This window comes from Drosophila serrata, unplaced genomic scaffold (genome assembly GCF_035046125.1).
Source record: "Drosophila serrata isolate PLE 108 unplaced genomic scaffold, ASM3504612v1 contig_208, whole genome shotgun sequence".
Classification (NCBI taxonomy): Eukaryota; Metazoa; Arthropoda; class Insecta; order Diptera; family Drosophilidae; genus Drosophila; species Drosophila serrata.
This window is the reverse complement of record NW_028257106.1, coordinates 116,754-260,932: the sequence shown is the minus strand read 5'-3', so window position 1 is coordinate 260,932 and position 144,179 is coordinate 116,754. Positions and strand designations below refer to the sequence as shown.

The 144,179-nt window shown below is 40.3% G+C and overlaps 2 protein-coding genes, 1 long non-coding RNA gene and 1 pseudogene across 6 annotated transcripts; 2 read left to right on the top strand and 2 right to left on the bottom strand.

The window, feature by feature from the left end:
* The first annotated feature begins 3,631 nt into the window (after nt 1–3,631).
* Nucleotides 3,632–4,518, top strand: LOC147644248 (uncharacterized; annotated as a pseudogene). The gene is made up of 3 exons (XR_015270900.1): nt 3,632–3,920; nt 3,987–4,313; nt 4,379–4,518. The product of XR_015270900.1 is annotated as an uncharacterized LOC147644248 (transcript).
* A 200-nt stretch (nt 4,519–4,718) lies between these two features.
* LOC147644247 (uncharacterized) lies at nt 4,719–6,987 on the top strand. Its single transcript, XR_015270899.1, has 5 exons — nt 4,719–4,805; nt 4,877–5,251; nt 5,309–5,711; nt 5,781–6,419; nt 6,478–6,987. It is a non-coding gene; the product is annotated as an uncharacterized LOC147644247 (long non-coding RNA).
* A 4,603-nt stretch (nt 6,988–11,590) lies between these two features.
* On the bottom strand, nt 11,591–14,657 carry LOC147644246 (uncharacterized). The gene is made up of 3 exons (XM_086829499.1): nt 14,319–14,657; nt 12,613–13,900; nt 11,591–12,559 (listed from the first exon to the last, which is right to left on the bottom strand). Exons 2-3 carry the CDS (start codon nt 12,959–12,961, stop codon nt 11,607–11,609), a joined length of 1,302 nt encoding a protein of 433 aa, XP_086685625.1. The 5' UTR covers nt 12,962–13,900; nt 14,319–14,657; the 3' UTR covers nt 11,591–11,606.
* Nucleotides 14,658–37,969: 23,312 nt separating this feature from the next.
* Stlk (Ste20-like kinase) lies at nt 37,970–118,341 on the bottom strand. Of its 3 annotated transcripts, none has more exons than XR_015270871.1 (6): nt 118,196–118,341; nt 117,529–118,138; nt 84,508–84,936; nt 45,387–45,623; nt 45,166–45,332; nt 37,970–38,210 (listed from the first exon to the last, which is right to left on the bottom strand). XR_015270871.1 is itself a non-coding variant. In XM_086829431.1 (5 exons), exons 2-5 carry the CDS (start codon nt 117,833–117,835, stop codon nt 38,143–38,145), a joined length of 1,041 nt encoding a protein of 346 aa, XP_086685557.1. In that variant the 5' UTR covers nt 117,836–118,138; nt 118,196–118,341; the 3' UTR covers nt 37,970–38,142. The 3 variants fall into 3 exon arrangements, 1 of the variants encoding a protein (XP_086685557.1); XR_015270870.1 differs by having other exon boundaries at nt 45,166–45,316; XM_086829431.1 differs by lacking the exon at nt 45,166–45,332.
* Between the last annotated feature and the right edge of the window lie 25,838 nt (nt 118,342–144,179).

Below are 144,179 nucleotides of genomic sequence, written 5' to 3'. Positions count from 1 at the left end.
CTGCACAACATTTACTTTAACATTAACATTAACATTGAAAACAACCAAACTTTACGTTAATATAAATAAACACTTGTTTCCCTATCTACTATATATCACAGTTTATATCACAATGGTTCTTGACTCGTGCTTTATGCACGGTCTGTGGCTAAGGGATGCGAATCCGTCGTTCCCACGCCCGGATGCCACCACCCTGCCACCGCAGCACCCTCTGTGAACTGTGCCCGGGAGCAATTGTCCATCTTTCTGCGAACGAAGCCTCCCGTCCTGACCGGGCTAGCTCAGGGTGGCCAGGGCTGGGTTCGACCCAATGCCGCAGTCCGCACAATCAAAAATACCGAATTAATCGGACGTCTCGGACTTAAATACAAGTGTCCTCACTAAACACCACAAAAGTAAACAAACAACTAAAAATACGCTGCTGGCTCGAATTTGTGGCTTGGTTGGTCCCGCCACGACGCGCCCACCCATCCAGTGATGCCTCCTCGACATTTCGGGGCATCACCCATCTCCGGCGGGCAGAACTTACTCCAGGCGGTCTGGCAACCGGCTCATCTCCCCCCCAGGTAAAACTTACTCTATTTTCATTTCAAGCTTTAATGACTATTGATTATTTTTTTGATTTATTTCATTGATTTATTTTTTAAGTTTAACAAGGCAACAAATATAGTTATTAGGCGCCAACTCATCCACGGCGAGAACGTGGCCTCAGCCAGGGATGCGCTTGCGCTGCCTTTTATCGGGGAACGTTGTCGGTCTTGCGGAGGAGAAGCTATTCGGCCGCAATTTGGCCACGACTGGCTAACAAAAATTTTTCCCTCACTTTCACCTAGTATCCCTGCTGGAGCTCCAAGAGAAATAGACTAGGGTCGGGGCTCAAAAAAAAACGAGAGCTTACTAATTGGCTTCTTCCCCGTTCCCCTATTGGTCGCAGCGCATGTGTTGCACCTATCCCGGACCCAGGATACGATCAAACGGAGGGCGAGACAAACACACTAATATCTTTCACCTAACAATAACAAACTAATATTTCTCTATTCCGGCTCGCTCTGGTTTGGCGCCGGTTAGTAAGGGCTGCCGGCAGATCGGCGGCAGCTGCCTGGGCAGGAACTAATATGCAATCCGCCCTTTAAATCGTCCCATCCGGAACGGTATCACCGGATGGTAGCAGCTGATGGGAATCTCCTGCAGTGGCGGGGACGGCTGCTCTGGATGGCGGACCTGTGCTGCGGCGGCGGCTCGGCGGATCTGGGGGTCGTCTTTGGGCTGCGGCGGCGGCGACGGCTCCGACGTTTGCTTTGGCCGGCGGACTTGGCTGCGCCGGTCACTCTGGCCGGCGGTCCTGGGTTGCGGCGACTCTGGCCGGTGGTCGTTCTGACCGCGGCGGATTCAGCGACGCGGTGACCAGCAGCTTTGGCGGATTCGGCGACGCGGTGGCCAGCAGCTCTGAGGCGACGGCTCAGGCAACGGCACTGGGTGGCTCTGAGGCGACGGCTCCGACAACGGCACTGGGTGGCTCTGAGGCGACGGCTCAAGCAACGGCGCTGGGTGGCGTTCGGTCACGTCGTCCACCTCGATTCCGTGATCACGTTTTTCTCGTTCCGATTTTAACCGCACAAAAATCCCTCGTTATGAATTCAGATTTTTCTCCTCGTTTTTTTCACTCGCACCTCCCTTTATAGCACGGTTCTTTTCCGCCGTTCCAGACTCCAGCCGTTACTTTTACATTGCCCTTGCCGAGAGAAAGGGCAAGAACCCTTTCTCTTAGGCCGCATTCGAACTTCACGGTTTGCTTATTTTCCTCGCCCCCTCCTGGTCCTACCAATTCTACCTATCCCTATCGATATATCGATAGTCCTTCAGCCCGTTCCCACCCGAAATGCAACACCACCCAAGGATATGGGGTGTTGCTCCCGGCTTCCAGCAGCTCGACAGGATCATTGGGAGCATTTAGATCTGTATCTCCAGCGCAGTTCCGTAAGGTGCCCAACGCGGGGCCCACGTCTTACGGGAAGTACCCTTTATCCAGTGTCTGGTCCATGTGTACTTCATGATCCCTCTTCCAGGTCCCACGCGGATATCTTTGGCGTGGTATACACACAAACTCCGGCCCTGCATGTCCTCGAGCTCGTACGTGTTGCTGCCTATCGTCCTCACCACCCTGGCCTTGAGGAACTTCTTGGCAAACTTTGCGTTAACTTGCCTTCCGAAGTCGCTGAGAACGAAATTCCGGCGATACACCTCCTGGCCAGGCTTTGCGGCAAACTCTCTGGCCCTCTGGTTATAGCGTTGGCGACAACGATCGTACGAGGGCTCCAGACACTTGCGCACCTTCTCCTGCACGACTCGGAGCTTGTCAGCTATTGGCATACCGGCCATCTCGTGGTCGCACAGAGACTGCAGCTTCCTGGCCAATCGGTAGCTGGAACCATGTAGGAACATGTGGTGTCCGAACAGCGTGAAAAACGGTGCTTCGTCACTTCGATCTCGGGAAGGTAGGCATCCCATTCTCTATGATCGTTCTCCAGGAACCCTCGGACGCAGAACGCTCCGATTCACTCGTTCCGCTGCGTTCCTCTGTGGAGAGTATATCGGAATTTTTAAGTGCCGAATCCCAAAGCTCTCCATGGCTTCCTCGAAGATCTTCGACACAAACTGTCGTCCATTGTCCGAATGCACGATCTCTGGGACCCCGAACTTGTAGAAGACCTCGTTTATGAGGAAATCCACAACATTTGAGGCTTTCGCTTCCTTCATGGCCCTCAGGAACGTGTATTTGGAAAAGGTGTCCACCACAATGAAGATCCAGGCATGCCCTTTCTTCGACCTCGGGTACTTGCCAAGGAAGTCGATGTACAGCTTCTGGAATGACCGCTCAGTCTTTACTCGCTCACTGATTCCGACCATCATACGGTGATTCGGCGCCTTCGACTCCTTGCAGACCTGACATCTTCGAACAAATTCCCGAACCTGCAGCACCATCCCGGGCCAGTAGAACTGCCGCCGAAGGATCTCCAGTGTCTTCCCCATTCCGCCGTGAGCTACCTTTGGCTCCGTATGGGCTCGCTCTACCAGGCTGTGGGTCAGACTCGGCGGTATCCAGAGCTTCCACGCTGATCCGTCCACCTCGTCGTCCAAAATTCCCGGGGAGGTTCGCTTAAAGATGAGCCCGTCCTCAATCTAAAGATCCGGTAAGTTATCCTTGTTTCCCAGGATCTCTTGGACTAACTCCTGGTACTCCTTTCCAGCAAATTCGGTGGTCTCAAAACCCAGTAACTCTGTTAGGTCTGCCACCACGTTCTCGCTGCCTTTACGGTGTTCGATTGTAAAGTTGAACCCCTGGAGCTGCAGAGACCACCTGGCCAGGCGTCCCGACAGATCTTTCATGGACATCAACCATTTCAAGCTGGCGTGATTCGTGATGCACGTAAACGGCATGCCTTCCACGTATGGTCGGAACTTCCGGATCGCCAGGAGGGCTGCCAGGCACTCTTTCTCGGTGACGGTGTAATTCACCTGGTGCTTGTTCATCTTCGCCGAGAAGAATGCTATCGACTGCTCCTGGTAGTCCTCGTTCTTTTGGAAAAGAACGGCTCCAACCCCGATGTGTGATGCGTCACACTGAATATAAAAGTGCCGCATGAAATCGGCGTGCACCAGGCCTGGTGCCGTGGTTAGCGCCATCTTCAAGGCTTCAATTGCCAGCTGCGCTTCCGGACTCAAGGAAAACTTGTTCCCAGTTTTCTTGAGGGATTCAGTCAACGGCGCTGCTTGCGTTGCGAAGTTTCGAACGAATCTCCGATACCAGCCTGCTGTTCCCAGAAACGCGCACCTCCTTCATCAACCTCGGCTCCGGCATCGATTGCCGCCACTCTACCGGGATCCATGCTCAGACGACCTCCACCCACGACGAAACCCAAGTAAGTCAAAGACTTGAAGCAGAATTTAGATTTATTCATGTCGATGGTTAATCCTGCTTCTCTTAGGCATTCGGCGACTCGTCGTAGGTATCGGAAGTGCGTCTCGATGTCCGGGGCCAGAATGAGCAGATCGTCCAAGTATACAAATACGTTGGATCGGATCTCGGCTGGGATTACTCGATTCATGAGTCTCACCAGCCTCTGTGCCGCATTACAGAGCCCGAAAGACATCACCCTGAATTGGTAGAGGGGCCGACCAGGAACTGTGAACGCCGTCAACTCCTTGCTCATCTCGTTCAGTTCGATCTGCCAGAACGCAAATTTCAAATCCACGCTGGAGATGAAATGCGTTTGATCGATTCTGGACAGGATTCCATCGATACTAGGCAAGGGGTAAGCGTCATTGACGGTCACGTCATTTAGTTTCCTGGCATCTAAACAGAATCTATCCTTTCCAGGCTTCGACACCATCGTCGTCCGGTTGCTCCAAGGGCTCTTGCTCTCCTCGATGACTCCCAAAGCTAGCATTTTGTCGACTTCGTCCTCGACCACCTTTTGCTTCGCTGGAGACATCGGGTAGGGTCGGTCTTTGAAAATTTTTTCGCCTTCCACCAGCTCTATGGAGTGTTTCTCCAGGCCAGTCGTTCCCAAACCATCCTTCTCGAAGGTGAGGAACCTCTGCTTGATTTCCTCTAACTCTCGGTTCTCGGCTCCAGATAATGTCCAGGATTCGGGGTCCGTCTTTTCCTCGTCGTCATCTTCCTGGTCGGCGCAGTGCTCCATCTCCCTGACGTGGACTTCTTCGGCCTTCTTCACCCCTTGAACCGGGATATCTCCAACTACGGCCGGAGTCAGGTCAAACGCCCGCCAAAAGTCGACGCCGAGGTATGCCGCCTGTTCCAGATAAGGGCACAGATAGAAATAAATGTTTTCTACCCTTCCCTCATACTGCACAGGTACCTCTATCCGGCCGATGATCGACCGATCCTCTCCAGTGGCAGTTCGCACCATCGAGAAGTACCTCTGCACCGGCACACCCATCCCGTCCACCAGTTCCCTGCAGCCTTTTCCGAGCAGACTGACGCTCGCCCCGGTGTCCAACAAACCAGTCAGCTGCTGGCCTGAGATCGTTACTCGGGCCAACGGTCTGGGATCCTGGGTGCCGCCCCGCTTGACGGCCGCGACGACTTCTCGGCGCTTCCGCTGGCGTTTTCGGAACCGATCTCGTACCTTTCGAACCGTCCGGGAGACCTCACGCATGCCGCTCAGCTGATGCTCCTCGAAGATACAGTTCCTGACCTCTAAATACCGTCGCATGCGCTCTTCATAGGGTAAGTATCTTAAATTATTTTTAGAATTATCCTTAACGCCTATCTTGTTATTTTTAGGGTCTCCTACTGCGCGGAACTCCGCGTTGGGCGAGCCTCTTCCGCTCTGGGATCGCCCCGCCGTCCGTTTCCCATACAATTCGGGCACTTCGGAGCGACGGTGTCGGCCTTTCCGCAACGGAAACAAAAAACTTTGTTCAGCTCCTGCCCGCAATCCCGAAAACCGTGGTCCATTGCTCCACAATTTCAGCAGCCAGCCCGGAAAGGATTTTGAGGCCGCTCCCGGACTTCCTGCACTTGCAGTGGTTGCTCGTCTGCATCCTCCTCTGGCTCTGGAGCAAACGCCTCACTGACTCGGTTCCGTTCCGGCCCTTGGTAGCGCGTTGGTGGTGGGAATTGGGCCCGAGCTCTGCGTCCGAAGGTACGCTCCACCTCGAGGCTCTCCTGCCGTAACTCATCCACAGTGAGTAGCTCCATCGCATACATGAAACGAGCGATCCTATCTTAACCCTTTTTTCATCACTTTAACCAGGTGACGCTCCGGCATCGGCTTCCTCAGGCGAGAAGCAAAGGTTTGCATCGCATGCTGGTAATCATCTACGCTCTCCCCTGGTTGCTGCTCCCGCTGCAGTAGCTGATGCATCCGCTGATGCTTCGTCTCATGGCTCTGGAATCGATCTAGCAGCTGTCCAGTCGGTGCTGCTGCACGTGGATCCAAAATCACTCCAGGGCCCTATCCGTTAGCAGTGTGTGGAAATTTCTCATCACCTCGGCCCACGAGCAACGCGATTGCCTCTGGAGGGACTCCAAGTGAAACAGGAAGCCTTCGATGTGGTTCCGCTCGTCCACCCTTGTGACCTGGGGACTGACTCCTGCATCCCAGTTGACGTACGTCCGTTCGTCACGGAATCCGCCGGCGCGGTGGTCCTCGACACGCCAGTTCCGACCAACGCTGTCATCCCGACGCGTCTCCTCAACCTCGGTGGAACCGACGGGGCTGAAGGCGTAGGCCTCGTTGCATGACCGGCGGACGTCTGTTCATGCCTGGGTACCGCTCCGCGGGCGTCGTCCACGGGCTCCCTCGCTCGTCCAAACGGAGGTGGTGGCTGCTGTGGGCGCTGTTGTTATCCTGTTGCTGTCGATTGCTGCTGCTGACTCTCGATCCCTCCAGGTAAGTGCTGCTTTGTGGCGGGTCTCAAAACTTCATTAATCAGCTTCATCATTTCCAGAAACCCGGCCCGCATCTCGTCCCGCAAGCTCTGGCTGATCCCATCTTCTTGGGTCTTGCGGTATGTTTCCGTCGTCTGAGCCAGGATGAGGTTCACCGCCGACTTGGCTGTGGAATATACGGGCGGATTCTGGAAATGTACTGCCCTCTGAGCGGGATCCATTTCAATCAGATGGTCAGCTGTGGCCCCGATCGCCTCGAAGTCTAGCAATTTTGTCTTTGTTTGCTCTCCCGGCTTCTCCAGCAGGTGGTCTTGCCGCCGAGAAGGGGATGACCTCATAAAGGCCCGCGGCGGCGCGTGCCCGACAGCACCCTCCCCATCTGTGGACCACAACTCCTCTTCCTGGGTTGAAGGACCCTTCGACCTGAGCTGGTAATTATTTCCCCTATCCCTGTCCATAATCAAATTCTTTAATTCCTAACCGCTACCGACTTTATTCACAAAATAAATAAATATGTAAGCATAAATAACCTAACATAAATAAATGCACATGCAACAAATATGTAACTAAATAACTCAATAAATAAATAAATCTATATATATAAAAATGCCCTGTTCGTGTCTACTTCCTTTATAGACTTGAAAAGTTCTGAACCGTTTAAGCCCAAATTTTGACACAACATGCGTTGAGGTTCCAGCTCGGTTATTGTCTACTTTTGATGTTGATAGCTTATCTGCGTTTGGGAATATATCATTATTTGGGATGAATGCACAATGGCACACAAAAAATCGCTGGAGGCTCTCGATCGATCATTGCGGGATTTGCATGGAGCTGTCTAACCATTTGGGAATACGTTAATATTGCTCGCAAGGGATTTCAGGCAAACGTTGCCTGTGATATCCCGATCGACACCAGGTGACGAGATAAATGCTTGCCTAAAATATTCTATATTGCGGCAACATGTACTTACTTTACAGTTGAAGACGAATATGCGTGTCCAGTTACAGAACGATGACTCAGCCGACGTATTCTCACGACAGCTACTGGACATTGGGAACGGAAAGCTGCCAGTCAATGAGACGTCGAGAAAAATAGTATTGCCCGAGAATTTCTGTAATTTAGTTATATCTAAGGAAGGACGTATCCAAAAAGTGTTCCCCGATATTCGAATAAATTATAGGAATCACGATTGGCTCAGTGGACGAGCGATTCTCGCTGCCAAGAACAAAGATGTATACCAGCTCAATCATGTAATCCAGTCCAGCATAGAAACTGACGTAATTACATATAAGTCGATGGACCCCGTTGTGGAGGCAGAGGATGCAGTTAATTACCCTACGGAATTTCTAAACTCACTTGATCTGCCTGGAATGCCACCACACATATTGAAATTAAAAATAGGTGTGCCGATTATCATGCTCCGAAATATAAATCAGCCGAAACTCTGCAACGGTACGCGACTCGCAGTCAAGAAATTGATGAACAACGTAGTAGAAACAACGATCATAACTGGTCCTTTCAAAGGTGATGATGTACTCATTCCTAGGATTCCTCTGATCCCGACTGATACACCGTTTCAGTTCAAGAGTTTCCCATTCGTTTGGCGTTCGCAATGACCATTAATAAAGCTCAAGGTCAATCTATGGAGTTGTGTGGTCTAGATTTGGGAGCAGATTGTTTTTCACACGGATAATTATATATTGCGTGTTCCCGTGTCGGAAAACCAGATAGTTTTTATATTTACTCGGAAAATGGAGAAACGAAGAATATTGCATACCCACAATTATTACAGAATTAAATGAATTTGAAAATTTTTTATTTTTGTTTGACTTATTTCTTATGCGTGCAACCACAATATGCCACAGAGAAACGTGGCAGGGTACAGCTAGTCAAGAAATAAATAAATAAATGGAGAAATAAATATACGAATAAATAGATAAATAAATTTTCTTCTACCTGCGTACTCAACCAAAAAAAATTCACAAACTTTTCTTTTCCTTTCTAAATTTCAGGGGAGATGGAACCTATCAACCGCCGGTGGCCTCCGTGCCAGATTCCGGCGTCATCAATTCGTCCCAGTAGTTTCGACTCCGGCCGCTCGTCAACTGGGCTAACTTTCAGCGTGCTGAAAGTCGCCAGTTAAGGACATCGGCTTTCAGCAGTATCCCGTAGGATTTTCCTTGATGGCTGGGACTTCGAGGCTCAGATTGCGGTGGTCGCGCAGCGCGCAATGAGACCCGCGGGTCGTGACTTCACCAACAAGGTGATCCCAGGAAGCCTTATCCACCAGGAAAACCCAAGGATCTGCACAACATTTACTTTAACATTAACATTAACATTGAAAACAACCAAACTTTACGTTAATATAAATAAACACTTGTTTCCCTATCTACTATATATCACAGTTTATATCACAATGGTTCTTGACTCGTGCTTTATGCACGGTCTGTGGCTAAGGGATGCGAATCCGTCGTTCCCACGCCCGGATGCCACCATCCTGCCACCGCAGCACCCTCTGTGAACTGTGCCCGGGAGCAATTGTCCATCTTTCTGCGAACGAAGCCTCCCGTCCTGACCGGGCTAGCTCAGGGTGGCCAGGGCTGGGTTCGACCCAATGCCGCAGTCCGCACAATCAAAAATACCGAATTAATCGGACGTCTCGGACTTAAATACAAGTGTCCTCACTAAACACCACAAAAGTAAACAAACAACTAAAAATACGCTGCTGGCTCGAATTTGTGGCTTGGTTGGTCCCGCCACGACGCGCCCACCCATCCAGTGATGCCTCCTCGACATTTCGGGGCATCACCCATCTCCGGCGGGCAGAACTTACTCCAGGCGGTCTGGCAACCGGCTCATCTCCCCCCCAGGTAAAACTTACTCTATTTTCATTTCAAGCTTTAATGACTATTGATTATTTTTTTGATTTATTTCATTGATTTATTTTTTAAGTTTAACAAGGCAACAAATATAGTTATTAGGCGCCAACTCATCCACGGCGAGAACGTGGCCTCAGCCAGGGATGCGCTTGCGCTGCCTTTTATCGGGGAACGTTGTCGGTCTTGCGGAGGAGAAGCTATTCGGCCGCAATTTGGCCACGACTGGCTAACAAAAATTTTTCCCTCACTTTCACCTAGTATCCCTGCTGGAGCTCCAAGAGAAATAGACTAGGGTCGGGGCTCAAAAAAAAACGAGAGCTTACTAATTGGCTTCTTCCCCGTTCCCCTATTGGTCGCAGCGCATGTGATGCACCTATCCCGGACCCAGGATACGATCAAACGGAGGGCGAGACAAACACACTAATATCTTTCACCTAACAATAACAAACTAATATTTCTCTATTCCGGCTCGCTCTGGTTTGGCGCCGGTTAGTAAGGCCTGCCGGCAGATCGGCGGCAGCTGCCTGGGCAGGAACTAATATGCAATCCGCCCTTTAAATCGTCCCATCCGGAACGGTATCACCGGATGGTAGCAGCTGATGGGAATCTCCTGCAGTGGCGGGGACGGCTGCTCTGGATGGCGGACCTGTGCTGCGGCGGCGGCTCGGCGGATCTGGGGGTCGTCTTTGGGCTGCGGCGGCGGCGACGGCTCCGACTTTTGCTTTGGCCGGCGGACTTGGCTGCGCCGGTCACTCTGGCCGGCGGTCCTGGGTTGCGGCGACTCTGGCCGGTGGTCGTTCTGACCGCGGCGGATTCAGCGCCGCGGTGACCAGCAGCTTTGGCGGATTCGGCGACGCGGTGGCCAGCAGCTCTGAGGCGACGGCTCAGGCAACGGCACTGGGTGGCTCTGAGGCGACGGCTCCGACAACGGCGTTCGGTCACGTCGTCCACCTCGAGTCCGTTATCACGTTTTTCTCGTTCCGATTTTAACCGCACACGTTATACATCCAGATTTTTCTTCTCGTGTTTTTCCACTCGCACCTCCCTTTATAGCCCGGTTCCTTTCCGCCGTTCCAGACTCCAGCCGTTACTTTTACATTGCCCTTGCCGAGAGAAAGGGCAAGAACCCTTTCTCTTAGGCCGCATTCGAATTTCCCGGTTCCCTCATTTTCCTCGCCCCCTCCAGGTCATAACAATTCTACCTATCACTATCGATATATCGATAGTCCTTCAGCCCGTTCCCACCCGAAATGCAACAAATTTCTTAAAATCTAACGGTTAGATCAAGTTAAGATTTAATTCGAAATTAGAAAATATTTTTCCCTATCTTTTGAGATACCGTGCAAGTTTGCACGCGTTCATTTAAGAGAGTAAGATTTTTGTAACAGTTTGCGCAGATTTTGCTTGTCGGGGAGCGGCATAACATGCCGCCGTGGTATATACTAAAATAATGTAAAAATAACGAAATAGATAATTGTCCCTGATTTAGATGAAAATCACACTAAATTGTTATGAATGTCTTCTCTATTTATTGGGCAGTCACTCTTCTTAATATTTTATTCAACAAATTGCTATTTTAATTTAATTTAGTATTTTTCTTAACATTGTTCCATGGTCTGGTTCAGCGAGTGGTTCTCTGCAGATTCCCATCTGGTTCCATTTTCATAGTTCGCGCCTTGGATATCAGCCCAAATACACCACCCACTGTTCTTCGATTTTCTCGAAATCTGACGGTTAAAACAATTGAAACTTTTACCAAATATTCCTTAATCTTTCCCTAGTAAGCCTATATACCGTGCATATGTGCACGCGTTCGTAAATCGAAGTTATATGCCTTACTATTTTTGATGCCCTATTTTGTATGGAGCCGACCCCGAGGTAAGATCACTGTTATGCGATTTGCTCAAAAACTAACGGTTTAAAAATTTAAACTTGGTACGGTAAAACTAAAATAAATGTCCTTTATTTTGGCGCATCTGGTATTGCTGCACGCGTTCGATTAGCCGAGATATTAAGAAATCCGTCAAAACACGACTTTTCACATGTTCTTTTTTTAATATATCGAAATGTCAAATACTTTCAAATCCAGTATAAAAGAATAGTAAATTCAGTTTTTAGCATTTAGAAACTTTATTTTATTCCAATTAGTGCCTTCATTACGAAATAAATAAAAAATTAAATATCCCCTCCGCGTTCAATTTTTCCACCGTTCCATTTCGACGCTAACTCATCGACGCTAATTTGACGGACATTGAAATATGTGGGATCCATAATTATTCTTAAATAATTTCTTATTTTTTTTAAATTAATTATTTTGAATTATTATTTAGTTTTCTGCAGCAACGTATAAAATAAGCGTATAAAATAAGCACATCAATGCAGCGATACATTTTTTGTATATCCGCCGTGAAAACGAAACGATATTTCCGCCAATTGAGTATGACTGCCGACATGTCGTTTTGCAGTGTAGGCCCGGTCCACAGAATATCGTTTAACGACCTTCCGTTGCTTGTCCTTGAGGAGGCGTCGAAGACGATTCGCTGTTTTGCCGACTGAGGCTCCTTCTTGAAGACAGCGTGATGTGGGAGTACACAAGAGGTTACATGCATATTAGTAGAAGTATTCTTTACTGAACTACTTTCACTGCCCACAGCCGGCGCTATTTGCTCGAGCGCGAAGTATTCCTCGATCTCATCCACATATTTGCTCCACCGGTCTGGACTGCTGGACAGGCGTCTTTCCAATTGTAGGAACTGATTAAGCGCCATTTGCTGAGATCTTCCTAGGACCATGGCTGGGTCCCGATAGGTTTTAAAGGGCAACCGCACTATATAGCGGCCATCCCCTCGAAGTACGTAAGTCTTCTGAAAGAAGGCCTCGCACCAGAGGTCCCCCTCCGATAACGAAGGGCGTTCTGGGACTGACTCTACCTCACAGAACCGCTTCAGCCATGCCTCGGTGTCCAAAAGCACTCGATGACAGCGCAACTGGGTTGATTCCCTCACGCCTTCTGCACGTCCAGAGAGAATCCATCCGAAGTGCGTATTCTGAGCTAAGGGCTCGCCGGGCAGTCCGATCCTGGTGTCTGGCAACATTATTTGCGCCAACATGTCCACTCCTAGAATGAGGTCGACTCGCTTCGACCGGGAGTAGTGAGGATCTGCCAACGAGAGCCCTCGAATATGATCCCAACGCTGTGGCGTGAAGCTAAGACTCGGCAGGCAGGAAGTAACCGAAGGGAGAACGTATGCTGAATCGACCTCTAAAGAAAAAGTTGGGTTAATAATACTGCCGATTTCGAAATTGACTGTATACTTGCAACGACGACCATCCCCGGGCCGACCCCAAAAATGGACGCTCGGGTACTGGCCCGCGTCAGATGCAGGGACTGTACGACGTGCTCAGATACTATAGTTGCCTCAGATCCTTGATCAATGAGAGCATTTATGATGGCTTGCAGCCCGTTGACCGGATTTCGCACGGTGATACGAGCAGTGGCGAGAAGTACGCTCCTCGAAGAAACATTCGGCGACGTTACCGAATGGCATCTGTAAGATGCGCTTGGGTTTTGACTCGAAATTGACCGCCGGCTCTGCTGAGATATGTTCTCCGTGGCTGTGGGTGCACTAAGATGCGGCGTTGAAGGCCGGACCGGCTGAGCCATTACTGGGAAGTGCAACAGGGTGTGATGGCGCTGCCCACATACTTGGCAGCTCTTGTTGCTGGTGCAGCGCGGCAGCGCATGTGACTTGCTCAAACAATTAATACATAACTTCGCTCTGCTCACTATATCCTTTCTCTGATAGCAGTCCAAGGCCAGAAAGGCTGTGCAGCGACGCAGAATATGGTCGCCCCCACAGTGGTAACAGGCGCTATTCGCCCGTCTAAGCGCTCCTGTGCATTATGCACTCGCACTCGTTTGCTAGGGTCGGTGGATCCTGGGCCAATATTGGAGTCGTACGACGAGCTTCGGTTCTCAATCGCATCCATTATGATCAGCCGATCATTCAAAAATGATTCCAATTCATGGTAGGTCGGAACGGCGTCGCCGCTTCATTGATAATGCTCCCAAGCGTTATGGGTCTCCTTGTGCCAACGACTCTTTGAGAAAGTGTAACCGTTGTACATTACTCAAATTGTTGTTGTTGTGTATGAGGCTCATGAAGGCGTCATAATATCCTGGCCAGCTCACACACTCACCGGAGAACTTGGGAACTGCCATCTGTGGCATGTTCAGTCGCACTTCCGGGTCGGCGCCCCCACCTGTTGGGGGCGGCGGTGCCGGAATCTCGGATCCAAGTTTGTCCAAGTCTTCCGCGATGGCGCAATAGGCGTCCATATAGCGCTCCTCGAATTCCGACAGGAAACTTTTCCCGGCATAGCTTGAGCCCGCAAACCCTTCTAGATTCACGATCACGGAATCCGTCTCCCGAAACGCGTTCCTAATTTCTTCCGCTTGTTCCAGACGCTTCTTTAGATAAGATTGCAGCACTGGATTAGAAGGGAACGGCTGGAGTTTTTATTTAGGAAATTCCCTATGAGGATAAATGTTTTCTGCAGCACAACATGATCACTGAACAGTGATGGGTCTATCTGTTGAACGCTGAAAAAATATATTACGTCGTCATTAAACTTTTCGAATGGAATCAATCAATATCGTCCGGCTTCCCGCCCGATTTTAGAGGGTGAATTTAAATGTCGACTCGAAATTCAATTAATAAGGCAAATCAATTACAAGAACAAATAGAAGTCATAGATAATGGCGATGAATATCGCTACGAGTTAGAAGAACTTAGCATAGTGTCGCTATTATCTGCTTTAAAGACAGTAGCCTATAGCGAAACTCCAAATTGGGCATTACCCAATTTTTCCAATTTAGTGGAAATTATTCTGAATTTAAAAACTTTATCAGTCCCTTCTAAACTTTGGTTCATAAAGATGCCAGCATTCCAGTTATCGACAAATTTAACCATTTAATTTCACATCTCTCTAGTAAAGATTTAGGAACAATTAAAGCTTACCAAGTCCGAGAGCAATTACGATGGACAGCTTAAAAAAGGTTTTCCGATAAAGAATGCCTCATCTTTAAGAATAATATTTTAACATTATTTAGTCTTTCAAAACTATCGCATCAGTCCGCATCCTCCTTGAAAACCTTATCGACACTGTTAAGTCGTTTTACGGTTCTCTGCTATCGATAGGAGATGACACAAAAATTTCGAATGCAATGTTGATATATTTGTTATTGAATAGAAACGACCCAGTGATCAAACAAAAATGGGAGAAACAGGTCGATTATGAGACATTGCCACTTTGGTCCGATTGTGAAATAATGTTAAATCCCTGATATTAGCATTTATCGGCAGAAGAATCGACAAAGCAGAAGCAGGAAAAGTACCGCTGAGCAAACCACATAATCATAGCTTATTTTCGTGTTCCTCCTCCCACAGTTATCCTCGGCAAACTTGTAGCTATTGTAACGCCCCAGATCATTCGCTTCAGAATTTTAAACGGAAGAACTGGCGAACCGCTTTCAGATTCGTAGAGAGGAGTCGTGAATCAACTTACTTGGTATTGGCGAGTCCAATTCTGCAGTCAGGAAAAAGATAGGCACCGTGGTGAAGTCGCGAATAAATGGTAGTGAGTTCTCGTTAGATTTCTGGATCTTTAAATTGATCTCCGGCTATCATTCCGAGCCATTCCGATAACTCAGGTGAACGTCAGCAATTGGAAGATCCCAATGAATCTACCATTAGCAGACCCCTATAGTTTTAGTTGTAGTGAAGGACCGTTAGTGTCGATTGACACCACGTTACAGAACTTTTGGTCACTGGAGGAGATGCCAACTCCAAAGAAAATTTTGTTGCCTGAGCACAAATAATGGGACGACTATTACAGGAAGACTACTCAGGTATTGCCATCAGGTCGGTTTAAAGTAAGGCTGCCGTTTAAATCGTTTGAGAGAAGGTTGTCTAGACAACTAAATTCCTTCCACTCCACATTATGTCATTCCCCAACAATGTGAGTAGAGCTTGTAGCAGCCTCCCCTAGCACCCTCTGGGTGTGAAGCAGGTAGCTATAGAAATGCTGGAAGCTTTTTGCTTCGGAGTAATTTTGACGCCTGAGTCTTGGCGTGGCCCGCCATTTTTAACGCTTGGGCAGACGCAACCAAAGTCAGCGAGCACGTGCATCCATCCCGGTCAGCTCCTTCGATTTGGCGGAGCCGTGAAGCCTCGTTGGCCACCGAGGAGGCTTACACAGAGAAGAAGAAATTACCAGTTTTTGCATTTTTTTTTTGCCATATCTGGGGCCCCCAAAGATCGCTCCCAGCCACTCCTCAATTGAGAGGGAAAAGCTTCATCAGCCAGCTCCATCGGTATTCCTAAATTCGGCTGCAAACAGCGTAGCTGCGCTTATTCAGCATGAACGGGTCACCTTGATCAGCGGTGGAAGGCCGATTGGGCCACATCCCGCTTTAAGTGAAGCTCAACAATTGCAGAAGCCCGCACATCGGGAAACCAAGTCCCCACCAGAATGCTGAAAAAATTTTGCTTTTTTGTTAATTTAATTTTCTAATGTGAAGTGACTTTGGCAAGGCCATCAGCAGAATGCAAAGCGGAGCTTGTAATTCCGAATGATTTTCGCTTAGGTGGAAACAAAAGAAAGCAGCAACTACAATTTAAAACGCGGAGAGTGGGCCCAGTAACATTTTTTTCTGACATTTTTTAAACTCCACAGATAACATCCCGGAAGCGCTTTCGTCGGTGGATTCCCCAATGAAGTGAGCCAAAGTGAGTTATAAGTACAAAAAAAAAAACAGTGGGAGTTCTATTAAAATTAAATTAGGGAAGCATAGCGTTGTCCATATTTTTTTCCAATTGCCCCATTGTTCCTGTTCATGGGAAAGACAACGAATTTGCCACCCTCTAGCAATAACTAAATAACGCACAATAGGTTAATTTTAATGCCGTATTTATTTCCTTATTTTAATTTCTTCGGAGTCTGCAACTGCCGATCGGACGCTTGACTTCAATTTTATATTAGCGAGCTTACAATGTTGTTTTTCTTAATAGATAAGGCGACAGAAAAAGAAGAGAGAAAGAAAAATATAGGTAAAGAAGAGAACGCCTAAGAGCGCAGCAGGTGCAGTGATACACCTATGCGTGCATAATTAGGTGAGAGCGGTCTGCTCCGATTAAATTCCTCCCGTTGGAAGAGGTACTGTTCCAACTGCATCGGCATCGTGGGGCAGAACGGCTAGCTTGGCGACTGCCCTCTTGAACAGACCCGTAGCAGTACGGACCATGGCTACTCTATGCCAGAATTGATTTTTTCTATGCGATGCCATTTGACTGCTGCCTCCCAAAAAGAAGTAAGGGTCTCGCGGAGGGATGAATTTCCAATCGATCCCATTAGCCAAACTGACGAAAGATATCGATTATCATAAATAATGCCTTTAGTTCGGTAAGCTCGCTCATTGCACCGACGAAGTTTGTAGCATTGCCGTTCCAAATGGTAACATACCTTCTGAGGGCTGTTATGAAGGAATCGGTTGTGAGGTGTGCCGCCTTCGTGGAGAAACAGAGAAACGATGGCGATGTAGCACTTGTGGGGCGCTTTATTCCTGCTTTCCGTCACAATAGTCCACTTCTGTGGCATGAAATTCCGAGGCCGCACTCTATGTTTTGGCAGACTACCAATGAAGTGCCCCCGAGTAACTGGCTTCATTCAAAAATATCGGATGCATTTTTTGATGACGCTAGCTACAAATAACAATAACTTTGCCGCCATGTGGCAAGTAACGCTTGTGATCCTGTATGTAAATATTTCCTTGGAAAATAAACGATTAGACTGCATAATCCTTGGATAACAATATCGGATGCCTCTTATCGTAGCCCAAGTTTAAGTTCTGCAGCCTTCCACCACCGCGAAGTAAGCCATCGAAACCAAGCATTGATCTCAGTGAAATTAGTTTGCTTGCCTGGGACACGGCTTGCCCTGGCTGAGAACCCTATACTCTTTGGGAAAGTGAACCTGTTGGATGGTCCTCAGGAGCAGTACAGCTCCCAGGTTGATCTCCTCAACTGAAAGAAGACATTTTAAAGGAACAGCTTTGGCTTTGCAATTGGCAATGAAACGATGAATGTATGAAAATATGTGCTGCAATTTATCGAAAGTTTTGATGAATTTGAAGCTCGATAAAACGTCAATGCAAACGGCTCCAACTAGAGTTGCGGAACGACGCTGCGGAAGATCCTTAACTGGCTCCAGTAGGGAGGGCAAATTTGACGAGCTGCCGCGCGGCGGCCGCTCGTTGGTCAGCACTCGAAACTGGAAGTCGTACTTGATCTTGTTGACCGCATGACCGTGAGGTAGTGTCAGGTTTCACGCCTGTGTTATGATAGCACCGTGGGGTCGCCCCGGAACGACTTGGACAGTGTGAAGAAGAGTTTGTCCGAGCACTTGCTGTCCTGCAGACAAAAATTTTTATAGGCAGTGGAAATGGCGATCAGCATCGCCAGGGGCCACTCTAGAAATGTTCTTGGCGCTGGACACCCAATTTAATAGCTTTACGCTTACGCTTAAATGAGTCTCCGAGGCTCAAAAAAACTGCCGTTGGTGGGCACCATGCAAACGGTCCCCAACTACCCGCAACGGGCTCTTAGAAGCAGCCTCCCTCGGCACAGCATTAATTTCAAGAGTGCTGAGATCGAGCGCTAGAAAAGATTCGGTACCCGAATGTGCAGCGGGAGTGCCCGTACCGCCGGTGATTTCTGTTTTGTCCCCTGGGGGGTCGCAAATATTGACCACTCAAAGTCCCGTGCTTAACGATATATCTGCCCAGGGTGTTAGGCCCGGAATACCGGCCGACAATGGGACGGCAGATAACCAAGATTGCCTTGCCAAAAGCCCTAATAGCGGTTCCACCAACGAGACATAATTTTGCTTCGCGGCTGTCCACTGATCAAACATCGAAATATGTTCTCGCCTTTATACAAGGCAACACCTGAGCCAATAAAATAAAGATTAGGGTGGAAAAGTGTAAAATTTCTTACGCTAGGGATATTTTATCTTTTAAAATAAATGTCCCTAACGAACTCCTTGACACTATTTTCTCTACCAACTTCAGGCCAGAATACGTTGTTGTTAAGGAGTTCGAAGCGAAGAAAAAGAAAAAGCGGCCTGTAGGAATAACTCTTCCCAGGCCTGATCATACCACTTCGCCTATTACGTCTTCCAATCCCGACCCAAAAAACTAACATACTCCCTATGTATTTCCTATCAAAATGCAAGAGGCTTACGTAGTCAGCTTTTTAACTTGTATTCTGATATCCTTTCGTTTGCTTCTCAGGTTATTTTGCTTACAGAAACCTGGTTAAAGCCGGAGATTCTGAGCTCCGAAGTTTGCCCAGCTGTGTTCACAGTATATCGGCTAGATCGCCCTATCAGTCGCGGGGGTGGAGTTCTTATAGCGGTGGACTCACTGATTACAGAATTATTAACCTTCGAGGAATGCAACGATGTTCAATTCCTTTGTCTGAAGCTATCTATCAAAGGTAGCTCCATTTTTATTACCTATTCCTACATATCTCCATTGTTGGAACTTCCACATTATTGGAACTACCCTTCCGCTATTCAGATGGTTTCCAGTAGATTTTTGGATAGAGACCAGTTGGTAGACCTAGGTGATTTTAATATCCCTGGTGCTTTTTGGTGCTCAAATAATTCCAACAATACTCTCCTAACTTCTACACAACATGACTTTATCACTGGCTTGTTCGACATTTTGCTCTCTTAAATGAACCATGTTCGAAATTTTTTACAGCGCTTCATCGATCTTTGTTTCGCCTCTGACCCTAGAACCTACAGTCAGTATTGCCAGTGTGGCGCCTCTGACGCAGCCCAAAGATCCTTATCATCCTACTGTCGATGTGCCTCTTGATATTGGTTCTGACTTACAGAGTATATCTGACCGTCCAGCCAAAAAAGTCCACTGTTTTCGTAAAACGGACTTTAAACTTCAGTTGCAGTGGATATTTTTTACAATGCCATGAATTAATTTTTTACTGAATGTGTACCGTTATATTATCTGCCAATCTCAAATTAACCGCCGTGGTTTACTAATCAGGCCAATATTTTTGCATTTTTTTCAAACAACTTTTTCAATCTCTTCGATTTTATACCAGACTTATTCCTATGTCATACCCAAATAATTTTCAGTCCTAGCATAAACGAAAGCTCTCTCCTTTTAGATCTTCATCGTGTCAAGCCAGTTTATTCTCCAGGTCCCGACGGTATTCCTAACCTAACGTCCTGTGCTATCCCCTTCTGATATTTTTTACCTTATCCTTAGAAACCTCCCACTTTCCCATTAATTGGAAGGAATCGTTTATTATTCCTCTCCACAAAAATTGGATGCCAACAATTTTAGAGAAAACTTTAAGTGTTCGGCTATCCCTAAACTTTTCGAAAACATAATTACTCCTCAGCACCTTTGTAGATCAGTTATTTCTCCATGTCAACATGGTTTTATTAAGCGAAGATCAACAACAACATTTTTTTTGGGGCTCAATTTTTATTTTAAAAAGAAATTCCATAATAATTTTCAGATAGATGTAATCTATACTGATTTCACCAAAGCATTTGGCTCTCTCAACCATTCCCTTCTTGGTTTGAAACTTGATTTAATGCGATTCCCAGTTGATTTTCTTAATTGAATCTCAAGTTATCTGAATGGAAGAACTTAAAAGGTTCTGTTTAAAAATAATTTATCTAATGTTTTGAAGGTTACATCTGGCGTCCCGCAAGGAAGCCATTTGAGACTCATATTGTTTATATTATTTATAAATTACCTACCCAAAGTCTTGACTAACTCCAGAGTGATTATGTACGCTGATTACGTTTAGCTTTGCGTGTAATACAAGGGACGTCGCCTGCCAGTCGGATTTACAAACAGATCTTTATAATATTCAAACATGGTGCCGTGTAAATTTATTAAACTTAAACGGCTCTAAATGCAAGTTAATCACGTTCTCTCGTGGCGTTCCTAAGCTTGCTACTTACACGCTGAACTGCTGCTCTTTGGAAAGAATTGATTCTGTTGATGATTTGGGAGTCCGCTTGGACCCAAAACTTGATTTTATTGATTGATATTTCGTCTATGGTGCATAGAGCCATGGGTGTGCTTGTATTTATTAAACGGTGGTCGAAGGAATTCAATTACCCTTATGTCACTAAATCCTTATATACTTCTTTAGTTCGTCCTATCTTAGAATATGGATGCTGCGTTTGGAGCCCTCAGTACGGCGTCCATAGTAAACGCATTGAGTCGGTTCAAAAGAACTTTTTACTTCTCGCTCTACGCGGTTTAAAGTGGGATGCAAACCAAAGATTCCACTAAAAGACTCCTCCTATTTAACTTACCATCCTTAGCCAACCGTAGAACTATGCTTGGCATTGCCTTTACCTATAACGTCATTCATGGAGACGTGGAAAGTGTGAACTTGTTGAGTCAGCTAAATTTCCACGTACTACGTAGAAATACTAGATCCTAAACACCTTTAGTGTTACACCACTGTAAAACCTTCTTTGAATTGCATGAACTGTTTAGAGTATTGTGTTCAAATTATAATGATTAATTTATAAAGTAGATAGCCTTCCAAAACTAATAACTTGAATTCTAGACAGGCAGGCAAGCAATTTGGCAGCACGCCAGTAGTTAATATCGCCGTCCTCTTTTCTGTTTTTATTGCGCACCTATAAACACTTAACCCAAAAAGCACGTGCCTGATTTCATATGGGCCACTTGTATGTACTGACTGTAGTGCATCAACGTCCAAGAAAGACCTTTTAGTATTTGAGAAAAGTTTAATAGGAGCTGATCAGACACCGAAGCCCAGAAAAATCCCAAGGCCTTGGCGATGCCCGATCAATCGTCAAATTTGATCCCCTTCGAGGGCTTCCGAATCATTCGAACACCATTTGGGAATTGGAAATTACTTTCGCGACAGTAGCTATTTCACCTTGCAACAAATTTCACTCACCTCTTCACCATCAGAAATTAAATTATCCTCATAGAAATCTCTACGAACAATTTCTGCTCCAACTGGAAATGATTCCTCCTCATCCTAAAAGACGAATTGCTCCTATAGCTAAGAAGACAGCTGGCTTGGTTGCATAAGTCACTGTGTTTAACTTAAAAACACTCAGCTCGTCCGTGGAGTTCTTTCGCCAAACGATACACTGCAAAAAGGTACATCTTGCAGATATCTCCACAAAGGGCAACTTTGAAAAATCGAAAGCGAAGCAGGAAGTTGAAGATTTTTCTTTGAATTGTTGGCCCTGAAAGCAGTTAGTCTTTGATAGATCTCCAGCAGTCGATTTAGCTGAGCTTTGTGCTCGTTTTTTCTTGCTTATGTTACAATAGTGAGAAAGGAAGAATTGTTATACCGAAGCTGCCCTTGTTACAAGAGACATGTGTACTTACTCCAAATTTTTCCGTAATAAAGCAGACTACTGTGCCTTCAAGGCTAGGTTCCTATCCATCTTAGCTTCCAAGCTCTTGAAGCGACAACGAGCCAGGCAATATTACTCACCTAAAGATTCGAATCCTGATGTGGACAAGAGACGAACAGAGTACTGCTCATTTCAAAGCCTAACGCAACTTTCTTTGAAAAGCTGCTCGCATCACAAGTCTTCAGGAAACAATATTGGTTCTGACAAACTGAAATCCTCGATTTCCCAAAATTGCTCTACTACAGCAGCAAGTGTGTTACATCAGAATGATTAATAGGATCCTTGACGATGGCAGCTAAGACAGACTTCTGAGTTGACTCACTCGGCAGCTCTCCAGATACGATCCAACCAAGTTTGGTGTTCTGAAGTGTTGTCCCGTAGCAATTATTTCGAAAGAGGCTAGCATCAATTAAAAGATATATTCGTTCTGCTCGGATAAGGATCAGCGAGCGATATTGTATGCGGAATTCTCCATGATGTTGCATTTATATTGAAATGGGGCTGATAATCAGTGATACTATGAGTCAAGACGCACGATAGCTTGCATCCCGGGATTGCGCGAGAATGACTGCCTTATCAGAATTAATGAAAGATTCACCAATCCCAGAGACTGTGTATGCGATTTTCTATGATTCAAATTTAACTGGTTTGCTAGGCGAGGGCTATATAAATATATATGTATATGCAGATATGCAATAGGCGCTATTTTCGAAGCTTAAACGCAATACACCTTTGTTTATAATTTTTGGCACAACACAGCTTTGTTTTCACAGCGCGATGTACACGAAAATCAGCAACCGGCTATGTGCATTCACCGTATGCCAGTCAGAGACAGCAAAGCAAAGCGATTTGTTTAAACAATATTTAACAGTAAACACCGGGTTGCAGCCTCCGAGCCATAGAATTACGTCGGGGTCACCAATATGTTTGTGGGGAAGATAACGAATTTGGCAATTTTTAGCAATAACTAATTAACGCACGATAAGTTAATTTTAATACCGTATTTATTTCTTTTTTTTAATCTCTTCGGAGCTGCAACTGCAGATCCGACGCTGGATTTTAATTTTATATCGGATTAATCGGAGCTGAAAGCTTGCTCGCTATGAAAATTTGTTTCTTTTTCATTTATTTTCGCTGCTTATGTTTTTATGTTGCGACTCCTGATTGCTAATCTTTATCATTACATTTTTTTGTTGGCCAAAAAAAAAGTGTTCAATATCACCAAATCAATGGTTTTAATGCTATCTAAAAATCTTATATATCGTCCACTCATATTTTTAATAATTTATAATCTTTTATAATCTTTATAATCTTCTAAACTTAATCATTGTTTATGCCTTCGCCTAGGACCACTCCTCCGTAGGGACTTAGCAAAAGCGGCTGTTCGAGGGGAATGACATGTTCCGAATGGCCAAGCTGTGGACGAAGGGAAGCCTGAGTGTCGTCCGTTTCTTTTGTGTTGTAAGAGTTTTTCGAAGCACGCAAGTTGGCACGCAGAAAGGCGACGCCAGATGCAGGAGGGCAAGATCACCACCACAATAGCCGCAGACGGATATTTGCGCGTGCCCCCCTTTCATCTTAGAACACCCACGCCGCACAACAATCCGTTACAAAGTACGTCAAGAAAGTTGCGCGTCGTTTTCAATGCATCTTGCAAAACGTTTCTCAGCTGGCCTTGAATGACATCTTGATAGTGGGACCGACAGTTCAAGAAGAGTTGAACTCCATTTGATTCCGTTTCCGGCTGCACAGGTACGCCTTGACTGCTGTTGTTAAAAAGATGTATCGGCAAATAATGTTTCATAAAGCGGATTAGCAGTTTCAACTCATAGTGTGGAAAAGAGAGTCCGCTGAAGCCTTTTGATTATATAAGCTCAACACCGTTACATATGATACTGGATCAACCGCCCCCTTTCTGGCTATTCGGTGTTTGAAAAGGTTGAGTGAATCTGCGAAACTTTCATTCCCTAGAGCTGCCGACGTAATTGGATCCGAAATTTACGTCGATGATATGCTAACTGGTGCATGCGTAGAGGATCTACAGACAAGACTGAAGTGCCTCAGGTTCTTCAAACAGAAGATTTTAAATTGACAAAGTGGCTTTAATACTCATTTGAGGACAATGCTTCTGAGAGCACCTATCTCGGATTTAGAGTCAACTAAGGTGTTGGGAATGTCGTGGTTGCCTAGCGAAGTTTAGTCTTTAAGTTTAAGATGGACAATTCTGTCATGGGTCTTCGAGCGGCAAAACGTAATTTTTATCGGTAACATCTAAGCTGTGTACTAAGTGCCATTGTAATTAAAGGAAATATCATATTGCAGGAACTTTTGCTTACTAAGTTAGACTGGGATGAGTCGATCCCGCTGCATTTGGACATAGCATGGAATATGCTGAAAAGCACCCTGTCTCAATTAGACGAGATAGATATTCCTCAGCTTGTGCATGCCGATATGATGTCACCAGTGCGGTTACATGCCTTTGCCGAGGCGTCCATGAGAGCTTATGGAGCTTTCGTCTATATTTGTATCAAATCTGCGGAAGATTATAAATTGTCGTTGTTCACTTTAAAGTCGAAAGTAGCGCCGCTGAAGACCAAAACGCAACTAAGGCTTAAGTTATGTGCCGCTCACCTTCTCGCAAATCTCTACCAGAGAATTAAACCCTTAGTAAAAGTCCCTATCGAACGAATAATATACTGATCGGATTAGGTAGATATTCTTATTAAATCTGATCTTATCCATCTTTGTTGTCGACATTCGTTTCGAACAGGGTTGTGGAAATTCAAGAATTCAGTCGGCACATTCCAACAAAGCAAAACCCAGCAGACATAAATTCCAGTGGTTGTGACGTCGACGAAATTGGGAAATCAACCTGGTTCATCGGACCACCGTTTCTGTAGGACTAAGGGAAGAACTGGCCCAAAAATGCGCATTTCGAGTTGGATGAGTAAGTAATGCGTCAGGAAGCAAGGAAGACTACGGTCGGACTGACCACTGCTCTGCAAACTTCCGTCATCGAGTTTCCCTTGCTGTTGAAGAAAGGCTCCCAATTTTTACAGAACTACGCCCGGCATCTGCACTATAAAATGTACAATCTGTTTGAACCATAGACGCTCAGGAACTCTGCGGTCAGATAGTTCGTTCGTGTGTGCGCTGTTTTAAATGCAAGCCCCGAATGATGACTCAAATTATTGGAAATCTTCCCGCAGTTAGACTCTGTGCTCTCCACCAATTTGCAATATGTGGCGTTGATTTTTGTGGCTCTGTTTACAAGACATTAAAAATTCGAGGAAGGAAGTCCTATGTTGACTTATTTGTTTGTTTTTCGTCCAAGGCGGTTCACTCAGAAATTGCTTTAGATCCAGGGACTGAATTATTTTTGTTGGCTTTTCAAAGGATTATTGGTCGTCGCGGATGTCCCCATGCCGATCATTGCGACAACGCGAAAAACTTCGTCGGAGCGAGTTACCATTTCCATGCTCTTAGCGAAAGGCTTAAGGAGCAGGCGGACTCGATTCGTGAATTCGCTTAAAAAGACGGGCTCCGCATATGGGTGGACTATTGGAGGCAGGGGTGAAAACTGTCAGGGTCGTCTATCCTAGAATGAGCAATCCATAAGCTGGCTCCGCTTCCAGTGCATTAAAGTCGTGGAGACGTTCAACGGGCCGGTGTTGGCTGAATGCAGTTTTATATTATTATTTATTTATTTACATTATTTATTATTATTTATTTTACATGGCATAAAAATTTAAAGTCTAGTGTACGTTATTTTAGGGTGGAGGCGGGGGCTCTATAAAGCTCCTCGCGTTCTTTGCGAATTCGGCTCGCCTTCGCCAGCCGTTGTGTAAGCTAGACTAAAAAAAATAGATTACATTCGCAACTTATAATTAACAAGAAATAAAACTAACTTCGGCACGCCGAAGTTTATATACCCTTGAAGATAGAACTTCGATGACTAAGAATCAATACAGTTTAAATTATATATATTTATGTTAAAAAACAATGAAGTTATACCTGGTTTCATTTCATTCATATATACATATAATATTTACAGTTTTACACTCACAGATTTTCATTTTTCCTCTATATCTAACAATCGTTCCTATGGGAGCTATATGATATAGTAGTCCGGATCATAACATTTTACACTAAATTGTAGAATAATATGAAATGGCTATAATTTAAATTTGATAAAAACCTGTTGAAAACTGAAAAAGTTATAATTTTTAATTGTATTAATTTCTCGGTCGTTCCTATAGGAACTATATGATATAATCGAATAGTTGTAGAATAATATAAAATGGCTTTATTTCAAATTTTAAATTCTGTTGAAAACTGAAAATGTTATAATTTTTTTTTGTAAAAATTTCTCGATCGTTCCTATGGCAGCTATATGATATAGTCGCCTGATCCGGCCTGTTCCGACATATTTTTGAAATAGAGTATATAGAAGACTAACTACAAAGTTTAATTCTGGTAGAACAGGTCGACTCGGCTGTTGATCCTGATCAAGAATATATATACATTATATGGTCGGAGGTACCTCTCTCACTGCGTTGCAAACTTTTGACCGAAATTATAATACCCTGCAAGGGTATACGAATTTGAGACACGTCTTTCCTTATAGCTTTGGCAAATTCAAGAATTATTCTTGCCACCAAGTCTTAGGTTTTCAAACGGTTTTATTTAGCTCACCCCGTTTGTTTTATTAAATCTTGGGTCAAATTTAGTAATTCAAATTTCAGCCTCTTCCTGTCAACAGATTAATCTGAAATTTTGTATACACTTTGGATTTTGGTGACAATACAATTATCTTTATTCATTATCATTATAAATTCAAGATGGCCGCTGCTACAAAATGGCGGAGAACTTAGGTTTTATCAATCCCATCAACATGGGTATTAAATGAAAGGTCTCAACAAATAGAATACAATTACAACAGAATGCGAAATAAAAACTAAAAACTAGAAAATACAAATAGGTAAAAAAACTTTTTAAGTTAAACGGTTTTATTTTAAACATACATTGGAATGTTTAAGATAAATGTACTAAATACCAAAAAGTAATAAAATAGATACAGTCGTGGGAATTATAAATATATGCGTAGACTAGACTAAAATAAAACCGTGGGGCACGTCAATATATACATATATATATATATCATATATACATCTACAAATAATTGGTTTTTTTTTTCAAAACTTACACTGCAATATTTCTTATTATTATTATTTCATCAACAGACTGGTCGGTGTTGTTGATAAATCTTTGATTATTGTTCATATTAATTACTGATGAACTTAACATGGGCATGTGATAGGCTGCCATCAACAATAATTCATCATCAATTCAACAACAATTTATATACGTTTTATCAAATCTTAATCAACAAGTCATAAACGATTTATCAACATTATTTTACAACAAAATGTAAACTTTCTTTCACGCTTTCCAACTATATTTTATTATTCCTAACTCCAAAAGTTAAAACGCTAAAAAAAAACCCACCCGCCTTTATTATTGAGAAACGGGGAGTGCAAAAGAGAGAGAGAAAATTTTTACTGATGGCAGGTCTATGAATGCGTTTCGTAATTTTTTTTATCAGCGTTTCATCAACGGAGAAAAAATCTCGAGAGAGTCGGTTTTGACACTTTTGCCAACTGAGAGCGTTGGCTCGGTTAAAGTTCATAAATTGTTGATGACAGCGGTCAATTGATGACATGAGTTTTTTGAGTTTTTAAAGGGTGAACCTGATGTAAGTCTTTTATTGGAATGTACAGAAAACGTCTGGAGTGAGAATTTGCAAATATGAAAGTCATTATTATTATTATTAATTATTTTTTAAATAATCTTTATTAAACTGAGTTTGATTAAGAACTAACTTTGCTTAAGCTTAACAATCGTTTATATAGGCTAGGCGTTGCTTCATCGCTGTCACCGTCTTTGCTGCTGTCGTTTGAGAGATTTAGAAGTGCTCTTACGAAAATATCGTTATTAAAACCCAACAATTCTTCAGAGTTACAAATAGTCTTATCATTATGGGATTAGCGGCCGTCAGCCGATAGGGTATACGGGGGGATCCACGGATGACCGAATCATCTGGCGTAACTGTTCGCACCATCGGTAGTACGACTATACTCACCAAGTGAAGACGGCTGGAAGCAGGTCCCCAGTGGAAGTTCGACCGGGAATGCTGACCAATTGTAGTTGGGCGGACCTGGGCAAGTCTTTAAAGTCTCAAGTCAGATGGATAACAAGACCCGTCCCCACTGCCTTCTAGTTCCGCATCTGAGGAGCTAATCCAGCTGTGTCTGTACGGAGCTTTTCCAGGCGCAGGAGGGAGAGCGCACATAATAGGGCGAAGGACTCACAGGGCAAGCCGAGAGCGACCAACTTTGTCAGCAAGGCAAAGAAGTTAAGCGAAGTGGCCAGAGACAGTCTGGCAATGGCTCTGGTGGATGAGCACCACGACGACGGTTGCCTGCTGTCGGAGAAGTGGAAGGAGATAGAGACCTGGTGACTGACAGGTTGGTTAGCAACCCAACCGGTCCCATCTCTTCCGTTGACTCCTCAGGCGTGGTCAGGGGGCACCGGGTCATCAGATTTATCGACGGGTTCTCTAGGAGCTTCCTGGTGAAATGTGTCGCTACGATTATTGACATTTCGGGTGGCCCAGAGCTCGCATCTGGTTACCGAAGGGGCGAACCGACCACGCCAGGTTAATCGTATGTTTGAAGCCCATCCTGGACCATCCTCAGAGCGGAACAGGACAAGAAGGGGAGCCAACCTTTCCTCCTACTGATCCAGCGCTGCCTGCCGCAGCTGAAAACGAACGACTATAAGGTCCGGTACGGCATTAGGAAGATCAAGATAAAGGTCTGCCTGGCCGAGCCGGACGAGATACTGGAGGAGGTCGATGATACCAACAAACTGTTAGACGACATAGTCATCGACGACAAATCCCCTGACGCTACCCCAACCAACATCGATGTCGAAAATCGTGCAGATTAATCTGAAGCGCAGCGCTCGCACGCTTCAGCTAATCTCACGATACCTCTAAGGGAGAGGGATATCGACATCGGTATGACAAAGGAGCCTTGGACCAGGGAAGGGCATGTCGCTGGATTAAGGATCCCAGGATACACACTACTGTGCACAAACTCGAATGGTAGGTCGATAGCTTGCATAGTAATTAAGAACCAATTTAATGCTTTTCTCTGTCTCAATCTCAGCACACCTGCCTAGCTGTGGCCAAATTCGTGACGGCAGATGGGATCGGAATTATGATCGCATTGGCATACATGGCCCATGACGAGCCGGCCTCGCCTGAGCCGGTAGTCAAGCTGCTGCAAAGGGCCGAAGAAATGAAGACGAACCTCTGGGGAAGCTCAGGAACTAACGAAAGAGGTTAGTAACTTTTTAAAAATATAACACGCCAACCTTCATTTTTTCTAGCACGGAAAATTTTCAAGGTTGGGAGGAGGTGGTAGATCTCAGCTTGCAAATCGAACATGGTAGATACAATGTTGAGAATTGGAGATTATCGACACAACACTCCTTCTCTGAACACAGATACATTTTCTTTAACCTAACGGCACCAGTAAGTAAACAGATACCAAGAAGAAACCCCCGTTAGACAGATTGGATAAAGTAAATGGGAAGAGGATTAAGACACAATTTTCTTCAAAGGCACTCGACAAGGATGAGAAGACAAGGAGGAGAACAACGCCTTCCAAGATATATATAAGATATCATTCTCGAAGAACCAGTACCCACCGTGGTAGACAAAAAAAAAACTGAGCGATCTCAGAAGGAGAGCACGAAAGATATTGAATACAAGCTATCGAGCCCGGGCATAGGAACCATACAAAGAAGCGCAAAAGCATACAAAAAAGCAGTACATAAGGCAAAGAAAGATTCCTGGCAAAGCTAGTCCCTGTAAGACATAAAGAACACGCCATTTACGGAGCTTGTATAAGACTGACGCACATCCCACTCCTGTGGAGGGAAGCGAATACTTATACCGAAACCGGGCAGAAGGGGGCACATCCTAGTCAGGGATTACAGACCAATAGGTCTCGCCTCCATCGCCCTGAAGACACCAGAGAGACTCCTGGACGTCCACATCCGGGAAACACTAAAGGGAGGTTGACTTTCGGATGTGCAGCACGCATACCGTAAAGGCAAGTCAACGGAAACAGCACTACGCGAAGTTGTACATCATGTCGAGAAGACATTACAACACAAGCAATCCACGATGGCCGGCTTCCTAGACATCGAAGGCGCGTTCAATAACGTGAGCCCCGACTCCATCCTGGTCGCCCTCATTTTGCTAGGCATAGAGAGAGGCATCAGAGAGTAGTTGGGAGTTATGCTAAAGAGTAGGACGATCAAAGCCGAACTGAGTGGCACTCACCTCACGCGGACTGTGAAAAAAGACACACCTTTTGGTCGAGGTTGCATACGCAGACGACGTAGTACTGCTAGTATCAGGACCATAACTTGACGTTATTAACGAAATAATGATAGGTGCGCTGGGTAGCTTAAATAGGGCAAAAACCTACGGACTAGGTATCAATCCCACTAAGACAGAACTGATACTCTTCTAACCTTGCAGGAAAATGTTTGGAAAGAAATGGGGACTATACCCTGCACGGCAAGATTCTTGTAAGCAACGGTATAAATGCAAACGAAAAGATTGACTACATGACTGCGGAGTTGAACTTCTAAAATTCATTCTCGACCTCATATCTAACAAGGGAAGACTGGAGCCGGGACAAAGTGGTAGTAGAGGACTGGGTGTCCTTCTACACCGATTTCTCTAAGATGAGCTGTGGCATAGGGGCTGCGATCTACGCTAAGAATTAGGGAATTGAAAGGGCATTCAATATCTCAGGCCCAGCGACGGTCTTTCAGGCTGAGCTACTAGCCATAAGGGAAGCAGCCGAACTCTCCTTAAGGCGGGACCTTAGGGACACCAAAGTACGGATCCACTCGGATAGCCAAGCGGTAAAATCTCTAGCTGCCGTAAAAACAAAATCACGGCTAGTGGCAGAATGCAAGAAGGCCCTTAAGCTAGCTAGCAATGAATGGCTAAGTAAAAGCGAGCACAGAAGGTCAAAAGAATGTTGGCCGAGGTACGACTAAATACGAACCAGTGAACTGCTATCCAACAGCAAACGGGATATCTGCAGGATCACGGCAGTCACCACAGGACATAGGGCGATCGGATCGCATGCAATGAAGATCGGACTGCTACATAATACAATCTGTAGAAGCTGCAAGCAAACTACAGACCGAGAGCCACCGGAACATCTGCTCTGCTTCTGCCCAGCGCTAAATTACACCAGACTTCGCCACTTTGGTCCCTACCAGATGGAATCACTGGGAAGCATAGGAAATCTGAAGGTACTGACTCTGGTTGGTACTGATAGTGATCAGGACCACAAATAGCAAACAGAGGGAGTGGAGCAAAAAGCAGCTTAGCTCTAATTGGAGGCTCTAGTCTTGGGCCTCACCACTGTAACCTACCTACTACCCATGGGATTCGCATGGTTCTGTTATTGCAAATAGTTGTTTGTTACATTCTAACAAATTCGTGTATTATATCGTTAATAATTTGGGCTTTCTTTATTGCTATAAGAAAGAATACTAACTGCAGTTGACTGCTTTTATGGTTGGTAGGCTAATAATGTAAGGGAGGTCGTTACCGTTTGTGACTATTTTGACTTTAGCAAACTCTAGTAATTCTTCTACGCTCAAAAATAAGTTATTTTCTTTTTTGAAGATATCTTCCACTATTGTGGTTTCTGTGATTGTACGTACAAATGAATTTGTTGTGTTTGACTTCGCACATGTAATTGCGTGTGTTATATTAGTTATTTCCTCTTTTATTAATTGCATTTTATATTTTGGGGATATTTTCTCTCTGATTTTGAATTTTTTCCGAGCTTTGACCGACTTAGCATTGCGATTTATTTATTTATTGAATGCTAAAATCTCGTAACCGTAATGATCTGGCATTCCTGCCAGCCATTTCCACGCAGTAGCTATATCTTATATTGCCCTTATTGTTTTTTTCGAGCTAAGAGTCTGCGTGAATCGGTGTGTAGCTGTCTTAATTCGTAAGAAAGATATGGGTGTAATGGGTGAGATGATATGATTGATGATGATAACTCGGTGCCGGATCATTGGAAATCAAAAAAATCCAAATAAATTCGTTAGATTATAAAATACCCCAGGTAACGCTGTCGAGTCTTTTTTAAATTGAAATTAAATTTTTTTGAAGAGTTTGAAGTGAAAAACACCATTTTTTTGGTAAAAAAATCTGCTAATTTTTCATTATAAAATAAAAATTTTGAAAAAAACTCGACAGCGTTACCTCGCAAAATATGTACAGAAATATTGTTTAAAATTTCAAAAGGATCAGTGCAGTAGTTTTGTAGTTTTTTAATAATTGGCACCGACTTTGAAAACGTGAGTTGTGGGAAAAGCGCTTTCAAGTTTTAAACACGAAAAAGTTCAGTGTAAAACGAAAGTTCGGCAGGTATAAAACTACTCATACGTTTGTCAATTTAACTTTAATTGACTTGAAATTTTGCCACAATATTCTTAAGATATTATGCATTCAATATGAAAAATAAAAAAAAATAAACATTATATACCTAGCAATACCTTAATTGCAGTGTAAATATTTTGTATTTTACCCTTAACCTCTTCAGATGTGAAAAATCCGTTTAAAAGTTTGGGGTCGAGTCTGTTTGTCAAAATTGCGATGAGTTCTACCTCTGTGTGGGGTTTTTGTTGTATGACATGTGGTGTGTTAGAAAATGAATTTCAAAATCTGTATCTGTGGTCATTAAATAAAGTGGATTTTTGAATTACTGAAAATATGAGATTGTGTGATGAGCTTTCATCACTATGAACTGTTTCTGACGAACTTTTTTAATTGATTTCTGCGGGGGGCTCGAGTCAACAGCATTAGCAACCCGGGCTCGTACCTGATATCAAAGATTATATCACCAATAAGATCTCTTCAGCGTTTTAGCTTTGTATATTTTTATTTATTTACGCTATTTGAAAAACTCATTTGTGTACCCCAAGATATAATTTTCCTTGTTGGTCTCTCATGTTTAAATTTTAAAGGCTTGAGAATACTTTCTCAAGGTGTCTGCCATGTTCTGCCTCATCTTAGTTGAAGACTATAATATCGTCCACGTCATTCGGTCATATGACTAATTCATCGGTGCATCCGAAAGGTTAGGGAGTTTAAGAAGTTTCCTAAGTTGGTACTAAATTGAACTCTGGGTTTCCACCCGATTGCGCCACATGTTCTGAGCTTGAATCTTTTCAGTCAACGATTGTGGGAACTAAGTTTTTAAATTGTATTGGGAGAAATTAGGTTACTTAGAAACCTAGAAAATTGGGAGTGCATATACTGTTTTTAATTTCACTATAACAGCTAAGATTGTATCATCCAGATTTTGCAGTAGTGCTACAAAAGTTTTTGACATCACTCTTTCTCTCATTCAAATTCCGAGTCAGTCGTTGCCGAACGCTGAAGTTTTACATTAAAAAATAATCTATTGTAGATTGTGTGCTTTATCCAAATTAATAAACTTTATTTATTATATCCCCACAAATTATTGGGGACTCAACTGGGATAAGGCAAAGTAAAAAATGAAGAAAAGTGCGTTAATACAAATACTTAATGGAAAATTAGCTACAACGGAGGAAAATTCAGATGAAGTCGGGCAAGTTTTGAAGCATCGGAGGAGAAAAACTATTTGTGTTAAACATTTAGCAAACAGCAGCTAAGAGTACCTGAAAGACTGATAAAAGCACCATAGAACGTACATTTCTACAAGAAGACCAAAAACTAATTTCGTCAAGGAGAACAGCAGTAACGACGAGTGCAGAAAAGCTGACTACGCGCAGCCAAAAAAAGAGTGTACAGCTAGTAGGGGTTGCGAAAAAGTAGAATTTACTACCACAATTTTTAAGGAGACAAAAAGAGCGGCGGAAGATAGTTGTAAGCACTGGCTGTGGCTTAGCGAGAGCCGGTGTTATTCAACAAATTTGTTTTGAAATTATTGATCGTAATCGCATTGTTTGTTTTTAATTTTTTAAGTCTATAATTTAACATTTTAAATTATTTTTAATCGGCTTAAGAACTAACATAGATGCTAGAACGATTCTCGACTTGCCAGTGCCTCTTTTAATTGAAAAATTTATGGAATTAGGTGTGGGTACAAATGGGCGGAAGAGCGCTTCGCAGGATAGATTGTTTGATCACTATGGAATAGATGTGGGCGGTGAGGCGGATGAAAATGCAGTGAGTGTTTCCAGTTCATCTAACTATCAAGTTGCGTTTTGTTTCAAGCTTAAATGTAAGTTCAGGATTCACCCTGCGCAAAGTCCACGACAGTATTTCATCATTCTCTGGCTTAGATCACGAATACGTTAATTATTGGTTGTTTGGGTTCGAGGACGTTGCAGTAACTGTAGCCTGGGACAATTTGCAAAGATATAGTTATGCAAAACTATTTTTGAATGGAGCCGCCAAACTGTATATCAAAAGCACCAACAGAATTAAGAGTTTCGCTGAGTTTAAGCAAGCGTTAATTGAAGAGTTCGGTACACAAAAATGCTCAGCTAAGATACATAAGATTTTAAGGCAAACCAAAAAGGGACCTGTATCGAGTATTTGTACAGCATAATCCAGATCAGCAAGTCGATTAGTCTGGATAAGGAAAGTTTAGTTTCGTATGTTGATGAGGGAATACCAGGTAGCGAAAAAATCGATTTATCTCATTTGGAAACAAGTCCGAAGCTGAAAGTAAAAATTGTCTTTAAAAGTTTATAAGCCAGCAAAATCGCTAGCGTCTCCAAAAAATCAAGAAAGACAACGTTCCAATGAGCCTAATTGACGATGTTTTGAATAGATTGCAAGGGTCGAAAATCTATACCACGCTCGACATAATGAATGGATTTTTTCGTGTGACGATTGATAAAGACTCAACAAAGTATACAGCATTTGTGACTCATAACGGACAGTATGAGTTCACCCATGTACCATTTGGAATCTCAAATCTCCGGCTGTGTTTTATCGATACACGGACGATATAATTATGCCAAGGACCAAATCGATGGAATCGATGGAAAATCGCAGCATTAAAGGCAGGCTAACGAATTAAGTGGGAGAACGAAAAGAGCAGAAATCATTTTTTGGGTTATTCGATTGGCAAAGGAACCGTTATCCCAACTGATGAGAAAATAAATGCTGTTGTTAATTTTCCAATTCCCCAGAGCAGGAAAGCTTTGCAGAGATACTTAGGTTTAACATCATACATGCGACGCTTGATCAAAGACTATGTCTCGTCAGCAAAACCTTTGAGTAACATGCTTTGCAAGGAACGTAATCAGCCGCAAAACAAACCCTTGTGAGAAGAAGTACATTTCCTATAAGCTAAGGGTGTTAGCCATTTTGAATGCATTAAAGAAATGGAGAGTGCATTTGTTGGGAAACGTTTCACAGTAGTTACTGATTGCAACGCTTTTGCAATAGCCATAAAGAAAGACGAAATGCCACTTAGAGTCACAAGGTGGTCATGTCATTGCAGGTATTCGAGTTTACTTAGCCGAATGTCGTGCTTAATTATCGCGGATTCCAAGAAATCACGTTTTATTGAAGCACAGAACGGATAACACAGAACTGGATAAAAGCTGATAATGTTATATTGGCAGTAATAAGGAGAACGATCATAATATCCTTTGCAAGGATTTAAAAGGAACAGAGATGTACTGGAGATGTTCTCCTACATCCTAGGAATTCAGGTCAATCTTGAGTGGTTAAAGAATGTGTAGATTGCCTGGTTATACACTCCAAGAGTGGAATAAGGAAAGATTGCTTTTGCAGATCGACAAGGCTCAAGAACCGCTCGGAATTTACCAAATTGATCATGTTGGTCCACTCACCAACACGAAAAAAAAATTTTAACCACATGGATTTTCAAAATTTGTCTGGCTTTATCCAACAAAGTCAACCGGAACAGAAGAGGTTATAGAAAAACTTAAGAAGCAAGCAGCAGTGTTTGGGAATCCTCGCAAAATAGTCACAGCCAGAGGAACCGCATTAACTTCAGAGGAACCGGCTACTTCACATCACGACAGGTTCACCCAAAGGCAACGGACATAAAGGGGGAGACTTGGTAGCCATAAGGACAACTCAGTATGGAACAAGAATGAAACTTCGCCCAAAATTTGTCGGGCCATATAAAATTGCCAAAAAGCTTAACCATGGTCGTTGTGAAGTTATATAGAAGGAAATCAGGAAGGATCAAAAGTTACTTCGACTGCTGCCGAATACATTAAGAAATGGAGTTCATTCAGGGGGATGAAAATTCAGGATTGCTGATGTTGAGATTCGAAGAAGAAGAAGAATTTAGAGTGCATACAATGTTTCAAATTTTACCATAACCGCCAAGATTGCATCATCCAGATTTTGTAGTAATATTATCCCGATCCAAAAATGTGAGTTCTTAGCATCACTCTTTTCTCGTTCAAAAATCAAAACCTCTTTTCAATTCCGAGTCAAGTTGTGAGAACCGAAGTTTTACATTTACATTTACAAAAGTAATCCATAAATGCAACTTGTGAACTTTACCCAGATCAATAAACTTTACTCAATCAATGAATGGCCATACAAACTGTTGATGAATTTAACATGGGCATGTCCTAGGCTGTCATCAACAATTAATCAATGAATCAACAAATTCATCAACAATTCATCTACAATTAACAAATGAATCATCAACAATTCATCAACAAATTACTCAACGGCCGGGCCATGGTACTGCCGACGACTGCCGTCTAGACTACCGTTGTAACTGTATCGTGAGCAGAGCGTCGAAGTAAAAGTCGCCGTCGGCGCGTTGATGACAGTTGATTACAGTGGCCTATTGATCACATGCGGTAGTGCAGGGTAGAGTGCACATTTGGCACATTACTTATCATGGCAATAGCGCTGGAAGATTCGAATAAATAAAAAGTAATGTTGAGTTCGGAGTTGTTGTCGATCAAACTCAACTTTTCAAGTCCGGGTTTTTTTTGGGATATATTTTTCATACAAAAGTATGACGGCTTCATGCCTTACCGCGTCAGGAAGCCCTTCGCGGCGCCGCCTCTGTCCACCGAGTTTCCAAAGCTTGGCCGCTCTTGCACTCCCGCAAGTCGGCTCTTCGCGCACGGCTCATCGGGCTAGTCTAAGCGCTCCCGCGCCCACTCTTCGATGTTCGCGAACGCCCGCTCCCGAGTTCCCGAGCTTCACTCGCTGCTAGGCGAGCTGAGGGACGGCTAGTTCGCGCTCCACTTCTCGGGCCCGCTCTCGCACTGTTAAGCTTAGCTTATCGGTCGGGAGCTCAGCCCTTACGTTTGAGCTAATGAGTCTTATGTATGCAGCGAAATAAAGCTGACCAGTTGAATTGCCCACGACGCCCCCGCCTTTACTTTTCGACTTCAATTGCGACGTGGGAATTTTCACTGGGCTGCATTTTCCAGGATCTTAAGCGGCAGGATCGCCCCCCTACAAACAAAGGGTTTTAGATTCAAAAACAATATTAATTTTATTAATATTACCTTCTGCATTATGTGGGAAGGAATGGAAAAAGAAAAAAACACTATATCCCGAAAGCGTGGAAGTAAGTAAGCTTATTAAGGTTTAGCATGTAATCGCGTCCACGAAAACAACGTGGAATAACGGACAGCAAGATTTGGAAGAAAATGCAAAGCAAAAAGAGGCAGCTAAAAAAATGGGAAATTACATACAATTAAAAGAAAGATGTTATAGGGTAAAAGCATCTTGTGATCCCTCTATATAATTGACAAGCTTTTTCGGCTGCTAAATCAGATCGCACATTCCATTCCATAAGAGGGTGTCCACGACAAGTCCATTCAGGCAATCGGAAAACTGTTTATATTTGAGAGTACACTTACGCAGAACATTTTACGCTTCTAGCAAATATTGAAGCTTGATTTAAGTCCAGGCCACATTTATTAAAAGCTTTATTGCTGCTTGATATTCAATAAATACAGGCATAGGCATATCAAAAATATCTTACATTAAAGTTTTCTATACTTCATATTGAATTAAAACAGATTTATAGAAATAAATATTATTTTTTATTGAAGCTAATGGTAATTAAAGGCAAACTCCCAATTCAGAACTGCATTCGTTTAAAGTGCTGAAAACCCTTGTCGACCCTATGTTTAGTCTTCAGGGTTTGGTAGAGGCTATGTAGTGATTGATTGAGTAACACTTATTTCACCATATTAAAAGCTCCATATAATATCATCACAGTTTCTCTTCGTTGTTACACCAATCTTGAGAACTGATTTATCTGAAATGAATAAATATATTAGAATAATATAATTATCAAATAAAAAAAAAGAATATGTTTTATGTCATTCTCAACAAATTCACCAGCGATACCATATTTCTTAAAAACATAATAAAATTTAAATAAACCGATAAATCGGCGATTCATAACCTAATTTACTGAATCAATAATTTAAATGAATAATATGGAAAACGTTCAAATTTTTTTTTGTTTGTCTCTTAGCGCTAACTCAAAGAGTGCTTAGATCGAACTTAGCGCTTCGGTGCCCGAATGTGCCGCCGAATCAAAAAGCTTGCGTAGTATCCCTGCAGTACCGCGTGTCACCAATAGGCCACTGTCATCAACGCGCCGACTGCGACTTGTACCGAGGCGACTCTCTGCCGACTGCGACTTTTACCGAGTCGACCCTCTGCCGACTTCGACTTCTACTACGACGCTCTGCCCACGATACAGTTACGGCGGCAGTCTAGACGGCAGACGTCGGCAGTACCATGGCCCGGCCGTTGAGAAATTTGTTAATGAAATATCGATGAATTGTTGATGAATCATCGATGAATTGATGATGAATTGTTGCTGAACTTGTTGATGAATTGTTGATGAATCATCGATTTATCTTTGATGAATTTTTGTTGATGACAGCCTAGGACATGCCCATATTAAATAAATCAACAGTTTGTATGGCCTGTCATCGATAAAAAATCAGCAGCACACCCTTGACTGTTGATGAAACGTTGATGAATTACTGATGACAGGTACTGCAGGGATTAATATCAGTATTATTAGTATTTGTCTATGGTAGCTCCATTTTCATTACTTGTTCCTACATTTCTCAATTATCGAAACTGCCTATTTATTAGAACCACTTTTCCGCTATTCAGATGGTTTCCAATAAACTTTCGGATAGGGACTAGAGGTGGAGAACTATCGATGGCAATATCGACGCTATCGATGGATTGGTCAGTTGATCAATTGTTCTTGTTCAAATCAATGTTCGTGTATCTAAATAAAAATAATAAAACGCCGAACATCATCAACGCGCAGTACTTCCATTAAGGACAAAGAGAGAGAAACCAGAACGCAAAAGAAATTCAAAAATTTCACGCGTATGGAAATATTTTAAAAGCTCTGAAGATAAGAAATTTGCAAAATGTCTTTCGTGTGGAAAAGAGTATAAGACTAGCGGGAATACATCAAACTTACGAGATTATCCGAAAAGATTTCACCCGACAATGGATACTCAAGCAACGGGCAATAGTACCCGTGAGACAGATGCTGAGAAGGACCATATTCCATCCACAAGTAGCAGCTCTAGGTCGAGTATGCACTCCGTGGCTTCTAATTTTAAGAGAACCATATTATATGATTCAAATTCAAAGCGCAAAAATGATATTGACCGGGCATTAACCGAAATGATCGCGGAGGATGTGCTGCCTTACAGTATTGTAGAAGATAAAGGATTTGTAACGCACTCACAGGTATTATTATTTACAGTGACTCCGTGACCTTCTCCGCTACAAGTAACTTACTCTTTGCATCTTACATATACATTAATTATAAACACAGGTATTAGATCCGAGATAAAAATTACAAAATCATATTATCCGAATAATAATTATTTATTATTTTCAGATAAAGATTGGATAACAAATGACATACTTGTAAACTTTAAATAAATATGGACTATTACAAAAACTAATTAAATTCTTTTTTTAAGATTACTGCACTATCGACAACTATCGACGATAGATTTTCCTTGCTATCGTCGATAGTCGATATTTTATAGAAACTATTAAGCACGATGGCGCAGACTATCGATAGTTCCCCACTTCTATTAGGGACCATTTGGTAGTTCTATGAGATCTTAATATTAATGGGGCTATTTGGTCCTCAAACAATTTCACCAATACCCTCCTAACTTTTACAGAACATGGTTTTATTGCTAGCTTGTTTGACGTTTTGCAGTCTCAAGTCAAGAATCTCGACAATGCAACTAACGGCTGAATAAATTTATTTCTGAATTTAATTGGTCTGATTTATACATGTGGCTGTTGCAATGGTTGTTTTTTACAAGGCACACGGCCGTTACACTATCCGCCAATCTCGAATGAACTTCCGTGGTTTACTAAAGAGTTGACTCGCCTTATGCTTATGTTCTCAAACTACCCTTTCCGCTCGGTCAAACTTTTACGTGCTGAACGCGCAGTGTTTTAAAAACTATTTGACTCGTTTCAGGGTCCAGTGCTCACAGGACCCAAAACAGTTTTATAATTTTGTTAACACTAAACGTAAGCCTAAAACAAATCTTTCCTCCTAGCCGATCTATTTTCGCAGTTTTTTCAAACCACTTAATCAAACTCTTCGGATTCGAATAAGATTTATTTCTTCAGCATGCCTAAATCGAACTTAATTTTCAGTCCTTGCATAAACGAAATCTCTCCTCTTTTACATCTTCATCGTGTCAAGCCAGTTTATTCGCCAGGTCCCGACGGAGTTCCTGGCTGTGTGCTCAGGTATTGTGCTGACACCTTGTGCTATCCCTTTCTAAACTGGATTACTTTAGGCTTAGAAACATCTCACTTTTCCTTTTATTTGAAAATAATAATTTGTTATTCCTTTCAAAAAAAAAAAGTAGCAAATCGGATGCCAATAATTATAGAAGAATCTCTAAAACGTAGATACACCTTATTTCCAGCACCTCTGTCGGTCAGTTATTTCTCTATATCAACACGGATATATAAAACGAAGATCATCAAGAACTAAGCTTTTGCATCTCTTTTCCTTTATTGTAAAGGTTTCCATAATAATTTTCAGATAGATCTTATCTATACTGATTTTAGTAAATTTTTTAACTCTGTTAACCATTCCCTTATATTCAGGAAACTCGATTTAATGGGATTTCAGTTAATCTTATTAGTTGAATCATAAGTTATCCGAATGACAGAACGCCAAATGTCTTCTTTAAGAATATTTTATCTAATGTTCTCAGGGTCACTTCCCGCGTCTCGCAAGGAACCCATTTGGGTTACATTATTTAAAACGATCTGCCTAAAGTTTTGACTAACTCCAGAGTACTTAAGTACGCTTGCGGTCATTTTAAGGCATCGGGCTTAAAAATATCTCATTACTTGAGGACTTTACAGCCATTAGAAGTGAGCGCTGCCGGTATACCTTAGAGTACTTTCTGTATCTTCTTTTGCGTTTTTCTCAAAATTTCATGATTTCTCAAAAACCGTTAAACCGATTCTCTTCAAATTTTTTACACAGCTTTTCTATAACGCCCTCTATGGCATGACGTAGGATTTTTTTCGATATGATTTTTTGTTTTATAGTTATACATTAAAAAAAAAAAAATTTCGCAAAAAAAAAAATTTTCAAAGTGCTCCCATTTGCAATAAGTATTTTTTAGTTTAACATATGTACTTTGATGTACTAATAAATAAAAAGGTGTATTCCTAATAACTTAGTCAAAATGAATTGTTGAAAAACACTCAAATTTTCATGGGTTCAGGGTGGTCTACCCCCTTAAAAGGTTTTAAAATTAGCTTATGACATTCTCTCGGGTCGTTCCCAAGCTTGCAACTTAAATGCTTAGCTGCTGCTCTTAAAACTTAATTCAGTTAACTTATTTCGTTTCATACAGCCTCCTTATCCTTATTTACGCCAGAAAGCGCTTTCTTCGCTGGATATACAATTCTGCCTCCTTAATAAATTCTAATTTGCGGCCTGAAGTCATTCATATGTAATACCTGCCCGAGAGTTTTCGATTTTATATTGCGGCAATAAATATTTAAAGATTTGTTCGGCTCTTTCATTATTTATCGGAAAAAACGAATGAAGAAGAAATTTTATTACATCGAGTTGAACTCCAATAACCAATAAACTCAAAACATTATAAATAATTTATTTTTTCTTCATGACAGAACCATAACCCTTCCAACATTTCTTGTATTAATTTAAATAAAAAAACATTTCCGCAATTTAATGGGCCTCATAGAAAACAACATAACCCTTAATTTGAAAGACACTTCTGCTCGGCGAGATTAATCCTTTACGATCCATCCCGTGGCGAAGGGCCGGGAAAGCGTATTGTGTGGTTGGTGTGCCTATCCGAAAGGAAAATTCTACAAGTTGTTGGTAGTGGCGTCATATATTAAAGAGTCTGCACAAACTGGCACATCTCTGGGTTCGAGCTGGCAACATTTTTAAACTTATCCGGATGGTGAGTGTAGATCAGTTTGACGAATTTGACTACGTAAGTGATGATATCCTTTTCGCTTATATGTTTTGTCAATATCAGGCGTGCCACTCCTCCGCAGATTTTGTCAACGGCTAAGGAAGTCGTATCCCTTGCGATCGCATCGGAAAGAGTTTGCAAGGCGGTCAAGATGGAAGACAACAAATTTTCTGAGGCAATGATCATTTTGGTTGTCATGGAGAAGTGCGCCCAGCAGACCTAAACGAAATGGAACGAATCCTTAGGGTTTCTCACTCTATCCTCCTGTTAACGTAGCTGCTTGAGCGCCAGTGCCAGTTTCATTTTTCTGCTGGGCAACCCCATGGATGGGAGCAGTCAAGAATGATTCGTCCCCCAGTAAGATCTCACAACTCGTCGCTTTCGCTGACTAACGCACCGTATGTATACTGCCTGGCATCCTCGCACAAATTGATTGGCTGTGACAAATTTAAGAACCTCAGTCCAATCGCGCGGTTTTAAGTCGTTAAATTGCATCATCTCAGTCTAAATTGCCTGTGTAATGGTTACCAACAGTCAAGTTCCCCTTCGAAAAATCGCTGTCGCACTGTACTTGTCTCGCTTGCATCAACAGTTTCTAACCACACCACCATTGGAAGCAGCAACCGAACTTCGTTACGAAGGATTTCGCACAACAGTTTCGTCAGTTGAAGGAAATACATGCAGTGCAAATCTGAAGCATCGGCCACTCGCAAACAGATATTAAATATTGCACAACCGCATCTCTCATATCTGGCAATTCATCTTTCGTACTTTCGGCAAATCTCTGTAATACACCAGAAATCTAATCTTGGATGTTGCCGTCGAGGCCCGTTGCTGCAGTAAACCCATTTGGCTGGGTGGTGGACCTCAACAAACCGGGTCAATAGAAGCTTGCACTTGCCTGGCTTTTAACGCATGTTCAAATGATGTCAATCTTAAACGTCTGTGGGAGCTGGAAGCGGTCGACTCGTCACTTCTGCAGAAGCTGGAACAGTACGAATAGACCACTCGCAGCGACAGTCATCAAACATCCATTCAATGACGACCCATGACGTTTGGGGAATTCGTTTGATATGGCCCGTCGTCGGTTCCTGAGCATGAAACGTCGTCTATCGAAATCTCTAGCACTTCGTCAGCAATACTGCGACTTCATAGAGGAGTATGAAAAATTGGGTCACATGTCCTCAGTTATTCATCCTAAATTGCACGACCCGCACTAGTACATCCCTCATTATTGCGTCCTCAAACCCAGAAGTGAGTCTTCCAAGTTCAGGGTAGTATTGGCCTCATGTCGGACTTCAAATCAAACGTCGCTTAACGGTTTTCTATGGGTTAGCCTAAAATGAAATTTAGACTTCATCGTTACATCATCACTGCAGATGTGACCAAGATGTACAGGCAAGTAAATCATGACATTGTTGATCGGAAATACCAGTACATCCGTTGGAGAGCATTTCCAGAAGACACATGCACGTATCAATTGAATATGGAGATCTACAGCACTGCAACTGCATTCTAAACCATATCGCCGTTCATCGACTCGACTTTCCAATCGGCAGCGCCATCATAAAGACGTCGTTTTATGTTGACCTACTTACAGGTGCAGACGACTTAGCGACGCTTCGCATTATCAAGGATCAAGTCACAACATTTCTTCGTTAAGGGTAGTTCCCACTCACTAAATGGCATTCCAACCACTCTGGATTCATATAAAAACACGTATCGAAGGAGCTCAGCTCGTGTGGCGAGTGAACTGGAATCAGCTCAAGGATACATTATTCATCGAATTCAACCCGCAAAAATACTTTTACATGAACTCTGGTTCGCTGGCCTGTCATGGAACCAGAGCTTTCCAGAAAACATACCCACGGCCTGAAAAAAATGGTCAAACAGTTTTGTCGTTCCCCGCTACTGTCTCCAACACAAGATTTGATCACTTCAAATTAATGGATTTTGTGTTTATCGGTCGGAGATATCGCAGTGCATCTGCAAACTGCCAAGTCGAGAGTGGCTTCTGATAAGACGAAATCTCTTCCGAAACTACAGTTTTGTGGAGAACAATTGCTATTTGTATTCAAAATTTAAGCCCCCATTAGCAGACCGAAATTACTCTGCATACTTTTGTACTTCACTGGCTTAAACAGCTCCAGTCACAGTCTTAGCTTTCGTCGGAAACCGAATCTCCGAAAATAAGGAATGGATGGCAGATGGCCAGTGAAAATTTGTGCCAGGTGCGAGCAACCTGACAGATATTGTTTCGCGTGGAACTTCTACAGCTGAGCTGGCAGCACTGTTTACAGTTTTTGACCCATCGTCATAACAGACCAACGAAGGAGCAGATTCAGCACTACTGTGATCAAGAATATCTGCGAGCAACCTGGCAGATATTGTTTCACGTGGAACTACAACAGCTGAGCTGGCAGCATTGTTTACAGTGCCACAGTTTTTGACCCATTGTCGCTGGCGAATAATTCTGCCCTTTGAATACCTACTAGTTGTGTGGTTGTTCAAACACAAAGTTTTGAACGAGTGCATTGTGATGGTCGTAGTTTTTTCTTTTAATATTATAGTTTAATAACAAAGCGAAAAAAAACTTAAATCGTCAATATTAACTTAAAATAATATAGTAAGGTTGTCTAGGTATACACACTGTCATAAATTCATGAAAACATGTTTTTTTAAATGTTTTAATACATATCTTTTTCTTAAAATGCTGCTTACCGAATGCAGTATTTACGGTTACAGGTTATAGACTTTTGTAGTCATGTGTTGGAATCGGTGAATCACTTATTCTGATTTATTCCAGTCTCGTTCATGCATAAACCCAACACAAGTTTAAGTGTGTAAAAATAAATGACTTGGCAAAGAGCAGCTGAAGCATACGTTTGCTTACAATACAAGAAAATAAAAATAATTATGTTAAAGCAAGTACTAATACTTACCTTCTTTAATTTTAGATGTATCCAAATCAAAACTGATGTCTTTCAAATTTTCAGAAATACTAGTATTACGGCATTGCTTCAAAAAGGAGTGTGTTACTAATTTTGATGCAGACCAACGAGATATCGGACTCTTAGTTAAACATAGCTCAACGAACTGGTAGAAATCGTCTGAGAACATTTTTTTCACCAACAAATCACGTGCAATTTTTTTGTTATGGCAATGAAAAAGAGTTGTTCCTGCAGAAAGTAAAACAAAAATAAAATATTATTTCATTGTAAATGAATAAAACTTTCAATAATACATCCTTGACAACTGCTGGATTATTAGGAATAGATCCATTTCTGGTCGATCCAAAGTAATGTTAAATTTCTTTACATAGGAAAGTTGAGTAACAAAATCTAAGGGTGGCGATCAAACCAACCAAGTGCGATACTTCAATTTTTTTAAATATATTTAAGCATTTGTTAAATAAAATTTGGTCATAAAAAGATTATTTGTAAGTTCGAAGTTGTAACTTATATAATAAGTTCATTGTTCGGTCAAACTCTTTAAATTCGCATCTCCCGAACCGTTTCTCTTTGAATATACAATGTAAACAAAAGCTCATTAACATGAAGTTACCAAATCTCGGTTCTCTAGATCTGCTGCTGTTAATAAAAGCCAGTTGCTGATTTGAGATTGCTTGAAACGGTTGTCTTTTGGCCTTTGTTTAATAAATTGAAAATAGTTTATGCACCTCCCAACCTGATATCTCATGCAGCACAAATAACGCTTTGTGCATTAAACATTCATAATGGTTTGAAGAATGATATTCGTTGATAGTGAGTGTGGAAAGTTGAGGTGAATTTAAGTGTTAGGGCTATTTTGTATTTGGAAGAAGATTATAAGCCAGAGCTCGAATTAAAATAGATTCTCTGATCGATAAATTAATTTTATCCAACCTGTACTGTCGGGCAATGCTACCTTAGGATTCCCAGGGCGGTAAGTGGACCAATGCCCGAGGTCCATACAGTGGAATACCGATATATATCGGACGTCTCGGAACGATACATTTACATTTAATTTTAATTTTGGAGCAAAAAAAATCCAGGCGGTCTGGCAACCTACCCATCTCCATAAAAGTTAACAGAACACGGAGGACAGACTGCGATGAGCAAACGAATATTCAAGTAAGTTGACAGAAAGGCTTACACTATAGAAGCTTTTTATTTTAGGGAAAGAAGAGCCTTCCAATGACCTGGGGCAAGAAAATTATTTGCAGTGCGAGGTGGCTCCGATGACACGGCGAAGCTCCACAGCCAGCAATGGCAGGCTAAATGACCGGACATGAAAATAGCTACAACGTTTTTAATTCGTTTAATCGGCAAAAATGGCCAATGAATCCCTACAAAAAGTTTGCTGTCGACCTACTGCGGCGCCTCCCATGCGGTATGGACTTACCAGATCTGAACGTCCTCCCTATAGGTTTCAACCGATTTTCATTAAAATAAAATTTTATTTACCATGAATAATGGTTATGCCAAGCATAATTCTACAGTTGGCTAAGGATTGTAAGTTGATTAGGAGGAGTATATTAGAATAGGAAGGTAATCTTTGGTTTAGATCCCAAATTAAGCCGCATATAGCGAAAAATAAAGTTTCTTTAACCGATTTGATGCGTGTACTATGGACGCCGTACTGAGGGCTTCAAACGCAGCATACATATTCTACGATTGGACGTACCAAAGAAATATAAAGGGATTTAGTAACATAGGGGTCATTGAATTCCTTTGACTACCGTTTAATAATTAGCCCACCCCTGGATCTATTCATCGAACGATTAAGGCAAGTTAAGAATTTACGCGGACACCCAAATCATCATCTGAAATAATTAAAATGTAAGACGCAAGCTTGAGAATGACACGAGAGAATGCTGTATGCTTGCATTTATAGCCGTTTAAGTTTAATAAGTTTACGCGACACCATGTTTTAAAATTATTTAGACTAAGATGTTCTTGTATTGCACGCAATGCTTGACGTCATCAGTGTACATAAGCCCTCTGGAGCTAGTAAAGCCTTTGGGCAGGTCATTTACAAATAATGTGAACAATAGGGGCCCAATGGTTCCCTTGTGGGACGCCAGAAGAAACCGTTTGAAGATTAGATAAATAATTCTTAACTTAAACGACAAGGCGTCGGCACAATACCAGATCTCACAGCCAGGAGACCGTCGTAAAAGAAGAGAGCTTTCATTTATGCTAGGACTAACAAGAAAGGGAGCTAACTTCGGCAAGTTTATATACCCTTGCATATAGAGCTTCAATGACTAGGAATCCATACAATATAAATTATATATATTTATGTTCAAAAACAATGAAGTAATATCTGCCTTCATTTCATTCACCTATACATATTATATTTGCAGTTTTACATTCCTGGTTAAAGCCGGAGATTCTGAGCTCCGAAGTTTTTCCAGCTGTGTTCACGGTATATCGGCTAGATCGCCCTATCAGACGCGGGGGTGGAGTTCTCATAGCGGTGGACTCCTCACTCACGTCCGAATTATTAACCTTCGAGGAATGCAACGATGTTGAATTCCTCTGTGTGAAGCTCCATTTTTATTACCTGTTCCTACATACCTCCACTGTCGGAACTTCCTATTTATTGGAATCACCTTTCCGCTATTCAGATGGTTTCCAGTAGACTTTTGGATAGAGACCAGTTGGTAGTTCTAGGAGATTTTAATATTCCTTGTGCTATTTGGTGCTCAAATAATTCCACCAATATTCTCCATACACCTACACAATATGACTTTATCGCTGGCCTGTTCGACGTTTTGCTGTCTTAAGTCAACCATTCCTTACATCGCTTGCTCGATCTTTGCTTCGTCTCTGATCCTGCGAGAGTCAGTTTAGCAAGGGTGGCGCCTCTGACGCAAGCCGAAGATCCTTATCATCCAACTTTCGATGTGACTCTTGATATTGGGTGTGACGTACAGAATATTTCTGACCGTCCAGCCAATAAAGTCCTATGTTTTCGCAAAACGGACTTTGAACGGCTGAATAATTTTATAAACGAGTTCAATTGGTCTGATCTATACATGTGCACTGGCATGGCTGTTGCCGTGGATATTTTTTACAGTGCCATGAATTCATTTTCTACTGAATGTGTTCCGTTATATTATCCGCCAAGCTCGAATAAACCGCCGTGGTTCACTAAAGAGTTGAGCCGACTTAAAAATAAAAAATCTAGACTGTATGCTAAATTTAAAATCACCGGTTCTCAATCTGCTGAATGCTCAATGCTGCTGAACGCGCAGTGTTATAAAAACTATTTAACTCGTTGTAGGGCCCAGTTCTCACAGGCCCCAAAACAGTTTTATAATTTCGTTAACACTAAACGTAAGCCTAAAACAAATCCTTCCTTGCTTTCATTTGAAAATACTAATGCAAATAATGATCAGGCAATAGCCGATCTATTTTCGCAGTTTTTTCAAACAACAACTATTCTAGCTCTTCGTATCTACACCAGACCTATTCCTACGACATACCCAAATCAAACTTAATTTTCTGTCCTAGCCTAAACGAAAGCTCTCTCCTTTTAGATCTTCATCGTGTCAAGCCAGTTTATTCGCCAGGTCCCGACGGAATTCCTGGCTGTGCGCTCAGGTATTGTGTCGACGCCCTGTGCTATCCCCTTCTGAAATTGTTTACCTTGTCCTTGGAAACCTCCCACTTTCCCATTACTTGGAAGGAATCGTTTATTATTCCTCTCCACAAAAAAGGTAGCAAATTGGATGCCAGCAATTATAGAGGAATCTCTAAGTTGTCGGCCATCCCTAAATTATATGAAAACATTATCACCCCTCACTTACAGCACCTTTGTAGATCGGTTATTTCTCCATGTCAACATGGTTTTATTAAGCGAAGATCAACAACAACAAATCTTTTGGAGCTCTCTTCCTATATTATAAAGGGCTTCCATAATAATTGTCAGACAGATGTAATCTATACTGATTTCAGTAAAGCATTTGACTCTGTTAACCATTCTCTCCTCGTTAGAAAACTCGATTCAATGGGTTTTCCAAGTGATCTTCTTAATTGGATCTCTAGTTATTTGAATGGCAGGGCGCAGAAGGTCCTCTTTAAGAATAATTTATCCAATGTTCTAAGCGTTACATCTGGTGTCCCGCAAGGAAGCCATTTGGGACCCTTACTGTTTACATTGTTCATAAATGACCTGCCCAAAGTCTTGACTAACTCCATAGTACTTATGTACGCGGATGACGTCAAGCTTTGCGTGCAATACAATGACGTTGCCTGCCAGTCGGATTTACAAACAGATCTTAATAATTTTCAAATTTGGTGCCGTGTAAACTTATTATACTTAAATGGCTCGAAATGCAAGCTAATGACATTCTGTCGTGTCGCTCCTAAGCTTGCTACTTACACGCTGAACTGCTGCTCTTTGGAAAGAATTAATACAGTTGACGATTTGGGCGTCCGCTTGGACCCAAAACTTGACTTTATTGATCGTATTTCGTCTATGGTGAATAGAGCCAGGGGTGTGCTTGGATTTATTAAACGGTGGTCGAAGGAATTCAATGACCCCTATGTTACTAAATCCTTATATACTTCCTTAGTTCGTGCTATCCTAGAATATGGATGCTGCGTTTGGAGCCCTCAGTACGGCGTCCATAGTAAACGCATTGAGTCGGTTCAAAAGAACTTTTTACTTCTCGCTCTACGCGGTTTAAATTGGGATGCAAACCAAAGATTACCTTCCTACTCTAGTAGACTCCTATTAATAAACTTGCCGTCCTTAGCCAATCGTAGAACGATGCTAGGGATAACCTTTATTTTTAACCTTATACATGGTGATGTGGAAAGTGCTGACTTGTTGAGTCAGCTTAATTTCCATGTACCATGTAGAACTACTAGATCCTATATCCCATTAGTGTTGCGCCACTTTAGAACCTCCTTTGAAGTGCATGAACCTTTTAGAGTGTTATGTGCAAATTATAATGATTTGTACACACTAATCTCTAACGTAGATACCCTTCCCAAATTAAAATCTTTAATACTAACACACTTAGTAATCATACAAGCTAACAATCTGGCAGCACGCCGGTAGTCAATTTTCCTCGTATTCTGTCCTATATTTTCCATCGCGCCTACTAACACCTAACCCAAACAGGCACGTGCCTGGTGTCATACGGGCCAATTGAATGTACTGACCTTAGTGCATCAACGTCCAAGATTCACAGATTTGCATTTTTGCTCCACATCTAACGATCGTTTGTATGGCACCTATATGATATAGTCGTCCGATTTTCAGTAAATTTGACACAAAATTTAAAACTAATATAAAATGCTTAAACCTTAAATTTGATGAAAATCTGTTGAAAACTGAAAAAGTTATAATTTTTAATTGTATTAATTTCTCGATCGTTCCTATGGTAGCTATATGATACAGTCGTCAGATTTTCATAAAATTTTACACAAAATTGAAGAGTATAATAAAATGTTATAATTTTTTTTTTACATTTTCCGATCATTCCTATGGCAGCTATATGATATAGTCGTCCGATCTGGCCCGTTCCGACATATATACGAGTGAGAGTATATAGAAGACTAACTACAAAGTTTCATTTAGATAGCTTTAAAACTGAGAGACTAGTTTGCGTAGAAACGGACAGGCGGACAGACGGACATGGCTAGATCAACTCGGCTGTTGATCCTGATCAAAAATATATATACTTTATATGGTCGGAGGTGCCTCCTTCACTGCGTTGCAAAATTCTGACTGTTTGAAAAATCTGCGAAATTAAATCGGGATTGCCTGATCATTATTTGCGGTAGTATTTTCAAATTAAAGCGAGAAAGGATTTGTTTTAGGCTTACGTCTTTAATAAATTTCGTGCATGGTTGACTTAAGACAGCAAAATATCAAACAAGCCAGCGATAAAGTCATGTTGTGTAAGAGTTAGGAGGATATTGGTGGAATTATTTGAGGACCAAATAGCCCCAGGGAAACCATCTGAATAGCGGAAAGGTGGTTTCAATAAATAGAAAGTTCCGAAAATCGCGATATGTAGAAACAGGTAATAAAAATGGTGAGCCTCTTGTATTCTGATAGGAAATACCTAGGGAGTACCAACATCATTCTCGGCTGACGAAATATCATTAATGGAAGACATCGTAAAGATTCTCCTTTAACAACGTTATAAAAGTGGTATCGTCATCGTATATCTTTGATAGTGCCAATTATTTGTGCATTACAAACTTTGGACAACCTAATTAAATTAAATACACTTGATAGGTTTGAAGCTCAAAAGTTTATAGTTAAGCGTCAAAAAATGACTGTTAGTCTACAAACTGAGAACTTTTCCTAGAGTTGCGACTTTTCTAGACCCCAGATTTAGTTTACAGATTTTCGTTTGCCATTTGCAGCTGCAGATGCCCGATGCCCAGCAAATGGATCCTTAGGAGTTATGGAAAACAATAGAGGTCTGTCGGTTTCAACTCATGATTATATTTTCAGTGCGCTCCAAATGAGTCGAGCTTAGAAATTACTGTTAAAATATTTTTTCCATCCAAGCGTTATCTACTGATTCAATAGGATCTTCAGCAAAACGATATAAATATTTTGATCAAACAAGCATCGATCAAACGGAAAATTTTGATATGTTGACCTTTTTCCACAAGAATATGTGGATATCAAAGTACCCAAATTGTTGAGACTTTTCCTTCCTTGTTAAGTTTATTCTTTCCTTTATATTTCCACACTATTGTTTAAGTTGCTACACTACAGTAACATACAATATTATATTCAATTTATTAAAAAAAAAGTTCATTAATATTATTATGTTATCATAAATTTTTTTGGTTTGTAATATTATTTTATCTTAGTTTTAATATTTTAACCATATAATAAACATGAAACAAACTTTATATTTCGTTAAAATAATGCCATATATATATTACTATTTTATATTTTTTTATTTATGTTAAACTTTGTCGATACATTATAAATAAAATTGACCTTATTTTCGGGATTTATAATAATTTTATTTGCTATATTTTGTATTATATTTTCCCGTTACTTTTGAACATTTATGGGGAAATCGTCGAAAATATCTATTGTACTGATTATCGATGTTTATTATAATTTTTTTTTCAATATCCGGAATTTGGGATTTCGGATATCGATGGCTGACCTATTAAATGTTACTTAATTTATAATATATTTTCGATGCCTTATAAAAATTCAAGACCACCCAAATGTTTTAATTTAAAAACAAATTTCACTATTGTAGAAAATTGTAGAGAATAATATTTAAAATCTATAATATTAAGGGGTTACATACATTCTTATTGTAAATATATTTAAGAATATACACAGAAAGTTTCATTTAGTTCCGGTGAATATTTCCAGAGTTATAAGTAAATTTGAAAAGTCGTTTCAGAGTGCTCTATGTAAATTGCTCCTATGAAAAGTGCATTCCAAACTTTAAACGTGTTTTTCTCAAAATGGTGTTTTTATAGTCGGTGACCAACATTTCTCCAAAACGGCTAGCCCGATTAGTCTCAAATTTTAACGACCTTCTTAAATATATTTTCTAGAAATTAATCGAAATATATCGGCGAAAAATCGATTTATTATTATTATTTTGCTTATTCCTTCAATTAATTACTAGATTTGACATTACTCTATCGAAATGTGTTTGGTTTTTTAATTTCGGATGATCCAGTTCCGACATATAGTGGTCACCGCAAAACGTCTTTTTTAAGAGAAGCTTCCGGAGATCAGATGTAACTGTTTTCCAAATAAATATTTTTACTAGTTCTAATTCTTAAAATACAGTTAAAAGATACTGTAATATGTGTATAAATTTTGGGATCAATAAGTTTAAAAAAATCACTTTTTTTTTGCCCTCCAACTGTATGTAACCCCTTAAATAAACATACATACACATGTAGATTTCAAGTTTGTACACACATACATATATAAAGAATCTTCGATTATGTAAGATTTACTGAAAATCGATATATTTCCAGTTTTTTTAACTTTGTTGTGCGTTGATTAAAATTTGTAACGGAAATGCTTTTTGACTTGGGCAACGCCGGGCTAGCTCAGGGTGCCCAGGGCTGGGATCGACCCAATGCCCGGAATCGAATACCGATATACAAACCCCGCTAACGAAAATAACATAACTAGACACAAAACGAAATAAATAAACAAACAAACATGGACAACTCTTCTGGGCCGAATTGGTGGCATGGCTGTTTCCGCCACCACGCACCCAACCATCCTGTGATACCTTCTGGTCAGCTCGGGGCATCACCAATCTCCGGCGGACCGGACCCTATGCTTGGCGATCTGCCGATCGGCTCGTCTCCGCCAGATAAACACTCCTACTCAGCGTTCATTTCAACAATTTAATCCAATGGAAATACTTCTAGGTCTTTCATTTTAAGCTTTGTTGTTCCCAGCAAGAGCGTGGCCTCAGCCAGGGATGCGCTCGCGCCAAGGCTGCCACTTTCGTAGCCGAAAAATAAAGGAGAAGAAGCGAAGTCACAAACTTGGCCACAACTGGCCTACAAAACAAGATTCCCTCTTTCCTACCTAATATCTCTGCAGGAGCTCCAATAGAAATAGAAAGGGTTGGGTTTAAAAAAAAAAGGTACAGCTCTCAGTTTCTTTTAGGTTCCCTCTCGATCGCAGCACTTGTGTTCACACACCCAGGTTCCAGAGGACAAGGTATGAAACACAAATAACACAAATATTTGAGAATATTGCAGCACACCGCCAGTTGGCGCAGGCCAGGATTGGCTGCCGGCAGTGCGACGGCAGCTGCCAAGGCTAAAATGGTAAATCCGCCCTCAAATTCTAAGCCGGAACGGACTCACCAAGATAGTTGCTGCTGGCGGCTCTAGGTGACGGCTATGCTTGATGCGGCAGCTCGTCGGCGGCTCTGGGTGACGGCTAGGCTTGCTGCAGGCGGCTCTGGCGACGGGAAGGTGGGGGCTCTAAAAGCACGACCTGACACAAAAAGTTTAAAATGCCGTGAGCGCGTTCACCCGGTACACAACCACAAACTATCACCACGGCCACGTTCACGTTTTTCGAGCGGTTCTGGGTAACGGCTAGGTTTGCTGCGGCGGCTCTGGGTGACGGCTAGGCTGATGCAGGCGTCTATGGCGACGGGAAGGTGGGGGCTCTAAAAGCACGACCTGACACAAAAAGTTGAAAATGTCGGAAGCGGGTTCACCCGGTACACAACCACAAACTATCACCACGGCCACGTTCACGTTTTTCGATCTCAATTTTTACTGCGGCCTTATTTTCCTTCTTCCCGTTTATCCCTTCTGCACCTCCCCATATGCCCTCGGTGCATTCCCCGATTTCCATATTTCAGCCCCATTATTTAAGAACCCTCTTTCTTAATCCTAATCAAAATCCGTGTTTCCCGGTTCTCTCTGAATTTTTCAAGACCTCCTGGTCCTACCTATCCTACCCCTATCGATGTATCGATAGTCTTCCAGCCAATTCCACTCGAAATGCAACACCACCCAAGGATTTGGAGAGGTGCTATTGGATTCCGGTGGCTCGACAAAAATAATTGGATGGTTTAGATGCGGATGTCCTTGGCATGGTAGACGCTCAAGCTTTGGCGCTGCAGATCTTCCAGCTCGTACGCGATGTTGCCTACCGCCCTCACCACTCTGGCCTTCAGCTTCCCGAAGTCACTGAGGACAAAGTTCCGACGAAACACCACTTGACCGGTCTCAGGGAGGTAAGCATCCCACTCCCGATGGTCACCCTCCAAGAACCCGCGTATCGCCGCCAGGACGCTTCGGTTTACCCGTTCTGCTGCGTTGCTCTGGGGGGAGTAGATTGGTGTCCTCAGGTGCCGGATGTCGAAGCTCTCCATCGCCTCCTCGAAGATCCTCGACGTAAACCGTTGTCCATTGTCCGAGTGAACGATTTCTGGCACCAAGAACTTGTAGAAGACCTCGTTGATGAGGAAATCCACAACGTTCCAGGCTGTTGCTTCCCTCATGACCTTCAGGAATGTGTAATTTGAGAATTTGTCCACGACGATGAAGATCGAGGCATGCCCCTTCTACGACCTCGGGTACTTGCCAAGGAATTTGATGTACAGCTTCTAAAAAGTCTGCTCCGTCTGTACACGCTCACCGATCCCGACCATCATCCTGTGATTCGGCAGCTTCGACTTCTTGCAAATCTGGCAACTTCGGACGACTATCCACAGCTTCCACCCCGCTTCGTCCACCTCGTCATCCAAAGTTGGCGGGGAGATTCGCTTGAAGATGGGCCCGTCCTCAATCCTAAGATCCGGTAAGTTATCCTTGTTTACTAACTCCTGGTACCCATCTCCAGCAAATTCGGTGGTTTCAAAACCCAGTAACTTGGTCTGGTCTACGGCGATCTTAAAATCAACTATTTAGTGCAAGCGTGATCCATAATGCACTTAAATGGCATGCCCTCTACATACAGACGGAATTTTCGAACCGCCAAGAGAGCTGCAAGGCACTCTTTCTCAGTAACGGTGTAATTCACCTGGTGCCTATACCTTCGCCGAGAATAAAGCTATCGGTTGTCCCCATCTTTCTGAAAAAGAAAAGCTCCGACTCCAATATATGCGTCGCATTGGATGTAGAAGTGCCGCTTAGTGTCGGGTGAACCAGGACTGGTGCCGTGCTTAGCGCCATCTTCAATGCTTCGACAGTCAGCTGCGCCTCCGGACTTAGTAAAGACTTGATGTGTCCGGTCTTCTTGAGGGATTCATTTAGCGGCAGTGCAAGCGTCAAAAAGTTCCTAACGGAGCGGCGATACCAGCCAGCGATACCAAAGAACGCGCGCACCTCCTTCATCGACTTCGGCTCTGGCATCCTCCTGATTGCCTGCATTCCCTAGGCATTCGGAGACTCGTCGTAGGTATCGGAAGTGCGTCTCGATGTCCGGAGCCAGTATAAGGAGATCGTCCAAGTATACGAACACATTGAGTTTAGTTTCGGCTGGGATTACTCAATCCATGAGTCTCACTAGCCGCTGTGCAACATTAGAGAGCCCGAAAGGCATCCCCTTATTTGGTTGAGGGGTCGGCCAGGAACCGTAAATACCTTCAACTCCTTGCTTTTTTCGTCCAGCTTAATCTACCAGAACGCAAATTTCAAATCCACGACACCATCGTCGTCCGGTTACTTCACGGGCTCTTGCTCTCCTCTATGACTCCCTGGGCTAGCATATTGTCGACCTCGTCCTCGACCACCTTCTGCTTCGCCGGAGACATGGGATAGGGCCGGTTTTTGAAGATTTTCGCGCCTGCCACCAGCTAGATGGTGTGCTTCTCCAGGCCAGTGGTTGACAAAGCCACCCTTATCGAAGGTGAAAAATTTCTGTTTTGCTTTTCTCAGCTTTGGATAGTTTCCAGAATTCGGGGTTCTTTTTCTCTACTCGTCGTAATCTTTCTGGTCACGGTATTGCTTTATATTCCTGGCGTGAGCTTCTTCGGCCTTCTTCACGCCGTGAACCGGGATTCCTCCCACTTCGGCTGGAGCCAGACCAAACATCCGACAAAAATCAACGCCAAGGTATGCACCACGAACGGGCACAGATAAAAGAGGATATACTCTACCCTTCCTTTGAACTCCACAGATACCGTTATCCGCCCGATGATTGACTGACTCGCCAGCGGCAGTTCGCACCACCGAGAAGTATCTGTGCACCGGCACACCCTACGAGTCCAGAGAACTCCCTTGTCCCTTTCCGAGTCAATTGACACTCGGTACGGTGTCTAATAGCCCAGTCAGGTGCTGGCATAGGACCATTATACGGGCGAAAGGTCTGGGATCACGGATGTTACCCCGCTTGACGGCCGCAACGACTTCTCTGCGCTTCTCCTGTCGCTTCCTAAACCGATCTCGCGCCCTCCTTATGGTTCGGGACACCTTGCGCATACTGCTCAGCTGTTGTTTCTGAAAAAATCCGGCATCTTATCTCCAAATATCTTCGTATGCGCTCTTCATAGGTGATCTTAAATTAGCTTGATTATTTTTACTACCTAATTGTTCCATTTTAGGCTCTTCTATGTTGGGGTGTTCCTCCCTGGGCGAGTTCCCTGCTCTCGAATCCCGTCTGTTTAGGAGCTACGACGCCGGTCTTCACACAGAGGAAACAAAAACTTTGGTCAGCTCTAACGTAGATACCCTTCCCAAATTAAAATCTTTAATACTAACACACTTAGTAAGCATACAAGCTAACAATCTGGCAGCACGCCGGTAGTCAATTTTCCTCGTATTCCTAACCCAAACAGGCACGTGCCTGGTGTCATACGGGCCAATTGAATGTACTGACCTTAGTGCATCAACGTCCAAGATTCACAGATTTGCATTTTTGCTCCACATCTAACGATCGTTTGTATGGCACCTATATGATATAGTCGTCCGATTTTCAGTAAATTTGACACAAAATTTAAAACTAATATAAAATGCTTAAACCTTAAATTTGATGAAAATCTGTTGAAAACTGAAAAAGTTATAATTTTTAATTGTATTAATTTCTCGATCGTTCCTATGGGAGCTATATGATACAGTCGTCCGATTTTCATAAAATTTTACACAAAATTGAAGAGTATAATAAAATGTTATAATTTTTTTTTACATTTTCCGATCATTCCTATGGCAGCTATATGATATAGTCGTCCGATCTGGCCCGTTCCGACATATATACGAGTGAGAGTATATAGAAGACTAACTACAAAGTTTCATTTAGATAGCTTTAAAACTGAGAGACTAGTTTGCGTAGAAACGGACAGGCGGACAGACGGACATGGCTAGATCAACTCGGCTGTTGATCCTGATCAAAAATATATATACTTTATATGGTCGGAGGTGCCTCCTTCACTGCGTTGCAAAATTCTGACTGTTTGAAAAATCTGCGAAATTAAATCGGGATTGCCTGATCATTATTTGCGGTAGTATTTTCAAATTAAAGCGAGAAAGGATTTGTTTTAGGCTTACGTCTTTAATAAATTTCGTGCATGGTTGACTTAAGACAGCAAAATATCAAACAAGCCAGCGATAAAGTCATGTTGTGTAAGAGTTAGGAGGGTATTGGTGGAATTATTTGAGGACCAAATAGCCCCAGGGAAACCATCTGAATAGCGGAAAGGTGGTTTCAATAAATAGAAAGTTCCGAAAATCGCGATATGTAGAAACAGGTAATAAAAATGGTGAGCCTCTTGTATTCTGATAGGAAATACCTAGGGAGTACCAACATCATTCTCGGCTGACGAAATATCATTAATGGAAGACATCGTAAAGATTCTCCTTTAACAACGTTATAAAAGTGGTATCGTCATCGTATATCTTTGATAGTGCCAATTATTTGTGCATTACAAACTTTGGACAACCTAATTAAATTAAATACACTTGATAGGTTTGAAGCTCAAAAGTTTATAGTTAAGCGTCAAAAAATGACTGTTAGTCTACAAACTGAGAACTTTTCCTAGAGTTGCGACTTTTCTAGACCCCAGATTTAGTTTACAGATTTTCGTTTGCCATTTGCAGCTGCAGATGCCCGATGCCCAGCAAATGGATCCTTAGGAGTTATGGAAAACAATAGAGGTCTGTCGGTTTCAACTCATGATTATATTTTCAGTGCGCTCCAAATGAGTCGAGCTTAGAAATTACTGTTAAAATATTTTTTCCATCCAAGCGTTATCTACTGATTCGATAGGATCTTCAGCAAAACGATATAAATATTTTGATCAAACAAGCATCGATCAAACGGAAAATTTTGATATGTTGACCTTTTTCCACAAGAATATGTGGATATCAAAGTACCCAAATTGTTGAGACTTTTCCTTCCTTGTTAATTTTATTCTTTCCTTTATATTTCCACACTATTGTTTAAGTTGCTACACTACAGTAACATACAATATTATATTCAATTTATTTAAAAAAAAGTTCATTAATATTATTATGTTATCATAAATTTTTTTGGTTTGTAATATTAATTTATCTTAGTTTTAATATTTTAACCATATAATAAACATGAAACAAACTTTATATTTCGTTAAAATAATGCCATATATATATTACTATTTTATATTTTTTTATTTATGTTAAACTTTGTCGATACATTATAAATAAAATTGACCTTATTTTCGGGATTTATAATAATTTTATTTGCTATATTTTGTATTATATTTTCCCGTTACTTTTGAACATTTATGGGGAAATCATCGAAAATATCTATTGTACTGATTATCGATGTTTATTATAATTTTTTTTCAATATCCGGAATTTGGGATTTCGGATATCGATGGCTGACCTATTAAATGTTACTTAATTTACAATATATTTTCGATGCCTTATAAAAATTCAAGACCACAAAAATGTTTTAATTTAAAAACAAATTTCACTATTGTAGAAAATTGTAGAGAATAATATTTAAAATCTATAATATTAAGGGGTTACATACATTCTTATTGTAAATATATTTAAGAATATACACAGAAAGTTTCATTTAGTTCCGGTGAATATTTCCAGAGTTATAAGTAAATTTGAAAAGTCGTTTCAGAGTGCTCTATGTAAATTGCTCCTATGAAAAGTGCATTCCAAACTTTAAACGTGTTTTTCTCAAAATGGTGTTTTTATAGTCGGTGACCAACATTTCTCCAAAACGGCTAGCCCGATTAGTCTCAAATTTTAACGACCTTCTTAAATATATTTTCTAGAAATTAATCGAAATATATCGGCGAAAAATCGATTTATTATTATTATTTTGCTTATTCCTTCAATTAATTACTAGATTTGACATTACTCTATCGAAATGTGTTTGGTTTTTTAATTTCGGATGATCCAGTTCCGACATATAGTGGTCACCGCAAAACGTCTTTTTTAAGAGAAGCTTCCGGAGATCAGATGTAACTGTTTTCCAAATAAATATTTTTACTAGTTCTAATTCTTAAAATACAGTTAAAAGATACTGTAATATGTGTATAAATTTTGGGATCAATAAGTTAAAAAAAATCACTTTTTTTTTCCCTCCAACTGTATGTAACCCCTTAAATAAACATACATACACATGTAGATTTCAAGTTTGTACACACATACATATATAAAGAATCTTCGATTATGTAAGATTTACTGAAAATCGATATATTTCCAGTTTTTTTAACTTTGTTGTGCGTTGATTAAAATTTGTAACGGAAATGCTTTTTGACTTGGGCAACGCCGGGCTAGCTCAGGGTGCCCAGGGCTGGGATCGACCCAATGCCCGCAATCGAATACCGATATACAAACCCCGCTAACGAAAATAACATAACTAGACACAAAACGAAATAAATAAACAAACAAACATGGACAACTCTTCTGGGCCGAATTGGTGGCATGGCTGTTTCCGCCACCACGCACCCAACCATCCTGTGATACCTTCTGGTCAGCTCGGGGCATCACCAATCTCCGGCGGACCGGACCCTATGCTTGGCGATCTGCCGATCGGCTCGTCTCCGCCAGATAAACACTCCTACTCAGCGTTCATTTCAACAATTTAATCCAATGGAAATACTTCTAGGTCTTTCATTTTAAGCTTTGTTGTTCCCAGCAAGAGCGTGGCCAAGGCTGCCACTTTCGTAGCCGAAAAATAAAGGAGAAGAACCGAAGTCACAAACTTGGCCACAACTGGCCTACAAAACAAGATTCCCTCTTTCCTACCTAATATCTCTGCAGGAGCTCCAATAGAAATAGAAAGGGTTGGGTTTAAAAAAAAAAGGTACAGCTCTCAGTTTCTTTTAGGTTCCCTCTCGATCGCAGCACTTGTGTTCACACACCCAGGTTCCAGAGGACAAGGTATGAAACACAACACAAATATTTGAGAATATTGCAGCACGCCGCCAGTTGGCGCAGGTCAGGATTGGCTGCCGGCAATGCGACGGCAGCTGCCAAGGCTAAAATGGTCAATCAGGCTTCAAATTCTAAGCCGGAACGGACTCACCAAGATAGTTGCTGCTGGCGGCTCTAGGTGACGGCTAGGCTTGATGCGGCAGCTCGTCGGCGGCTCTGGGTGACGGCTAGGCTTGCTGCAGGCGGCTCTGGCGACGGGAAGGTGGGGGCTCTAAAAGCACGACCTGACACAAAAAGTTTAAAATGCCGTGAGCGCGTTCACCCGGTACACAACCACAAACTATCACCACGGCCACGTTCACGTTTTTCGAGCGGTTCTGGGTAACGGCTAGGTTTGCTGCGGCGGCTCTGGGTGACGGCTAGGCTGATGCAGGCGGCTATGGCGACGGGAAGGTGGGGGCTCTAAAAGCACGACCTGACACAAAAAGTTGAAAATGTCGGAAGCGGGTTCACCCGGTACACAACCACAAACTATCACCACGGCCACGTTCACGTTTTTCGATCTCAATTTTTACTGCGGCCTTATTTTCCTTCTTCCCGTTTATCCCTTCTGCACCTCCCCATATGCCCATATTTCAGCCCCATTATTTAAGAACCCTCTCTCTTAATCCTAATCAAAATCCGTGTTTCCCGGTTCTCTCTGAATTTTTCAAGACCTCCTGGTCCTACCTATCCTACCCCTATCGATGTATCGATAGTCTTCCAGCCAATTCCACTCGAAATGCAACACCACCCAAGGATTTGGAGAGGTGCTATTGGATTCCGGTGGCTCGACAAAAATAATTGGATGGTTTAGATGCGGATGTCCTTGGCATGGTAGACGCTCAAGCTTTGGCGCTGCAGATCTTCCAGCTCGTACGCGATGTTGCCTACCGCCCTCACCACTCTGGCCTTCAGCTTCCCGAAGTCACTGAGGACAAAGTTCCGACGAAACACCACTTGACCGGTCTCAGGGAGGTAAGCATCCCACTCCCGATGGTCACCCTCCAAGAACCCGCGTATCGCCGCCAGGACGCTTCGGTTTACCCGTTCTGCTGCGTTGCTCTGGGGGGAGTAGATTGGTGTCCTCAGGTGCCGGATGTCGAAGCTCTCCATCGCCTCCTCGAAGATCCTCGACGTAAACCGTTGTCCATTGTCCGAGTGAACGATTTCTGGCACCAAGAACTTGTAGAAGACCTCGTTGATGAGGAAATCCACAACGTTCCAGGCTGTTGCTTCCCTCATGACCTTCAGGAATGTGTAATTTGAGAATTTGTCCACGACGATGAAGATCGAGGCATGCCCCTTCTACGACCTCGGGTACTTGCCAAGGAATTTGATGTACAGCTTCTAAAAAGTATGCTTCGTCTGTACACGCTCACCGATCCCGACCATCATCCTGTGATTCGGCAGCTTCGACTTCTTGCAAATCTGGCAACTTCGGACGACTATCCACAGCTTCCACCCCGCTTCGTCCACCTCGTCATCCAAAGTTGGCGGGGAGATTCGCTTGAAGATGGGCCCGTCCTCAATCCTAAGATCCGGTAAGTTATCCTTGTTTACTAACTCCTGGTACCCATCTCCAGCAAATTCGGTGGTTTCAAAACCCAGTAACTTGATCTGGTCTACGACGATCTTAAAATCAACTATTTAGTGCAAGCGTGATCCATAATGCACTTAAATGGCATGCCCTCTACATACAGACGGAATTTTCGAACCGCCAAGAGAGCTTCAAGGCACTCTTTCTCAGTAACGGTGTAATTCACCTGGTGCCTATACCTTCGCCGAGAATAAAGCTATCGGTTGTCCCCATCTTTCTGAAAAAGAAAAGCTCCGACTCCAATATATGCGTCGCATTGGATGTAGAAGTGCCGCTTAGTGTCGGGTGAACCAGGACTGGTGCCGTGCTTAGCGCCATCTTCAATGCTTCGACAGTCAGCTGCGCCTCCGGACTTAGTAAAGACTTGATGTGTCCGGTCTTCTTGAGGGATTCATTTAGCGGCAGTGCAAGCGTCAAAAAGTTCCTAACGGAGCGGCGATACCAGCCAGCGATACCAAGGAACGCGCGCACCTCCTTCATCGACCTCGGCTCTGGCATCCTCCTGATTGCCTGCATTCCCTAGGCATTCGGAGACTCGTCGTAGGTATCGGAAGTGCGTCTCGATGTCCGGAGCCAGTATAAGGAGATCGTCCAAGTATACGAACACATTGAGTTTAGTTTCGGCTGGGATTACTCAATCCATGAGTCTCACTAGCCGCTGTGCAACATTAGAGAGCCCGAAAGGCATCCCCTTATTTGGTTGAGGGGTCGGCCAGGAACCGTAAATACCTTCAACTCCTTGCTTTTTTCGTCCAGCTTAATCTACCAGAACGCAAATTTCAAATCCACGACACCATCGTCGTCCGGTTACTTCACGGGCTCTTGCTCTCCTCTATGACTCCCAGGGCTAGCATATTGTCGACCTCGTCCTCGACCACCTTCTGCTTCGCCGGAGACATGGGATAGGGCCGGTTTTTGAAGATTTTCGCGCCTGCCACCAGCTAGATGGTGTGCTTCTCCAGGCCAGTGGTTGACAAAGCCACCCTTATCGAAGGTGAAAAATTTCTGTTTTGCTTTTCTCAGCTTTGGATAGTTTCCAGAATTCGGGGTTCTTTTTCTCTACTCGTCGTAATCTTTCTGGTCACGGTATTGCTTTATATTCCTGGCGTGAGCTTCTTCGGCCTTCTTCACGCCGTGAACCGGGATTCCTCCCACTTCGGCTGGAGCCAGACCAAACATCCGACAAAAATCAACGCCAAGGTATGCACCACGAACGGGCACAGATAAAAGAGGATATACTCTACCCTTCCTTTGAACTCCACAGATACCGTTATCCGCCCGATGATTGACTGACTCGCCAGCGGCAGTTCGCACCACCGAGAAGTATCTGTGCACCGGCACACCCTACGAGTCCAGAGAACTCCCTTGTCCCTTTCCGAGTCAATTGACACTCGGTACGGTGTCTAATAGCCCAGTCAGGTGCTGGCATAGGACCATTATACGGGCGAAAGGTCTGGGATCACGGATGTTACCCCGCTTGACGGCCGCAACGACTTCTCTGCGCTTCTCCTGTCGCTTCCTAAACCGATCTCGCGCCCTCCTTATGGTTCGGGACACCTTGCGCATACTGCTCAGCTGTTGTTTCTGAAAAAATCCGGCATCTTATCTCCAAATATCTTCGTATGCGCTCTTCATAGGTGATCTTAAATTAGCTTGATTATTTTTACTACCTAATTGTTCCATTTTAGGCTCTTCTATGTTGGGGTGTTCCTCCCTGGGCGAGTTCCCTGCTCTCGAATCCCGTCTGTTTAGGAGCTACGACGCCGGTCTTCACACAGAGGAAACAAAAACTTTGGTCAGCTCTTGGACGCATCTGGCTCCGGTCCCGTTAGCTCACTGGCCTTGCTCCGTTCCCTACCCGGATAACGCGACGCTGGGGGAAAGGGGACGCGTCTCCTACGTCCGAAGCTACGCTCCACTTCCACGCTCTCCCTCGTAGCTCATCGCGCATTTCTAGCGTGCGATACCATTTCTTAAACCTTTACTAACTAGTTCCAGTGACCCAGTCGGGCTTCTCTACATGGAACCAATACCACTCCAGCGCCCGTCTCGACAACAAGGTGTCGAAATTCCTTCTGCCCGCGGGGAGCGAGTCTGCCGCTGCAGATACTCCAGCCAAAACAGGAAGCCCTTCACATGGTTCCTTTCGCCCTCGCCACTGAACGAAGTGTTCCAGCGCTCCACCCTGGTGAAGTGGGAACCGCCGCCCGGGGGAACCGCCGGCACGGGCATATGGCCGTTCGTCCCAGAACTCTAACCGCCAGTTCCGGCCTCCGCCGTCATCCGGACGCATCTCCTCAGCCTGGACTGCTGCTGATGAGGTCCCATGGTCCCGGAGCCCTCCTGGGCGGTAGAACCCATGGAGGTGTCCTCGTCGACTGCTTATCAGCTGTCTGGAAATGCCTTTGTCGGTCGGACACACCAGTGGGTGTGTCTGCTATTGCCGTTGTGCTAGGAGTTCCTGTTGGTGCTGACCTGCTGGAAGTGGCTCTTGCTGTCGACCTGCTGGAAGTGGCAGCTGCTGCTGAACTGACATACTCTCTGAATATGGTTGGTGGCTTTCGGGCAGTCTACCAGTCGGTCGCCCCAGTGGGTGTGTTTGCTGTAGCCGTTGTGCTGGGAGTTCCTGTTGCTGCTGACCTGCTAGAAGTGGCTCTTGCTGTCGACCTGCTGGAAGTGGCAGCTGCTGCTGAACTGACATACTCTCTGAATATGGTTGGTGGCTTTCGGGCAGTCTACCAGTCGGTCGCCCCAGTGGGTGTGTCTGCTGTTGCCGTTGTGCTGGGACTTCCTGTTGCTGACCTGCTAGAAATGGCTCTTGCTGTCGACCTGCTGGAAGTGGCAGTTCCTACTAAACTGACATACCGTCTGAATCCGGTTGGTGGCTTTCGGACAGTCTTCATCTCCATCAGGCCGCATCTCGTGCCGTAAGCTTTGCCTGATACCAGCCAAATCCACGGGCGGATCCCGGACTCAGACTGATTTCTGAGCGGAATCTTCATCCAACAGATGGGTCCCGATAACTTTAAAGTCCAGCGATCTTGGCTGGTTTTGCTCATCCGACTGTTGCTGTGTCCGTTGTAATGGCGGCGTCCTCATTCACCCCCGCATCCGTGGACCACCACTCCTCTCCTGGGCTGGAAGACCCTTTGAGCTAAGCTGGTAGGTATTCCCTTTATCCTCTGTTATTTTATTTACCATAACTAAAAAGAATATATAAACAAACACCTAACTAACGAATTAATAACTCCCACAACGAACAAATAAATATATTTTCAAAACTTAAATAAGCATGTACCCATTAAATAACTAAATCTATCATAAATAAATAAATAGGTACTTAAGCAATAAATAAATAATGATCAAATAAATAATGATGCAATAACTAAATAAATAAATTCCCACACATACAAACAACTTCTGATTTTCCTGACTAAACGTATTTTTCTTTCTAAATTTTCAATGGAGAGATGGAGTCGACCAACCGCCGGCGAACTCCGCGCCAGATTCCTGCGTCTTCAACTCGTCCCAGTCGTCCCTTATCCGGCCATTCGTCAACAGGACTAACTTTCAGTTGTGCTGAAAATCGCCAGTTAGGGACATCGGCCTTCAGCAGTATCCCGCAGTATTTTCCTTAAGGAATGTGGTTTGAAGTCCCCTTGTGGTTATCGTGCAGCACGCAGTGAATCTCAAATTCTCAAAGCAACATCCCATAGGGAAACCTAAGGATCCCCAAAAAAAAAATACATTAATACAATGAACACACCTAGACTTAACGTTAATTTATATATGTAACATCTATCCCTATCTACTATATCACAGTGTGTATCACAAGTGTTCTTCTCTCTCACGGATCTGTTTCCGGAGGGATGTTAATCAGTCGCTTACACGTCCAGATACCACCACCTAAACATAACCCAGAACCCCAGCGAATTGTGCCTGGGATCAATTTTCCGTCCTGCTGCGAGATGCCTTCCGTCCTAACTTAACAGAACGTGACCTGACAAGACGTCGTCATCTCGCTATACCTTTTTTTTCGTTTTTTTTTTTTTGTTTTTATTTGGACACCATATTGTTGTTACAATCGATCTGCTGATCGATGCTTCCAATCGCGATTTTTAACGGGAGCAAGCACTGATCGAGATGGACTGCAGAGCAAAAAAAGTGTACGATTCGCTGATAAAGGATGTTGCCGATGAAATAGGAGGCATTTACTTTCTCGATGGTCCTGGTGGGACTGGGAACACACTTGTCATTTCGCTGATTCTGGCAGCTATTCAGAATGACAGGATGAATGAACAATGGCGCATACCAAGCAATAGACCGATCGAAGGAAGATTTAAGAGGTGTTTGGTGAGCTTTGATATCCAGAGATTTCCGTCAAACACTTCCCTTCATCACAAAATCTACAGTTGCCGATGAGGTTATTGCTTGAATATGGCAGTCACTTTACAGAATGACGCCTCTTCTGCTGAATTCTCAATACAACTGTTGGCACTTGGCAACGGAAATATTTATATTGATGCTTCGACTGGATTGATATCGTTCCCGGAAAATTTTTCCGAATTAACGTCATCAAAAGAGGAACTCATCAACAAAGTTTTCCCAGTCATTGCCCAAAATTATAAAAATATCAATTCGTGAATGAGCAATACCAGCAGCGAAGAATAAGGATTGTTTGAACTCCATTATTCAAAATATAAATTAAAAACCTCCTTGCAGTGTTTCCGTTATTCGTACTGCCAACACTAGCAATTGGTAGTGCTCTTCACCATTCCGCATGTTTGCGAATAAGATTCCGATATGACACTGAACGTTATGCCATCTAGTATGGTCATACGGAATTGGTGATCAATTCTAAAACCAATTACTAATGTTGGTAAAATATTTTAATATTTTCACTTTCTGTGCAAATTAAGTCTGCCTATTCTTTCTATGTATCGACAATATCGAGTAGAAGAAGGTATAATGTCTTTCCATAAAACTATAGGTCCGATCTGCACTGTTAATGACACCATACAAATTAAAAATAAAAATTGAAAATTAAATATTAATTTGTGTGTTATTATTGTTTTCAATATGGGTTTGAAAACTTTCTGGGTGTACTTCAATAAGCCTAGCAATTGTATGTTCCACTAAGCTTTGTAGTTCTATTTCAGCGAAATGATCAGTGACCGTGATGACACTGGGATAGCATTTTTTTTGCACAACGCAGCTTATCTTAGCATGAATATATTAGGTTGTCAAAAAAGTCTTGCAGTATTTTCGCTAGTTGCAAGCGCGTAATTCTAATCGTATCTGGACATACTCTACCTTTTTGGAAAGCTCTTTTCACACGGAAAATCGATTGATTGATTGTTAATTCTTTAAAGTAGTTAATGAGTTATAACTTCGCAAACATGGAGCAAAATAAAAAGAAAATATGGAATATTTTACAGTACTACTACGATATAGGCAAAAATGCATCTCAAGCCGCTTATAAAATTTGCACAGTTTATGGACCTGACACAGTTTCCATTTCCACCGCACAACGATGGTTTCAACGTTTTCGTTCTGGTGTGGAGGTGTTCGAAGATGCACCACGCTCCGGAAGTCGTGTCGTGGAAAATGGCGATCGCTGAATGGTAGAAAGAAATCGGCATAGTAGCAGCCGTAGCATTGGTGAAGCTTGGATTCACTAAGAAGCTCGATGTATGGGTGCCACACAAATTGACGCAAACAACATCTTTGACCGTATCGATGCATACGAATCGCCTCTGAATCGCAACAAAATCGACCCTTTTTTGAAGCGTATGGTGACTGGCGATGGAAAGTGGATCACTTACGACAACGTAAGGCGCAAACGGTCGTGGTCGATAATCGGTGAAGCGGCCCAGACGGTGGCCAAGCCTGGATGGTGTTTGGTGGGATTGGGAGGGAATCATCCACTATGAGCTGCTCTCTTATAGCCAAACGCACAATTCGGAGCTGTACTGCCAACAACTGGACCGCTTGAAGGCAGCACTTATGCAGAAGAGGCCATCCTTGATCAACAGAGGCCGAATTGTCTTCCACCAGGACAACGCCAGGCCACACACATCTTTGATGACGCGGCAGAAGCTCCGGGAGCTCGAATGGGACGTTCTTTTGCATCCACCTTATAGTCCGGATCTCGCACCTAGTGATTACCACCTATTTCTGTCCATGGCGAATGCGCTTAGTAGCCTAAAGTTGGCCACAAGAGAGTCCTGCGAAAATTTGCCCACAGGGAAGCGAGTTTTTATGAGAGGGGCATTTTGAAGTTGGCATCTCAATGGGAACGAATAGTCCAACAAAACGAAGCATATTTGACATTAATCGCAGTATTTTTACCAATTTTATAAACAATTGAAATTTCAATAAAAATACCGCAAGACTTTTTTGACTAATATATAGGCGTTTTGTCCTTTGGCGGCTCTCTTTGACGAATTAAATGTGTACTTGGTATGTACTACATCTACAAATAGGGCCAGTGATTCTCCATTATTAAATATAAAAAATAAATTAGTCATAGTAGTATTAAAAGCCGATTTTAGGGGCCTTTGATGTCGGCAAAAAAATAAAAAATCCATATAATGGGTTAGCTGTCAGCCTGTCAATGAATGGGGTAATAAAGATGCAATTAATTAGGGTCAGTGCATGTAAAGAACACTTGTGAACAAGTGTTCAAGCGCCCCGACAAGGATGTGGATACGAATGCGAAAGGGAGGGAGCGATTCTGGACCGCATCAATCCCGTTCACGCACGTTGACGTTCACCAACGATCCTCACTTAAAAAGTGACAGGGGTGGAGGGTGAAAAGGATACACAGTTTCACAGCGAAGACGAAGCTCGCTTTAAAAAGGATTGAAAGGGTAAGAAAATGTCAAGTGTTTGCAATACATTTTTTGATTTTCGTGGGTCCGCGTATAGACTAGTTGAGTCCTAAAAATCACTTCTAGTTTGCGGTTTGAACTATCCAGAGCGGGGAGAATGTAGTAAATTTCTAAAAGTTAAATTAAAATTTTAAAAGAAAAAAAGTAGAGCATGCATAAATATGCAGAACATGGTTGTTTTCTGTTTTAAGTGGGCAATCTTATCCGGACTGAACCCGGACTGTTGATATCAAATCGACCATCATAGACACAAACACAATCAGGATCGATTTTACTTGGTTGATATTCCCAATGAAAACGGATAAAATAAATGTATTCGTCAATCAACGTCTTCACAAATAGAACGGAGAAGCAACACCATATCAATTTATTATATCTGGATGGATCAACCACCAATATTCACGGACATTATTTGTGGATCAAGAATACTTATGGGTGAGCACAAACAAAAAAAAAGTAATAATAATAATAATAACAATAATAAAAAAATATAGGACAGAATACGAGGAAATTGACAACCGGCGTGCTGCCATATTGTTTGTCTGCATGTGTACTAAGTGGGTTAGACTTAAAGTTTTTAATTTAGGAAGACAATCTACGTTGGAAATTAGTGTGTACAAATCACTATAATTTGCACATAAGACCCTTAAAGGTTTATGCAATTCAAAGGAAGTGGCACAACACTAAAGGAATATCGAATCGAGTACTTCTACATGGAACGTGGAAATTAAGCTGACTTAAGCTGCGTCCTTATATTGCACGCAAAGCTTGACGTCATCCGCGTACATAAGCACTCTGTAGTTAGTCAAGACTTTGAGCAGGTCATTTATAAATAATGTAAACAATAAGGGTCCCAAATGGCTTCCTCGCGGGACGCCAGATGTAACCCTTTAGAACATTAGATAAATTATTCTTAAAGAGGACCTTGTGCGTCCTGCCATTCAGATAACTTGAGATCCAATTAAGATCTCTTGGAAACCCCATTAAATCGAGGAGACAATGGTTAACAGAGTCAAATGCTTTACTGAAATCAGTATAGAATACAACTGTCTAAAAATTATTATGGAAGCCCTTTATAATATAGAAAGAGAGCTCCAAAAGATTTGTTGTTGTTGATATTCGCTTAATAAAACCATGTTGACATGGAGAAATAAGTGATCTACAAAGGTGCTGCAAGTGAGGGGAAATAATGTTTTTAAATAGTTTAGGGATGGCCGACAACTTAGAGATTCCTCTATAATTGTTGTCATTCGATTTGCTACCTTTTTTTTGTGGGTTAGTGGTCTGGGGTCTGTTTTTACTGTGAAGTGTTTTCTGTAGATATATGGTCTGAAGAATTTAATTGCCCAATGTTTAGCTGCTAGTTCCTGCTCTAACGTGTTTTTATTACTTTCTCCCTTTGAGAATGAACGTGAGGCCAATTCTACTGGTAGATGCGTTCCATTATGTTCCTGTGTTAGGACGGCTCCGAATGCTTTACTTTGCATTTGTTGTTATGCAAAATTCTTTAATAAAATCGAGATACTTTAGTAATGTTGGTTTAATCAGTTGTGTTTTAAGGTACTCGAAGGCTTTTTGACATTGATCTGCCCATTCGAATTTCACGTCCTTTTTGCATAATCGCGTTATAAAATTTTTAATAAAAATTTTTAATAAATCTTCTATAATTATTACAAAATGCAACGAATCTTCTAGCGCTGTCTGCGTCCGTTGGGACTGGGTATTTTTCTATGACATCATATTTCTTGTTGTCTGGTAAAATACTTTTGTCAGTACACTTGTGTCCAAGGAAGGTTATTCGTGTCTGAAAAAAGATCACTTTTCTAAGTGCAATTTAAGGATGTGTTTCCTGAATAAATCAAAAACGTTTGTAAGGTTTTTAATCATATGTTTTTCTGAACACCCGATGACAATTAGGTCATACATATATAGGAATGCCTGTAAAGGTTCGATATCTGAAAATGCAATTGTCTTCATTCTTTGGAAGGAATTTGGCGCTATTTTCAAGCCATAAGGTAATCGCGTGAAACAATAAGAGCCATTGCTGGTGGGAAACGACGTTATATTCCGAGAGTTTTCTTCGAGTTCAATTTGATGGAATCCTGACATTAGATCTAAACATGAAAAGTATTTTGCTCTGCCTAGTTGATCGAGAATATCGTCTATTCTTTGGGTACAATTAATGATGGGCTGTTATATTCTGAGACTGAAGTTTCTATTATTTTATCTTAAATTAATTTTTCGACTTGTTTATCTACTTCTTCAGTCAAAAGACTGTGAGGAATTCTATAATTTTTAATATAAATTGGTTCATTATCTTTCATCCTTATTTTTTTGTTTGTAAACATTATTTGTTGATATGAATTCGGTTTTTATTCCAAATATGTCCATATATTTTGTACATAATTCATTAAGTATTGCTTTAAATTGGGAGGGAAAGTTTTTATTCAATTTATTTAAAATATCTGTATTGATTTCATGTTTATTTGTTTTTACTACTTCGTAGTCATCTAATGGTTTAACATTTATTTCGTTTAAGTTGATTATCTCGTTTTTGTTAGTTGTGTTTAAAATTCGAACAAATGTATTTTCTGAATCTGCATTGGAATTTCCAATGAATACTCCGTTTTGGATTTCTTGGTTTGGTATAAATATATACCTGGTTGCTGAATTTATAGCAATTTTTCGGACAACTTCGGACCTTGCTGGTAGAATTGTCAAATTATTTTCGAGTATATGGTTTATTGGAATATGGGAATAATGAGATTAACCTCTATAATCTGGTCTCAGTACGAGCCAATCATTTTCTGGTTTTAAATCTATTTGACAATCGTATTTTTACATAAAATCTATCAGATGGAATGAAAAATTTGATGGTACTATTTGAAAATTATGCGGTATAGCATAGCTGCTTGAAAGAAGTTCTATTTATACTAATCCTTTTGAATTGGTTGTTGGTTGTGTGTTCGTTTTTGAGTGAAACCGTAGTGCGAACCGTATTTTATACTGGGTTTTGAATATTAAGGGGTTTATTGGTTTTCCGACGTGCTTGGACAGTTCGGACATTATTATTATTATTTTTATTATTGGTATTTCTATTTGTGTTGTTTATATTGTTTCCTCTATAACTTCCACGACCTCTATTATTATTGTTCCCGGTTATAACAGGTTTGGTTGTAACCCTTATTTTGGTAGTAACCATTGTTTGGTAGTTACCACGGCCATATCCTCTACCACGGAAATTACCTCGGTTGGATTTTTGTCCTCTGGTATACAATATTGAGTTGGGGTTACCTGTCATTTCAGTACTACATTGAATGTATTATACTTTGTGACGGCTCTATTCATGGTGGTAAAGTTACCAGATTCAAAAACTATTTTTAGTCTGCCATGTTCACAATTTTTAACCATTGTTGAGATGGCTTCTTTTGTGCTGAATTTATCAGCATGTTGCGCTGATAACCCTTCGTCAATATATGATGCCTCTAGTAACTTCCGGAGGTTGTCAATTTCATTGGTAAATTTTTTCAGCAGTTTTTCCTTTCTGCGCTGTTTTAGCCTTTATTAAATCGGATGTTTCACCGACAATAGTGTCTTTCAGTGTTTTTATGGTAGACTTTATTGTTAATTGTATAATATACCTTGTATAATGTAAATCCTATATTTTTTTATCTAATGACTTCTACAGCCAAATCTTCGAGTGCGCCACCACCAACTTCAAAGCTGTTACAGATTGAACAAAGACGGCGGAGATGGTGAGGTTATTTATATCTTTTTCCTCTACAGGTCCAGACCTGTAGAATCAGAGTCATTATTCTTTGCAGGATCAAGTGCCAGTGATTCTGTTTCCTCTCTAGGTTCAACGGTCAATGAAGTGTTTAAGGGGGTAGACCACCCTGAAATAAAAAAAAATCGATTTTTTTACCTAATTTTTATGCCGGTATTCTTACGGTAATTTTAAGATATCGGGCTTAAAAATATCCCATTACATGTAGATTCTACAGCCATTAGAAGTGAGCGCTGCCGGTATACCTTAGAGTACTTTCCTTATCTTCTTTTGCGTTTTTCTAGAAACTACGTTTTTTAAAACGGTGTACAAACGGTGTTTTCTTAAAAAATTGCTTTATAACGTCCTCTATGGCATGACGTAGGATTTTTTCCATATGATTTTTTTTAAGTTATAAATTTTTAAAACAAAAAATTCGACTAAAAAAATTTTTTTTTTTAAAGATAACAAACACCATACGACCGTTCTCTAAAAAAATTTGCCTTTTTTGTCGGCCTATATCTCCCTAATTCGTTTTTTTTTTTTTTTCAATAAGTATCTTTTTTAGTTTAACATATGTACTGTGATTTACTATTAAACAAAAAGTTGTATTTTTAATAACTTTGTCAAAATGAATTTAAAAAAAACCCTTAAATCTTCAGCCGTTTAGAGTGGTCTATCCCTTTAATATGGTTGGTAAAGAAATATTTGAGTTATATTTTTGTTTTATTGATATTAAGTTCGATCGTAATTTGATCAAAAACTAAAATACTCGAGACCAATGGGCTTTGTCCAGCCGGTCTTTCTGAATATATTTTAGTATACGCGCTGTGTTGAAGCGGTCTACTAATATTTCAGTATGTTTAGCTAAGGAGATTTCCTATATGGCCTATTTCTTGCTAATGACCTATAAGATTTGTCAAACTCACTTTTTAAGTTATTTAACTCCTTGTATAACTCATTATATTCCATTAATTTATGGAATATGAATTATATATTGAAATTATCATATCAGAAAACAGTAAGCAGAATAGTAAAAATGTGAACATTTTTGTTTTGAATTGTTGTTTTATTTTTATTATTTTTATTTTTATTGTTATTAACAATAATAATTATTACGAAAATTGTAAGTGTTATTAGCAAATATATATATAATATATATATTATATTTTTTAAATTTTGTCTAAGTCATTGGCATGACTTCGATATCTCTTTTTAATACATCTATTGTGCAATTTGTATATTTTTATACCCTTCTACGGTATTATAATTTCAGTCAGAAGTTTGAAACGCACTGAAGGAGGCACCTCTGACTCTATAATGAATATATAATATATTCTTGATCAGGATCAACAGCCAAGTCGATCTAGCCATGTCCGTCTGTCCGTTTCTACGCAAACTAGTCTCTCAGATTTGAAGCAATCTGAATGAAACTTTCTAGTAAGTCGTCTATATACTCTCACTCGTATATATTTCGGAATGGGCCGGATCGGACGACTATATCATATAGCTGCCATAGAAATGATCGGAAAATTTTTACAAAAAAAAATTATAACATTTTCAGTTTTCAACAGAATGTAATCAAATTTGAGATAAATGGCTATATTTATATATATTACTTTACAATTTTGTGTAACATTTTATGAAAATCGGATTTCTATATCCTTTAGCTCCCATAGGAACGATCGAGAAATTAATACAATTACAAATTATAACTTTTTCAGTTTTCAATTAAATTAATACCATTAAAAATTATAAAAACATAATATGTTGCCATTTTGTAATATTCTACAGTTTTGTGTAAAACGATCGAGAATTAATACAATTAAAAATTAAATCTTTTTCAGTTTTTAACAGATTTTTATCAAACTTAAGCTATAGACATTTCATATTATTCTACAATTTTGTGTAAAGTTATATGAAAATCGAACTAATATATCATATACTTAGCTGCAATAGCAACGTTCGAGAAATTAATATCATTAAAAGTTATAACTTTCTCAGTTTTCAACAGATTGTTGTCGAACACAAGTTATATCCATTTCATATTATTCTACAATTTTCTGTAAAATTTTATGAAAATCGGACTACTTTATCATATAGCTCCCATAGGAACGATCGAGAAATTAATACAATTAAAAATTATAACTTTTCAGTTTTCAACAGAATTTTATCAAATTTAAGATATAGCCATTTTATATTAGTCTGAAATTGTGTCAATTTTAACGAAAACCGGACGATTATATCATAAAGGTGCCATACAAACGATCGTTAGATGGAGAGGAAAAAAGCAAATCTGTGAATGTAAAATTGTTAATATAATATGTATAGGTGAATGAAATGAAAACAGGTATTACTTCATTGTTTTTAAACGGTTTTATTTAGCTCACCCCGTTTGTTTTATTTTTTATTTGGTCTTGGGTCAAATTTAGTATTTCAAATTTCACCCTCTTCCTGTCAACAGATTAATCTAAAATTTTATATACACTTTGGATTTTGGTAACAATACAATTATGTTTATTCATTATCATTATAAATTCAAAATGGCCGCCGCTACAAAATGGCGGAGAACTTAGGTTTTATCAATCCCATCAACATGGGTATCAAATGAAAGGTATCAACGAGTGGAATACAATGTACTATGCAAAATTGAAATCTAAGATGGCCGCCGCTACTAAATGGCTGATATTAATTGTTTATCAATCCCACCAATATGGGTATCAAATAAAAGGGCTTGACAAGAAGAATACAGTGCACTATACAACCTCAATATTTAAGATGGGCGCAGCCACTAAATGGCGTATAATAATAAGATTTAAATTTAGAAATTGAATCTGTAATTTAGGTATCTGATTAATCCAGCCTGAATCCACCACCCAAGTCAAGATTTTGTATCGTGTTGAGGACTGTGTGGCGTTAGGGTGGCTAAATATGATACGTCGTTAGCGGTACACTACCCAAGTTAAGGTGAAAGGTTAAAACGCGCCGAGAACTGTATGGCATTAGGGTGAATAAAAATTATATGTCGTTAGCGTTTTCCCCTCAAGACTCAGGATGAGTCTCTGCTTATGTTTATAATTCCCAGGACTGTATATATTTTATTATTTTTTGGTTTTTAGTACATTTATCTTAAACATTGCAATGTATGTTAAACATAAAACCGCTTAACTTAAAAAGTTTTTTTTACCTATTTTTATTAAACATAAATATATATAATTTATATTGTTTGAATTTCTAGTCCTTGAAGCTCTATATGCAACGGTATACAAACTTCGAGGTGCCGAAATTAGCTTCCTTTCTTGTTTTTTAACCTCAATATAAATAATTTATGTCTGGATTCCAAGTCATCGAAGTTCTATCTGCAAGGGTATATAAACTTCGGCTTGCCGAAGTTAGCTTCCTTTCTTGTTATAAATGTATTTACATTATAATAACGATTATCGACAACAATATTATTATCATGTCTGTATCTACTTTTTCTGATTGTATTTTATTAACGAAGCCGTTCAATCGACAACTTTGGCTTTTTTGAGGGTTTTTTCCAAATTTTATATATATTTGAATTTATTATTAATTTGCCATTATATTGGCTCATGTAAAATAAAAAATGGAAGAAAAAAAATTACATATTTACATACACAAATAAGTTTACAGCAGGTTACTCTATATAAATTAATTTCAGTTATATAGTTTTAGTACAAAGCTTAACAGTGGTTAGTGTTTTCTAAGCAGCGCTTTGAGTTAGAAGTTATTTAAAAGTAAGGGCAACTCAGGCATTGGCATAAATGCATCCCTTGTTGCGTTACTTTCCTCGCTTGCAAAGTTGTCCCTCTGTGACGTCCAAGTTTTTTTTGGTGTGCCTCCTTCTCTTTTGTTGTTGTCGTTATCCTCAAGTAGTTCTATATAAGCCTCCTGTGTTGGAGGAGCTTGATTCCTGGCGTGCCCTGTACTCAGCTATTGTGAGGGGGCGGGGTCCATCGTTTGGACACACCTCTAGAGCTTCTTTTATGCTCTGTGCATCCCTATGCTCGAGAGGAGCAGCATCCTCAAACTCAGCTTTGTTCATATGTAACTTTTAAACACTTGCATCTGCTGTGTAAGGGGCGGATTGCCACTCACACGGTTTAGATTTATGCTTTTCTTTTTTCTTTTTTTTTATAATTATTCGGCGGTTTAACAAGTCCTCATTTTAGGCCCTGTCTCGCTTTTAGAGTGCTTTGTCTTAAAGTTGTTTAGCCTTTGGCACACTTTTTATGGTACTGTTGTTTTAGCAGCAACATTTTTTGCCTTTGGCTCACGTTTATATATTTTAGTCTTATGCTGCTGTTTCCAAATCATTAATTTATATTGCGGCCATTTAGTTTAGTTTGGTTTAGTTTTATGTCACTTAGTCACGGTCTCCATGTTGTTAACTTAATTTTCCATTTGATTAAGAAAATATTATGTTTATGGGGAATACAATGAATTTGCCACCCGTTAGCAATTACTATTTAACGCACGATAGGTTAGTTTTATGGACGATTTTATTTCTAATTTTTCCCACGTCGGAGCTGCAACTGCCGATCGAACGCTTGGCTTCAATATATATTCGCTTACAATGTAGCTTTGGTTAACAGATAAGGCGACAGAAGAAGAAGAGAGAGAGCAAAAGATAACAAAGAGAAGACTAAGAGCGCAGCAGGTGAGCGATACACCAATGCGCGCATAATTAGGTGCGAGCGGTCTGCTGCGAACATACTCCCCCCCGGTGGGGGATGCATCGAGGCATCGGCATCGTGGGGCAGAACGGCTAGCTTGGCGACTGCCCTCTTGATCAAACCCGTAGCATTACTGACCATGGCTACTCGACGCCGTCCCTGCCAGGAATGATTTCCTCAATGCGCCCGAGCTTGCCATTTCAAAAGTGCTGCTGCATCTGGGTCACCCGTTGCCACCTGCTGAGGTGGCCTTCGTGAAGATGAGTCACGTTAGGCTCATGAAATCGGCTGTAGCCGGAAACAATGCCCTTAGCTCGGCAAGATCGCTCTTCGCACCGACGAAGTTTGTAGTATTGTCGCTCCAAATAATGCGTGGACTGCCCCTAAAGCTTATAAGCCTTCTAAGGGCTGCAATGAAGGAATCGGTTGTGAGGTCGTGCACGACTTCCAAGTGTGCCGCCTTCGTGAAGAAACAGGCAAACACGGCGATATAGCACTTGTGGGGTGCTTTATTCCTGCTTTCCGCTTTACTATAGAAATGCCTACAATAGTCCACTCCTGTGGCATGAAATACCGGATTAAGTCGCATTCTATCTGCTGGCAGACTTCCCATAACGTGCTCCCAAGTCACTGGCTTCATTCGAAAACATAGGATGCATTTGTTGACGACGCTAGCTACGAATGTTGCAAGGAATGCTTGTGGTCCTACATGTAAATATTTCTTATGAAAATAAACGTTGATTGCCTTTGTGACTGCATGATCCTTGGGTAACAATATCGGATACCTCATATCGTAGTCCAAGTTTGACTTCTGCAGCCTTCCGTCAACGCGAAGTAATCCATCGAAGATGGATAATCCCACAGATTCTGATGATAGTTCAAGCATAACAGAGAATAAACTAAGGAACAACATTACAATATAACAATCTAACATTGATTTTATTAATACAGCGTCCATATACCAGTTTTCGATGGCAAAGCAGAAAACTTAACCAGTTTCATTGATGCATTACATATAATAGAGTCAATAAAAGGCGAACATGAAAACCTAGCTGTCTCTATAATAAAGACAAAGCTAAACGGTGTAGCCAGAAATCTGATTGAATATGAAATAACGGTAGGCGGAGTAATTACCAAATTAAAAAGTAACGTCAAAGGCGAGACTGTAGATGTATTGTCAGCAAAGCTGATGAGTCTACAGCAACGCAATAAAACTGCCAATCAATACACATCAGAGATTGAGTAGATGACGAAGGCTTTAGAAACTGCGTACATAACAGACGGTTTACACTAGAACTAGCAAGAAGTTATTCCACACAGCACGCAGTAAAAGCAATGGCTAACAAGAAAGGAAGGTAACTTCGGCACGCCGAAGTTTATATACCCTTGCAGATAGAACTTCTATGACTGGGAATCAATACAATATAAATTATATATATTTGTGTTAAAAATATTTCACACAAAATTTAAAACTAATATAAATTGGCTATACCTCAAATTTGATGAAAATCTGTTGAAATTAAAAATGTTGTAATTTTTAATTGTTTTAATTTCTCGATCGTTCCTATGGGAGCTATATGATATAATAGCCCGATTTTACACAAAATTGTAGAATAATATGCAATGACTATGTCTCAAATCTGAATAAATTCTGTTGAAAACTGAAAATGTTAATATTTTTTTTTTTTAAATTTTCCGATCATTTCCATGGCAGCTATATGATATAGTCGTCCGATCCGGCCCGTTTCGACATATATACGAGTGAGAGTATAGAGAGACTAGTTTTCGTAGAAACGGACAGACGGACAGACGGGCAGACGGACATGGCTAGATCGACTCGGCTGTTGATCCTGATCAAGAATATATATACTTTAAATGGTCGAAGGTGCCTCCTTCACTGCGTTTTAAACTTCTGACTGAAATTATAATACCCTGCAAGGGTATAAATACTGCACGATTAATAAGGTACAACTTATCATGCAAGCCGGCAATTTCAAAATTCGTAAACAGTTCCACAGAAGCAAGTGGTCGTGGTAACAATTATAGTTACTACCACAATACCAACCATTGGGTCGCGGCAACTACAGAGTAAACTCAAGGGGCGTGGCAGCTCGAACAGAGGCTACAACAACAACAATACAAATAATGTGAAGTAGCCAATGACACTTCGGCAAACTCCCAAAACCCCTTTAAATACTCAACAGTAGAAAACATAACAGTTCATTCTATTAATCTCAGCCAGAATATATTTGTCTCATTCATCCATGTGGCTACCGGAAAAGAACATGTATTTTTGGTAGACTAAGGTACCAAAATCTCTATAGTAAAAGAAAATTCCGATATATTTCAAAACATACAAGAAAATAACAAAATAGATATACGGGGAATAAGCCAAGAAATTACTAAACCCAAAGGCTTAACATCAATTGAAATACAGAATACAAAGTACATAATTCCACACGATTTTCATATCGTAGACTTACACTTAGCTGTCCATTGTGATGGCATATTTGGAATTGATATCACTAAAAAATACAACTGTCAACTAGACTTTCAGCCATCTGAAGATTGGCTTATAATAAAACCAAAAAATGTAAAACTTCCAATTTATGTTCCAATAGCATACAGTTCTGGCAATAACTCAATTCTTTTGCCAGCAAGATCACAAGTCAATAGAAAAATAAAATTAAATTCAAAAGAGGACAGTGTGATAATTCCAACTCAAGAAATTGAGCATGGAATTTATATAGCAAGTACCAGAGCAAACAAAAACTGAGATTAAAAGATGATGAACCCGTATACATAAAAAACTATAGAAGTCTACATAGTCAGGTGAACGAAATTCAAGAGCAAGTCGGAAAATTAATAACCGACTGGATTGTCGAACCCTTTGTATCTGAATACTAAAGCCCATTATATAAGCGATAAGTGATTGACTATCGTCAGATTAATAAGAAATTACTGTCCGATAAATTTCCACTTCCTTGATTTGATGATATTTTAGATCACCTAGGTCGAGTACTTTTCGTCTTGATTTAATGTCAGGATTTCACCAAATAGAACTTGAAAAAAGCTCAAGAGATATAACTTCCTTTTCAACGAGCAATGGCTCGTATCACTTAACGCGATTACCTTTTGGTTTAAAAATAGCGCCAAATTCATTTCGGAGAATGATGACTATTGCATTCTCTGGACTTGAACCTTCACAAGAATTCCTATATATGGATGACTTGATAGTTATAGGTTGCTTCGAAAAACATATGCTTAAAAACTTAACAGAAGTTTTTGGGAAATGTAGGAAATACAACCCAAAGTTACATCCACAAAAATGTTCATTCTTTATGCATGAGGTGACTTTTCTAAGTCATAAGTGCACGGATAAGGGAATACTTCCAGACGACAAGAAATATGACGTCATACTGAATTATCCAGCCCCACACGAAGCAGATAGCGCAACACGTTTTGTAGCATTCTGCAATTACAACAGACGATTCATTAAAAATTTCACCGACTATTCACGGCACATAACACGATTATGTAAAAAGAATGTTCCCTTTGGAATGGACAGCTGAATGCCAAAACGCATTCGAATATTTAAAAACAAAACTTATGGAACCTACCTTGCTACAATATCCCGATTTCATTAAAAAATGTTGTATAATTACTGATGCAAGTAAGCAAGCATGTGGAGCGGTTTTAACTCAAAACCATAACGGACTCCAACTTTCCATTGCATATGCATCAAGAGCCTTTACCAAGGGAGAAAGTAATAAGTGTAGTACCGAGCAGGAACTAACCGTAATATTTAAAGGGAAAAGACAATCACGTAGCCGATGCGTTATCAAGAATAACCATCAAAGAACTACAAAATATAACCGGAAATATTAATAAAGTCACTACAAGATACCAAAGTAGACATAAATCCTGCGCAGGAGAAAAAGAAATAGACTTGCCTAGGCAATCTATAGAAAAAGCTTCAAAGCCCAACGTATACGGAGTCATAAACAATCACGAAGTAGCTAAAGTAGTGACCTTGCACGTAAAAAATATGTTATGTCTATTTAAACATGGAAAAAAATTACTGCAAGATATGATGTTAGCGATTTATATACCAATGGAGTCCTTGACTTAGGTCAGTTTTCCCAAAGGCTTGAGACGTAAGCCGGTATACATAAAATCAACCAAATTAAAGTGGCACCGTGGGAAAATATATTTCGAACACTTTTCAATAGATAATTTCAAGAAAATGGGCAATAAAATATTAAAATCATTGAGAGTAGCGCTACTCAACCCAGTGACCCTAATAAATTCTGAAAAAGAAAAAGAAGCTATTATGTCTACATACCATGATGAACCAATTCAAGGAGGTCATACTGGCATTACCAAAACCTTGGCCAAGGTCATAAGGCATTACTTTTGAAAAGGTATGACTCGATATATTACAGAGTACATACGAAAATGTCTTAAATGCAAAAAAGCGAAAATAACCACGCATACAAAGACCCCATTAACCATTACTGAAACGCCACAAACAGCTTTCGACAGGGTAATCGTAGACACGATCGGTCCACTACCTAAGTCTGAACAAGAGAATGAATACGCAGTTACCTTTATCTGCGATTTAACAAAAAACCTTGTAGCAATACCAATTCCAAATAAAAGTGCAGAAGCAATAGCCAAAGCTGTATTTGAAAATTTTATTCTGAAGTACGGTCCAATGAGGACGTTCATTACGGACATGGAAAAGAATATAAAAATTCTATAATTGAAGATTTATGTAAAAATGTAAATATCAAACACATCTATAGATTTTTATACCCTTGCAGGGTATTATAATTTCAGTCAGAAGTTTGCAACGCAGTGAAGGAGGCACTTCCGACTATATAAAGTATATATATTCTTGATCAGGATCAACAGCCGAGTCGATCAAGCCATGTCCGTCTGTCCGTCTATCATTTTGTCCGTCTGTCCGTTTCGACGCAAACTAGTCTCTCAGTTTTGAAGCTATCTAAATGAAACTTTGTAGTTAGCCTTCTATATGCTATGATATATATGTATATCATATAGCTGCCATAGAAATGATGGGATAATTTTTACAAGTTTTTAACAGAATTTCATAAAATTTGAGATATAGCCATTTTATTATACTCTTCAATTTTGTGTAAAATTTTATAACAATCGGACTACTATATCATATAGCTCCCAGAGGAACGATCGAGAAATTAATACAATTAAATTTATAACTTTTTCAGTTTTCAACTGATTTTCATCAAATCTGAGGTATAGCCATTTTATATTAGTCTTGAACTTTAAGTCAAATTTCATAAAAATCAGACGACTATATCATATAGGTGCCATACAAACGATCGTTTGATGTTGAGGAAAAATGCAAATCTAGTAATGTAAAACTGCAAATATGATATGTATAGGTGAATGAAATGAAAGCAGGTATTACTTCATTGTTTTTAACACAAATATATATAATTTTTATAATTTATATTGTCTGGATTCCTAGTCAAATAAGTTCTATCTGCAAGGGTATACAAACTTCGGCGTGCCGAAGTTAGCTTCATTTCTTGTTTAAATTGTATTAATTCCTACTGATCGAAATTCTATCTGCAAGGGTATATTAACTTTGGCGTGCCGAAGTTAGCGTCTTTGTTTGTAAATAAAACGAAATATAAAATAATTCCCTTGTTTCTCCATAACGGTGCATCTATCTATTAAATGAGCTAAATAAAACCGTTTAAAAAAAGGAAGATTTCCACGATTTTTATACCCTTGCAGGGTATTATAATTTCAGTCAGAAGTTTGCAACGCAGTGAAGGAGGCACTTCCGACTATATAAAGTATATATATTCTTGTGTCAAATTTCATGAAAATCGGGCGACTATATCATATAGGTGCCATACAAATGATCGTTTGATGTAGAGGAAAAATGCAAATCTGTGAATGTAAAACTGCAAATATAATATGTATAGGTGAATGAAATGAAAGCAGGTATTACTTCATTGTTTTTTCACACAAATATGTATAATTTATATTGTATGGATTCCTATTCATAGAAGTTTTTATCTGCAAGGGTATATAAACTTCGGCGTGCCGAAGTTAGCTTCCTTTCTTGTTTTCTATATAAATATATGTAAACTCTGTCCTTAAATTGTTGAAATCCATTTGTCATTTAGGAACAAGCGATTTTAAGTGCATTCGGAGTGCCGAAGTTAGCTTCCTTCTTGTTTGTAAATAAAATAAAATACATAATATTTACCTTGTTCATCCATAACGGTGCATCTATCCATTAAAAAAGGAAGATTTCCACGATTTTTTTCTATATACATATATGTAAGCTCTGTGTCTTTAAATGGTTGAAATCCATTTGCCATTTCGCAACAAGTGATTCCAAGTGCATATATATCTACTTTTTCTGTGTACCCACAAAGGCTTTGATGTAAAACTTCAGGAGCTATCCAGTTTAATTGTTTTTCTTTTCCCCTTGTGGATCCATAAAGAAACTGTGCTTTTCTTCCGTGTTTAATGAAGGTTTGACAGTCACCAAAATTTGATATTGAAGCTTTCATAGAATTTAATAAAATTTGTTTAGCTCGTATAGCTCCATGTACAAAATTATGAGAATGAATATATACAAGCGCCGACAATATATCTTTAACAATTAGTGCTATTAAGGTTTCGGGGAATCCTGTAAAAAAATGTATAATATCTATTAAGGAAAGAAGGCATTTGGAAAAATAAATAATTTACAGTTGTTGGTATTTGAAATGAGGTCGTGTGTTGTGGTGATAAATGTATGAGCATCAAAAATTTGCTCAAAATTTTACCAACAGGCCTGTTTTGGTTTTCACTTTTAATATTCTTGCAGGGTATTTTAATTTTAGTTAGAAAATTACAACGCAGTGAATCAGTGCATGAACAGCCGAGTCGATCTAGCCATGTCTGTCTGTCATTCTGTCCGACTGTAAGTCCGTTTCTACGCAAACTAGTCTCTCAGTTTTCAAGCTATCGGAATGCAACTTTGCAGTTAGTCTTCTGAATCTTCTCTCTCTTCTGGATCAGATGACTATATCATATAGCTGCCATAGGAACAATGGGAAATTAAAAAAGAAGTATATCTTCAATTTTTCAAAAGATTTTCATAAAATATAGAGATCAAGCCATTTTATAATATAGAATTTTGTGTTAAACTTGACAAAAATCGGACACCTATATCATATAGCTGCCATAGGAACAATCGACAAATTTATATAATTAAAATTTTTAAACTTTTTCAGTTTCTTACACATTTTTAACAAATATAAGATATAGCTGTTTTATATTATACTATAATTTTGGTTTTAATTGTATAAAAATCGGTAGACTTTATCATATATGTACATAGGTGCCATATAAATATAAATATAAAGAAAAATTCAAACTTGTGAATGTAAACTGTACCATAAACAACTGTAAATATAATAAGTGTAGGTGACTGTAATGAAATTAGGAATTACTAAGTTGTTTTTGATCAGAAAAAATTATTATTTGTATTGTATTAATTATTAATTACCGAACTTAATCTGTAGAAGTAAACAAATTTCGGCGCACCGAAGTTATCTTCTTTTCATGTTTTTTTTTCGAATTGGGCGAAATTGTTTCATTTCGCCTTTAGCTGCTCTTGTTTTACCTAACTTCTTTAACTCGTTTTGTTATTGGAATGTTTAATATTTATACTGCCTAAAGAGCAGTTGTTTTCAATGGTAAAAAGAGTAGTAGTGTTTTAGTTGTTAAAGCAGAAATTGGCAGTTGTCTTAATTAATTATTTTTTTTTAGCGGGCCGCCAGCCGATAGGGTAAAAAATGGGATTAACAAGATGAACGAGTCATCTACCGTAACTGCGTGTTATACCTATACCCTCTGACTTTCAGGTTCGCAGCTGAAGGGTAATTCCATCTGTGTTTGGACGGAGCCTTCTCAGGGCCGGGCAACCCTGGGTCGTAAGTGGCCTTGCTGTGGCTTAGGGCGAAGCCATGGTAGACTTCTTCAAAGCCCCAAATCCCCTTTGTCCCACCGCGTTCGAGCAAAGCAAGATAGCTAAGAATGAGGCAAAAGGGAAAATTCACCCTAGAGTCGCAGCCGACAAAATCAAAATACTTGCTGTGCTCGGGGATCTCGACGGGTTGGACCAGAGCATGTTTAGTAGTTGATAAATATTAAAACGGTTTTCTTTGTTATAATCACTTTTTATTAATGGACGTTGATGCACAACGGTCAGTACACTCAAGTGGCCCATGTGAAACCAAGCACGTGTCTTTTGGGCCATGTGTTAATAGACGCGATAGGAAATATAGAAAAGAGTACGAGGCTAATAACTGGCGTGCTGCCAGATTGTTTGCCTTCATGTGTACTAAGTGGGTTAGAATTAAATCATTACAATTTGCACACAATACTCTAAAAGGTTCATGCACTTTAAAGAAGGTTATACAGTGGTGTAACACTAAAGGGGTATAGGATCTATCTATCTGACACATCAAGTACGCACTTTCCACGGCACTATGAATGAGGTTATAGATAAAGGTTATAAGGCCAAGCATAGTTCTACGGTTGGTTAAGGATGGTAAGTTATTTGGAGGAATCTATTAGAGTAGGTAATCTTTGGTTTGCATCCCAATTTAAACCGCGTAGATCGAGAAATAAAAAGTTTTTTTGAACTGATTCGATGCGTTAAGTAACATAAAGGTCATTGAATTCCTTCGACCGCCACTTAATAAATCCAAGTGGACGCCCAAATCATCAACAGAATTAATTCTTACCATAGATCAGCAGTTCAGCGTGTAAATAGCAACCATAGGAGCCTTAGAGCCGTTTAATAAGTTTACATGGCACCATGTTTGAAAATTATTAAGATCTGTTTGCAAAACCGACTGGCAGGCGACGTCCTTATATTGTATGCAAAGCTTGACGTCATCCGCGTACATAAGCACTCTGGAGTTAGTCAAAACTTTGGGCAGGTTATTTATAAATAATGTAAACAATAAGGGTCCCAAATGGCTTCCTTGCGGGACGCCAGATTTAACCCATTAGAACTTTAGATAAATTATTCTTAAAGAGGACCTAGTGCGTCCTGCCATTCAGATAACTTGAGATCCAATTAAGAAGTTCTCTTGGAAACCCCATTAAATCGAGTTTTTTTTACGAGGAGTCAAATGTTTTACTGAAATCAGTATAGATTACAACTGTTTAAAAATTATTATGGAAGCCCTTTATAATATAGGAAGAGAGCTCCAAAAGATTTGTTGTTGTTGATCGTCGCTTAATAAAACCATGTTGTATAGAAGCAGCAGGACACGCCAACAGTGTCCTGTACTTCAGTGGGCAACAAAACAACAATAAAGGTAGCCGTGGAAGGTACCGAAGAAAGACAATAGTGGTAGAGGCCAGTACAGAGGAAGTTACATAGGCCGCTGTAGCTCAAGTCGCGTCCACGGTCACAATAACACCTCGAACGTACGTGTCACACAAACAGTTCGGAATACTGCCAGACACCTTTAGATACTCAAAATAAATAAAAAAGTACACACAGCAAACCTTAGTCTGAATATGTTTGTAACCTTTAAAAACACTTCTACAAATAGTACTCTCACAAATCTGCTCGACACAGAAGCAGATAAAGCACTAATTAGAAAAAACCCAGATGTCTTTGATAACATCGATAAAGAACAAACAATAAATATTCAAGCATTGGACATGGCATTTTCACGTCCAATGGCTTAATCCAAATTGAGCTACAGATAGATAGATATATTATTCCACATAAATTTCATTTAGTTCCCAAAGATTTTGCAATACCATGTAATGGAATAATAGGAGTTGACTTCATAAAAACCTTTAATTGCAAACTAGACTGTGAACCAGAAAATAATTGGTTCATACTAAGACCAAATAACCCAAAATACCCCATATATGTCCCTATAAAATTCAGTTCCGGTAATAATTTAATACTATAACCAGCAAGATCTGAAGTTGTCCGAAAGTTAGACGTTAACCTAACATAAGACAGAGTGTTAATCCCTAACCAAGCAATAAAATCTGGTATTTATGATGCAAACACAGTGGCAACATATAATAATACATTTGTCCGTTTATTGAATATAACCAGTACCGACTAATTAGTTGACATAAATAATATCACTTATGAACCTCTTTCGAATTACGAAATAATTCAACCGAACAAAAGTTCGAGAACAGAAGAAGTCATAGCTCAATTAAAAGAACATTTTCCGATACAATTTAAATGACAACTCACTGAATTAAGTTCAAATTATAGTGATATATTCGAACTTGGAAACGAAAAAACCACAACAAATAATTTTTACAAACGAGAATTAAGACTAAAGGATAAAGACCAGTGTAAATTACTGTCCGATAAATTTCCTCTACCCAGAATCGATGACATTCTAGATCAACTAGGTAAAACTAAATACTCATGCCTTATGTCAAGTTTTCAACAAATACAGCTAGAAGAAAGCTCAAGAAATATCACGTCATTTTCAACAAACAATGGATCATATCGCTTCACGCGACTGCCATTTGGTTTAAAAATAGCACCAAATTTATTTCAGAGAATGATGACAATAGCATTCTCAGGTCTGCAACCTTATAAGCATTTCTTTAAATGGACGACGTAATCGTAATTGGACGTTCAGTATCTACGTTAGAGATTAGTGTGTACAAATTAATTATAATTTGCACATAACACTCTAAAAGGTTCATGCAGTTCGAAGGAGGTTCTACAGTGGCGCAACACTAATGGGATGTAGGATGGAAATTGAACTGCCTCAATAAGTCAGCACTATCCACATCACCATGGATAAGGTTAAAAATAAAGGTTATTCCTAGCATCGTTCTACGATTGGCTAAGGACGGTAAGTTAATTAATAGGAGTCTATTTGAGTAGGAAAGTAATTTTTGGTTTAGATCCCAATTTAAGCCGCGTAGAGCGAAAAGTAAAAAGGTCTTTTGAACCAACTCAATGCGTTTACTATGGACGCTGTACTGAGGGTTCCAAACGCAATATTCATACTCCATATAAGGATTTAATAACATAGAGGTCTTTAAATTCTTTCGACCTCCGTGTAATAAATCCAAGCACACCCCTGGCTCTATTCACCATAAACGAAATATGATCGATTAAGTCAAGTTTAGGGTCCAAGCGGGCTGTAGCATGCGTACATATGTACATACATACATACATATAAATAAGACTGCAACACTTTGTTGTTATGCCAACAGAATGCATACATAAGCAGCGACTATATACCAGCCCGCCTAAAGCTAAGTGCTGGATTTACATTGAGATATCCCCTGTGGTACGGGTACTCCCGGCACCTTCGGGCACCGAATCTTTTTAGGCGATCGATCTTAGCGTTCTTGGAATTAATGCTGAGGTTGCAAGCAAGATGGAAGATTTAAATTAGAACCCCGGTGGTTTACGCAAAATTTAAACACAAATCGAGAGCACAAGAAAAAACACGTCCGTTCACTTGGAAAAATACGATCATATTACATGATTTTGATCATATTGTATGTCACAACTTAAAGATATGTAACAGAGGGAATTTTGCTTTTTCTAGCATAGGGGATTTTTATGGGTGGGAGGAGGTGTAAGATTAAACCCTACTCGTAGAACACAAGGTCGAAAACTGGAATGGGTCGATACAGCATTTGTTTTAGGCCTCATATATATCTTCTCCGCGCAAAACGAAATGGGAAAAAATTAAATTGTCCACTTAAAGGTCAGCAACAAAAATATAAGGGTACAATCCTCGGAAAAAGTTCTTGACAAAGAAGTTAGGGACCTTACAAAAATATTAAACAACGCCTTTAATGACACGTGTAGAGTGACATTCTCGAAGAAGCAGTGGACCGAGAAGCTGAGTGACATCAGAAAGAGGGCACAAAAACCCGTCTAAAAATTGGGCACCATACAAAGACGCACAAAAAAAATAAAAGAAAACTAAGGAAGGAATCCTGGAAAAGCTACTGCGAATCGATAGAGGTCATAAGTCGCAGTAACAGTAAGGAACGAGGACTACAACATTAAGGCTAACAGGGAATGGTTAAAAATGAGCCAATATAGAAGAGCGAAACTATGCTGGTCAAATTTCGGCGATAGGATCGCATAAAATAAAGGTGGGGGCTACCCCATAACACAAACTGCAGAAGATGCAAAGCACCAACCGAGCAATAGCACCGGAGCAAAACACTACCAAGCACCAAACCGAGCCGGAATGCGACACTTGGGTGCCCATCAGCTAGAATCGCTGGAAGAAATAGGGAATCGGAATATTTCAGCCATCCTTGCATTTCTATATGATTCGAGATGGTGCTGAGGAAGGCAAAGTCATAACCAGGAACAGAGGGTGTGGATCAAAACCGAGCCCATCTCTATTTAAAGGGCTCAAGATGGGCCTCACCGCTTTAACCTACCTACCATAAAGTACTTTTGATTTCGGCAAGACAAAGTGAAAGTGATAGCGGAAAAACCGATCTCTGTTTTTAAAAATGAAAACGGTAGATTCTTGCATAAGTAACAACCGGACCAAGCCTGTCAGACGTGGAACTAGTATGCACATTTATTGAGAGCGCACTGTACCAAGAACTTGTTATAAACATAGCAGCGGCATACCAGCGCTGAACAAAAAACCCAATTCAAGTGAGCATGAAATATGAATGCCCGGACAAAAGGCCTGCCCAAAGATCATAATTTTTAAATTTATTAAAAAAATAGATCTGTGAAAATATAATAAAAAAAATGTAATGAATTTGGTGAAAAAATTAACACAAAAATGGGATATGCAAAAAATCAACATTAAATAAAAAAAGTCAACTAATGTAAAAAAAAAAACAAAACGAGGAACAAATATAAATAAAATAAATCGAAAAAAAAGAAGATATGCAAAAAAGAATAATAAAAACTACAGCGACCCCCGTGTAATAAATCCAAGCACACCCCTGGCTCTATTCACCATAAACGAAATATGATCGATTAAGTCAAGTTTAGGGTCCAAGCGGGCTGTAGCATGCGTACATATGTACATACATACATACATATAAATAAGACTGCAACACTTTGTTGTTATGCCAACAGAATGCATACATAAGCAGCGACTATATACCAGCCCGCCTAAAGCTAAGTGCTGGATTTACATTGAGATATCCCCTGTGGTACGGGTACTCCCGGCACCTTCGGGCACCGAATCTTTTTAGGCGATCGATCTAAGCGTTCTTGGAATTAATGCTGAGGTTGCAAGCAAGATGGAAGATTTAAATTAAAACCCCGGTGGTTTACGCAAAATTTAAACACAAATCGAGAGCACAAGAAAAAACACGTCCGTTCACTTGGAAAAATACGATCATATTACATGATTTTGATCATATTGTATGTCACAACTTAAAGATATGTAACAGATGGAATTTTGCTTTTTCTAGCATAGGGGATTTTTATGGGTGGGAGGAGGTGTAAGATTAAACCCTACTCGTAGAACACAAGGTCGAAAACTGGAATGGGTCGATACAGCATTTGTTTTAGGCCTCATATATATCTTCTCCGCGCAAAACGAAATGGGAAAAAATTAAATTGTCCACTTAAAGGTCAGCAACAAAAATATAAGGGTACAATCCTCGGAAAAAGTTCTTGACAAAGAAGTTAGGGACCTTACAAAAATATTAAACAACGCCTTTAATGACACGTGTAGAGTGACATTCTCGAAGAAGCAGTGGACCGAGAAGCTGAGTGACATCAGAAAGAGGGCACAAAAACCCGTCTAAAAATTGGGCACCATACAAAGACGCACAAAAAAAATAAAAGAAAACTAAGGAAGGAATCCTGGAAAAGCTACTGCGAATCGATAGAGGTCATAAGTCGCAGTAACAGTAAGGAACGAGGACTACAACATTAAGGCTAACAGGGAATGGTTAAAAATGAGCCAATATAGAAGAGCGAAACTATGCTGGTCAAATTTCGGCGATAGGATCGCATAAAATAAAGGTGGGGGCTACCCCATAACACAAACTGCAGAAGATGCAAAGCACCAACCGAGCAATAGCACCGGAGCAAAACACTACCAAGCACCAAACCGAGCCGGAATGCGACACTTGGGTGCCCATCAGCTAGAATCGCTGGAAGAAATAGGGAATCGGAATATTTCAGCCATCCTTGCATTTCTATATGATTCGAGATGGTGCTGAGGAAGGCAAAGTCATAACCAGGAACAGAGGGTGTGGATCAAAACCGAGCCCATCTCTATTTAAAGGGCTCAAGATGGGCCTCACCGCTTTAACCTACCTACCATAAAGTACTTTTGATTTCGGCAAGACAAAGTGAAAGTGATAGCGGAAAAACCGATCTCTGTTTTTAAAAATGAAAACGGTAGATTCTTGCATAAGTAACAACCGGACCAGGCCTGTCAGACGTGGAACTAGTATGCACATTTATTGAGAGCGCACTGTACCAAGAACTTGTTATAAACATAGCAGCGGCATACCAGCGCTGAACAAAAAACCCAATTCAAGTGAGCATGAAATATGAATGCCCGGACAAAAGGCCTGCCCAAAGATCATAATTTTTAAATTTATTAAAAAAATAGATCTGTGAAAATATAATAAAAAAAATGTAATGAATTTGGTGAAAAAATTAACACAAAAATGGGATATGCAAAAAATCAACATTAAATAAAAAAAGTCAACTAATGTAAAAAAAAAAACAAAACGAGGAACAAATATAAATAAAATAAATCGAAAAAAAAGAAGATATGCAAAAAAGAATAATAAAAACTACAGCGACCCCCGTGTAATAAATCCAAGCACACCCCTGGCTCTATTCACCATAAACGAAATATGATCGATTAAGTCAAGTTTAGGGTCCAAGCGGGCTGTAGCATGCGTACATATGTACATACATACATACATATAAATAAGACTGCAACACTTTGTTGTTATGCCAACAGAATGCATACATAAGCAGCGACTATATACCAGCCCGCCTAAAGCTAAGTGCTGGATTTACATTGAGATATCCCCTGTGGTACGGGTACTCCCGGCACCTTCGGGCACCGAATCTTTTTAGGCGATCGATCTAAGCGTTCTTGGAATTAATGCTGAGGTTGCAAGCAAGATGGAAGATTTAAATTAAAACCCCGGTGGTTTACGCAAAATTTAAACACAAATCGAGAGCACAAGAAAAAACACGTCCGTTCACTTGGAAAAATACGATCATATTACATGATTTTGATCATATTGTATGTCACAACTTAAAGATATGTAACAGATGGAATTTTGCTTTTTCTAGCATAGGGGATTTTTATGGGTGGGAGGAGGTGTAAGATTAAACCCTACTCGTAGAACACAAGGTCGAAAACTGGAATGGGTCGATACAGCATTTGTTTTAGGCCTCATATATATCTTCTCCGCGCAAAACGAAATGGGAAAAAATTAAATTGTCCACTTAAAGGTCAGCAACAAAAATATAAGGGTACAATCCTCGGAAAAAGTTCTTGACAAAGAAGTTAGGGACCTTACAAAAATATTAAACAACGCCTTTAATGACACGTGTAGAGTGACATTCTCGAAGAAGCAGTGGACCGAGAAGCTGAGTGACATCAGAAAGAGGGCACAAAAACCCGTCTAAAAATTGGGCACCATACAAAGACGCACAAAAAAAATAAAAGAAAACTAAGGAAGGAATCCTGGAAAAGCTACTGCGAATCGATAGAGGTCATAAGTCGCAGTAACAGTAAGGAACGAGGACTACAACATTAAGGCTAACAGGGAATGGTTAAAAATGAGCCAATATAGAAGAGCGAAACTATGCTGGTCAAATTTCGGCGATAGGATCGCATAAAATAAAGGTGGGGGCTACCCCATAACACAAACTGCAGAAGATGCAAAGCACCAACCGAGCAATAGCACCGGAGCAAAACACTACCAAGCACCAAACCGAGCCGGAATGCGACACTTGGGTGCCCATCAGCTAGAATCGCTGGAAGAAATAGGGAATCGGAATATTTCAGCCATCCTTGCATTTCTATATGATTCGAGATGGTGCTGAGGAAGGCAAAGTCATAACCAGGAACAGAGGGTGTGGATCAAAACCGAGCCCATCTCTATTTAAAGGGCTCAAGATGGGCCTCACCGCTTTAACCTACCTACCATAAAGTACTTTTGATTTCGGCAAGACAAAGTGAAAGTGATAGCGGAAAAACCGATCTCTGTTTTTAAAAATGAAAACGGTAGATTCTTGCATAAGTAACAACCGGACCAGGCCTGTCAGACGTGGAACTAGTATGCACATTTATTGAGAGCGCACTGTACCAAGAACTTGTTATAAACATAGCAGCGGCATACCAGCGCTGAACAAAAAACCCAATTCAAGTGAGCATGAAATATGAATGCCCGGACAAAAGGCCTGCCCAAAGATCATAATTTTTAAATATATTAAAAAAATAGATCTGTGAAAATATAATAAAAAAAATGTAATGAATTTGGTGAAAAAATTAACACAAAAATGGGATATGCAAAAAATCAACATTAAATAAAAAAAGTCAACTAATGTAAAAAAAAAAACAAAACGAGGAACAAATATAAATAAAATAAATCGAAAAAAAAGAAGATATGCAAAAAAGAATAATAAAAACTACAGTGAGGATAGTCTGCGCGATGACCAGCAGCGGCACCGTTAAAAACAAAAGGCCTGAGCCTGTGCGATGACCAGCATCGGCGCCGCCTGAATCCACGATTTTCAGGAAGTTGCTCCTATCGAGCAAAGGGACGCACCGAGCATTAAGGAGGCTCTGAGTACAGGGCAAAGACCAAGAAACAGGAAAAACACAAAACAAAAGGGGTGGAAGAAAAGTTAAACAGCTTCAGCAGCGACTTTTAATAAAGGATCTGATGACCCAGGAAAGAAGCGCAAAGAAGCTTCAGGACCTCAACAAAAAACTTTGTAATGGTGCGAAGTAACGCAGGAAGGCAATGTCTGACCTGCCCGTAGTATAAACAAGCATATGCGAGAAAGCGCTTGCTTCCAACTAAATTTAAAACAAATGATGCTGCGCGAAAGCGCTTGCAAAAATTGCAAAAAAACTGATATGCTACTACTAACACATATGACTGAATTTTTAATTGTATAAATGAATATTGTACGCCAGTCACATTCCCTCTAACAATTTTCCACGTCTCTGGCACTGGGTATAACGCCCAGATGCAAATACAAAAAACAATTTATATGTGTATTCTTGCGTTACTCAGATATAGAATTAAAAACAAAATATTTTAGATGCTAAAATGGATAGATTTTATAACTTAAACCAGAATTTCCTTACAAAAGCCATAAAAGTCCTGAACGGATACAGGGATTAGTCCTCTACATTAAACTAGAAAAAGCTATAATTTTGGCAACACTGCCTTATGTAAAAGTAAAAATAGTTGACTATAAGCATCCCAAATAAATAAATAAAGTAGAAGTGGTAGATGTGTCGCCACATTTTGAATTGGTTACTACAATTTTGATAGCTGTATTGCCTATTTTGGTGGCAGATTTTTTACTAAAATTGTATTGCTTCATAAAAAATCACTAAAAAAGAAATACATAAGCAGAGGTAACGACTTCGACAAAATTAAAAAAAAAAATTCTTATTCTGTTAATTAAATCTATTATGGAATGGGAGCAACTCAGTCTCCAGATTAGAGAGATTGAAGACAATTTTGCTAAGTCTTACAAGTGTGCAAGCCAAAATAGAAATATTCAGAAAGAAACACTAAATAAACATGCCGAAATTCTCGTTAATTCTTTCAACAAGGCAAGAAGTTTAGTGCACGAAAATAGGAAAACGATAAACGATGCGAACTGGTCAAGAATATCTAAATTGTTGATCAAGTTACGTCTTAATTTAATAAATGTCAAGTTAAGGTATCATTTAAATATTTCGATTCCAACAATCCTACTCTTTGACGATTGATAACAGCAAAGAAAAGGAAGAAAATTCAACGGAAGAAGATTCCGAATAGGGTGAAGAAACTTTTAATGAAAAAGATCTACAGGATCTAACAATTCCTGCGGTAATAACATTACCGGAACAGGAGGAATCTGATTTGGAGCCTACCACAGAAGATAGAAAAGAAAATATAATGGCAGACCCAACAGCCCAAAGGGCATACATTATAGAAATCTCAGGTACCATTCCCGAGTTCAATGACCAATAGTTGCACCTTCATAGATTCGTTACGAAGTTAGTAAATCTAACCAAAGGTACATATGAGCCTGGCAGTCGAAGTAATTAAATCCAAAATAATAGGATCTTCACTGTACAGAGTACAAAATAAAACCAGAATAGACGCAATAATAAAGAAATTGCAAGAAGCAGTAGTCGGCGAAACATCCGTCACTATAAAAGCTAAACTGTGGGTAACTAAACAAAAAGCTAAAACTGCTGAAAAGTTTACCAGTGAAATTGAAAATTTCCGAAAACTTTTGGAAGTTTCATACATTGATTCATTCATACATGCCGACAATGCAAACGCAGTGCTATATACCCAAAGAGGCCGAAGTCATCATGATAGTTATAACAATAGAGGTAACTGTCGCGGAAGAGGCAATAGTCGTGGTAATGGTAATAACCACTATAATAACAATAACAATGGCAACAACAATAATAATGTAAGAATGGCTCAAAACGCCCAAAACTCTTTGGATGTTCAGAAGTAGAGAACATTAAGATTCACGCCATCAATATAAGTTTTAACACATTTATAGTATTTATAAACGTAGAAAAGAATTAATATTATTAATAGACACTGGTGCAGAAATATCATTGCTAAAAGAAAGTTCCGATGTTTTCAAATACATCCAAACAGATACATTAATTAATATACTGGGAATAAGTCAAGAAGTCACAGATCTGGCTTCTATAGAAATAAAAACCTCAATATATATATATATGATAATTCCACAATTCAATTAGATTTTAAGTCATGCGAAGATTGGCCTATAATTAGACCGAATAATCTAAAATACCCAATTTATGTTCCGATAACATACAGTTCTGGCAACAATTCTATTGTTTTGCCAGCAAGTTCCACGTCCGAAAAGTTCAGCTAAACTCATTAGAAGACAGTGTTTTTGTTACGAACCAGCTTGGCATTTATATAGCAAATACCATAGCTACAGTTACAAATGCTTTTATGAGAATATTAAATACAACGAATACAGATAAAATAGTAAGCATAAATAATTTAAAATACGAACCACTTTCAAACTACGATGTAGTTAAAACAGACCCAGGAAATAGAGAAAAGTCAATTTTAACACAACTATCTAAAAACTTCCCCCCACAAATCCAAATTCAATTAAAAACCTTATGAACCTTATGAAAACAAGAAAGGAAGCTAACTTCGGCACGCCGAAGTTTATAAACCCTTGCACATAGAACTTCGATGACTAGGAATCCATACAATATAAATTATATAAGTTATGAAGATAATGACCGATCGTCCGAAAGCTCGCTCCGGCCAAATTGCTGACCCAGCGTCTGGCCGGAAGCTCGTGCATAGCCGGCAAACACTGCCCATTGGAGTGGCCGCTATGAGTTCCGCTTTTGTTAGTTCTTAAGTTCAGTTCTGATTTGACATTCATTGAATAAAGAGCCACTGCTCATAAACTTAACTCCGACTAATTGTCGTTAAACTTTATTATTCATCACCTGTCTGAGTCCCTAGGCCAGCGGGTAAAAGGAGGGCAGTCACCCTCTCACCATAATCTTCCTAATTCATCATTGGGAAATCTACGGCCAGCCGGCTAGAAGAAACTAAAGGGCCTGTTGCCCCAACTCTACAACACCAAGAATAATCCGTGTCGAAGTGGATCTTGCCTACGGCAAATTCTCGTCGGATCATATCTTATTAATTGCCGCCCAACATCTAGAAGTACCCACTATTACAAATCGGGGAAACATGTAAGTGAGCACCTCTTACTTTATGCTTTCCTTTCTGCATTAGATTAGCTTCAAACCTAATGAAATAAATCGCTGCCAGAATAACTTCTGCAGCTCCACTTTAATATTTTTGTGTTAAATTTATTTTAAATAAAAATTAATTAACCCATAATTTGATTGACAATTTAATAGTGAATTATATTTGCGATAATAATATTTGTTCTCTGCTGTCTGTGTATTGTTTGCATTTTATTTTTTTGCCAAAAATAGGTACGGATATTAGATATCTCGGCCTAAGCGCTAGGCCGCCGCTAACGAACAAATTAGTCGTGAATTTATTTAAAATTATTTTTCACTAAATATCGGCGTTTAATTCTGCCGTTTGGATATTCATAAATTGTGAATTTATTTATATTATTCGTTGTGTCTTTTTGCTTAGACCCTAAATTCTTAGTATTTGTCTCGCAGTACATTTTTTTATTGCCCCCACTCCACTGCTGGGAACCCGATACTGCTGCATATGCATTTGTGTGGCAAATTGTTGTTATTTGTTTCTTTGTTTCTCATGGCGGAGGCTCAGTCCCCGCATACCCCTGACCCTATCGCTGCTTGACAGGGCACCGGCTCGATTCGACGAGCTCAGAAACTTTGTTGCTAAAGCGGCGGCTCCGTCCCCGCACACCCTTGGCCATGCCAATTGCCTTCATGGGCAGAATACCTTGAGCAAGCATTCCCTTACCAGCGCGATTTAGCTTGGCCACATATGAGCTCCCCATTCCAGCAGTACAGGGAGAATAAACCATTCGCTAGTGACTCAGAGTCTGATAGTGAAGGGCCCCCGCGTACGAACCCCACAGTAGAAACTATGGACCCAGAGCAGCTTAAAGCTATAATTCAGGCCGCGGTTAACCATGCCTTGGCAGAAAGGGTCAACAAAGAACAGGAATTACGCCAAGCCATAGAGCAGTTGGCCGCCCAAGTGGCAGCGGTGCAAGTCGCACCCACACAAACAGAGGCTCCAAAAATCAAGGTTTATGAGCCCATTGATATCAAAGGCAATGTTCAATGCAACGAGCCTTTAGATGCCGTTAAATGCCTGCCGGAATTTACGGGAGCACAAGAAACATACGTCTCTTGGCGGCAAGCGGCAGTAGCCGCATATTATATTTTTAGAAATTATGTTGATAGCTCACGCCATTATCAGGCGGTAGTCATAATTAGGAGTAAGATTAGGGGCCCTGCCGATGCAGTGCTATCCTCGTTCGGCACTATATTGAATTTTGATGCGATTATAGACCGCCTCGATTTCACATATAGTGACAAACGACAGATTCACGTCATCGAGCAGGAGATGGGTACCCTCAGACAGGGAAGCCTCACGCTCCTGCAATACTATGACGAGGTCGAGAAAAAACTCACCTTGCTCACTAATAAGGCAACTTTGTCGTACGAAGCATCGGCGGCAAGAGTTTTATGCGAACAATTCCGGGATGATGCGCGTTTTTATTTCAGGCCTCAAGCGCAGCCTCTCCGATGTCCTCTTCTCGGCAAAGCCGAAGGACATGCCAACTGCCTTGGCGTTGGCTCAAGAAGTGGAATCAAACCACGAGAGGTACACCTTCGCGGCATCGTTCGCAAAGAGCCTGGAGGATAGGGACAAGAAGCAAGTTCCAAAGGCGCAAGATCGCCAACAAACGTCCTATCAAGGGCACTCCCAAGTGAGTGCGGGCAAAAACCCGCACTTCACTAAACAACACAAGGCTCAGGTGCACTCCGCTCCGAGCAGCGACAGGCGTCGTAAAAACACGCCAGAGCCCATGGATGTTGACCCTTCAATGTCTAGGATGCTCAAGCCATCTCAAGCGCCGGCCTACCAGAATAGGAAGCCGGCCAGATCCGACCGATCCGGCCCGCACAAAAGGCAGAGGGTAAACCACATTACTCAGGGCCCAAATGAACCCGAAGGTTACACCGCCGCAGCTTCAAGCGCGGCACAAGAAATAAGTGACGATGCTGTCCATGAATACGATTCGGACGCAATTAATTTTTTAGGGGAAAATCCCTGCTACCCGTCATCAGACGAAGAGTAGCGGGGGTAGATATGAGACTTTTAATAGATACGGGCGCGGCAAAAAATTTCATCCGTCCATACGAGGGATTGAAAGGCGTCCGCCCGGTAGAATCGCCGTTCACGATACATTCGATCCATGGCGTCACCAATATCACCAAAAAGTGCTACGTTTCCCTATTTAACTTGAAGGCCACGTTCTTCATTTTACCAGATTTGTCCTCCTTTGATGCCATAATTGGTCTTGACCTGTTAAAACAGGCAGGGGCATCGCTTTGTCTAGCTTCCGGCCACCTCAAATGGGGCTCCGAAGCAGAGAAGTTAGAATTCCAATCGTGCCCCGACGTCAATTTTACCAACATTGATTGCTCGGACGCGCCGCCTCTAGTTAGAGAGGCCTTTACCAAAAATCCTGGGCGAACGAAAGAAAGCCCTTGCAAACCCCAACGAGGCCCTGCCTTACAACACGTCGGTGGTAGCTACCATCAGGACGGTAAGCGAGGAGCCCATTTATGCCAAGCTTTACCCATACCCAATGGGGGCTGCAGATTTTGTCAACAGCGAAATCCAAGAGCTGCTAAAAAATGGCATAATACAAAAGTCAAAGTCCCCCTACAATAACCCAATATGAGTAGTAGACAAAAAGGGCACTGACGAAGCGGGCAACCGCAAAATGCGACTCGTGTTAGACTTTCGCAAATTGAACGAGAGGACGATACCCGATCGCTATCCCATGCCAAATATCTCTATGATACTAGGGAATTTAGGCAAAGCCAAATACTTCACGACACTTGATCTGAAATCAGGCTACCACCAGATCACTCTGGCAGAGCGCGACCGCGAAAAGACTTTTTTTTCCGTTAACGGAGGAAAATACGAATTTCGCCGGCTTCCATTTGGGTTGAAGAATGCTGCCAGCATCTTCCAAAGAACCATCGACGACATACTGCGAGAGTAGATTGGCAAATTTTGCTATGTCTATGTCGATGATGTCATCGTTTTCTCAGAAGACGAAAACGCCCACATACGGCATGTGGATTGGGTTCTTAAGAGCCTGCACGACGCCAACATGAGGGTGTCAGCACAAAAATCGCGTTTCTTTAAAAAGAGCGTTAGTTTTTTGGGATTTATTGTCACTAATAAAGGTGCCACAACTGACCCAAAAAAAACCAAGGCCATACAGGAATTCCCCGAACCCAAAAATGTTTTCGAGGTGAGATCGTTCCTTGGCCTGGCCAGTTATTACCGATGCTTCATCAAAGATTGTGCATCAATAGCTAGGCCTATATCGGAAATTCTTAAAGGGGAGCATGGAAGTGTCAGTAGGCACAGATCCAAAAATATCCAGGTGCAATTTAGCAAGCAGCAACGGCTTGCTTTCCATAAGTTGCGTAACATTCTGGCTTCAGAGGATGTCATCCTCAGCTATCCCGACTACAAGTAGGCCTTCGATCTAACGACGGATGCCTCGGCATTTGGCATTGGCTCGGTACTTTCCCAAGAGGGAAGACCCATTACTATGATATCTAGGACCCTAAAGGACCGAGAGGTTAACTACGCTACTAACGAGCGTGAACTGTTAGCCATAGTTTGTGCACTGGCCAAATTACGCCATTATTTATATGCAGTAAGAGATATAAATATCTATACTGAGTACCAACCGTTGACATTCGCAGTATCGTAATCCAATCCGAATGCGAAAATCAAACGATGGAAAGCCCGCATCGACGAGTCCGGCGCCAAAATGTTTTACAAGCCCGGCAAAGAAAACCTCGTTGCGGATGCCCTCTCAAGACAGCAACTTAACGTTCTGGGAGAGGATGAAGCTTTTTCCAGCGCAGCCACAATTCACAGTGAGCTGTCGCTCACCCACATAATTGAAACTACGAATAAGCCCCTGAATTGCTTTCAAAACCAGATAACTCTGGTGGTGGAGGCACGCTTTCCGTCGAAACGCAGCTTCGTACTCTTTGGAAACAAGAGACGACATAGCATCGACTTCACTTGCAAAGAGTCATTGCTCGAAGAGCTCGCGGATATTATTGTTCCTAAAGGCGTAAACGCCATTCATTGTGATTTGCATACGCTAGCAATGATACAGGACGTATTGGTTCGGCAATTCCCGGCCACCAAGTTTTGGCACTGCAAAAACCGCGTGACGGATATTTTTGCAGTCGCTGAGAGGCGAGAAGTCCTCACCGTTGAGCACAACAGGGCTCACAGATCGGCCCAGGAAAATGTGAAGCAGGTACTCTCAGAATACTACTTCCCAAAAATGGCAAAGCTAGCGAGCGAAATCGTCGCTAATTGTAGGACATGCGCTAGGGCGAAATATGACAGGCACCCCAAAAAGCATGAGCTTTGAGAAACATCGCTCCCATCTCATGTAGGAGAAATGCTACACATAGACATTTTCTCCACGGACAAGAAATATTTCCTCACGTGCATTGACAAATTCTCGAAATTTGCCATGGTCCAACCAATTCCCTCTAGAACCATAGAGGACCTGAAACCGGCATTACTACTGCTGATGAATGTTTTCCCTAGAGCCAAGGTCATATATTGCGACAACGAACCATCGTTAAACTCGCACACCATTTTGACCATGCTGGAAAACCATTTCGGCGTTAGCGTTTCAAACGCACCGCCCTCCACAGTGTCTCAAACGGACAAGTGGAGCGCTTCCACAGCACTCTGGTGGAGCTCGCCAGATGCCTTAAAATTGATAAAGGCATCAGTAACACCGTCGAGCTGATCTTACTGGCCACAGCCAGGTACAATAAATCTATCCATTCGGTCATCGACAAGAGGCCAGCTGACGTGATTCAAACACAGTCAGAAGAACCACTGTATGAGGTTCAGGATAAGATTAGGATCGCCCAAGATAAGCTCAGGATAGGGAAAATGCTTCCCGACAAAACAGGGTGTTCGAAGTTGGCGAAAAAGTCCTAGTAAAATCCAACAGGCGACTAGGCAACAAACTCTCTCCATTGTGTGAAGAGAAAGTTGTGGAAGCAGACATGGGGACCACAGTCCTCATTAAGGGGAGGGTGGTCCACAAGGACAACCTTAGGTAGACGAAGCATGGTCATGTTGACTTGATTCGTCTTATAATTTTTTACCACCTTTTTTCATATTTTTTATTCCTAGCCACTTGGCATAAGTTTTTTATTTTTATTTTTTATTTGTCATTATCATTATTTTTACTTAAGCTTTTCTGTGCTTTATTTTTATATGTTTGGTGGTGGGCTTCTTGAATTTTGCAAAACACTACAATAAATCCGAAAATTACAGGTTCGCTCCTATACCTCTGTTATTCCTGTTTTGACCCTAAAATCGGCACACGTCACCGACTACTCGCAGGCCAAATACATTCCCAGCATTGATGGTCGATTATTAATATGGGAAGAATTTGCATTCTTGAGACACACGGCAAATCTCTCAGAATACAGGCGCGTGGTGGAAGAGACTAATGACATGATTCACATGTTTCCCCAGTCGCACATGCAGAAACTTTTGAGCGTAGATGTCGCTCACTTGCGTGACCTGCTCGAGTCACTGAGCATCCACCACAGAGTAGCTAGGAGTTTAGACTTCTTGGGAGCGGCGTTAAAGGTAGTGGCGGGAATGCCAGACGCGGAGGATTTTGAAAAAATCAGACTAACAGAATTCCAACTCATTAATGCTAACAATAGACAGGTCAATATTAACAGTAAAGTACAGGAACAAATAAATAACATTACTATCACTGTCAATCAAATTCTGAGGTCGGCTAAAGAATCCCAAATTGATTCAGGACACCTATTGTCTCGGAATAGGATGATTACAATGGAGCTGCAAAATTTATTGCTTGCAATAGCGCTCGCCTAGATCATGCAGACCTAGAAAGTATGTGGATAGAGGAGCCCACAGATACCCCCATCAAAGATATATTGTCCGTTGCGTCCGTTAAAGTCTTACAATCCACTAACATTATTCATTTCATTATTAAGTTTCCTAAAATTAAGTCAGCTTGCATCAAAATTACAATTTTTCCCGTGTCGCATCACGACACAATGCTCAGACTGGAGGACAAGGTTCTAGCGGATTGCGACGGAGAAATCCACACAGTAAAAAATTGCTCCGTGTCATCAGGGGTCACATTTTGTCAACTGGCGCTGAGAAGATCTTGCGCCCAGGAACTCCACGCGGGAGGGATTGCGCACTGCGATATCCAGCATAGCGATCTGCATCCCATCACCTATGTGGACGAGGGAATCCTCATCATAAACGATCGCCCGGCTCGTGTGAGTGTGGACAATGGCACCTACGTCCACTTGCAAGGAACACACCTTATCACCTTCACCGAGAGTGCCACGGTTAATGAAACCCGATATATCAATCATGATATGGCCCAGTAGAGGGCACCAGGAGTAGCCAGCTCGCCTTCCCTGAACATTTCTCTGGAGCACAATATACTTAGCCTCCCATACCTTCACCGCTTGAGTGAACGTAACCTGGAGCATATCAAGAGATTTGGGGAAGAGGTCAACAACTAACGCTCGCACCAGATAGTGCTAGTCGGGGGAGCAGTTTGCTGCGCGTTGATTTGTATCGGCCTTACTTATAAATAAATAAAGGTGATTGCCCAAATAGGGTCGGCCGAGGGCGGCCTTAATCTTGAGGGGGGAGTAGTTAACTAAGTTAACCGGGCGACGGCAATGACCGATCGTCCGAAAGCTCGCTCCGGCCAAATTGCTGACCCAGCATCTGGCCGGAAGCTCGTGCATAGCCGGCAAACACTGCCCATTGGAGTGGCCGCTATGAGTCCCGCTTTTGTTAGTTCTTAAGTTCAGTTCTGATTTGACATTCATTGAATAAAGAGCCACTGCTCATAAACTTAACTCCGACTAATTGTCGTTAAACTTTATTATTCATCACCTGTCTGAGTCCCTAGGCCAGCGGGTAAAAGGAGGGTAGTCACCCTCTCACCATAATCTTCCTAATTCATCATTGGGAAATCTACGGCTAGAAGAAACTAAAGGGCCTGTTGCCCCAACTCTACAACACCAAGAATAATCCGTGTCGAAGTGGATCTTGCCTACGGCAAATTCTCGTCGGATCATATCTTATTAATTTATATATTTATGTTAAAAAGCAATGAAATAATACCTGCTTTCATTTCATTCACCTATACATATTATATTTTTAGTTTTACATTTACCGGTTTTACTTTTTTCCTCTCCATCTAGCGATCGTTTGTATGGCACCTATATGATATAATCGTCCGGTTTTCGTTAAAATTGACACAAAATTTTAAACTAATATAATATGGCTATATCTCAACTTTGATAAAATTCTGTTGAAAACTGAAAAGTTATCATTTTTAATTGTATTTATTAATTTCTCGATCGTTCCTATGGGAGCTATATAATATAGTAGTGCGATTTTCATAAAATTTTACACAAAATTTAAGTGTAATATAAAATGGCTATATCTCAAAGTATATTACATTGTGTTGAAAACTGAAAATGTTATAATTTTTAACTGTATTCATTTTTCATAAAATTGTAAAGTAATATGAATTGAATTTGATCAAATTCTGTTGAAAACTGAAAAAGTTATAATTTTTAATTGTATTAATTTCTAGATCGTTCCTATGGGAGATATTTGATGAAGTAGTCCGATTTTCATAAAATTTTACAGAAAATTGTAGAATAATATGAAATGGATATAACTTGAGTTCGACAACAATCTGTTGAAAACTGAGAAAGTTATAACTTTTAATGATATTAATTTCTCGAACGTTTCTATTGCAGCTAAGTATATGATATATTAGTTCGATTTGCATATAACTTTACACAAAATTGTAGAATAATATGAAATGGCTATATTTCAAATTTGATCAAATTCTGTTGAAAACTAAAAATGTAATAATTTTTCTTGTAAAAATTTTCCGATCATTCCTATGGCAGCTATATGATATAGTCGTCCGATCCGACCCGTTCCGACATACACTTGGACGTTGATGCACTAAGGTCAGTACATACAAGTGGCACGTGCCTTTTTGGGTTAGGTGTTAGTAGGCGCGATGGAAAATATAGGACAGAATACGAGGAAAATTGACTACCGGCGTGCTGCCAGATTGTTAGCTTGCATGCTTACTAAGTGTTAGTATTAAAGATTTTAATTTGGGAAGGGTATCTACGTTAGAGATTAGTGTGTACAAATCATTATAATTTGCACATAGCACTCTAAAAGGTTCATGCAGTTCAAAGGAGGCAATACTAATGGGATATAGGATCTAAGGAATGTACCGAAAAGAAACTGCACACTTTCTTTCTACTATAACTTTCATGTTTTTGATTCGATTTCAATTTTTCTTTTTGTTCTTTTTATAGCAAAACATAAACTTTCAATTTTTATAAACAGAATTTTAAAAAAATTAACTTCTTATTTTTAAGCGAATTTTTCGCTTAACTCCTCGCTGCACACCCTCCTTGGTGACCTTGCCGGCTGCACGCATCCATTTTTTTTTCATTTCTTTGTTATTTTGGGAGAGACTACCATTTTTTATTAAATTTCGCTTAACGATGGCCCAATATCTCTCAATGGGACGCAGCTCTGGGCAATTTGGTGGGTTCTCCTCTTTTGAAACAAACTTGATGTTCTCCGCCTCAAGGAGCGCTAATGTTGACCGGGCATAGTGCGCTGACGCTAAGTCTGGCCAAAATATTGTCGACACGTTGTGCTTTCTATAAAACGGTATTAAACGTTTTTTAATGCACTCTTTTTGGTAAACCTCTGCGTTTATTGTGCCATTTGTGAAAAATGGGCTGGTTTTTAGGCCACATGTGCAAATTGCCTGCTATATCAGGACTTTCTCCCCAAATTTGTCCACTTCTATTTTGGTGTCCGAGTCGCTAATTGTAGGACATGCGCTAGGGCGAAATATGACAGGCACCCCAAAAAGCATGAGCTTTGAGAAACATCGCTCCCATCTCATGTAGGAGAAATGCTACACATAGACATTTTCTCCACGGACAAGAAATATTTCCTCACGTGCATTGACAAATTCTCGAAATTTGCCATGGTCCAACCAATTCCCTCTAGAACCATAGAGGACCTGAAACCGGCATTACTACTGCTGATGAATGTTTTCCCTAGAGCCAAGGTCATATATTGCGACAACGAACCATCGTTAAACTCGCACACTATTTTGACCATGCTGGAAAACCATTTCGGCGTTAGCGTTTCAAACGCACCGCCCTCCACAGTGTCTCAAACGGACAAGTGGAGCGCTTCCACAGCACTCTGGTGGAGCTCGCCAGATGCCTTAAAATTGATAAAGGCATCAGTAACACCGTCGAGCTGATCTTACTGGCCACAGCCAGGTACAATAAATCTATCCAATCGGTCATCGACAAGAGGCCAGCTGACGTGATTCAAACACAGTCAGAAGAACCACTGTATGAGGTTCAGGATAAGATTAGGATCGCCCAAGATAAGCTCAGGATAGGGAAAATGCTTCCCGACAAAACAGGGTGTTCGAAGTTGGCGAAAAAGTCCTAGTAAAATCCAACAGGCGACTAGGCAACAAACTCTCTCCATTGTGTGAAGAGAAAGTTGTGGAAGCAGACATGGGGACCACAGTCCTCATTAAGGGGAGGGTGGTCCACAAGGACAACCTTAGGTAGACGAAGCATGGTCATGTTGACTTGATTCGTCTTATAATTTTTTACCACCTTTTTTCATATTTTTTATTCCTAGCCACTTGGCATAAGTTTTTTATTTTTATTTTTTATTTGTCATTATCATTATTTTTACTTAAGCTTTTCTGTGCTTTATTTTTATATGTTTGGTGGTGGGCTTCTTGAATTTTGCAAAACACTACAATAAATCCGAAAATTACAGGTTCGCTCCTATACCTCTGTTATTCCTGTTTTGACCCTAAAATCGGCACACGTCACCGACTACTCGCAGGCCAAATACATTCCCAGCACTGATGGTCCAATATTAATATGGGAAGAATTTGCATTCTTGAGACACACGGCAAATCTCTCAGAATACAGGCGCGTGGTGGAAGAGACTAATGACATGATTCACATGTTTCCCCAGTCGCACATGCAGAAACTTTTGAGCGTAGATGTCGCTCACTTGCGTGACCTGCTCGAGTCACTGAGCATCCACCACAGAGTAGCTAGGAGTTTAGACTTCTTGGGAGCGGCGTTAAAGGTAGTGGCGGGAATGCCAGACGCGGAGGATTTTGAAAAAATCAGACTAACAGAATTCCAACTCATTAATGCTAACAATAGACAGGTCAATATTAACAGTAAAGTACAGCAACAAATAAATAACATTACTATCACTGTCAATCAAATTCTGAGGTCGGCTAAAGAATCCCAAATTGATTCAGGACACCTATTGTCTCGGAATAGGATGATTACAATGGAGCTGCAAAATTTATTGCTTGCAATAGCGCTCGCCTAGATCATGCAGACCTAGAAAGTATGTGGATAGAGGAGCCCACAGATACCCCCATCAAAGATATATTGTCCGTTGCGTCCGTTAAAGTCTTACAATCCACTAACATTATTCATTTCATTATTAAGTTTCCTAAAATTAAGTCAGCTTGCATCAAAATTACAATTTTTCCCGTGTCGCATCACGACACAATGCTCAGACTGGAGGACAAGGTTCTAGCGGATTGCGACGGAGAAATCCACGCAGTAAAAAATTGCTCCGTGTCATCAGGGGTCACATTTTGTCAACTGGCGCTGAGAAGATCTTGCGCCCAGGAACTCCACGCGGGAGAGATTGCGCACTGCGATATCCAGCATAGCGATCTGCATCCCATCACCTATGTGGACGAGGGAATCCTCATCATAAACGATCGCCCGGCTCGTGTGAGTGTGGACAATGGCACCTACGTCCACTTGCAAGGAACACACCTTATCACCTTCACCGAGAGTGCCACGGTTAATGAAACCCGATATATCAATCATGATATGGCCCAGTAGAGGGCACCAGGAGTAGCCAGCTCGCCTTCCCTGAACATTTCTCTGGAGCACAATATACTTAGCCTCCCATACCTTCACCGCTTGAGTGAACGTAACCTGGAGCATATCAAGAGATTTGGGGAAGAGGTCAACAACTAACGCTCGCACCAGATAGTGCTAGTCGGGGGAGCAGTTTGCTGCGCGTTGATTTGTATCGGCCTTACTTATAAATAAATAAAGGTGATTGCCCAAATAGGGTCGGCCGAGGGCGGCCTTAATCTTGAGGGGGGAGTAGTTAACTAAGTTAACCGGGCGACGGCAATGACCGATCGTCCGAAAGCTCGCTCCGGCCAAATTGCTGACCCAGCATCTGGCCGGAAGCTCGTGCATAGCCGGCAAACACTGCCCATTGGAGTGGCCGCTATGAGTCCCGCTTTTGTTAGTTCTTAAGTTCAGTTCTGATTTGACATTCATTGAATAAAGAGCCACTGCTCATAAACTTAACTCCGACTAATTGTCGTTAAACTTTATTATTCATCACCTGTCTGAGTCCCTAGGCCAGCGGGTAAAAGGAGGGCAGTCACCCTCTCACCATAATCTTCCTAATTCATCATTGGGAAATCTACGGCTAGAAGAAACTAAAGGGCCTGTTGCCCCAACTCTACAACACCAAGAATAATCCGTGTCGAAGTGGATCTTGCCTACGGCAAATTCTCGTCGGATCATATCTTATTAATTTATATATTTATGTTAAAAAGCAATGAAATAATACCTGCTTTCATTTCATTCACCTATACATATTATATTTTCAGTTTTACATTTACCGGTTTTACTTTTTTCCTCTCCATCTAGCGATCGTTTGTATGGCACCTATATGATATAATCGTCCGGTTTTCGTTAAAATTGACACAAAATTTTAAACTAATATAATATGGCTATATCTCAACTTTGATAAAATTCTGTTGAAAACTGAAAAGTTATCATTTTTAATTGTATTTATTAATTTCTCGATCGTTCCTATGGGAGTATTATATAGCTCTAGTAGTGCGATTTTCATAAAATTTTACACAAAATTTAAGTGTAATATAAAATGGCTATATCTCAAAGTATATTACATTGTGTTGAAAACTGAAAATGTTATAATTTTTAACTGTATTCATTTTTCATAAAATTGTAAAGTAATATGAATTGAATTTGATCAAATTCTGTTGAAAACTGAAAAAGTTATAATTTTTAATTGTATTAATTTCTAGATCGTTCCTATGGGAGATATTTGATGAAGTAGTCCGATTTTCATAAAATTTTACAGAAAATTGTAGAATAATATGAAATGGATATAACTTGAGTTCGACAACAATCTGTTGAAAACTGAGAAAGTTATAACTTTTAATGATATTAATTTCTCGAACGTTTCTATTGCAGCTAAGTATATGATATATTAGTTCGATTTGCATATAACTTTACACAAAATTGTAGAATAATATGAAATGGCTATATCTCAAATTTGATCAAATTCTGTTGAAAACTAAAAATGTAATAATTTTTCTTGTAAAAATTTTCCGATCATTCCTATGGCAGCTATATGATATAGTCGTCCGATCCGGCCCGTTCCGACATATATACGAGTGAGAATATATATGGACGTTGATGCACTAAGGTCAGTACATTCAAGTGGCCCGTATGTTAGTAGGCGCGATGGAAAATATAGGACAGAATACGAGGAAATTGACTACCGGCGTGCTGCCAGATTGTTAGGATGCATGTTTACTAAGTGTGTTAGTATTAAAGATTTTAATATGGGAAGGGTATCTATGTTAGAGATTAGTGTGTACAAATCATTATAATTTGCATATAACACTCTAAAAGGTTCATGCAGTTCAAAAAAGGTTCTACAGTGGCGCAACACTAATGGGATATAGGATCTAGTAGTTCTACATGGTACATGGAAATTAAGCTGACTCAACAAGTCAGCACTTTTCACATCACCATGTATAAGGTTAAAAATAAAGGTTATCCCTAGCATCGTTCTACGATTGGCTAAGGACGGCAAGTTTATTAATAGGAGTCTACTAGAGTAGAAAGGTAATCTTTGGTTTGCATCCCAATTTAAACCGCGTAGAGCGAAAAGTAAAAAGTTCTTTTGAACCGACTCCATGCGCTTACTATGGACGCCGTACTGAGGGCTCCAAACACAGCATCCATATTCTAAGATAGGACGAACTAAAGAGGTATATAAGGATTTAGTGACATAGGGGTCATTGGATTCCTTGGACCATCGTTTAATAAATCCAAGCACATCCCTGGCTCTATTCACCATAGACGAAATATGATCAATAAAGTCAAGTTTTGGGTCCAAGCGGACGCCCAAATCGTCAACAGAATTAATTCTTTCCAAAGAGAAGCAGTTCAGCGTGTAAGTAGCAAGCATAGGAACGACACGAGAGAATGTCATTAGCTTGCATTTCGAGCCATTTAAGTTTAATAAGTCTACACGGCACCAAGTTTGAAAATTATTAAGATCTGTTTGTAAATTCGACTGGCAGGCAACGTCATTGTATTGCACGCAAAGCTTGACGTCATCCGCGGACATAAGCACTCTGGAGTTAGTCAAGACTTTGGGCAGGTCATTTATAAATAATGTAAACAATAAGGGTCACAAATGGCTTCCTTGAGGGACGCCAGATGTAACCCTTAGAACATTGGATAAATTGTTCTTAAAGAGGACCTTTTGTGTCCTTCCATTCAAATAACTAATTAAGAAGATCACTTGGAAAAACCATTGAATCGAGTTTTCTAACGAGGAGAGAATGGTTAACAGAGTCAAATGCTTTACTGAAATCAGTAAAGATTACATCTGTCTGACAGAAAACATTGCGAAAACATAGGACTTAATTGGCTGGACGGTCAGAAATATTCTGTACGTCACACCCAATATCAAGAGTCACATCGAAAGCTGGATATTAAGGATCTTCGGGCTGCGTCAGAGGCCCCACCCTGGCTAAACTTACTCTCGCAGGATCAGAGACGAAGCAAAGATCAATCAAGCGCTGTAAGGAATTTCGAACATGGTTGACTTGATACAGCGAAATGTCAAACAAGCCAGCGATAAAGTAATGTTGTGTAGGTGTATGGAGAGTATTGGTGGAATTATTTGAGCACCAAATATCACAAGGAATATTAAAATCTCCTAGGACTACCAACTGGTCTCTATCCAAAAGTTTACTGGAAACCATCTGAATAGCGGAAAGGTGATTCCAATAAATAGGAAGTACGACAGTGGAGGTATGTAGGAACAGGTAATAAAAATGGAGCTACCTTTGATAGATAGCTTCACACAGAGTAATTAAACATCATTGCATTCCACGAAGGTTAATAATTCTGACGTGAGTGAGGAGTCCACCGCTATAAGAACTCCACCCCCGCGTCTGATAGGGCGATCTAGCCGATATACTATGAACACAGCTGGAAAAACTTCGAAGCTCAGAATCTCCGGCTTTAAACAGGTTTCCGTGAGTACAATAACCTGAGATGCAAACGAAAGGCTATCAGAGTACAAGTTAGGAAGCTTACTACGTAAGCCTCTTGCATTCTGATAGGAAATACCTAAAAAGTAGTTTAGTTTTCTTTTTTAGATTGGAAGACGTTGAAGGCGCAGTGGTATGATCAGGCCTGGGAAGAGTTATTCCTACAGGCCGCTTTTTCTTTTTCTTTACCTCGAACTCCTTAACAACGATGTACTCTGACCAGAAGTTGGGAGAGCAAATATTGTTAAAGAGCTCGTTAGGGACATTTATTTTGAAAGATGAAATGTCCCTTTCGTAAGAAAATTTAAACTTTTCCACCTTTATCTTAATTTTTCGGCTCTGGTTTTTCCTTGTATAAAGGCGAGAACATCTTCCGATGTTTGATCAGGGGAGAGCTGCGAGACAAAAATATGTCTCGTCGGGGGAACCGCTATAAGGGCTTTTGGCAAGGCAGATTGGTTATCTGCGGTGCCATTGTCGGCCGGTATGTCGGGCCTAACACCCTGGGCAGATATATCGTTAAGCACGGGACTTTGAGTGGTCAATATTTGCGACCCCCCATGGGACAAAACAGAAAACACCGGCGGTACGGCCACTCCCGCTGCACATTCGGGTACCGAATCTTTTCTAGCGCTCGATCTCAGCACTCCTGGAATTAATGCGGAGGCCCGTTGCAGGTGGTTGGGGTCCGTCTACCTGCTGCCCACCAATAGCATTTTTTTTGCGCCTAGGAGACACATTTAATAGCGTAAGGCTATTAAATTGGGTATCCAGCACCAAGAACATATCAAGAGTTTCACGAAAACTCGTTAAAATGCCCTTAAAACCGCTTTTGGTTTGCCGCATGAAAGAGATCATCTCCCTTTCTACATCGCGACAGGCCTCACAACAGTAACGCAGGCCGATGTTTTTTTTACATCGTCCACCGTCCGAGCTGCAACTCCAATATACTTGGCGTGCATGACGTTGTCGCACAGCCAGCAGCCGATTGTAAGGTCACCTGCAGCAATTGCCTTTTTGCAGGTTTTGATAAAACAGACAATATTTCCGGACATTATATGGACTTACCACTGTACTTGTAATTTGCAAAAATAACAACAGAGCTATGAAGAAAGAAGTGAAGAGTCACAGCGAGAGCGAGAGAGGGGGAGCGTATGAGATCAGATATGATAAGAAGTGCAGCGGCACAGCTAAAGCGAGAGAGTGGGAGAGCGTGGGAGATTGCAAAAACGTTTAGCTGTTGCGACGGCGCAAACAAAAGCTAGACGAAGAAGGCACAAAAAGGAATGCAAAATATGCAAAAGCTAGCACTAGCAGCACAACTAAATTGGAAAATAAAACCAATTATATACACAAATAAGACTGGCTGCATGTACACGCGAAGTGAACGGGGAGTTATAAACACAAATTAGAAAATTTAAGTTAACCCCGGTGGTTAGATTCAAACTTTAACACAAAACAAGAGCGCAAGAAAAAAACACGTCCATTCACTTGGAAAGATGAAAGATTATATGATTATGTGACACAAAATTTAAGACTAATATAAAATGGCTATACCTCACATTTGATAAAAATCTGTTGAAAACTGAACAAGTTATAATTTTTATTTGTATTAATTTCTCGATCGTTCCTATAGGAGCTATATAATATAGCAGTCCGATTTGCATAAAATTTTACACAAATTTTGTTTGTAAAAATTTTCCGATCATTCCAATGGCAGCTATATGATATAGTCGTCCAATCCGGCCCGTTCCGACATATATACGATCGAGAGCATATAGAAGGCTAACTACAAAGTTTAATTTAGATAGCTTTAAAACTGAGAGACTAGTTTGCGTAGAAACGGACAGACGGATAGACGGACATGGCTAGATCGACTCGGCTGTTGATCCTGATCAAGAATATATATACTTTATATGGTCGGAGATGCCTCCTTCACTGCGTTGCAAACTTCTGACTGAAATTATAATACCCTGCAAGGGTATAATAAAGAGGCATTATTATTGGAAAAATATGACCAGAGATGTGTCAGCATATATAAAGAAGTGCACAAAATGCCAAAAAGCCAAGACAACCAAAAACACTAAGACACCATTAACCATAACAGAAACGCCACACATGGCTTTCGACAGGGTAATTGTGGATACGATCGGTCCACTACCAAAATAAGAACTAGGAAATGAATATGCAGTAACATTAATCTGCGATTTAACAAAATACAATAGTTGATAAAACAGATTGGGATGTATGGCTTAATTACTTCGTGTATTGCTTTAACACAACACCCTCTATGGCACATGACTATTGTCCATATGAGTTAGTTTTAAGTAAAAACTCAAATTTAGCTAAACATTTCATTCAATAGCATAGATAAAATTAACCCATTATATAATATAGAAGATTATGCTAAGAAATCAAAGTGTAAACTAGAACAAGCTTTTAAGAGAGCCAGATTAATGTTGAAATCTCATAAGCAGAAACAAAAAGTTAATTACGACAAAAATAAGTGAAAAAAATTATGGTATTAAATAAAAATAATATTAATACAATTAATTATAAATATAGAAATAGATACAAAAAATGTATATACATCTAAAATAACTTTACTTAAGACTTGAGAGCGCACTGTACCAAGAACTTGGTATAAACATAGCAGCAACATACCAGCGCTGAACAAACAAACCCAATTCAAATGAGCGTGAAATATGACCGCCACTTATAAACAATGCTAAGTCAGCGTTCCCACGCTGACCGCTTATCGCTCGTACACATGTGAATGCATGCGGTTCTCTCTTTTTATATAAACATAAAGATACATAGGCTAAGACTTGTAATAAAAACTTTGAATAAAACCGTCGAGAAACGGAACTCAAAAGGCACAAACGTGCCCTTGTCTTATTTCGATGTAAGGAAATTGCTCATTCGAATTATTATATATATATATATATATATATATAAATATTACATCTGAATTATTAAATTTTTACTTATTTAATATTAAATATTACACTTTATATACTGTACTTCTAATATATTAAATATAGTATTACCTTTCGTAACTTCAACTTAAATTTCATATTTTAGGAAAGCGCAATATGAGACCAGGAAGAACGTCAAGAAAGTTGACGGACGTTAACCATTTCATTTTTTCTAAGGAAGTTTTTTTGCAAATCTATCGGTAATGGTAACGGTCTACCTGTGGTGTCGTTGTTTTTTATGCATTTGAAGGTTATTTTATTTGATATATGTACCTGTAGTAAAATGTTGAGTTAGGTCGAGGAAGCCATATTTCACTTGGAAGGAAGAAAAGATCTTGTTATTGGCATGTCATTGGTCAGAGTGCTATAATCAATTTTGGACCTCTGGAAATAAAGGCAAGGTCGACTAAAATATTGACTGAGAGGGACGAATGCAAGACCCTGCGTTGAATCAAAGCCAATCCAAACTACTCCTAAGCTCAGAAACAAAAGTTAATTTTGGGGTAAAAAAGAAACACAGAGTGGGAAGACTTTGATTCTTATTGTAAATAAAAAGACACTGAAATTCAATAAATTATCAAATATGAGGTAATGTTATCTCAAGTGATAAGTTAAAAGGTAACTTTTTTGGTTTGGATGGATCTAAAGTGTAGATGAAACAATATAAGACATTGGGTCTTACAAATTTAAGCTTCAAACGTTAAAAGTGGAGGAGGTTATATTAAAACTATGTCTTTTACTCTTCATTTACCGATCGTTTCTAAGCAGATTTGTAAATATATATTATATCCAAATATATATTTACAATATATATATTTACAATATATATATTTTCCAATTTGCATGCATTTTAAACCGAACTTCGATTTTCCGATTGCTTCTATGGCAACTATATGATATATAGTCAGATTTTCATTAAACTAAAACACAAATTTTAAAATAATACAAAATGACTATATCTTCCCTTAAATGAAATGAAAGTCATTCGATCCGTGCCTTTCAGACTTATTTAGTTAAATAGAGCAAATAGAATATTATAGATAGCTTAAAAACTTAAAGACTAGTTTGCGTAGAGTCGGGCCGCCGGGCATGGCTATATCGAAGCTTTTGAGTTATCAAGAAAAAATAAAATACTTTATAGGGTCGGATATGACTTCCACTGCGTTCCGAATTTCCGGCTTCAATTGAATACCCTGAATAATGGTATCAAGTGTTAGTTCATATATAGGATGTAGCGACGTCAAGCAACAAAAATTTATTACTTTGCTTTTTTTAAATATTTTCGTATACTCACAAATGTAGAGAGATTAGAGTTTCGTTTTTAAATATATGAAAACTATTTCTAAACTATATATGTACATATGTACATAGCTGCAATAGGAAGATCGTTAAAGGTTGAGTAAAATGGAAGACTAGGAATAAATATAATATATTAATATAATTTATATATATGTATTTATGTTAAAAAACAAAGTAATGCCTGCCTAAATTCTGCTGCTCATTTACCTATACATATTATTTCAAGTTTTACATTCATTTTGGCATTTTATATACTTTATAGAGTCTGAGATGACTCCTTCACTGCGTTGCAAGCTACTGACTAAAATTATAATACCCTCCAAGGCTATGACAGTTATATATTTATCATTGAACTAGAATGTACTAGCAAAACTAGAGTGTACTTAAACTTTATTTGACCATTGTATGTACATTTGTACATATGTATGTATGTACAAAAGGTTGTAAAAAACGACTTAGTTACCAGAAGTATAAACATTTTCAAGAAGTACTTGACAGTTTCCAAAGCACATATAGGGGTATATCAAATAGGCATACTCCTTATGTATAAAGCAGTGGATGATAGTATTTATGTTTCGATGTTTAAACTGGCGAATATTTAATACTTGTTTACATATAAAATCGAACTTTTCCATTTGCTGATCCAGTAATATTTTTTCAATGACGACATTTCTACTTGAATTTTTGTAACTAGCTTTGTAAACGGTACCAAACAATCCATCTTTAAATTTTGCTAAAAACTTATAGTGGTTTATATTGCTGCCGAACATCTGGAGTAGTGGTCTATAATCAACTACCCATATACATTTCTTTTTTGAGGGTCAAGATAACACCGATTTCAAGGTATAATTAATAGTACAATGGAGTATACTATGGCCCCATCCGATTGTCACATATAAATTTTATCAATTTAAATATTGGTGACTCCACTGCAAAATGTTGATTATGCGGCGATTAGTAAGGTCGAGTTCCTGTTATAGTCTTATCTTCCAATTCCTCATCTTGGTCTAACGCAGTGTTGCCCAGTTATTACCACCCGTAAAGTTGAAGAAGCAAGAACAACCTCCAATAAGCTAAATATATAAAAATTTGTTAGACCGTTGCCTAAAAAATGCTTATGTTAAACCCACTAAATTTAGCAATTCCCTTCGAAAACACTATAATTTGATATACGCTTGATATAGTGGGAAAAAGCTACGGGAACGCCACGGGAACGCCACGGCATCGCAATAGGTGCGATCTAGGGTTCGATCTATAACAAGAGAAGAAAATACATAAACATAATCTTTATATCTATATCTATATCTATACTATTATATATGTAAAGAGGAAAGTTTTGATTTTTTGTTTGTTTGTTTGTATGAATTGAATAGGCTCCGAAAGTACTTGGCAGATTTGAAAAATTCTTTCACTGTTGGAAAGCTACATCATTCCTGAGTGAAATAGGCTATATTTCATTAAAAAAAAAATATGCATCCTTACTAAAATTTCGATAACGTAATCCAAGGTGTTAAAAAAATATCAAAAAACTACCTTACTTCTACCGCCCTCTACAGGCAGCCAGCTGAATCAAAGCATTTCCTGTCAAACATTCAAAACATATTGAAATAAGGAATTGGAGATAAAAATTTTATTTTTTTGTTCAGGTTCAGTAAGAAACGAAGTCATGCCACCCAAGAAGTCGAGTTTGGGTCGTCGTAATCGCAATACAGAAGCAAAAAGACGTAAGATTACGAATATGACTGACGAAGAACGGGCCTCCATCCGAGAGACTGAGCGGCTGAGAGCAATGCAGATGCACAACGAAGAATCAGCAGAAAGACGAGCAGATAGGCTTGAGAGAAAACGATTGAGAGTTAGGCAGTCGCGTTCTGCAGCAATCGATTTGATTCACTCTCAAAATAATGAACGCGACAGGGCAAGGGTAGTTGAAGCGCGTTTACAGCTTGCAGAAGATCAAAACCTGCAATACAATCGTCTTGCATTCAGATATAATCCAAGTAATGATTACAGCTCGAATCGAATGTCGTTATTGGCCGGATGCATCAGGTCTGCATATACTGTCAGGCCTCTTCGATTGAATCAGACGAAACTTCGGTCCGAGGAATATATCCATTTGCGGGATGCTGTGATGAATGACCGTAATACAACCAACGTTGGAAAGCTCACGATTTTGCCATCCTCATACATAGGTAGTCCACGCCACATGCAGGAATATGCTCAAGATGCCATGGCATATGTTCGTTGCCACGGCCGTCCAGACTTATTTATCACCTTCACATGCAATCCAGCTTGGGACGAGATAGTACAGCTGTTATTTCCTGGACAATCGTATAGGGATAGGCATGACATCACAGCCCGTGTTTTCAGACAAAAGCTCAAGTCACTGATGGATTTTATTGTGAAACATGGAGTTTTTGGATCTGTGCGGTGCTGGATGTATTCAGTAGAATGGCAGAAGAGAGGATTGCCGCATGCGCACATACTGATTTGGCTGTATGATAAAATTACTCCAGATGAAATCGACGATGTTATATGCGCTGAGATTCCATGGGCCGAGGTTGATACGGATTTGCATGAAGTTGTCATCAAGAACATGATCCATGGCCCATGTGGTACCCTCAACCCATGTTCACCATGCATGGTAGACGGGAAGTGTTTCAAGCGATATCCTCGAGCATTTACAGCCAACACCGTAACAGGGTACGATGGATATCCTCTGTATAGGAGACGGCCAACTGAAGATGGAGGGACTTCGGCAAATTTAAAAATGAGAATTGGTGATATTGAGGTAGACAATCGTTGGGTGGTTCCATACTCAACACTATTGTCAAAATCATACAAAGCGCACATCAACGTAGAATATTGCAATTCCGTGAAATCGATTAAATATATCTGCAAGTACGTGAATAAAGGCAGCGATATGGCAGTTTTTGGTGTTCAGGCAGAAAATGGTGACAACAATGCAGTACGAGTTGTCGATGAAATATCTCAATACCAGGCTGGAAGATACATAAGCAGCAACGAGGCTGCATGTCGAATTTTTTCGTTCCCCATTCATGAAGCTTTAGTTCACTTGGCAGTCCATTTGGAGAATGGTCAACGTGTCTATTTCACAGAAAGAAATGTGCAAGAAAGAGTCCTGAATCCGCCAGCGACAACTCTGACTGCCTTCTTCACCTTATGCCAGGCAGATGATTTTGCCAGAACCTTGATGTATTCAGAAGTGCCCTCTTAACCAAATTATGCCCAGCAGGTGGTCAACTAGCTCATATACCGAGGATACCGATGATCCAAAATGATATCACAATCCCATTTAAACGGCTTCAATTTCCGGTAAAAACATCTTTCGCATTAACAATTAACAAGTCACAAGGCAAAACCTTCGAATTAGTATGGATCGATCTGCGAAAGAAATGTTTTACTCATGGTCAACTGTATGTTGGTCTATCGCGAGTCGGAGCCAATGAAAATCAATTTATTTTGCTGCCACAAAATAAAAAATCAAATATTTTTTACAGAGAAGCTCTAACAAAATAAATGTATTTTCTTTTAGGGTTATGACCTCAATAATTGAAAAAAAAAACAAACAAATAAATATGTAATGGATGAATATGTGTCATATTATTATTATTATTATGAATGTGTTAAAATTGACAAAACTAAATGTAATGTTTAATGCCCGTGCGAAGCCGGGACGGGCCGCTAGTATATAAATAAATCCCTTTTTCCCTTAGATAATGAATCGCGTGAATGGCTAAAGACATATGGCAGAAGGCATACTACATGGAAACGACTTAGAACATTAAATACAGATTTGCAAATTAACGACGAAATTCACAATGAAGCATTAATTTTAATTGAAGACATATGTTTGATGTCTATTAACAAAGCATTAATTCAATAAGGAGCGCCCAATCGCTCAATGCATGAGGTATTTCATGTAGAATTGAGACGCCAAACTCAATATGATTCAGAGGCATTAAAAGAAACCCTTCTAAGATACTTTTCTCTTATAAGCAACAAAAATATGCCTCCTATACTATTAAAGTAGTGAACGGTGGAACAGTTGGGTTTTTATGCTTAGATTCTTTGGATTGGAGCTACGTTCTTTGAAGACGCTCGGACAGCTCATTCCGCACTCAACCTGCACAGTGCACAATGGCAAACAAAAAATTTTTAGAAATCTTTAAGACTGCACCTTTCAAGATCTGGCAGGTGGTTTTCGACAAATATTATCAGTAATACCCAGATCAACGCCAGCCGATGAACTTAATGCATGCTTAAATTTATCCATTTTATGGAAATATGTAAAAACACTTAAATTAATAATGACTATTTTGAAAAGGAAGTAAAAAGAAGAAGACGTTTTAATTCCACAATTCACTCTAATTGCTAGCATTTGCAATGTCTATTAATAAATCTCAAGGACAGTCGCGAAGTGTTTAATGCATTAATCTTGAAAATTCATGTTCTTTTATGGCCTGTTATATGTACATATGTCGCCTGTTTCCGTGTCGGAATGTGAACAACACTTTTACAAATATAGCATTAGAAAATTAAAAAATGCGTTATTGGAATAATTTTGGTTAATAATGTATAAGTAAATATAAAGCAACTAGCTGTACCCTGCCACGTTTCTCTGTGGCATATTAAGGTTAAGAGGGCACTTCTGAATACATCAAGGTTCTGGCAAAATCATCTTCCTGGCATAAGGTGAAGAAGGCAGTCAGAGTTGTCGCTGGCGGATTCAGGACTCTTTCTGTGAAATAGACACGTTGACCATTCTCCAAATGGACTGCCAAGTGAACTAAAGCTGGATAGCGTTCATGAATGGGGAACGAAAAAATTCGACATGCAGCCTCGTTGCTGCTTATGTATCTTCCAGCCTGGTATTGAGATATTTCATCGACAACTCGTACTGCATTGTTGTCACCATTTTCTGCCTGAACACCAAAAACTGCCATATCGCTGCCTTTATTCACGTACTTGCAGATATATTTAATCGATTTCACGGAATTACAATATTCTACGTTGATGTGCGCTTTGTATGATTTTGACAATAGTGGTGAGTATGGAACCACCCAACGATTGTCTACCTCAATATCACCAATTCTCATGTTTAAAGTTGCCGAAGTCCCTCCATCTTCAGTTGACCGTCTCCTATACAGAGGATATCCATCGTCCCCTGTTACGGTGTTGGCTGTAAATGCTCGAGGATATCGCTTGGAACACTTCCCGTCTACCATGCATGGTGAACATGGGTTGAGGGTACCACATGGGCCATGGATCATGTTCTTGATGACAACTTCATGTAAATCCGTATCAACCTCGGCCCGTGGAATCTCAGCGCATATAACATCGTCGATTTCATCTGGAGTAATTTTGATAAAAATCATACAGCCAAATCAGTATGTGCGCATGCGGCAATCCTCTCTTCTGCCATTCTACTGAATACATCCAGTACCGCACAGATCCAAAAACTCCATGTTTCACAATGAAATCCATCAGTGACTTGAGCTTTTGTCTGAAAACACGGGCTGTGATGTCATGCCTATCCCTATACGATTGTCCAGGAAATAACAGCTGTACTATCTCGTCCCAAGCTGGATTGCATGTGAAGGTGATAAATAAGTCTGGACGGCCGTGGCAACGAACATATGCCATGGCATCTTGAGCATATTCCTGCATGTGGCGTGGACTACCTATGTATGAGGATGGCAAAATCGTGAGCTTTCCAACGTTGGTTGTATTACGGTCATTCATCACAGCATCCCGCAAATGTATATATTCATCGGACCGAAGTTTCGTCTGATTCAATCGGAGGAACAGCAAACGTTCTGTTTCAATTTTTGCATACATATCGACAATGTACTGATGAAACAACTGACGACATTTCAATATATGATTGCAATCGGTCCTCCGAACCATTAACCTGTATGAGTAAAAGTTAATCGCGCTGCACTTTTTATTCGTTTCTACACCATTGACTGGATCTACCATCTTCACATTGAAATGGTATCCATCGGCACCATCCCAGAAGATTAGTGGATACTGCAAAGCATCGTAACAACGGTGAGTTTCTGCGACGTTTACCAATCGATCTTTTCGTCGATGGAGAACAATATCTCGAGGTTGAAACTGATCCCCGACTATGACAATTGCCACTTCGTCTATAGTTGGAGCATTATATCTCCTGATATGTTCTCCAGCAGGCGTTTTGTCTGCATAAATGACAACTTTATGGGTATCCGAAGGCATCATATCGATTGCTGTTTTGAATAAACGCACCAAATTGTTCCGTTCGTGAAAAAGCTTTTGTAGCTGCGAAATAATGTGCCTCTTCAGCGTATTTAGGTATTGATTCCATAACGTGCATCTACTTCATTTCCATCATCACCAAGAAGAAGAAATTTGTGTTCGCTGTCTGGGAACGGAAGCAGGGAACCGGCTTTATGATAGATTTGTCCTTTGATTTTAAAAGTTGGCATGAATTGTGCAGTTATAATTTCCGCACCAAATGACGTCATTTGAAAGCAAGAGTTGTATTTCCTAATGTTCGACAGGAAATGCTTCGATTCTGCAGTAGATCCAGCGAATAGAGAGTGCAGAGGCTCTGGTGGTGCTTCAAGTTGAGGCAATTCCACTTTCCCGGAAGCGCAACACAATCCTTTTGGTTCGTTTTTGAATTTGAGAGCCTGACGGTATATGCAGACCTGATGTATTCGTCCAATAACGACATTCGATTCGAGCTGTAATCAATAGTTGGATTATATCTGAATGCAAGACGATTGTATTGCAGGTTTTGATCTTCTGCAAGCTTTAAACGCGCTTCAGCTACCCTTGCCCTGTCGCGTTCATTATTTTGAGAGTGAATCAAATCGATTGCTGCAGAACGCGACTGCCTAACTCTCAATCGTTTTCTCTCAAGCTTATCTGCTCGTCTTTCTGCTGATTCCTCGTTACTTACTTACTTACTGAACCTGAACAAAAAAATAAAATTTTTTTCTCCAATTCCTTATTTCAATTTTTTTTGAATGTTTGACAGGAAATGCTTTGATTCAGCTGGCTGCCTGTAGAGGGCGCAGCAGTAGGGGCACGGGGAAACGCGAAAAAAGTGATATATTAGCAAATGCAGATAAGCTATCAACATTAAAAGTAGACAAAAACCGAGCTGGAACCTCAACGCATGTTGTCTAAAAATTTGGGCTTAAACGGTTCAGAACTTTTCAACTTTCTTCTTTCAATATGTTTTGAATGTTTGACAGAAAATGCTTTGATTCAGCTGGCTGCCTGTAGAGGGCGCAGCAGTAGGGGCACGGGGAAACGCTAAAAAAATTGATATATTTGCAACTGCAGATAAGCTATCAACATCAAAAGTAGACAATAACCGAGCTGGAACCTTAACGCATGTTGTGTAAAAATTTAGGCTTAAACGGTTCAGAACTTTTCAAGTCTATGAAGGATGTAGACCCGAACAGAGCATTTTTATATATATAGATACCTAATATAGAAATCTGTTTAATGCTGATAAAAAGGTAAGAGATATTTATTTATCAATATTATTACATAAAAACATTTATCTTTCCACGTGAATGGACGTGTTTTTTCTTGTGCTCTCGTTTCGTGTTAAGGTTTGAAAATAACCACCGGGGTTAACTTAAATTTTCTGTTTTGTGTTAATAACTACACGTTCACTTCGCGTGTGCATGCAGCTATTCTGATTTGTGTTTACAATTGGGTTTATTTGTCAGTTTAGTTGTGCTGCTAGTGTTAGCTTTTACTTATTTTGCATTCCTTTCGCTGTGCCGCTGCACTTTCTATCTTATCTGATCTCCCACGCTCTCTCGCTCTCGCTGTGACTCTTCACTTCTAATCTTCATAGCTCTGTTGTTTTTTTTCCTCTTTTTTTTAAGTAAAAGTACAGTGGTAAGTCCTTATAATGTCTGTAAATATTGTCTGTTTCGCAAAAACCTGCAAAAAGGCTATTTCTGCAGGTGACCTTACAATTGGCTGCTGGCTGTGCGACAACGTCATGCACGCAAAGTGTATTGGTGTTGCAGCTCGAACGGTGGACGATGTAAAAAAAACATCGGCCTGCGTTACTATTGTGAGGCCTGTCGCGATGTTGAAAGCGAAATTATGTCTTTCATGCGGCAAACCAATGACGGTTTTAAGGGCATTTTGACGAGTTGTCGTAAAACTCTTAATATGTTCTTGGTGCTGGACACCCAATTTAATAGCCTTATGCTATTAAATGAGTCTCCGAGGCGCAAAAAAAACTGCCATTGGTGGGCAGCATGTAGACGAACCCCAACAACCTTCGAAGGGCTCTCAGCAACAGCCTCCCTCGGCACAGCCTTCGACCTAAGCATTAATTCCAAGAGTGCTGAGATCGAGCGTTAGAAAAGATTCGGTACCCGAATGTGCAGCGGGAGTGGCCGTACCGCCGGTGATTTCTGTTTTGTCCCCTGAGGGGTCGCAAATATTGACCACTCAAAGTCCCGTGCACACAAATATATCTGCCCAGGGTGTTAGGCCCGGAATACCGGCCGACAATGGCACCGCAGATAACCAATCTGCCTTGCCAAAAGCCCTTATAGCGGTTCCACCGACGAGACATATTTTTGTCTCGCGGCTCTCCCCTGATCAAACATCGGAAGATGTTCTCGCCTTTATACAAGGAAAAACCAGAGCCGAAAAATTAAGATAAAGGTGGAAAAGTTTAAATTTTCTTACGAAAGGGACATTTCATCTTTCAAAATAAATGTCCCTAACGAGCTCTTTAACAATATTTGCTCTCCCAACTTCTGGTCAGAGTACATCGTTGTTAAGGAGTTCGAGGTAAAGAAAAAGAAAAAGCGGCCTGTAGGAATAACTCTTCCCAGGCCTGATCATACCACTGCGCCTTCAACGTCTTCCAATCTAAAAAAGAAAACTAAACTACTTTTTAGGTATTTCCTATCAGAATGCAAGAGGCTTACGTAGTAAGCTTCCTAACTTGTACTCTGATAGCCTTTCGTTTGCATCTCAGGTTATTGTACTCACGGAAACCTGTTTAAAGCCGGAGATTCTGAGCTTCGAAGTTTTTCCAGCTGTGTTCATAGTATATCGGCTAGATCGCCCTATCAGACGCGGGGGTGGAGTTCTTATAGCGGTGGACTCCTCACTCACGTCAGAATTATTAACCTTCGTGGAATGCAATGATGTTTAATTCCTCTGTGTGAAGCTATCTATCCTACATACCTCCACTGTCGGAACTTCCTATTTATTGGAATCACCTTATCGCTATTCAGATGGTTTCCAGTAGACTTTTGGATAGAGACCAGTTGGTAGTCCTAAGAGTTTTTAATATCCCTGGTGCTTTTTGGTGCTCAAATAATACCACCAATATTCTCCATACACCTACACAATATGACTTTATCGCTGGCGTGTTCGACGTTTTGCTGTCTTAAGTCAACCATTCCTTACATCGCTTGCTCGATCTTTGCTTCGTCTCTGATCCTGCGAGAGTAAGTTTAGCCAGGGTGGGGCCTCTGACGCAGCCCGAAGATCCTTATCATCCAACTTTCGATGTGACTCTTGATATCGGGTGTGACGCACAGAATATTTCTGACCGTCCAGCCAATAAAGTCCTATGTTTTCGCAAGACGGACTTTGAACGGCTGAATAATTTTATAAACGAGTTCAATTGGTCCGATCTATACATGTGCACTGACATGGCAGTTGCCGTGGATATTTTTTACAGTGCCATCCATGGATTCATTTTTTACTGAATGTGTTCCGTTATATTATCCGCCAATCTCGAATAAACCGCCGTGCTTTACTAAAGTGTTAAGCCGACTAAAGAATACAAAATCTAGATTGTTTGCTAAATTTAAATTCACCGGCTTTCAGTCTGCACTTTCATCTTATTTATCAGCTCGGTCAAACTTTACCGTGCTGAACGGGCAGTGTTATAAAAACTATAAAGCTATAAACTCGAGGGCACTTCTGAATACATCAAGGTTCTGGCAAAATCATCTTCCTGGCATAAGGTGAAGAAGGCAGTCAGAGTTGTCGCTGGCGGATTCAGGACTCTTTCTTGCACATTTCTTTCTGTGAAATAGACACGTTGACCATTCTCCAAATGGACTGCCAAGTGAACTAAAGCTGGATAGCGTTCATGAATGGGGAACGAAAAAATTCGACATGCAGCCTCGTTGCTGCTTATGTATCTTCCAGCCTGGTATTGAGATATTTCATCGACAACTCGTACTGCATTGTTGTCACCATTTTCTGCCTGAACACCAAAAACTGCCATATCGCTGCCTTTATTCACGTACTTGCAGATATATTTAATCGATTTCACGGAATTGCAATATTCTACGTTGATGTGCGCTTTGTATGATTTTGACAATAGTGTTGAGTATGGAACCACCCAACGATTGTCTACCTCAATATCACCAATTCTCATTTTTAAATTTGCCGAAGTCCCTCCATCTTCAGTTGGCCGTCTCCTATACAGAGGATATCCATCGTCCCCTGTTACGGTGTTGGCTGTAAATGCTCGAGGATATCGCTTGGAACACTTCCCGTCTACCATGCATGGTGAACATGGGTTGAGGGTACCACATGGGCCATGGATCATGTTCTTGATGACAACTTCATGTAAATCCGTATCAACCTCGGCCCGTGGAATCTCAGCGCATATAACATCGTCGATTTCATCTGGAGTAATTTTATCATACAGCCAAATCAGTATGTGCGCATGCGGCAATCCTCTCTTCTGCCATTCTACTGAATACATCCAGTACCGCACAGATCCAAAAACTCCATGTTTCACAATGAAATCCATCAGTGACTTGAGCTTTTGTCTGAAAACACGGGCTGTGATGTCATGCCTATCCCTATACGATTGTCCAGGAAATAACAGCTGTACTATCTCGTCCCAAGCTGGATTGCATGTGAAGGTGATAAATAAGTCTGGACGGCCGTGGCAACGAACATATGCCATGGCATCTTGAGCATATTCCTGCATGTGGCGTGGACTACCTATGTATGAGGATGGCAAAATCGTGAGCTTTCCAACGTTGGTTGTATTACGGTCATTCATCACAGCATCCCGCAAATGTATATATTCATCGGACCGAAGTTTCGTCTGATTCAATCGGAGGAACAGCAAACGTTCTGTTTCAATTTTTGCATACATATCGACAATGTACTGATGAAACAACTGACGACATTTCAATATATGATTGCAATCGGTCCTCCGAACCATTAACCTGTATGAGTAAAAGTTAATCGCGCTGCACTTTTTATTCGTTTCTACACCATTGACTGGATCTACCATCTTCACATTGAAATGGTATCCATCGGCACCATCCCAGAAGATTAGTGGATACTGCAAAGCATCGTAACAACGGTGAGTTTCTGCGACGTTTACCAATCGATCTTTTCGTCGATGGAGAACAATATCTCGAGGTTGAAACTGATCCCCGACTATGACAATTGCCACTTCGTCTATAGTTGGAGCATTATATCTCCTGATATGTTCTCCAGCAGGCGTTTTGTCTGCATAAATGACAACTTTATGGGTATCCGAAGGCATCATATCGATTGCTGTTTTGAATAAACGAACCAAATTGTTCCGTTCGTGAAAAAGCTTTTGTAGCTGCGAAATAATGTGCCTCTTCAGCGTATTTAGGTATTGATTCCATAACGTGCATCTACTTCATTTCCATCATCACCAAGAAGAAGAAATTTGTGTTCGCTGTCTGGGAACGGAAGCAGGGAACCGGCTTTATGATAGATTTGTCCTTTGATTTTAAAAGTTGGCATGAATTGTGCAGTTATAATTTCCGCACCAAATGACGTCATTTGAAAGCAAGAGTTGTATTTCCTAATGTTCGACAGGAAATGCTTCGATTCTGCAGTAGATCCAGCGAATAGAGAGTGCAGAGGCTCTGGTGGTGCTTCAAGTTGAGGCAATTCCACTTTCCCGGAAGCGCAACACAATCCTTTTGGTTCGTTTTTGAATTTGAGAGCCTGACGGTATATGCAGACCTGATGTATTCGTCCAATAACGACATTCGATTCGAGCTGTAATCAATAGTTGGATTATATCTGAATGCAAGACGATTGTATTGCAGGTTTTGATCTTCTGCAAGCTTTAAACGCGCTTCAGCTACCCTTGCCCAGTCGCGTTCATTATTTTGAGAGTGAATCAAATCGATTGCTGCAGAACGCGACTGCCTAACTCTCAATCGTTTTCTCTCAAGCTTATCTGCTCGTCTTTCTGCTGATTCCTCGTTACTTACTTACTTACTGAACCTGAACAAAAAAATAAAATTTTTTTCTCCAATTCCTTATTTCAATTTTTTTTGAATGTTTGACAGGAAATGCTTTGATTCAGCTGGCTGCCTGTAGAGGGCGCAGCAGTAGGGGCACGGGGAAACGCGAAAAAAGTGATATATTAGCAAATGCAGATAAGCTATCAACATTAAAAGTAGACAAAAACCGAGCTGGAACCTCAACGCATGTTGTCTAAAAATTTGGGCTTAAACGGTTCAGAACTTTTCAACTTTCTTCTTTCAATATGTTTTGAATGTTTGACAGAAAATGCTTTGATTCAGCTGGCTGCCTGTAGAGGGCGCAGCAGTAGGGGCACGGGGAAACGCTAAAAAAATTGATATATTTGCAACTGCAGATAAGCTATCAACATCAAAAGTAGACAATAACCGAGCTGGAACCTCAACGCATGTTGTGTAAAAATTTAGGCTTAAACGGTTCAGAACTTTTCAAGTCTATGAAGGATGTAGACCCGAACAGAGCATTTTTATATATATAGATACCTAATATAGAAATCTGTTTAATGCTGATAAAAAGGTAAGAGATATTTATTTATCATTATTATTACATAAAAACATTTATCTTTCCACGTGAATGGACGTGTTTTTTCTTGTGCTCTCGTTTCGTGTTAAGGTTTGAAAATAACCACCGGGGTTAACTTAAATTTTCTGTTTTGTGTTAATAACTACACGTTCACTTCGCGTGTGCATGCAGCTATTCTGATTTGTGTTTACAATTGGGTTTATTTGTCAGTTTAGTTGTGCTGCTAGTGTTAGCTTTTACTTATTTTGCATTCCTTTCGCTGTGCCGCTGCACTTTCTATCTTATCTGATCTCCCACGCTCTCTCGCTCTCGCTGTGACTCTTCACTTCTAATCTTCATAGCTCTGTTGTTTTTTTTCCTCTTTTTTTTAAGTAAAAGTACAGTGGTAAGTCCTTATAGTGTCTGTAAATATTGTCTGTTTCGCAAAAACCTGCAAAAAGGCTATTTCTGCAGGTGACCTTACAATCGGCTGCTGGCTGTGCGACAATGTCATGCACGCAAAGTGTATTGGTGTTGCAGCTCGGACGGTGGACGATGTAAAAAAAACATCGGCCTGCGTTACTATTGTGAGGCCTGTCGCGATGTTGAAAGCGAAATTATGTCTTTCATGCGGCAAACCAATGACGGTTTTAAGGGCATTTTGACGAGTTGTCGTAAAACTCTTAATATGTTCTTGGTGCTGGACACCCAATTTAATAGCCTTATGCTATTAAATGAGTCTCCGAGGCGCAAAAAAAACTGCCATTGGTGGGCAGCATGTAGACGAACCCCAACAACCTTCGAAGGGCTCTCAGCAACAGCCTCCCTCGGCACAGCCTTCGACCTAAGCATTAATTCCAAGAGTGCTGAGATCGAGCGCTAGAAAAGATTCGGTACCCGAATGTGCAGCGGGAGTGGCCGTACCGCCGGTGATTTCTGTTTTGTCCCCTGAGGGGTCGCAAATATTGACCACTCAAAGTCCCGTGCACACAAATATATCTGCCCAGGGTGTTAGGCCCGGAATACCGGCCGACAATGGCACCGCAGATAACCAATTTGCCTTGCCAAAAGCCCTTATAGCGGTTCCACCGACGAGACATATTTTTGTCTCGCGGCTCTCCCCTGATCAAACATCGGAAGATGTTCTCGCCTTTATACAAGGAAAAACCAGAGCCGAAAAATTAAGATAAAGGTGGAAAAGTTTAAATTTTCTTACGAAAGGGACATTTCATCTTTCAAAATAAATGTCCCTAACGAGCTCTTTAACAATATTTGCTCCCCCAACTTCTGGTCAGAGTACATCGTTGTTAAGGAGTTCGAGGTAAAGAAAAAGAAAAAGCGGCCTGTAGGAATAACTCTTCCCAGGCCTGATCATACCACTGCGCCTTCAACGTCTTCCAATCTAAAAAAGAAAACTAAACTACTTTTTAGGTATTTCCTATCAGAATGCAAGAGGCTTACGTAGTAAGCTTCCTAAATAGCGTTTTGTTTGCATCTCAGGTTATTGTGCTCACGGAAACCTGGTTAAAGCCGGAGATTCTGAGCTCCGAAGTTTTTCCAGCTGTGTTCACAGTATATCGGCTAGATCGCCCTATCAGACGCGGGGGTGGATTTCTTATAGCGGTGGACTCCTCACTCACGTCAGAATTATTAACCTTCGTGGAATGCAATGATGTTTAATTCCTCTGTGTGAAGCTATCTATCCTACATACCTCCACTGTCGGAACTTCCTATTTATTGGAATCACCTTATCGCTATTCAGATGGTTTCCAGTAGACTTTTGGATAGAGACCAGTTGGTAGTCCTAAGAGTTTTTAATATCCCTGGTGCTTTTTGGTGCTCAAATAATACCACCAATATTCTCCATACACCTACACAATATGACTTTATCGCTGGCGTGTTCGACGTTTTGCTGTCTTAAGTCAACCATTCCTTACATCGCTTGCTCGATCTTTGCTTCGTCTCTGATCCTGCGAGAGTAAGTTTAGCCAGGGTGGGGCCTCTGACGCAGCCCGAAGATCCTTATCATCCAACTTTCGATGTGACTCTTGATATCGGGTGTGACGCACAGAATATTTCTGACCGTCCAGCCAATAAAGTCCTATGTTTTCGCAAGACGGACTTTGAACGGCTGAATAATTTTATAAACGAGTTCAATTGGTCCGATCTATACATGTGCACTGACATGGCAGTTGCCGTGGATATTTTTTACAGTGCCATCCATGGATTCATTTTTTACTGAATGTGTTCCGTTCAGAGCTCGCAAATAACTGTCGACCGTTTCTCGTTGTCTGCAAATAAGTGTCTTTTCCTGACACTTTACGAAAAAACTCAGAGAGCAACCGAAATAAGGGTGCTTAAATGAGCTCGCTCGCGCTCAGAGCGAAACCGTTTTTTTTAATTCTGTTTTGTTCTGGTTGTTCCAAGACCGTTTTGTCGTGTTCAGTGAAGCAAAAAGTCTTTTGCATATGTATTGGTATACACTCACACGCATAGGCAAGCAAGTCGTTAAGCGTCTGTATTGCGATCGTGAATTGAGTGTGTGTGAGTAAATGCAAAGACCGTTTGCGTTGAGTTTTTCGGTCAATCGGTCTTTTGCTGACTCTCATTGTGCGAGCGTTTCTCGTTTCGCTCTTTAGGCAATGCTCATTGAAAGAGCGACACACAAAGATCTCAACGAAAAACGTTCAACAGAAAACCTAAAAGAATACAACAAGAGTCTCTTGCTCAGAGCGAGAGCGAGAGAGTATGAACTTTTTCGGTTGTGCTCGCAACGAGAGCGTAAGAAAAAAATCGGTCGACAGTTATTTGCGAGCTCTGGTTCCGTTATATTATCCGCCAATCTCGAATAAACCGCCGTGCTTTACTAAAGTGTTAAGCCGACTAAAGAATAAAAAATCTAGATTGTTTGCTAAATTTAAATTCACCGGCTTTCAGTCTGCACTTTCATCTTATTTATCAGCTCGGTCAAACTTTACCGTGCTGAACGGGCAGTGTTATAAAAACTATAAAGCTATAAACTATAAAAACTATTTAACTCGTTGTAGGGCCCAGTTCTCACAGGACCCAAAACAGTTTTATAATTTCGTTAACACTAAACGTAAGCCTAAAACAAATCCTTCCTCGCTTTCATTTGAAAATACTACCGCAAATAATGATCAGGCAATAGCCGATCTATTTTCGCAGTTTTTTCAAACAACTTAAGCAAACTCTTCGTATTTACACCAAAATTATTCTTACGACATACCCAAATCAAACTTAATTTTTTGTCCTAGTCTAAACGAAAGCTCTCTTCTTTTAGATCTTCATAGTGTCAAGCCAGTTTATTCGCCAGGTCCCGACGGAATTCCTGCCTGTGTGCTTAGGTATCGTGCCGACGCCCTGTGCTATACCTTTCTGAAATTGTTTACCTAATCCTTAGAAACCTCCCACTTTCACATTAAATTTGGAAGGAATAGTTAATTTTTCCTCTCCACAAAAAAGGTAGCAATTTGGATGCCAGTAATTATAAAGGAATCTCTAAGTTGTCGTCCATCCCTTATCTTTTTGAAAACATTATCACCCCTCACTTACAGCACCTTTTGTATTTATATTATTTCTCCATGTCAACATGGCTTTATTAAGCGAAGATCAACAACAACAAATCTTTTGCAGCTTTCTTCCTACATTATAAAGGGCTTCCATAATTATTTTCAGACAGATGTAGTCTATACTTATTTTAGTAAAGCATTTGACTCTGTTAACCATGCTCTCCTCGTTAGAAAACTCTATTTAATGGGTTTTCCAAGTGATCTTCTTATTTGGATCTCAAGTTATCTGCATGGCAGGACGCAAAATGTTACATCTGGCGTTCCGCAAGGAAGTCATTTGGGACCCTTATTGTTTACATTATTTATAAATGACCTGCCCAAAGTCTTGACTAAGTCCAGAGTGCTTATGTACGCGGATGACGTCAAGCTTTGCGTGCAACACAATGACGTAGCCTGCCAGTCGGATTTACAAACAGATCTTAATAATTTTCAAACTTGGATCCGTGTAAACTTATTAAACGTAAATGGCTCAAAATGCCAGGGTTGAGCTGGGATTTATTAAACGGTGGTCGAAGGAATTCAATGACCCCTATGTCACTAAATCCTTATATACCTCTTTAGTTCGTCCTATCTTAGAATATGGATGCTGTGTTTGGAGCCCTCAGTACGGCGTCCATAGTAAGCGCATGGAGTCGGTTCAAAAGAACTTTTTACTTTTCGATCAACGCGGTTTAAATTGGGATGCAAACCAAAGATTACCCTCCTACTCTAATAGACTCCTATTAATAAAGTTGCCGTCCTTAGCCAATCGTTAAACGATGCTAGGAATAATCTTTATTTTTAACTTTATCCATGGTGATGACAAAAGTGCTAACTTGTTGAGTCAGCTTAATTTCCATGTACCATGTAGAACTGCTAGATCCTATATCCCATTAGTGTTGCGCCACTGTAGAACCTCCTTTGAACTGCATGAACCTTTTAGAGTGTTATATGCAAATTATAATGATTTGTACACACTAATCTCTAACGTAGATATCCTTCTCAAATTAAAATCTTTAATACTAACACACTTAGTAAACATGCAAGTTAGCAACCTGGCAGCACGCCGGTAGTCAATTTCCTCGTATTCTGTCCTATATTTTCCATCGCGCCTACTAACACCTAACCCAAACCGGCACGTGCCTGGTGTCATACGGGCCACTTGCATGTACTGCATCAACGTCCAATAATTTATAGGGCGGTACAAACAAACACACACACAGTATACCAATTATATTTATTTCTAAAAAATCTCATTAAAGACATTAATGCCAAAATATGCTATATGAATATTAAAATGGTTTATTTCTAAGGTTTTAAACTAATTGAACATTATTAAAGCTTTTTATGTTTATGATACTGCAAAAACCGCCGATTACTCAAATGAACTATAATCAAATAATGATCATTTAAAATATTAGTTTGTAATACAAGAAGCCCAAAGTGTCTTCCAAAACGAACATAGAACTTATAAATTAAAAGGTATATTTTGATCCATGAGTTTGCACACAAACAATCGGCGACTTTCGCTGGATGCGTGGACGAGAGTGACTGGCTCTAGAGCGCCTTTTCACTGGCATTTGAACGATATGTAGGAGAGCCTGAAGCCAGTTCAAAAGCCAGCAAGAAAAAAAAAATGTGCAAAAAAAAAACATGGCCTTTCTCATCTTAATGATTCTATTGTCTTTGGCTTTACTTAAAGCTTAGTATTAACATAAGATATATATTCCATAAGCTGCAAAACCTTATTTAATACTGTCTTCCCACAAAATCAATTCAAGTGACACTGGCAGATGTTAAACTCCGATTCCCACATAGCTACTCTCCCCTCGACAACAACTGGTCGAATAGCTTTGGCTCATCGAAAATATTATAAATAATAGTTAAAAAAACTTAAATAACTCGGTTTTATAAATAACCGAACTAAAAAGAAGAAAATAATTTATAATTACAAACAAAATTATTAAATTCAGAGCAATAGTATATAATTATAAACAAGATCACTAAATTCAGAGTTAAAAGCGTGGGGTGCATCCGGAGACATGGTAGTATCTCGCGCCATGTACCTGTTTTTTTCTGTAATTAGTTATATCAATCATTGTTTTAACATGTATTCAGTTCGACTATTGCTGTGAATTTGTCATTTGACTGATATACATAATGCCGTCACTAACCACAACGTATAAATACATACGTGACGAGATATTCTACAGCTGCACTGGTTTTGTTAATTTAATAATTTTTTATAAATATCAGACATTTTCTTTTATATTTTATGTTCACAAAAATACATTTATCATTGTTTGTAACAAAAGTTAAACATGTACTTGGCAAAGCATTGGACAGTGAAACTGTTATTTGTAGGATTTTTATACAATTTCATAATTCTCCCCTTACAGATAGTTGCCCTTAGAATAATTGTAACATTGATTTTAGATGCATCCCACGCTTTTAACTCTGAATTTAGTGAATTTGTTTATAATCATATACTATTGCTCTGAATTTAATAATTTTGTTTGTAATTATAAATTATTTTCTTCTATTAAGTTCGGTTATTTATAAAAGCGTTTTTTTTTTAGTTTTTTTTTTAACTATTATTTATTTTCTATTTTTTTTGTGTGGGTACCTATTAACGCGTGTTTTTTAAATTTTTTAAGCTATCAGTTATTTTTCGTGTTGTAGTTCGATTTATTAATAATAAATTTTTACGGACATGTAATTATGAGATATCTTAGGAACTATTTCGTAATCTCATTATTTCATTTAAGGCCTCTTTGTTGCATGGGGTTTTTCCTGTTAGCTTTGAGCAATTAAGATGTTTAATGCGAATACCGCCTAAAGTTCTTACACGACTAAGTGCCATTTTCCAGCAGGCATGCGCAGATCGCGCGCTTGCTCTGTCTCTCTTACTCCTTTGCGGAGGATCTATAAAGAAGAATTTATCAATCCTGACGATCCTAATCAGGATAATGACAAATTTTAATCAAATTATTGCATTGCACTATGTAGAATTTGACCGTTTTCGTGGTCAAAATTAAAATTTTTGAAATTAAGAAAATTTTTTACTGCAGGTTTCTTGCTATTATTTCACCTCTACTTTATATATGTTTTGTGAGATTATACCATAATGCACACCCTTCGGGGCATATAGGGCTAACATATTCTGCTGCAATCATTAATTTTGTTTTTATTAATAATGAATTACTCGCATTTTTGATTTATTGTGTTATTTTTCGTAAAGATTAAAAAATAAGATCAAAAACATGAATAAAAAGGTACGAAATAATTAATTGCCAAAAAATTAATCAAACTAATAGGTCATAAATGAAAAGTTGCAACGATCGAAAACAACGGGAGACTTCCACGATCTGCATATATTCTCGCGTGCCACAGCGTCGACTTACGTCTACGACAAAAGCAACAGCAAAGCGGAAAGCAAGAAAACGAAAAGCGGCGACTGCTGCTGATTTTTGATTTTGGTCGCTGTTTGATTTTTGACTATGCTTTGACTGCGACTTCTGATTTGTTCAGAAGCAGAAGCAGAATCAAAATCATGCACAGTTTTTTAAACACTGTTTTGAACCCAGATTCTCGCATTTGGTCATTCTCCGTTGTTTCGGACGAAAGTGAAAAGGGAACATTAGAACAGAAATTAGTGGTCAAATCCGAAACGGTGCCGCGCGAAGACTCTAATTGGAGAGCAGTTCAAATGAAATTTTAATAAGCCCGCCAGTGCGAAGTAAATAAATATATTAGACTTCTGCATGAATGTACTCATTTGCAGCACAACAGTTCTGTACAGTAGGGTAGTGTTCTTAAAAATAGTGCACTCATTTCTAACTGTACAGTATTCTCTATAGGTCAGAAGAAGATAGCACAACATTTTTAGTGAACTCACTCCGAGTGAGAACAGTATATGGTTGTACTCTTCATGAGTGAGTACCATATTTGTCTCTTTTTAAACAGCTGTACAGCTTGTTAGTTGACTGTGTACAGCTGTGAATATGACTACAGTTTTTTTTAATAAGTGCATAAACATGGATTGCAAAGAAAACGACGCTTGTGCATGAACTCAAAAGATAATGGAAGTTTTTGTGATAATATAAATGTTTGGTAACAAAGTATACGTGTTGGTTTATATGTTTGTGATTGTCTTTTGTATGTTTGACGTTACCCTGCAGTATCGCGTGTCATCAAGAGTCCACTGTCATCAACATGTCATCAACGCGCCGACTGCGACTTCTACCGAGGCGACGCTATGCCGACTGCGACTTCTACCGAATCGACCCTCTGCCGACTGCGACTTCTACTACGACGCTCTGCCCACGATACAGTTACGGCGGTAGTCTAGACGGCAGTCGTTGGCAGTACCATGGCCCGGCCGTTGGGAAATTTGTTGATGAAACATCGATGAAATTCATCAACAATTCATCGATGAAATCAATTCAGATGAGATGAATCATCAATTCATCGATGAATTGTTGATGAATTTGTTGATGAATTGTTGATGAATCATCGATTTATTGTTGATGAATTTTTATTGATGACAGTCTAGGACACGCCAATTTTAAATAAATCATCAGGTTGTATGGGCTGTCATCGATGAATAATCAACAGCACCCCCTTGACTTTTTGTTGATGACAGGTACTGCAGGGTATTTAGTGCCAGAGCCCAAGCCAAAAATAGTGATTGTTAAATATATGTATGTGTCGGGTCAGCCATGAGGTTAGGTCCATTTCTTTTAGTAAACGTTTCTTTTGGCTATGCGCAAAAAAAACGAATTCCCTTGTGTCTACTTTCAGTGAACGTTCTAGACTGCTCCTGCCTCGTGCCAGCGATTCTTGTGACGACAATATCAACTGCATTCATCTTTTTCATCAATATAACCATCTCGCTTTCTCACACACGCTAAGCAACACAAGGGACCACGTACAGCGGCAAGTAGCCTTAGCTCGCTCAGTCTCAAAATTATCTACGCTCAATCGTCTGAGTATAACATAAGAAATAACGGAACTAAAAAACGGACAACGAATTAGAGAAGTGTGGCGCGCAATGGCCGTTTAACTCAAGTAATATCATCGTGCCACGACACGGCTATCCTGACAATTTACACGTCCTCGTGTAGTCGTTTTAATCAAATAGATTAAATTTTCATCTATATTCAAGTCTTAAACTTTATTGTTCATGTCTTTCACATTTTTCTCTGTACACCAAGTTTAGCTTTACAAACAATTTTCTTCATAGCAAATTCTCTTATACCTATTTTACAAACGTAATTAATTAAATTTTCGTAGTATTTTCAATTTACTTTCTTCATTAGAAACTAGATTATAAATGACTTAACATTACTTTCAATATGCCTTACTTGGACCTTCCGCCAGTACACTATATTCGTCTTTTCAATTCATTAAATACATCGTTTCTCTTAACGGATTACACATCGTCCTCTCTGACGGATAACACATCATCTCGCTAAGATGGATTACTTTCTGTCCGAACTGGACTCATTGGCAGGCTTAACTTTTCATTTTCGATATCAAATTCATTTGGTATTTCACTATCTGTAATTTTTCGAATATCTTCGTGACAATACTTGAACAAGCGTTTATTTTTTAGGGACTTCAACATGTACCTATCACCATCCAAGACTTCTGTTACTAAAAGCGGTCCTCTAAATTTTGAATCTAACTTAGTTTGGTTTCGCTCTTCATTTTTTAGTAACACGGAATCACTTACATTGTGTTTGACAACAGTTGCCTTGCTTTTATCGAATCTTGATTTATCATAAGAGGCTGAGGATTTCAATCTATCGGTAGCGTTAGCTCTAATACTAGCTAAGTCTATTGCCACTTCTGTTTCCAGCGGAGGAACTAATTGCAGGGGTCGAGGCTCTTTTCCGATCAACATTTCTAATGGGCTTGCCTCAGTTGCACGAGTAATTGTACAGTTTAATGCAAGCTGTACTTAACCAAGTCCGTCTTGCCAAGATCGCTGACTAGCTTCTACGGCAGTCAACAAATTCTTTAGTGTGCTCATCAGACGTTCAACTTGGCCATTGGCACGGCTTTCTCCAGTGGCAATTAAATGAAGTTTTATTTTTTGAGAGTTGCAAAAATCTAAGAATTTCGAACTAGCAAAACACCTACCCTGGTCTGCTATGATGTGATTTGGTACCCCAAATAATGGTACGGCAGATTTCACAGACTTGATACAACTTTCAGCATCTAACTTTAGAACGTGATGCAAATAAACGTATTTTGTATAAGCATCGATCTGAACAATGACGTAATATTTAAAATCGCTTTTTCCGCTTAATTTTCCTGTAATGTCAATGTGAACCGTATGCCAAGGTATACTGACCTTTGGGATAGGATGAAGCTCAGCTTGGACTTCCCCAGAAGGAGATTTAGAAGTCCGACAAGTTATACAGTTAGCGACAAATTTACGAACGTACTTGTTCATTTTAGCAAACCAGTAATATTGATTAACTTTATCAATTGTCTTTTGCCAACCAAGGTGCATAATCGATTCGTGTACTTGGTTAATTACTGACCATTTGAACGCTCGTGGCACAGCCGGCAAGCAACGTGTCCTACCATTCCGCTGTACCTTACGATGCAAGACTCCTTTGCGCAAATCAAATGTGTTGGCCAAGTCTACGGAGAACTCATCGGAGTTTAATTTAGTGACAATTTCTATTATTTCGGGATCTAAACGCTGTTTGGCGAGAAGCCAGTCGCTAGAAATTTCAGCTAAATTTACTCTCTTTTCGGGAATTTTAAATACAGCTGGATGCGATTCGGGAGGCAATGGGTTTCTGGACAAAAAGTCAACATGAGCCATAAGCTTTCCTTTTCTATATTGAATATCAAAATTGAACGATTGTAAATAGGTCCACCAACGATGTACCCTTGGAGTCAAATTTATTTTGGTACAAGAAGCCTTCAAAGAATTACAATCGGTAAACACAACGAAATGGCGACCAAGAAGGTAATGAAGAAAATGTTTTATGGCCTGAACCACAGCTAAGGTTTCCAATTCGTAAGAATGATACCTAGACTCCGCAATAGAGGTGGTTTTACTAAAATATTCTACAACATGAGATCTATTTTGTATTCGATGTATAAGCATCGCCCCATATCCCATAGAGCTTGCATCTGTATGCAACTCAATGGGGTACTGAGGGTCAAATATTACTAATACAGGGTCGTTTGTGAGAATGTCCACGATGTGTTTTCTAACTTTTTCCAATTCAGGACTCAAAGTAAAACTCCCATATCCAGAAGATAGAGAATATAACGGTTTCATAACTTGGGAGTTGGGCACAAACTTTCGGAATTATGAGGCCAGACCAATAAATTGTCTAATGCCAGTGGCAGTTAGTGGCGGAGGCAATGAACCTAACGCAGATATTCTCCGTGAATTGGGCCGAACTTCCCCCGCCCGTATCTCATAGCCTAAATACTGAACTTCCGTTTTAAGGAAACTGCACTTATTAATGTTAAAATTGAATCCAGCATTTGTAAGAATGTTTAAAACAATTTTTAACCTTTCCATTCCAGACGCCTTTGTTGGTGACACAACCATAATATCGTCCATATAAACGATTACGAAAGTATGAGCAAGATCACTCAGAGCGAAAAGCATTGTTAAAAATTCAAATTGGCCATCTGGAGTCACAAATGCGGTATATTCTATTGAGTCGGGGTGAATTGGGATTTGATGGAAGCCACTCGCCATATCTAAACACGAAAAAAAGTTAGCTCCACAAAGTCTAGCTATCTGGTCATTGATAAGCGGCAACGGGTATTTGTCTGAAACTGTATTTGAATTTAGTTCCCTGTAATCGACACAAAGGCGATCTAACCCGTTCTTCTTTTTGACGAGCAACATGGGGCTAGCAAAGGGGGAGCAACTAGGGCGTATGATATAACATTTAGTCAACTCGCTCAACTGGTTTCTAACTGTTTCTCTCTCTTGAGGACAAAGCCTATAAGGGCGTCGCTGAACAGTTTTACTGGGGTCGATTAAACGTATTTTCATCTCGCCTGTGCTAGCTCGTGTACATGGAATTCCTTCAATAAATGCTGTCGAATAAGTTTCAATTAGTTTAATTAATTCATCTTTCTCGTTACCGACCAATTCGGTGTCTAAGTCGGATAAGTTAAATGTTGGCTTAGTTGAAGAACAAATATTTACAGTTTTCGATTTTACGAGTTCAAACTTACATGATGAAATAACAACATTAAGGCCCTGGCTCAGGATCTCTCGCCCGATTACAATATCGTTTTTCAATTGCATATCTCTTACAACATGGAACAATATTTAAATTACATTTTCATTAATTTTAACTTGAGTTAATATTTGCAACGTACTGTATATACCGGTATCACCAATACCTTTCAACATTACAATATTATTGTTGCGTTTTCCAGATAATTTGTTGCTGATTGTCTCCTTAATTATTGAACATTCGGCGCCGGAGTCAAAGCAAATTGGATAGAGCTCACCTTGGTGTTCCATAACTGCGGCTGGTTCTGCAACAAAACATTGATTGACACTCTTCTGCTGGATCTTTCCGGGTAAGCACTTGTTTGCGAAGTGACCTGGTTGGCCACATTTGAAACACTGGAGACTTGACTTCTCTCTCTCTCTTGACGCATTTTCGATCGGCTTTTGTAAACAAAGGGCAGTAGAAGTAAGATTTTTGTCACAATCATTTAGTCTTAAGCTGAGATCATTTGAATAAAGACGTGAAGCGGAATATTCGTTTTATTAATTCAACTTAGCGTTGTCCTTAGTCAACTGACGGGACATTAGTTCGACTCACAAAACAGAAACACTTCACTGGCGCAGTCGGTAAGATACAAAAAGTATCCGAAAAAAAGAACCTCGAGTGAAAAATAAATTAAATTTTATAATTCAGTTCTCGAACAATAATTACGCAAAACGTTTTAAAACACTTCAACTTGGATTATAATTCCAATTCGGTTGTCCAACAAAAAGTTGAAGAACAAAACAAAACAAAAACACAATAAGTCCAACAGCACCTAAAAGTTAATAACAACAAATAAATTTTAAGAAAATTAATTTAAACAAACACTTCAACTTTAAAAAGTGAAATCAAAAATAAACTAAAATAAATTTTTATTTTACTATAACAACAAATTTACTGTAACAATGGCACAACCAGTTATCGCCGCACCCCAAATCGTTGCACTAAGCGACAACAACCTTGCTGAAGCTCGTCGGCAACTAAAAGACATCATGCCATTTAAGGGTGATCCAGAAACTCTCTACACTTTCGTCAGCAGAGTGGACTATGTAATTTCACTCTACCAAACTAATGATGTGCGACAACAGAGGATTCTTCTTGGAGCCATCGAAAAAAACTTGGACGGACACGTAACACGATCATTGGGCCTTCCGAACATTGAAGATTGGCCTACCCTTAGATCGAGACTAGTTGCAGAATTTAAACCCCAAACACCGAACTACAAACTACTGAAGAACTTCAGGGAGACACCTTACAAGGGAAATCTGAGAGCATTCTGCGAAGAAGCAGAAAGACGACGTCAAGTACTAATTTCGAAATTGCATCTAGAAGGTAACCAGCCAGACTTTCTTATTTATATTCAGGCGATTAAAGATTCCATTAAAATATTGATCAGAAAATTACCAATACAATTATTCACTATTTTGGCTCATCATGACATTGAAGACTTAAGATCATTAATCACTATCGCACAAAATGAGGGAATATATGAAGAACATGTTAATTTTGAATTAAATAAAGTTCCAGAAAATCGTAATAAAAACTCAAACCCTAATCAGAATTCTAAACCACACAAATTCAATACAAATACACAAACCCAATATCGACCAAGTTGCCCACAATATTCTCAACCATTCCAACCTAATTTTAATCAATACACGCAATCATTTAGACCCACCTATACACAACAGATACCTTACAACCAAACTATGTGGCCAAATCATTTCGGACCCAACCAATACATGAACACACAACCATTTACTCACAAAAATCCTTTTCCACAATATTCAAATAAAATTCAAAATCCTCAAACAGCACATTTTAAAGGAAATACATACCCTCAACAACAACAACCCTCTACATCTAAAAATACAAACTTCCCGGTTACCAAACGACTAAGACCATCGGACAGTGAACAAACCAAAATGTCTATTGACGAATTAAGATTTCAAGACGCACACGAACACGAATACGAAGAAATACAACCTAATTATTATGAACAACAGTATTATGACCACAATCAATACCATAGGTTGATTAATGAACAACAACAGCAACAACAGGTCCAATACACCCAAAATAAAGATGAACAAAATCTAAATAGCTCAGAACCAAACGAAAATTTTCGGTTAACAGCCCCGGACAACACCAATACATAGAAATAGGATACAAAGGTTGCACATACAATTGCCTTATAGACACAGGATCCACAATAAATATGATCAATAAAAATATATTTTGTCTTCCTATTCAAAATACTATATGCGAAGTTTTGACATCAAATGGCCCTATTACATTGAATAATTAAATTATGTTACCCAGCAATAGTATTTTTAAAACAACTGAATCATTTTATGTACACAATTTTTCTAATAATTATGATATACTAATTGGCAGAAAATAGTTGAAAAATGCAT

Excerpts from the sequence above, each read along its gene's own strand:
- LOC147644246 (XM_086829499.1), bottom strand. The coding sequence starts at position 12,961 with ATGGCTCAGCCGGTCCGGCCTTCAACGCCGCATCTTAGTGCACCCACA. Across the intron at positions 12,560-12,612 it reads GGGGATGGTCGTCGTTGCAA|AGGTCGATTCAGCATACGTT; the intron begins GTATACAGTCAA and ends CTTTTTCTTTAG.
- Stlk (XM_086829431.1), bottom strand. The coding sequence starts at position 117,835 with ATGTTCGGCAGCAATATAAACCACTATAAGTTTTTAGCAAAATTTAAA. Across the intron at positions 84,937-117,528 it reads TGAAAATGTTTATACTTCTG|GATTCCCCGAAACCTTAATA; the intron begins GTAACTAAGTCG and ends ATTTTTTTACAG. Across the intron at positions 38,211-45,386 it reads TACATCTAAAATTAAAGAAG|ATAAATCAGTTCTCAAGATT; the intron begins GTAAGTATTAGT and ends TATTCATTTCAG.